Source organism: Stegodyphus dumicola, chromosome X2 (genome assembly GCF_044657685.1).
Source record: "Stegodyphus dumicola isolate Sdum_Otavi_A_Nest chromosome X2, ASM4465768v1".
NCBI classification, from domain to species: domain Eukaryota; kingdom Metazoa; phylum Arthropoda; class Arachnida; order Araneae; family Eresidae; genus Stegodyphus; species Stegodyphus dumicola.
The window spans coordinates 125769319-125913497 of NC_140781.1; the positions used below are offsets into that span (position 1 = coordinate 125769319).

At 33.3% G+C, this 144179-nt stretch overlaps 1 protein-coding gene across 1 annotated transcript; it reads left to right on the plus strand.

Moving 5' to 3' along the window:
* The first annotated feature begins 1125 nt into the window (after positions 1 to 1125).
* On the plus strand, positions 1126 to 111751 carry LOC118181809 (dual specificity tyrosine-phosphorylation-regulated kinase 1B-like). Its single transcript, XM_085809551.1, has 9 exons — positions 1126 to 1793; positions 28492 to 28703; positions 77096 to 77284; positions 81136 to 81298; positions 91453 to 91739; positions 95439 to 95585; positions 98662 to 98802; positions 103750 to 104071; positions 109293 to 111751. The coding sequence occupies exons 1-9, from the start codon at positions 1655 to 1657 to the stop codon at positions 110141 to 110143; spliced, it is 2451 nt and encodes an 816-aa protein (XP_085665677.1). The 5' UTR covers positions 1126 to 1654; the 3' UTR covers positions 110144 to 111751.
* The last annotated feature ends 32428 nt before the right edge of the window (positions 111752 to 144179 follow it).

Below are 144179 nucleotides of genomic sequence, written 5' to 3' on the forward strand. Positions count from 1 at the left end.
AAATAATAAAATTGTTCTCTGAAGGAAATATAAGGAGAAGGGCATGAATAGCAAAATAAGAAATTTATTAAAAAATTAACTAAAAACTATTTTTAAGCATAAGGTATGTTTCCGTTAAATTTAATTTTCAATACGGCCTAGTATTGAAAATTAAATCGAAATATTGCAGAGCTAGGTAATTTTCTTTCTTTCTTGCTAAATTATTCATTTGCAAAATGTAACAAAAGAGTTAGGCAGTGGTAAGCCTATTAAATTCAGTTGTATGGGGGGCTGCGACACCAACAGACTGCTGAGAGGCTAATGGAATTTAATGTAGCTTATAAATACATCGTCATATTTTGGATTCAATCGAATCAAAGCAGTGCAATCTTTTAATGATTTTTTTTTGTGCATAAACAGGAATAAAATGTATATGCAGCAAAACATGCACAAGTGATATACTAATATTATATATAAAATTAAATATGAGAGTTGCGCTCATGTTCTCTGATTTCAAAGCAGTGAAAACAGTTTGATCAGTTAAAACTAATATTTAGTTTATAAGGAGATACCCTCCTAAATAATTTAATAAAAAGTTAAGCATTCTGTTTCAAATATTTCCATTAAATTACAATAAATTTTTAATTCTTAGACTTGCAATGAAAACAAACAAATGGGAATTCTGAATTTATAATTTGAATAATGTTATATCATTTACACTGAAATTATATTATTTACATTAAAATTAAATTAAAAATTTTTCATTCTTTCCCAAATTATCCATCCATTAATGTTTTGAAGAAGCATAAAATCACTTAGAATAAATTTTTAGAGAAAATGATAATTTGGCTATTTGGACGCTGAAGCACGCATTGCTAATCTTCATATCTGTGACATGAAAGGGAGCGCACTTTGTAAGTGGACTTTTCTCTTAGTCACAACGCCTCTGCTATCTTATCACCTGACCTTGTTCCCGACTGCTCCGGCGTCAAGCTTGCATATCTTTTTGCTATCTAAAGCTTAGTTTCATTGGCCGTCGAATATATTCGCTGAACTGTCGCCGCAGTATCTCTCCACCAATGAGGTAGGACTTAAGAAAATCGAAGCGGGCTTTTCTCTACGTAGCAGTCAGGCTCCACCCTCCCTGATGTTTCTCTCTTGTATCGGTTGCTGTGCGCGAAGTATTTGTGTCTGTTGATGTATTTATTGTTTCTTTTTTTTTATATCTGACATCACCATCGTGTTTATTTATTTGCTTACCGAACTTAGACGATTTTTCGCTGTTAATATAAAGTCTATTAAAAAAGCAACGAAATCCGAGGAGTTTCGTGAACTGATGCTAGTGTGTGTTTGTTTCTCAAACCCCTTTTGCATGTGGGTTCCGGCGTCCATGTTGTGGAATGGCGGACCGAAATGCAGTAACCAGCTGGCTGAATGCTCTCTTAAGTGAACCTGATTAAACGCCACGTTTGGCGCTTATGTTTATTTGTTCGTCTGCTGAATGTCTGACATGAATTGGAAACGATTTATTTTGTTTTTGTGTGACCTATGGTGCCACGGTGTGTGGGAATTTTGTGAAAACTGTATACGATAAAATTATTCGTGTGGGTGCTGATTTGTATTGGAGCCCTCCGTATCAAAGCGGCATAAAAATTCTGCATGATCGTGCTTTTCCATGGTGCTGGTCAGTGCTGAGGGCTCGGAGCGGAGGCCCCCAATGGAAGCCCCCGATAATGCTGTTATGGCACCAAAACAAGCTACTTGGATCAAAGGGGAAGATCACATGGTTTTCCTAGACCACGCAAGAATTAAAAGTAAGTACTCTGTATCTTTCTCTGAATATTTTCTATTTCAGTTGTTGTATTATTTAAAATTCGACAGATCAACCTTTGCTAACATGTTTAAACGATCGCTTGAAATCTTATTACGTGTTTACATAAAATAAATACAAATGTACGTGGTTTACCTTGGCAACAGATGGCCCCTTCTAGTGTTTATAATTATGACTTACCATAATTTAAGAAATGTCATATCTTCTATATTAATTCGGTGGCAGAGTTCGTGTTTTATTAGTTGACTGTCTTTAAAATGCCTGAAAATAGTGCCTTGTTTATAAAATGTGGTTTAGTAAAGTAGAGATCTCTTATTTCTCCGGGGAGGACTTCCGCAGGATTCCTTGGCGATATTTCAGTTTTTCACTCGCCAAAGGCTGATTCGACAACTCTGAATCATTAAAATAATAAACTGTACTTTCCAAGTAAGTTGATTATATAAAGCGGTATGAAAAACATTAAAAAGAAGATTATTTTTAAAAACAAATATTGGTGAGTTTTATATGCTAACTTCTGAAAAGTGATACAAATATTTTTTTTGATAGAGAATATTTTTTGGGTGTGTAATTTAGAACTTAATTTAGGTAAAAATATATAGACTCGAAACATTAATATCATTCAAATGACGCAGAGTGTATATGTATGTGAATCTACTGTTTACAGAGCTTGTTTTTTTTCTTTTTTATAACGAAATAGCTATGCATCATTTATGTGCAGCCCCAAGAAGGGCATTAAAACAAATATATCGGAAATTGCTAGAGATGAGATAACATAATGGTAAAATTGTTTTTGATAGCATTTTGAATTTCAATGTTTATTTAATTACATAACCCTATTCAAATAAGTGATCAGCTACTCGCGTCTTTATTTACCATGCTTTTACGCAGCAAAAGCCGATGTTCGATGAAGATCAGTTCGATGGTCTTCGTATGTACTGTAAGGTTCATGAAATTAAGTAAATGATTTGCCCCCAGACAGATAAATACAGAACTATATCTATTTGAGTTACGTGGCGCTTTTCAATCCCAGCAGACGTACATCCCGCGGAAGCCTTCCAACCGAAGCAAAGTAATTTCCATCATTGAAAACTGAAATAACGGCTGTTGCTATGGCCGGAAAACGCTTGTATAGAATTGCCAATTCAGCAGCGTTATCGCTATTTTGGCAGTGTTTACATTTAACAGTTTCTGTAGGAAAATGCAAGCCATTCATTCCCATATTTGAAAATTCCTGTTACTGGGTTATTGCCCCCGCAAGGCTGAGTGCTGCAGTTTGAATGAGAGTTTTTTTTATTTGTTGTATTATATTTCAGTAAAGATTAGGCAGTTTCCAATTAACGAAATTTGAAAGTATGGCCAATTTGACAAAACTGGATGATAAAATATTTATTTTTGCCCAAGCACACAGAACATTTATATGTGAAATAAAGGACAACAATCAGATAAAATTTATTTATGCAGACCCTAAAACTAATACAGTCTTATTTTATTTTTAATATACTAAAAGCTGAATAAATATTTTTCGTGTATGGGAAAACAGGATGCATAACCAATTTTTTTCAGCTAAAAATTCAATCGAGACAGAATGGCTATAAATTTTAAATAAAATTTTTTGCAATCCAATAAACATGTTGTATACGTTCATTTAAATGTAGTGGATATTTAGAAATATATATGCAGTGTTTTATCGTTTTGTGTTGTGTAAATAGACTGAAGCTATAAATATTTTACTATGTAAATGAAAGAACAAGTAAAGAAAGCAATAGCAAGTTTAAATTGAAATGTCCTATCTAAACAAGCGATTTAGATAATGGTAATGTAATTTTAAAATGTAAGGTGTTGTAACTGTAAAGAAGCTTCTAGGTTTTCTCATAAACGTCATTACAGAATTTAAATTCTTAAATCCCTAAATAATCATTCATCGTTTGGATCTGATTTAATGTATGTTATTTCATTTGCAAGAAATGGGAATGATTCGTGATAGCGCTGCTGGTGGTTTTTGAAAATTTCGAGACCTCTAAAACACTGTTTTAAACTTAAGAATTAGCATTCTCTCTGAGCATAGCCCCTTCCTCCCTCTCAAAAGAAGGATGTATTTTTCATTTAAATCTATGAAAATAAAAATAATTAAATTTTAGCTTTTCTGTTTTTAAGCTTCGTCTTTCTTACTTTGTTTTTTCATAATTTTCCTGTGAAGAGAAAGACATCAGTTTCGCTTATATCTAATATAGTATTAAACCTGATTTCATAATTTTTCTGCGTTATAAAAGTTATGAAAATAATTAAATTGGAATTGCTTGATTATTCATCGAACTTCCGGTGAAAACGTTTTGGCGACTAGTTGCTGATACGTCGCCAAGTTAAAAGTGCAATAACCCTACAACACGTCATAAGTAGTAAATATGAATCAACACCTAAACAAAAACATAGTTGTGTATGCAAAATCTAAAAATACAGGGAGCGTATTCATGTGTATGTAATAAAAAAATCGAGAAAACTGTAGTGAAAATGAAAGTAAAAGCCATTATAACATTCACAAAGTAACGGCTAGAAATGAAGGGTACGGAATGTAAACAAAGAGATAAACTATCTTTAGCGTGACTACCTCCGTACAGCGAAACATTCAGTCAGTCAGAAGTAAACCAAAAATAAATGGAAGTTAGGATATATAAATAAAAGTATTGCAAATGCCAGGTTTTATATTATATACCATAGCAAAACTAGTGCATATGTATCAAGACGGCAGTAATTCAATGTATAATTAAAACAAACACACACAGTTTAATTCATTATCCGAAATATTGCAACAACAAAAAATGTGTACTTTATTAAAGTAAACTGTAAAAGATTAGGAAAAGCGTTTCTAGATGATACTTGGATAGTATTCATAAGCAAGTAACCAAAAAAAAAATTTAAATGGAGTTGTAATATGTAAATCCCCCCTCCCTCAAAAGTAAAATTGGAACAAAAAGCGTTTTTTTCTATTCTTATTATGTTTCCTATTTGGACTTTTTCCATGGCGGAATTGCCTTACAATTTTTTTTTTTTTTCCTTCGGCTGTTTTAGGATTAAGTGTTATTATTCCATTTGAATGTTTATTTTGGATTATTTTATTTTAAGATTACCATCCATAAGGAATCTACAAAAACTTTTAAACATTTTAATTAATATTAATTACGTACACGGCACAAAAAAAAAAAAGAGACAGTTCTATATTTCCCATTGTATTGGGCCAATTAACGAAATTTGGCTTGTGTTTTTCATGTCTCGAAAGCACGACTTAAGATATGTATTAGATTTATAAATAGCATTGTTCTAATATAGATATTTTGACACAAAATTGGACTTTTTCTGAAATAACGTACCGATTTTTTTTTTTCTCCATATTTCTATTCTGCGACTCAAATTACGCACAGGTAGTTTTTAAAAATTTAGCTCCTCAATGTTAATTGAGTTCGGTATATATTTATTAATCTCTCATTTTTTATTAAAGTTACTTGATTCTTCCTTTCACATTTCAGAATTCAGGTTCATTCCAAATAAAATTCACCCATTTTTTATGATTTATTTTAAAAATTTGTATTTTTAAATAATCTTTTTACATTTTTCAAAAAAAAATGAATTATAATCTATAAAATTTTTAACACCATCATAAAGTAGATGTATTTCTAAGCATACCTGCAAAAAATTAGTTTTTTATTCAAAATTTCCAAAGGTATATGTGAATATTGGCGAGTTTTGAAATTTGGCATATTTGTTGAAAGCGATAAAACATCAAATGGGACTTAGACTTTTTGCTAAAATTATTTGAAATTAGATATGGTGTAACTTTTTTTCTCGCTCATGCACAATATAAAAAGGTAGGAACGAGGGGCCTTTTTTTTTCTGCTTTGCCATAATGGAAGGAAAGGAAAATTGGTTGCCATGCAAGAATAATTATCTCAACTTCTTTGTGCAAACTGAAATTGCCAAGTGAATTATTCTTGGTGCAAACTGAAATTGCCAAGAAAAAATTTTGAATTTCTTCAGAAATTTCGCACCATATTTAACAAAATTTAATATCTAGGCATAATTTGAGTTGTATAATCGAAATATGGACAAAATTGTTATTTTAGAAAAGCTCCGATTTTTGTGTCAAAATACCTATGTAATATGTAAATCTAATACAGTCAAAAGTCTTTAATCTGGACTTCCATAATCCGGAATGATCTATAAACCGGACCTCAAAGCTACATACACACTTTCTGCGCATACATATTCGTTTACGCATGTATGTTTAATGTATAACGTATGGTATAAGCTAAGCTAAAATGATCTAATTATCTATTTCAGTTAATGTTGCAAATTGCGTTGTTCCTTAATCTTCAAATTGGATCCCGCTTATTATTTTTTGCAGACTGTTAGAGCAATTTTATAAAAGTAAGCTTGAACTTTCAATTATGTCAAAAAGAATTTCCAATTCTGGAGCTGCCAAAGGATCTATAAAGTGAAAGCATGTTTCGATGTCCATCAAACAAAAAGGGAGATTGCTTCAAAAAATGGATAAAGGCATATCCATTGTTTCTCTAACCATTCCGAAATTTGTTTATCAACTTCACGCTGCTCTGCGGGGGGGGGGACGTCATGGCGCACAATGAACTGGAACTTGATCTGTCAGCACTATCCTTATCTTCAGGGCAGATGCTTTTATTTTATTCGGCTTATAATTCCTTACTAAATGTAGTATTTCATCTCGATGTACTCCGTCTTTGATATGATTTAAATCAAATTCCTCATCATTATAAATATCACGAATACACATGAAATAGTCTTGTGGTTTCAATTTTCTAATTTCGACTATGCATATGCTTTACACATATAAAGAAATGTTTAATAAAGTAAACACATAAATATTAAGCTTTTTTTTTTTTTTTTTTTTGTAAATTTTGATACCCTTTAGATCATAATTGCTCTTTATTTCATAAATTACGGTTTCATATTTTTAGTTTTATAATTTCTGCATGCCATCTTACCAGATTTAAACTGATGATTTATAATCCGGAACTGCCGAAATCCTGACGAGTCCGGATTAAAGACCTTCGACTGTATATATCCTAAGTCGCGCTTTCGAGGCATGAAAAATGCGATTTGAATTTTGTCAGTCGGCCCAGTAGAGCTGGAGTTTTGAGACATGAAAAATGCAGTTTGAATTGTGCCAGTCAGCCCAGTACAACGAGAGATATAGAACTGTCCCCCCCCCCCCCGTTTTTTTTTTTTTTTTTTTGCTCCATACACATGCAGCCTTTTATTATTTTTTTTAGTTATTCATAATGAGTATGTGTATAATGGCTTAAAAATGTGATGTGATATTTGCAGTCTTTGAAAATATTATTAAAAGTTTTAAGTTCATTAAATTAATGTTACGATGTCTAATCGTTTTCTTTGAAGTAAGTGATAATTTATGCCATGAATATTTTTTATAAGAATAAAACATTCAGCTCAAAATTTCCTACCATAAAGGCAAAATGTTTATATCAAGTCATAAAAGTAAAGGGACACTACATAGACTGCAAATAAAGTCATCTGTTAATAAATGGAATAATACATTTGTGACATTATTTGACAGGAAAGTTCAAGTACAGGTTGAAGCAAGGCTTCTGCATTCTCTTATGTATATATTAGGTGTTGTTGGGCCTTGCTAATTGTTAAATGTCTGCCCCAGTTTTGAGAAAGAACAACCACGTTGGGGCTATCAGAGAATCTACCACATCCTCTAGAGAGTATTTTCAGCTCGCTTTGTATTTTGAGTAACCCCTTGCTACCCAGACACTATGCTTACAAACATTCATGCTGTCTTCAGGATTTGAACCTAGGCCCATCAGTACAGCAGCCAGTGTTGCTAGCCAATCACTGTCTGCGCAGCACACGCAAATACAGTAGGTACTGCCCGAAAAAATCATCTGCTTTAATTCTTCCTTAATGTTTTCTAAGAATTTATGTTGCCATTTTAATTTGATGGCTCATATGTGATTAGAAATTTGCCAGTTTTATTTTTGATTTGAAAAAATTGCTGAAATTTTTCATATATTAAGGATTTATTAGTTTCTGATGCAGTGAAAAATTCAGAATGTGATAAAATTAAAAATGAAAGAGGACATTTGAAGCAGTCAAAAATGTTCTACAGAATATGGCAAAATATAGGCACAAACAAGTGTAACTGAAGACTTCCAAAATCAAAAAGAAACTTTTATAATCAGCCTAATTGCTAACTGGGGAAGTGTTAATATTATAGTCTAGTATTCTGGGTGCAGTGGCCAAACCATAAGCAAGGAAGTACAGAAAACTTTAGTAAAAGAACAGAAAACTTCACATTTTTTCTTCAAAATTTATGAGAAATAAAAAGTTAATATTTAAAAAAGGTAATATTTGATAAGGGACACAAATTTAACCCCTTCCTCGTCACACAGTTTTATGAAATATGTTAAAAAATCAAATTTTTTTATTGATATTTTTTAATATTTGTAAAATTCTAAATCAGTTCATATAAAAGAACACTAATTTCTCTTAAATTTAATGGTTTTTTAACTATATAAAATTTATTTTATAAACTTACCTTATTTAATCATATTTGGCTTTCCTTGCAAACACAAGCTAGGCAAAAATACTTCAGTGCAGACATGTAAGAAATACATGTAATTTTTGGAGAGAGAAAAAGGGTACTCTGTCATTGGGACCATATTCAGAAACGTATGTATGCATGGATGTATTTGCATATATAGTCAAAAGTCGTTAATCCGGACTCGTCGGGACTTCGGCGATTCCGGATTATCTATTTTTCCGCATTATTGATCATCACTTTAAATCTGGTAAGATGGCATGCAGAAATTCTAAAATTAAAAATATGAAACCATAATTTATGAAATAAAGAACAATTATGATGTAAAGAGTATCAAAATTTACAAAAAAAGCTTAATATTTAGTTGTTTACTTTATTAAACATTTCTTTCAATGTAAGTTTTTTAAGTTGCTTTGTTTTATGTGCTAATACTTTCTCTTTAATTCTATATAAACAGACATAATTTCTTGTTCAGTTACAAAGTTTCACTGTTCAAGTTCTGTAATTGCTGTGCCGAGAATACCGACTAACTTGTCAATCGAAATTTTTTCATTTTCACTAACCTGTTTGTCACTTTCTTCATGCCTTTGTCCATTTTTTGCAGCAATTCCACTTTTTGTTTGATGGACATCAAAAGATACTTTCGTTTTGTAGATCCATTGGGAGCTCCAGCATTGGAAATTGTATTTGACATAATCAAAAGTTCAAGCTTACTTTTATAAAATTGCTCTAACAGTCTGCAAAAAATAATAAGCCGGATCCAATTCGAAGATTAAGGAACAACGCAATCTGCAACATTAACTGAAATAAGTAATTTTAGCTTATACCGTCCTTTATACATTAAACGCTCATGCGTCAACGCGACGCATGCACAGAAAGTTTGCAGCTTTGAGGTCCAGATTATAGCTCATTCTGGATTATGGGTGTCTGAATTAAAACGGCTTTTGACTGTACTTGTATATGTATACACACACATACTTTTGTACATATATACATGAATACATGATATATTTGTACATGCATGTATTTATGCACATGTCTGAATCCAGTCCTGATAACAGTCTGAATCCAGTCCTGATACCGAAAAATTATGAATTAAGATTTCTGAAAATTGGTTCAGGTTTTTCAAAAACACTTCTAATCTGTGACCAAAAAAGCTATTCTTTGTGTAATACAACGGAGCCCTAGTGCATTAAGAGAACCTCTGCCCTTTGCTATTATAGAAATAAGTTGAAAAATATTAAATTTGTGTTATTTTCTTTACATCATTTCAAGCCTTAGCATTGAGGTACATTGCATTAAAAAGCAAAAATATGTTATGGTTAGCGACACTGACTGCCATACTCGAATCTTGGAAAAGACATGGATGTTTGTAAATGCATAATGTCTGTGCGGCATGGGGGCACTAAATATGTGATGAGCGAGCGGAAAATCATCTCAAGAGGTTGGTGGTAGGGGAAGAGGAGTGAGTGACCCTTGGACCCGTTCCCCCGTAGTATTCTTCTTCGAAATTAGGGGGGCGGAACTGGGCATTGTACTGTAACATGTATGGTGCCCCAGGCTCTTGCCAACGACGGGTGCAATCTTGACCCCTTGCCACATTGAATTTCATGGGTTTGCTTTGATTTCAGAGACCTGATGTTACTGTCAATCAGGTGAGATATGTTACAACAACATCAGACTCTGAATAAGTATCTCAGAAACTGCTGGACTGATAGGTTGTTCACGATTGGCCAGTTTTAGTATTTATGCAAAGTGGGTAAGTGACAGTGAAACCAGCAGTAGATGCCAATGTATTGGTTGTCCACACATCATCAAAGAAAATGGACATCGAAGATTTTCTCGCTTGGTACAGCAAAATCATTGGCACCAAACAGTGGCTCAGCTGCCAGCCCAATGCAATACAAGTCCAAGGGTTTCAGAACACACAGTTCGGTGGACATCGGACTGCGCAGCAGACATCCCACACGTATGCTTCTGTTGACCAAGCGGCATTGTCAACTACACTTACAAGTGAACCCAGGAACATCGAGCCTGGATCATGGATAATTGGAAGACAGTTGGCTTAGTCAGATAAATCATGATTTCTCATTCGTCACTTTGAGATGGTTATGCCAAAGGTATGCTGTCTTCCAGGCGAACAGTTGCTCTCCCCTTGTACAGCAAGTCATACACAGGCTGGTGGTGGTGATATTATGCTTTGGGAGATGTTCTCATGGGTGGCTCTGGGACTCTTAATTATGCAGAACAGACCATGAAAGCTGTGGTACAAACTGTCTCCAGTCATCTGCTAAGAATGTGTGGCATCCATGCCTAGGTGATTTGCAGGTCAAAGGTGGCACAACGCGTTAGAGAGTAGGTGGTTATAATATTTTGGCTCTTCAGTGTAGTTTCATAGTCAAGCAGTGTATATTTATCTTAATGATTTCATCTGAGTTCTGCTTTCTATGCCAAGGTTAAAAGTTTAATGCAGCTGGTTAGTACATGAAACACGTCTAGTATTTACACATCAACAAAATGTCTGCATTATGTCTACTATTGCTCGCAGTTTAATATTGGGAGTATTTACTCTGACGCTATTCTAAGAATAGTCTTTTCAGATATGAAACCACGTGCATTTTATGATCATGATTTATTAATATCACTGCATTTAATGTGAGGCAGTTTTATTATCTCGGTGTATGAATCTTTGTTTATTTCGTTGTTAATAGAGTCAACCATATGATGCTATTTTTAAGTAAATCCTTTGTCTAATAATGAAGACTTTTTTAAGGGAGGATATCCCAGATGTTGAAACTAAATAACGTTTGCATAATCCGAGTTCAGAAAACAAAACATTTATTTTACATATTTTAAAGAAATAACGTTCTGAAACAACATGTTTCATCTACACAATCAATCGACGCTCTCACCAGAGCATTATGCCATCAAACTTGGCACACATCCAAAAGTTCAAATTGAAGAATTACAGAAGCGTTGTTGCCACACAAGAAAAGACATATAGTTACAACTTCACACAATATAAAACAAAAACACACTTTTGAAAAATAGACAATAATAATAAAAATAGTAATAATAAAATTCTTAACAATATTTTCTCGATTATGCAACATCCTCCCCCCTTTTTGAGTCAGTGGCAAACGACTCAAAAACATATGTTATCCTATTAAAAAGGTCTAGTACATTAGGCTTCTTAACAAGCCGTCCTGACGACGTAAATTTCTGTTTTATATGCTGTACGTCAGTCTGATCGTTTTTCTTATCGTCGTTAACGTTAGGCTCTTCAACTAAATAATTTTCACTTAGTTGTATCTCTAGTGGATAAATACGCTGAACGGGCCTTATGAAAATCCCATTCTGAGTTTTTAGTTTAACTGTTCGAACTTTGCCATCCCGACCAGGAATTTTCTCTATAATTTTACCCAAAGGCCAATACAAGCGTTTTTTGAAATCATCGCCTATTAAGACTATCTCCCCAATTTTAGGCAACCGGGTTACTTTATTTTGTGGTTGTTTCATTATTAATTGCCCCAAATATTCTTTTCGGAAGCGGTTCCTTAAATCTTTAAGAAGTTTTGTGCGGTATTTAATTCTTCTAAAAAAATGCTGAGAGTCAATTTTATCTATATCTGCTACATTCGAAGTACAATTTTCAATTAAAAACATTGACGGAGTTAAAGGGATAGCATCTTCAGAGTTCTCCGAAATATATGTTAAAGGTCGAGAATTAATTACCGACTCACAATCGCAAATTAAGGTTTCCAGTTTTTCATAAGATAAAACCGATTTTCCCAAAGAACGTCTTAAAAGTTCTTTAACCATGCGAACTAGCCGTTCCCACCAACCTCCCCACCAGGAGGCTGTTGGTGGATTGAATTTCCATACTATTCTCTTTATTTTTGCCTCATTCTCTATTATGTCCCAGTTAAGTTTAGACATTTCGTTATACGTTCCTCGGAAGTTAGTCCCATTGTCAGAATAAATGGTTCGTGGTTTGCCACGTCTGGCTATGAATCGTCTTAAAGCCAAAAGAAAAGATTCTGTTGATAACGAAGTCACCAGTTCTAGATGGATTGCCCTGTACACAGCGCATGTGAAGAGTGCCATCCAAACCTTCTTACCGTCTTTCAAAAACAATGGGCCAGCTAAATCTACTCCCAAAATTTCAAAAGCCCTATAATCTCCTACGCGATCTTCAGGAAGGGGAGTCACTTCGCAAGACATCGGTTTCGCTTTATATCGTTGACATATTACACACCCTTTTAACACATTACGCACAGTTTTACGTTGTTTTAGTATCCAGAATCTTTCTCTTAAAATAGATTGAAGCATTTGAGTTCCAGCATGACAATGTTTCTTATGAACTGACTCAATTAACAATGTAGTAAAGATACATTTACTCGGTAACAAAATTGGTGTTAAAAATTCAGAATTGTCTTTACGTTCCAATATTCTAGTTTTAACTCTTATAATATTTTCATTATCAATGAATACATCAAGTGGATTAAGAGCTCCAATGTCAGGGAAATTTGAGCTTTGAACCAACCGAATCAAAACGTTTTCGGAATTTATGATTTCAGCAACAGTTAGTTTAGATTCTTTACACAAATTTGACTTCTTCCTACAGTTAGAAATAAAACGTAACACCCAACCGGTTACACGAATAATTTTCTCATAATCAGAAACTCTTTCTGCATACCAAGGAGTGGTATCCTCTGAAAAGTTAACATTAATAAGTTTTACCTTCCTCTTTTCCAAGTCAGCTTCGCTCGGCTGACAAACAATATTGGTAGGCCAAAATTCAGGGCTTTCTCTTAGCCAGAGAGGTCCCTTAAACCACTCCGAGTTAATCATTTGTTTAGCAGAGCAACCTCGAGATAACACATCTGCTGGGTTCATATTACCAGGCACATGCCTCCATGATTCAGGTTTTGTCAACTTAGTAATTTCTTTAACACGATTGCTTACAAAGTTTGACCAATTACCAGGATTTCTGATCCACCATAATGCGACTGTGGAATCACACCATAAAATTACATTTATATCAAAATCATTAAGAGCTTTACAAACAGAATATAATAATCGGGATCCAATGCAACAGGACATTAATTCCAATCTAGGAATCGTCAAATTCTTAATAGGAGCTACTCTAGATTTTGCTCTTAAGAGAGTAATTTTTACACTGCATGAATCAACACTTCTCGCGAAAATACATCCTGCATAAGCATATTTGCAGGCATCGACAAATACATGCAATTCAACTGTTGCAAAGGTTCCAATGAATCGGGGTATTGCCACATTTTTCAACAAAAGTATATCAGATAACCACACAAAAAATTTACTTACAAAATCATGAGGCAATACCTCGTCCCAAGAAAATTTCAACTTCCATGTTTCTTGTAACAAAATTTTTGGAAGCAAAGTTATTGGTGCAAGTATTCCAATTGGATCAAAAATTGATTGTACAATAGACAGAATCAGTATCTTAGTTGCCTTAGTATCACAAGTTATCATATTTACATTTATATTACACCTTAAAGTATCATTGTCTAAATTCCACAATATTCCTAAAAGAGGTGTGTCCCCAGAATGTTTTGTAGTATATTTGGAAGCAACATTGCTCTCCCATCCCCTTAAATTAAATCTGCCTCTCGACATAAGACTTTTGGCCTTTTGAATTAAATCCTCTTGTTCCTCAATATTGTAAACACCCGTAATACAATTATCCACATAGAACGAATTTTTTAATTTGTCAGCCACATCTAAAAAGTCAGATGGACAATTATTCAAGAGATATTTAATAGACGCACCTAGTAGATAAGGGCTGCAGGAAACCCCAAAAACTACTCTGCAGTGCCTATACACTATTTCTCCCTCATCACTTGGATAGAAAAATCGCAAGTAATCTCTATCCTTCGGAGAAATTCCTAACTGCAAGAATGCTTTCTCTATGTCTGCACTCAGACCAATAGGAAAAAATCTCATTCTGTCTAAAATATCAGGGACTAATTCTATTAAATTAGGTCCTTTCAATAAACACTGATTCAAAGATGGTTTTCCCTTTTCACAAGATGAAGCATCAAAAACGGGTCTTACCTTAGTGCTTTCACTATTCATCTTAATAACCGGTCTGTGTGGTAAAAAGTGGCATTTATTGTTTAATTCCTTTTCCGGAACCTTTTCTATAATATTTAAATTTTCCCACTCTCTAAACACTTCTTGATATTCCTTCAAAGAATTATTTTCTTTTGCCCTCTTTATCATTTTTTGATGACGTGTCAAAGCAATGCTTTTATTATCTGATAAATTGGTAGATTCGCATTTCCAGGGTAATTCTAATTCATATCTACCATCGGGCCGAATAGATAATTTATTCTGAAAATCAATCTCATAGTCGCAATGAAGATTTTTCGTTTTACTATTTTCCGTCGGGTCGGAAATACCCAAAACTTCAAGCTCCCATAAAGATTTCAAAGAAGCATTATTTACATGCAAGGAAAGACTTATTAGGGCATTATCCCTGACAGTATCATTTTCTTTACCCATAACCGTCCAACCCAGTTTTGTTTTGACTGCAGTTAAACCAGAGGGTAATTCTAGGTATTCGTCAGTTAACAGTTTACCAATGACATCTGCACCTATCAATAAATCAATTTCACTTTCCTCGCAAAATGTGTCACTGACCTCAACTTTCCTGCTTTTCAATTCCTCTATAATCTGAGCATTCTTGATTGTTGGAACAAATCCACATATCTTTTTTTCAGAAAAAGCTTCAAAACAACACCTAAAAGTGTTATCTAAACTGCTTATGTCAATAGCAAAAACAGAATGGGTTACAGGCGCAGTTTCCCTCCCCCCAAACAAACCATGAATTACTTTCTCCTGTCGAATAGGATCAGCCTTCATTCGCTTCATAATTTTCTCCCCAACGTATGATCGTTGGGATCCCGAATCCAAGAGAATTCTAATTTTTCTCTCTCGATCTTTAACTTTAATTAGAACACATAAAGTTTGCAAATAAACTTTCTCGCTCTTACTATTATTAGAAAGGGAAACATCCAACTTAGAGTCATTTTGTTTTACAGATCTAACATTCTGAGGACACATAAATTTTATATGATCACAACTGCAAATGGGGCATTTAATATTGGCTTTACATTGGTTTTTTAAATGGCCAATTCTTAAACATGAAAAACAAACACCTTTCTTTTGTACAAGTTGCCTCTTTTCATTTAAGCTCATATTTTCAGCTTTAAAACACTTAGCACTCATATGAGGCTTACCATAAAATATACAAACATTTTGCTTACCTTTACTGGTTTCATTTGTACTTACCAGCGCGGCAGCTGTTGCTAAATCTGAATTACCTGAAATAACATTTTTATTAAGACGCTTAACAGAATGAGTAAATCCTGATTGTGCTAATCTAATCATTTCTTCCGATTCTACTTCATGCCTTAAAAAACACATTAGTTTTTCAAGCGTTCTTTCAGAACTCTTTTCCTGTCCCTGTTCAGAAGTTCGACTCCGCTCCCAGGCACGTAGAATATTCTCAGGTAGGCACGACTCTACTAAAGGTCCCAAGAAATCAGCAAACTTTTCCTTGGTGCGTCCTAAGCTTTCCAGCGCTCGTAATTTACTTTCTATACTATCATAAAGTACTCCTAAGTCCGACGCCGTTCTGCCTGTTGTAGCATTCTTTGTAACAAGCCCAAGCAAATCTCTTACATAGATCTGCACCAGAAGGTCTTCTCTACCAAATCTTTCTTTCAGCTGCTCGATAGCTTTAGGATAATTCGCGGCGGTAACAGGAAAACTGTTCAAAAGTTGAGCTGCCTTTGAGCCAGGTACTGCACTTTGCACTAAGTACAAAAATTTATCTTCCGGCACAATATCCGCATCTTCATGAATTTTGGAGAATTGGCTCCAAAAGCCTAAAAATTCTCTTGCATCTCCAGAAAATTTTTTCAGCTCAAGCTTAGGAAGTTTGAACTTCCTGTTTTTATTTTCTTTAGGATCCGAAATCGAAACTGAAGCAATATCTGTAGTAACATTCATCGAATTCAATTGTCCAATTTTATTCTGAAGTTTCACCTTTAAAGCTATAAAGGAATCTCTGTATCCTTCAGCCGTATTAAATTCATTCTCGAAATCAGCTTCCTTGGTTTGTTCTAAAACACTGCTTTGAGTACTGTCCAAGCGTTCAAATTTGTCAATTAGTTGCCCCAACAACACTTGCAATCTCTCAGGATCCGTACAAGTAGGCAATTCTTCTTCCACAATCTTCGTAGTTAACGTAAACGAAGTACGTTCACTTTTACGTTTTGCCTTTAACAACTCCATTTTAACAAAACGCCTAAATCAAAACTACTCGAAATCACACAAACGTCCTGTCACGGACGCCAAACTTTTATGTTGAAACTAAATAACGTTTGCATAATCCGAGTTCAGAAAACAAAACATTTATTTTACATATTTTAAAGAAATAACGTTCTGAAACAACATGTTTCATCTACACAATCAATCGACGCTCTCACCAGAGCATTACGCCATCAAACTTGGCACACATCCAAAAGTTCAAATTGAAGAATTACAGAAGCGTTGTTGCCACACAAGAAAAGACATATAGTTACAACTTCACACAATATAAAACAAAAACACACTTTTGAAAAATAGACAATAATAATAAAAATAGTAATAATAAAATTCTTAACAATATTTTCTCGATTATGCAACACCAGAAATAACCTTTTTAAATAGTATTCATACAATAACTAATGTTGCTGTCTCTTTATAGCTTTGATTTCTTAACTTAAACTAAGATTCAAGAAACTCATATAACTGTTTTTGGAAAAAATCTTTGGTGCTGTAAGTGTTGGTGGCTTGTGGTGATATAGATATATCAATAAATAATATGCATTTTATTAAGGAAATGATATTATGAAATTTCCTGGTCACATTTTTACTTTATCATTTAAAATTTAACGATTTGATGGTTGTACTATATCATATCAGTAGTGGCTTTAACATTATTAAAATTGCCAGCTGGGAAACTTTGGCTAAATAGAGCAGAGTTGAAGTATATCCTGGGTTCTTCATGCCAATAGAAGATTAATAACATTTTTATGTTGGGCTTCAAAATGTTTTTATCTTCAGTAAAAATTTTTTATTATTTCAAAGAGTTCAGCATACATCTTATAGAAACATAATAATAAAAATGCCTCATGTTAAGTGCAGTGTTATAAATTATATTTTAAAATAGGAGTGACATCATGAACTCGAACTGCTTTAGTATAATATCTAAAGTTTGAGTATTGAAACATAATATGTTTGTGGATGGTTGTAACAAACATTTTATACAGCTTTATATCTATTTAAAAATTCAAGTAAAAAAAAAAGTGTGCTCTATATTCTGTGTGAATAGCTATTGTTATTAGTGTAGCTTTAGTTTTGGAGTGAAACAGGAAATAATCTAGCATTTATATGTAGGAATTTGGAAAGGAAATTCAACAGTATTGACATTTGATTATTTGTATAGCAGAAAAACTGCTAAAAATCAAGATATTGTTTGATTTTTTTTTAAGCTTGATGGTTTATCTTAGGAAATGGATGCTTTTTTATTTGTAATTTTTTTTATAAATTTCCTAATTAATATATGTTTTATAAATGCGGCTGTGTAATTATGCCTGTTTTAGGCTTTTGTGTCTCTATTAAGTGTTTTTAGGAGAATAATTTTATTAATATAAGGTCCATTATCACAAAGTATAGATAATCCATTAAATTTTATTTTACCACTCGTACTCTTTCATTAAAAGTGAGTAAAATTCTGTGAAATCAAGCTCAAAATGCATTTTTCTTGTGGCTGAACACAGTAATTCAAAAATGGAAATGCTTATTTAGAGATTACAGTAATCAATATTTTTTCCTTGTATTCCATCCTGAAAATCTATGTATGGACATTATATGAGTGCAGATCTATACAAGCATATAAGCTTTTTTCTAAAAAATTTTTTCATGTTCTTTGATGACAAAAAAATTCATTTTTTTATGGCTTGAGGATGATGAAAACAGAAAGTAAAGTAAATCTTTGTACTTACTAAGGTAATAAATATTGTGTAAGCACAGCACTTAGATAGTGTTGTGAAGAAGTTTTGACAGAAGTTTAAGTATATATGGTAATATTAATTGTAAAAGATGTATTATCATACATATATGTATGATAAATATAATTTTGCAATGAAAATTTCATTCTTTTAAAATTAAAATTGGGATTATTGTTAAATAGTTTTTAATAATGTGTATATTAGTAAATATTTAATGCAGAAAATAAATCTGTAAATTACTTTTTATTTCTAAAATTCTGCTCTTCTTTATGCTATAAAATTAAGAAACTAAACTAAAAGTGGGATAACTGTAGGTTAAAAAAATTAATATTTAAGAAATAAGGCATACAGAACAACTTTGTGAGGTGTTGGTCAGTAATGAGTCAAAAGAAGAGTGTAGTACTAAGATAGGTTGTGAAATACAAAAAGTGTAATTATTATGCATGAGTGTTCTTTGTAATTGATGCTTGATTGTCAGAAGTAATTATCAGTGACCTAAACTGAAGAGAAATACTGCCTTTCGAAAAATCTTTTATTTGAATGTCTGCCTTTAATAACAGCATAAGGTTTTGCATTACAGTTTTTTAAGTATATGATGTGCTTTGAAAGTTTAACTTTTTTGCGTATTACTAAGCATATATTCTATTAGTACATTTAATAAGAGTCCTAAATTTTTGTCATTTTAAAGAGTTAAAATGTGAAGTGATAGATTTGTAAGTAAAAATAACAGCAAAATAATAAAAATGAAAGCTGTTTTTTCTGTTACTAGAATACAAACCTTCAGTTATGACTTACTGGGTCTGAAGTAATTAGGAAGACTGCTGTAAGCATAAATATGGCAGTTTGTGATTAGCACAAAGTTTAGGAAGATCCAAAATTATAGATCCTGTAAAATAGAGATGCACAACCATTTTAGTAGAAGGGCCGCTAACTGAAACGACTTGGTTGCCGAGGGCCCAATAGCTTATGGAAAAACTTTGGGGGGGGAGTTCAATGCAAAAAGTCGCTTAAATTGCTATTCAAGCATGTACCATATCAAATTTAAATTGACTTGTTATACCATTATGTATGTATGTAAGCAAAGAGGGGTGGGGGTCTTCCTTTTTCCTTGAATGTGCTTGTGGGGCCAAAACACCCAGTTCAGCGTGAAAAAAAAAAAAAAAAAAAAAAAAAAATACACTTTATGCTTGTGCAAGATAATTTAATACTTGTGTACAAATATTTTAATAAAAATGCGTACAAGTTAAAGTTAGCCATAGTTAAATACATTAGTGTGATGGTTGAGACTGAATTTTTATCAACAATTTTTTATATATTTGGTTGAAAATTAGTTGTTGATATTCTTAAGAAAGATTGCAAGTATTGATCTGTCAGTTTATCTCTTAATTTTGACTTATTAAGATTCATAAGATAAAATATTTGTTCACATATATAAGTACTACCAAACATAATAGCACATCTGCTTGCATTATTTTTTAAGCACAAAAATTTGGCAGGTAGAGTTCTATAAAAGTCCAGAATATCTAAATCACGGAATCTGGATTTGCACAAGTCAGAAGTTTGTAAATCGATAAGTTCTATTTGAACATCTTCTGGAGCTTCTTCGACTACAACAGAAATTGGATCCCCGAACAGTTAAAATTTAACCTTATGCAACTCAAAGCCTGCAAATTACTTTTCAAAAGCAGTAAGCAGCCTCTTTATTTGATCTGAATAATCCAGTTGTTTATCAGGAAAATTTTCTTTGAGCTTCTTCAAATAAGGAAAACTGACAAAATTTTGAGAGCAGCTGGAGTTTTAGTTTGAAAACACATACTGCATTGGTCAGGTGATTGATGAATTTTTTTTTTTTTTCCCCATCAATTATTTGTTTAGGTTATTCAGATGGGCTCCAACTTCAACTAAAAATGCTAAGTCACACTTGAAAGATGGTTCCTTTAACATCCTAGTTTGCTTGCCATTTTCTTCAAGTAATGGTATTATTTCATCAATCAAATCAACAAACCTTTTCGAAGCCTCTCCACGGCTCAACCATCGTACTTCAGAGTAGTATATGAGATCACCATATGGTGCATCTATGTGTTCTAGGATTTTCTTAATTTGCCTGTGGTTTAAACAATGTGAGCAAATAAAATTGATTGTATTGCTCACTATTTTTATTAGGCAGTCGGTCAAATCCTAGTTCTTTCGCACATAGCTGTTCTTGGTACATGGTATAATGATACCCAAGCAAATCTTTTCCTGTATCATTCAAATGGTTTCTCAGTAGACTCACCATGGCATTCTGAATTCCAGTCATGGCTGGAGCTCCCTCAGTAGTGATACTAACAAGTTTGTTAATATCAAAATGATGTGCAGGAGACAAATTTAAAATTGAGGATACAATATCATTTCTAGTCATGCGTCCCTTCATTGAACTCATTCCAACAAGTTCTTCCGTTACTTCAAAATTTTCAGAAATTCCTCTGACAAATAAAAGAAGCTGACCTGTTGAAGTAATATCTGTTGACTCATCAGCTGCTAGAGAAAAGTAGTTAAATTTGGCGGCAGCTTTCTGTAATTGTTCAGTAACATCATCAGATAAATTTTCAATTCTTCTTTGAATTGTCATTCTGCTGAGACTCACATTCTTAAATTTCTGAGTAGCTTCAGGGCATACTTTCTTGGAAGCCAACAATATACATTTCTTTGCAAAATTGCCATCAGTAAATGGGTGGCCACTTTTAGCAATTAAGGCTGCAATTCCCAAAGTAGCTTCAACACAGTTATCTAACTGTGAAGATGCCTTTGTAACTATGTTCCTTTGAGCAACGAGAGAACGGCGAAGTGATTCGATTTTACGATTTCGATTCTCTCCCTTAGGCTTTGAAAATGTTGAGTGTTCCGTGTTGTGGTATCACTTAATGTTATATTTCTTGCAAACACTAATTGTAAAATTACATATCAAAGGTGTAATTCTATTATTTTGCTCCATAAAAAGTATTATTTTGAAGTCCAGGCCTCCGAAAATTTCCTGCTATCGTCCGCTTTCTTTTCGTTTTGCATCCATTCATCATGGCAACTATCAAAACCAAGTGGAACAAAAATTGCAAAAATTCTATTCCAATTTCAAATTAATAGTTAAACAAAAAGTGAAATATTCAAATCATGAAACTTTTTAATGGTCTCGAAAAGAAAAATAAACATACACATGATAGAACAATGTATAGTCACAAAACCAAAAGTGCAAATGACGCTAAGCAAATGAATGCACTGCTTCAGATCCGAGCAGATAATTTTCTCTTCCACTTTACTAGCACGTGCGTGCAAACACACTCGTTATATGCCGTACCACAGACTCTTTCTCAATCTTCTACAGGTATTGGTTCTACAGGCTAGGAGCAGTTTTTGTGCTTTAGCTGATGCCAGGGACTTGGCTCAGTGCCAAATCTCATTTCAAGGGGATATAGTAGAATGAGCAATGAAGGGGGACAGGTGAAATTTTTTTTTGCTGGCAACCCCTTCTAGAGACAACTGATATGTCAAATCGCAACAAAAGTTTTAAAAGTACTTTTGCATTCCTACTGTAAAAAGATGAAGGGTGTCATTTTGTTATGTTCGTTGTATAGTGTGTTTTACCTAAGCTGAAAGGGGTGAATTGAGTTTTGGTAACTTTTTTTAGTGTCTTGTGGTGAATATCGATGGTGGCTCAAAGCATATATATTGTAATTGTTATTTAGCAAAATTATATATTGCACTAGCTTTACATATCTGCATTTTGAGTGATCTCCGAGTTTCTTATAGTATTTAGTTGATGTTGTTCTACTACATGAGCGTTGCTTTGAATGAAATTTATTGGTTTGTTCTGTGACAGGAAGCTGTCTGCACAGCTAGTTATATAGCACTGTATTTCCATTTTGAAATCGTATTAAACAAGCATTATTTTAAAGTGTTTAGATCATATTATCATGAAAAGTTTTAAGTTGTATACTTTAACCCGCGAGCACACGCGCCAAAATTACGAACATGAGAAGGCGAGCTGGGTATGTCATACCCGAAAGCAATAAACACATTTTAAATTGGATTAATGATATAAATATGAGTATAAATGTGGATTAACATAAAAAACAATTAATTTTAGAATATATTAAATAGTATAATAAATGAAGTACTTAGCTTACAATTATTTTGCACATCTCTGGCATATTGAACACATATGCTCCATACAAATTACATTTCTTGCGCAAAAACCGTGTCTTTCTGTCTTTGTTTTTAGGACATTCAGCGCATCTTCTGTAAATGTTTTTCATTTTTTTAGATGGTGGTTCCATATTGCAATCTCCTGAAATTATTTTTTCTTTTAGTTTCAAAGGGAGAATGATTTGCTGCTGCCGTTGATTTGAGTAATATTCCACTAACTTCAGTCCTAATGATTTGAGAAAAGAACGCCTGTTTCTAAACTGAGTTGGTGGTTCTTTTGTAGAAAGTAAGATTATCTGTGCATTAATTGCTGCAACATTTAAAATTGAGGAAAAAATCACCATAGGCCACTGTTTTGATGCTCTAACTGTAGAATATGCTGCTCCCATTTCATCTACTACTCCTTTGGTTAGATTATAAAATGAAATAATCTCCAGCTTTTTTAGTAATCCAATGGTTTCATCAATTTTACTATCATTGTGCATAGTTGATAGTAGGACAACACTTCTGTTTTCCCTTGGTGCATAAGAAACAATCGTTGTTTCTTTTTGGAAACCAAAAATTGAAAAAATGCTTCCTGTTTCTTCTTTAGAAAATCCAGTGGAATTTCTCTCTTATTCTTTCTCACAGTTCTTACTATAGTTATTTTCTTGGTAGGTCCTGAGATAGCTGGTATCTCATATACCAATTATCTACAGTCAAATTCCGTCCAGAATTGTACAGTGGTTCCATCAAACACTTTACAATAGCACTTGCATTTTTATCAAATTGAAATGGCCCCTTTGGCTGCTGTCTGGTGTATGTTTCCATTTTTCATGTATAAAAACACTGGAATCAACCAGTGCAAATATTTTTATGCCATATTTGGCAGGGTTTTTTTTTGGCATGTATTGCCTAAATGAACATCGTCTCCTAAATGGTTCTAATTTTTCATCAATTGTTACATATTCACCTACAGTTTTTCTTTGTTGTTCTATAGCTGTTCTTTATATTTTGGGGAATGGTATCATGATCGATATCCATTTCACACTCGTCTGAATCGGATGAGTACTGCAAATTGTGTGTTGGATCTTGAAAATGGGGATCGTCTATTTCATCATCCAAAGCAATATCTTCGTCATCTGACTCTCCTAAAATTTTTTTGATTTCTTCATTAGTAAGTCCCCGGCGTCGAGTCATTTTAGATTGAATTAACATGTGCCTAAATTAAAAATAATAAGCAACTATTTCAAAAGTAACCGAAGAATATAATATCTAGAGAAATGATCACGTAGGACTGTTGGGACAATGTGTTCCCACTATCCAAGACGAGAGGGACACATGTCCTGATAATAAAAACGGAAGTAAAGCTTTGCCACTCACCAGTTTATTAGAGGTAGTATTCAGTGAATGAAAATACCTTCAGAAATATTGGCAGGACTGGTGGGAAAGTCTTCCATTAGACAGAGAAGCGTTTCTATCCCAAGAGTATTTTTTGAAATTTGCTTGGGAGGTGCGAAAGGGTTAAAAAGCGATTTCAGTAAATGTAAGTAGTCATTCTGAAATATGCAAAAATCTCATCCATTATGGCTGTGCAGCAATGATTTTGAATGGAATTCCAGAAAGGAGCATTTGCTGTCAATATTATCAAGAAGTGTTTTATAAATTTCCAGATGAAACTTAGCTATGTGCAATTCATTGGTGAGGACGTGACTTCTTGTGAGGGTTCATCCAAGAATACTCCATTTTTATCTCCAGTATCCAGTGATCTTCAAAACCATATCACTGATGCTGCAGTTGACCATGATATGAAGACAAATGTATGGGATGAAATGGATTTTTGCATAAATATATGTTGGATTATTAAAGATGGACATATAGGGCATTTGTAAGAATGTGTAAAGGAACTGGGAGTATACTTTCAGAATATTAAGAATATATAAGTAATTAATTTCAAAATTATATTATGTAAGTATTAATTACGTAGTTATTTTATGAGTATTTAAAATATTCCACAGAATTATGAATAACCCTTTACTTTAAATAACAAGGTTATATGTACAAAATAGCAAGAAATTTTGTCGTTGTATAAAATTGGTCAAGCTGTTCAGAAGTTTAAGCATACAGTGGTGGCCAAAATTGTGGACACTTTTGGAAATTTTTATTTTTTTCAACTTTGTATGCTTATAGAAAACGTTACGTTTTACAAAATGCAAACTTGTATATATCATTTTATAGAGAATTTATTACTGAATTCAATACAAAACACAAAATTCAATTATTTGCAATACAAAAAAGTTAAACGATAATAGTTATCGATATACATTAGATAGTGATGATTGCAGTGAGTTATCAGTACTTAGTAGGGTACCCTTTATTTCTTATTACAGATTCACATCGACGTTTCATTGAGCTGACAAGAGTTTTAAGCTCTTCTTTCATTATTACATGATGCCAGGAAACAATTATAGCCTCAATTAGTTCCCTTTTATTTGATGGGTGCTTTATTCGGACAAGAGTTTTCAAATGGTGCCACAAATTTTCAATAGGATTGAGGTCAGGACTGTTTCCTGGCCATGACAACAATTTAATGCTCTTTGTACGAAACCGTTCTTTCGATATTTTGGCCGTTTGGCAAGGAGCATAATCCTGCTGAAAAATAAACGAAGCATTGTTGGGAAAGAGATCTCTGATGGAAGGTAGAAGTTTTGGTTCTAGAATAGTGTCAGTGTATTTTCTGGCATTCAGTGTCCCATCGATGACATGAAGGCGACCAATACCATCTGCTGACATACATGACCAAATCATAACACTAACTGGGTTCTTCACAATTGCTTGAATGCAGTCAGGATGTAGCTCTTCTCCTATTCTACGTCTTGCATATTTTCGCCCATCACTACCGAATAACGATATCTTAGTTTCATCACTCCATATAACTTGTGACCACTGATCATCTGTCCAATTGATGTGTTCCTTTGCTCACTCTAGTCTTTTATTTGTTGCTGAAAATAAAGATAAGGCTTTTTTCGTGGAATTCTACCTCTCAGTCCAACATCTGTTAATCTTCTCCTTATTGTTCTTGAACTGACAGAAACACCAGCATCATTCAGATCACTTCTGATGGCCGCTGATGACATTTTTCTATCTTGGAGACATAGTCTTTTTATTCTTCTGTCATCAATAGATGTAGTGCACCGTTTTTGGCCTTTTCCTTCTTTATTTTTTATTGAATTTGTCTCTGATATCGTAAACTAAACTTTCTGACTCCAGATGTAGTCTCTGAACCACCCACCTGTCTTGCAATTTCAGCATAGGAAAGACCACTTTCTCATAACACAATAATATTACATCTCTTCCTAGATGTCCAATCTACTCTTTTATTTGATGTCATTGCTTCTTGACCAAATATTAAAAATTTTTACAAAAATTCCTACTTGTAATTGCAGTGTATAAGAAACAGGTCCTCCTTCTACAGAACAAAGCAAAATAATGAATTGTTTCAAGTGTAAACATGATGTCAGCTTCTACTGGCAGTTACTAACATTTGATTGGTTTTCAGAACAAGAACAGTGATTGACCAGGAAAGCTAGACATTACAAACCACTTCATAACTGTGTTTTTATTTATATTATAGTACATATAACTTTTTTTTGTATTGCAAATAATTGAATTTTGTGTTTTGTATTGAATTCAGTAATAAATTCTCTTTAAAATGATATATACAAGTTTGCATTTTGCGAAACTTAACATTTCCTATAAGCATACAAATTTCAAAAACATAGAAATTTCCAAAAGTGTCTACAATTTTGGCCACCACTCTATGTCAGAAAATTTTTGTTATGAATATTTTTTCCATTTAATGCACAAAGTAAAAAAATAATAATAATAAAAAAAAACCTGCTTGGAAATGAAAGGATTTATGTGTAATACAATTTTTTAAAAAAGATGAGTAAAAATTACAGAAACAGTTTCAAAATGCTGGCATGATATTGGTGAAAACTGGAAAATATCTGACTCTGTATGTAAATTATTTAAGCTAGTCTATCTTAAGCAATAACCAACAAATTCCAAGTATTGCATGTTGAAACTTCACCTATAAAAGTAAATATTTTTGTGTGATAGCGTAGAAAATTCTTGCTTAGCTGAAAAATACCTATATGTATTGTTTGTGATATTTATAGGCAGTTCTTTAAAATATTTCAAAAAGTGTATATGGCAGTGTTAAATGCTCTTTGAGTAGCTAAAATATGCTGAATGAACTATACCTTCAGGACCCATAGTTTTCATGGAAAAAAAAGAAAATGAAAAATGAGTATTGAATCCAGTGGTAGGAAAATAAACTGTATTTTAAATACAGTAAAAAGTCCATAATCCGGACGTCCATTATCCGGAATGATCTGGACCTCAAAGCCACAAACTTTTTTTTTATTTGTATGCTTTACGCATGCGCGTTTAATGCGCACTTCCGAAGTGAAGCTTCCACTTCCGAAGAAAGTGACAGAGAGGTTATTGAAAACGAAAAAATTTCAATTGACAAGTTAGTCAGTATTCTTGACACAGCAATTACAAGACTTGAACAGTGGAATTTTGTAACTGAACTAGAAATTATGTCTGTTTATAGAATTAAAGAGAAAGTATTAGCACAAAAAACAAAGCATCTTAAACAACTTGCATTGAAAGAAATGTTTAATAAAGTAAACAAATAAATATTAAGCTTTTTTTTGTAAATTTTGATACCCTTTAGATCATAATTGCTCTTTATTTTATAAATTACAATTTTATATTTTTAATTGTATAATATATCTTACCAGATTTAAAGTGATAATCTATAATCCGACAAAAACCCCTAATCCGAAATCGCTGAAGTCCCGACAAGTCCTGATTACGGACTTTGTACAGTATTATGAAGATCAGTACTGATTAAAACACTTAATGTTATGCTATTTTAATATTTTTGCATTATGTATATTGGATATTTCAATAATTTATGAAGGGAATATATGTTGTTGTGTTGGGGCAAATTCAAAAGATTTTTAGCTGAACAAATGGCACTAATTTCTGTACAATAAATGCAGGCATAATAAATTGCATGTACCACATGATATTAATACGTTTGAAAACATACTTTTAAAAAATATGGATTGTAGAGGTATAATTCTTCAGACATATTTCTTTTAGTCTGAGTAAGAAATAACTCTATACACATTTTATAGAAATCTTTGTAGGGACATACTACAGTCTTCTTAACTATTTGATCTCAGATAAGTACTTTCAGTTACTAAGTTTCTCAAAGTAAGGTACAGAATAATATGAAAACAGTTTCACCACCATGGGCGACAGTTGTATAGACATAATATCATATGATCTTGCGAAGTAAAAGCTCCACTTACTAAGCTATTCATTATGCTTTAATAAGTTAGGTACAAAAAATTCTGTATATTTGCATATAAAAGTCAAGCAAATGTTAGTACTAAATATTTCTATGTGGTCAGTGAGAAAACTAATAGCAAATGCTGTTTTATTTACTGCAGAATAATATAAACGACTTTTTTTAGTTTCAGAATCTCGTGTAAAAATTTTTGAGCAACTTCATTATTGAAAGTGCATGTCTTCTATCAGTATGTAAGGAAATAGTCTGTGGCCACCGTTTTTAAACACCTTCTGTATAGCTGAGAATATTTTATGAAAAAAATTATGATTTTGAAAACCAGTAAAGTTTGCTGTATAGCTTTTAAATGGTTTAGATGAAATGAATGTGTATTAATTAAGAAAATGCAATCAGCAAGACTGAAGTAATATATGTAATCTAATTTTTTCATTTTTAGTTTTAGGAGATCACACAAAGCAACCAGTGTCTATGTATGGCCAACTAGTCACGCAAGATCAACTAGTCGCTATAAATACAAGGACACAAGGTTCTCAAATTGATTTGGTTTCATCTCATTCACCAGCACCATTTAAATGTCGAGATCCCAGCTTGGCTCCCCTCCGAAAACTTAGCGTTGACCTTATAAAAACATATAAACATATAAATGAGGTATCTTCATTTTATATATATTGCAGCATATTTGCTTATTGTTTTTATTTGTGTTTGCATTTTTATATCGAAAACATCATGCATGTAATGTAAAGTTCGTAAAGCTAAAAATTTTGTCTTGTAAATTTGCTATCTTGCTGTTATTTATATATATATATTTAAATTGGAAAGGTTTTTTTTTGAAATGCAAATGAAACAAAGGGATAGAAGGATGACAGTTATTTTTCTAAATTAAGTATAAGTTGTTATATTGTATAAACTTTTGTAGTTGTGATAAATAGGGCTTCGACTTCCATTTGTAGAAAAATAATGTTGTGGATTTGTATAAATGGCATTTCTCATGTATCACATGGACTCTAGAACCTTTATTTGGCACGTAAATCATCGCATTGCACCATCGCAGTTTGGGTACATGCAGATCATGAATGGCTGCATGTGGTCTCCAAGTAGCTGAACATAATAATTTCCAGTCGGTGATCAGTTTATTTGGACCAGAGGACCCAGGCCATGCCATGAAAAGAGAAGCCCACATCATTATGGACCACCACCAGCTTGCACGGTGCCTTGTTGACAGCTTCGGTCCATGGTTTCGGGGGGGGGGGGTCTGTACATCATTCAAGCTCTGTCTTCAGTTCTTAGCAGCTGAAGTCATGACTCATCTGTGTAAGCCACAGTTTTGCAGTCATCTAAAGTGCAACTGATATGGTCACGAGCCCACGAGAGGTGCTGCAGGCAATCTCGTTCTGTTAGTAAAGGCACTTGGCTCGGTCTTTTGCTGCCATAGCCCATTAAAGCCAAATTTTGCCACACTGTTCTACTAGAATGTCCGTCATATGCCCCATATTGATATCTGTGGTTATTGCACACATGTTGCTGATCTCAGTCATTAAGTGCACTAAGTCATTAAGTTGGCCACTGCATTGTCCATGATGGGAAGTTATGCCTGATTCTCGGCACAGTCTTGTGGTTCTCAGAATGTTAAATTCTGTAATGATTTCTAAAATGGAATGTTTCATGCATCTAGCTGCAACTACCAGTCCGCGTTCAAAGTCTTAATTCCTGTCATGCAGCGATAATCATGTTAGAAACCTTTTCACATGAATAATTTGAATACCAAATGAAAGCCCTGCTAAATGCACTGTCCATTTATACATTTTGTACACGATACTATTGCTATCTATATATTTGCATATTGCTATCCCGTGGCTTTCACTTCAGTGTATATGGAGACTGAAAAATGCATTTCCAGGATGCCTTGAAAAGTATTAGACTGAAGGAATCAAGACTGTATGAGAAATTTTTCCTAGAACAGTTTGAAAGGTAAATTCTGATGTATATTATTTTACTTTTAAATCCAAAATATTGCTTGTTGTACCTTAGGCAATCAGAAGCAATATCAAGAATGATTAAGAACCATCTTTTAGCAATATGAGCTGTGGATTTCAATTTGCTGTCTAGTTTTAACTATCAATTGGAGGAGGATAGAATTCCTCTAAACGCTACATTAAGTGGAGTTTTATGGGAATTTGTTAAGTATTTTATGTCTCCTCAGTATTTTTTTTTTTTTTTTTTAAATCAAACATCCGTATCTAAGTATACAGTTTGATTACCTGATTTGAGAATTGCTTTCAGAACATATCAGAATATGTATAACTATATTTGTGAAGTAACAATAATTGCTAGTTGGGCCTTTCTCATGTGGCAGATCTAGAAGTTCCTAGTCAGGAATCGATAATCTGGCAGAGACTATGGAGAAGGTAAAGGCAGTTTTAAAAATAGAGAGGATAATAACTCTTACCTTCTCTAGTATGTTTCTTTTGCATTAGTCATAGTTTAAAAGTATATAAAAAATGTATATTCCTGAATTCATTTATTTATAGCGCAATAAGAAATTTGAAATCCCATTTTAGTTTTTTTTTGGTTTGTTTTAACTATCAAAAGTAGAAAATCTGCATAAAACATTCTATAGGAATTTTAGAACATTCGGTGAACTTAAGATACCACCCACAGTTTCATACAGTTGATGTTCTGTGATGGTGGCCATTTAAAGAGAAGTGTAGAGTTGGTGATAACAGTTATTAGTTTGCATAATAGATTTATAGTCTGCCAAAGAAAAATAATGAACTTTGTGTGTTAGCTAGTTCCTATGGGAATATTTATGAAATAACAGAAAAATCTCTCATTTAAGGTTATATTTGGAACCAAAGTGAGTATCCCTAAATGAGAGGTTTCTGAAATGTTTTCCAAAAAAGTATAATTTGCTTTCATTGTACTAAATAAAGATTTCTGCTTTAAATTTATTATTTAGTATGAAATACATTTTCAGTTTTATTAGAAACAAATTTAGTATTTACAGTATAATTTTCAAAATGAAGTTGTAATTCAAATTAAATCAAAACATTCTTATGATTGCAAAATGTTTTTGAAGTTTTCACTACATTATATGCTTCACTAAAACTAGGTAATGGAGGTCTGAATTAATGCAGTATTGATAATTTTCTTCATCTGGTTATACATTTTTACAACTGCTAAGGTTATTATTCCAGTCATGTTTATATTATTTTACTGTTAATATTGTGATTAAAATATATTTACATGCCAAAGTAGTATTTGGGGTAAGTGTATTCATCACTTATTTGTAAGTTTAGTGCAGATTATCAATTTCATTAGAACATGCTGTTATTTACTACTAATGGGTAATATTACTTTAAATAATAATGTTGCAAAATCAAACAAAAAAAATCAAAGAATAAGGTTCGTGGCATGGAGGGCCTTTTTTCATTTTAAAAATAAATTTTAAATAAATATACACTGCCCTCCAAAAGGAAGGTTAAGGAACATCATGTTTTTTGTATCTAATTTGAGAATGAAACAACATAGAAACAAGACATTTACAGGACATATTGACTAAACTGTTCTTTAATGAATGCAACATAGAATGTTTTTTAAGTTCAACACAAACGTGAATTACAACAAAAAATTGCACTCTTGGCAGAGAAATCCAGTCTTGGAGAAAGACTATATTACAGTTTTTTTAGGGAAAATGGGTTGGTAACATTATAAAAATGGCTTCTAATAGGGAATGTGTCCATCCCTAACTGCAATACACTGGCAGCAGCGACATTCCATGCTGTCAATTAAGTTGTCGATCAAAGAAATGAAAAGCAATGACCAGACACAAAATGATCCTTGTTCAAGCTCATCTCCCTTGGAGGAGGACTTAAAGCAGCAACCTCCAAAGTAGTCCCAGACATGCTCTATCGGATTCAGGCCTGGGGATTGAGCTGGCCATTCCATACTGTATATTCGGGTCATTTATTCGCCTATCAATAAAATTCCAAGCTCCATACTAAAGGACCCCATTCCAGATATGAATACCTGGGATACTTACAGGATTTCTTGCCAGTGTGGTATAATTTACATTGGTCAAACTAAGAAAGCCTTAAAATTTCGGGTTTAAGAACATGAGGCATTTGTTAGGAAAAAGGAAACAGAAATCCCCTGTTGCTCAGCATTGTTGGTTCGAAAATCACACTTTCTGTTTTTCTGCAGCCAAAATTATTCAAAAAGCATCTTCCATTGGTGAATTAGATTTTCTAGAGATGTTTCACATTCAAAAAATCTTTCGATCCTAGTCAACGACCCTTATTCTAAGCCATCTTACGGAAAATAAGTTTTAGCTTTGTTTCATCAATGGATGGTGCCAGCAGTTGAATGAACTCCTGTCAAGCCACTATCTTATCTCATTCATTTCCACTTTGGCAGCTGAGTATGAAATTTCGGTAAAATCACCAACACCAGTCCTGTGAAAATATAATGCTGATTTTATTTTTTTTTTTTTTGTTTGACTTCTGAATTAATATTTGCTTGGTGTGTGTTCTTTTAACCTAAACTAGAGGGTTACAATATTACTGTACAGTTATTGGTTTGAATACAACTGGATAAAAAAACTTCAATTTCACTTTAGTCCTTATGTAAGTATGTAGCCTTATGTACATGGAAGAAATAATAAATTAAAAAAGATATATATTTCAGTTTTGTTTAAAAATGAAATGCCAAGACACAATTTTCCCCTATATAAATGTTTTTAGCATGAGGTTTCCTCATAACAGCAGGGAACTCGAATTTCCCTGTGTTTTGCTCATGCATCCAGTAGTTAGCAGGAAGTAATATTTTAAGCATTTATATAAAAAATGCATATTAATGCATAATTTTATGTATACATAATAAAAAAGAGTTCAGAAGAATACTGATTCTGATTTAGTATGATATGATGTATGAGAAAATACTATTGTCAGTAAATCCGTTAGAATTTTTATAAAAAAACTCAATTATACGTTAGTCTTTCATTTGACTCATTTGTTTTTCCCAGAATCCTTTCTTTCTCCTTCTGATCTTTGTATTGAAACTAAGGTGTGTCTTATAATCAAAGAAACACATAAGATTAAAACAGCTGTCACAACAGTTAATATTTTTAACCATTTAGAGTATTCAAAATAAATTTAATTTCGAATGAATTAAATAAGGAATTTGATCTTAATTCTTAATTTCCGAACTAAATCCTAAGAGTTCTTTCAATTCTTTAAAAAGTGAAAAGAAATCGTAAACCAAATTATTTTATGCTCAGCAAATAAGTTACTAGAAATAATTTTCAGGCTTTTTAAACCATAAAATAAATGTTTTTAAATCATGATTTTAATGGCCGTTGTTTCAATTTCAGTGTACAAAATTTCTGCAGCTCTAATGATAAATATTTTTAAAACACTACATGCATTACATCTTATTTATTAGTTACAGCAGTTACTTATTCAATAAAAGATAAATTCAATTCTGGAATAAATAATAAAATACTTCAAGATTTCTTTATGTTCCCTTCGTTTGTACAACATAGCTGTTTATGTCAAAAAAATATGCGATTTGCAAAATTACTCCCCAGTTTGGGGCAAAAGAGAATTAATATATAAACTATTGCCATAAATTACATACCACCTCTCCTAGGATGGGAGAGAGCTGTTCTTTTTTCTTTCGTTTTTCATGACATTTTAACACAACTACCTTTATCTTTGATCATCACATTAAATATAAAATACCTCGATTTAACAGTACACACTTATTATGATTTCAATATATTAAAAGAATATGATAGAAAGAGTAGCTTAAAGGTAAATCATATGAAAAAAAATATATATTGAAATTTTTTAAAAATGTAAAAAATCAAGCATAAAATTTTATATGGAAAAGTATTAAAAAATTTAAATTATTTATCTTTGCTTTTTCAGGACCTTTTAACATAATTACCTTGACCTGCGGTCATCATAAAAAATATTAAAATTAAAAAATAAAAATTGCATAATATACAAAATAAATTGATTTTATAGTACACACTTAACATGTTTTTAATATATTAAGAGAATATGATAGAAAATGTAGCTTAACCCTTTCCAGCACGCTACCTTTTAAATTTGGAATTTCGATTAAAAAAAAAGGTAGGCAGTCTAATTAGATCTAGAGGAGTACAGAAGTAAAATTTTGTGAAGGTAGCACTTATCGTTTTAATTCTGTGGGTGTGCCTGAAGCGCGGGCACACTGTTTGAATAGAGCTTCGAATAGAGCTTAGCATTATCCTGGGTGTGCCACGGGAAGACCTACAACTCTACACCTCCCTAAAATGCTCTTTTTTGGTTATATGATGATTACATGCATATGAATGGAAAAAAAGTAACTTGGGTATATATTTACATTATTAACATTTCATATTTACACTTTAGTCTATTTTTTCATGGTGGTACTTTTCGAAGAAAGTGACATCACCTGTGAAAAAGCACAACCCATTACTGTATTTTTTGTACATGTACCGGGTCCATATCATATTCACTATCTGATAGCAATTCGTGTAGCACTTTCAGTGCTTTAGAAAGGGTCAGCCGTCTCCAATCCGTATGGAAAATAATTAAAAATCCCAAAAAATAAACTAATAGTATATCTACAGTTAAGCAGTCATAAACTATAGAATTAAATAAACATCTACAACTAAAAACTATTAAACGTAGCGCTAGCGAAACTTTGAACAAAACCAAAAGAGAAAACTGCTCTAGTGAAAAACCAAACAGCTAACTGATAAAATTACCCTTGACCTTCAGAAAATCACCCCAACAATTTGTTAGTTGATAACCAAACGTCCCCTCAAAGAAAAAGAAGAAAGAGAAAAAGAGGAAATGAAACACGGATGTGGACCCACCTTTCTGTTGTCAATGAACTGACCAATGAGATGTGGAGAAACAAAGAATACAGTCTCTCAGTTGTTCTAGCTTCTCGGTGAGCCCAGTCTGGGAACACTTGAGATTTGCCGTTCGATTTTAGGCAAAATTTCAAGGTAAAAATTTAAAACTAATATCGAATAAGGAGATTAGCATACGTCCAAAAAATAACATAGAAATTTCTTTTCAAACAATTCCTTTTATACCCTAAAAAAAAAAAAAAAAAAAAAAAAAAAATCTGGAAGATTTCTTTGAAAAATGAGGGTCTTAAAAAACTAAACATGGCTAAAATATACAGATGGGTTTGTGTTCAGCTGCCATCTACTTTAAATAAAGAATGTTCAGAGTAGCCTATAATGAGCTATAAATCCTTTTTCATTAAATTTTTCTGTGCATACACAAGGACATTTTTATATGTGCTCAGACCGGGCACACCATGCTGCAAAGGGTTAAAGGTAAATCGTACAAAAAAATTATTTTAATTTTAAAATAATGTAAAAAAAATTAAGCAAAAAATTTTATATAGACTAGAGAATTTTCGATCGCAAAACGTGCTTATAAAAATAGCAATTTTGAGTAAAAGAAACTTTTAAGATTTTGCATGCACTAAATTTATATGACATATTAAATGGTATTAGATTCTCGAAATTCAAACATTCGATCCTTAGATTTAAATTTCAACATTAAGGATCATCGACAAACAGTAGTTTGAACTCAACCTCTTAGGTACTAGTTTTTTAAATGGCAAAAATGTTTAAATTTTTGTTTAATTATGCTCATTATTTCATATCGAGTGTATTTCAGTGACCGTAAAAAAAGCATTGTACGCAAGCAAAAGAACCATCATCACTACTACTAAATTATTTAGAATGAAATTTTCAACAGTTATAGCACTGCACCCCACACATGATCCCTCAGCACCTCGAAGAACGAATTATAAATTAAAAAAAAGAACTCTTTTCTTTTTATTTCCTATTTTGCGCGAATTTATTTACATTTTGATTACCAAAGATTTAAAAGCAATGTGTTACCACTTACAAAGTATGTGATATTTATTTATCTTTCAAATTTAATAAGAAAAATCGGTGGTTTTTTTAAAAAAAAATGAGTTAGCATTCGGCAAAAAGCATGGGTAAGAACTTGTCTTTTAAATTTTATCAACAAATTCGGCTATTGAAAAGGATGATGTTGCCGTGACCCAAATTAAATATTTTTATCTTCCGAGCGACAATGAGTTATTATTTGGCAAAGGGTTAGGTATTTAAAGCTTCCTTCAAATTTCATACAATGGCTCCCAAAAGTGTTTGTACTCTTATGATTTTCATTGAAATAGGACTCTATCCATTAATTAAAAGTAAACTTTCTGAATGAGATTTTAATAATAAGATCTATAATCTATTCGTATCAAAATTACATGAAATATTTTTAAAAAATAGCAAAATCTTATTTTTAAGAAATTAATAATCAAAAAATGACAAACATTATATCTCGCAAAAGTCTCCGTACACTTCAAAAAAATCTTGACATATTAGTAAATATTTTTATTTTTCATTAAATTAATATTAGTAGGATATCCTTTAGCGTCCACAACAACTTTTAAATGTCTGGGAATAGATTTTACTAGTTTTTTGGTAATTTCTGTATCGATGTTCATCAATTCTTCCATCATGGCTGTTTTGAGTTCGCTTTTCGTTTTGATGTCATGTTTTCGTACTCTAACCTCCAGCTCTTTCCAAGTATGTTCTATGGGGCTTAAATCTGGCGACTGAGGTGGTGTTTTCAAAACCTGTGGACAATTATAGAGACACTACAGGCAAACGTTGAGAACCGTATACTTAGGATTGTTATCATGATTAAAAATAAAGTTTTTTTCCAATATCCAAATTTTGGGCTGATAATTTTAAATTGTCTCTTAAAATAGGGAATGATTTGTTATAACATCAATAAAGGCCAATTTACCTAGTCCTGATGTGCTGTTATGCCCCCCCCCTACCTACAAGAACACCTCCACTGCCATGCTTAACTGTTCCAACTAAGTTCTTAGAATGAAGTTCCTCATTTTTTCTTCTCCAGTTTTTCGACCATCGGAGCCAAAAATGTTAAATTTGCTTTCGTCAGCAAATAGGACATTATTCCAGTACGTTTCGGGTGTATTTATCATTGATTTTGCGAATGAAAGCCTAAGCTTTCTGTTTTTCTCACTAACAACATTTTTTTTTTTTTATGGGCAGAACGCGCATGTAATCCAGCTTCTCTGAGAACTCGTTGAACAGTTTAAGGTGAAATTGAAGTAGAAAACTTTGCATTAAATTCCACGGAAACTTTTACAGCACTCAAACGTTCGTTTTTCACAAATTTTTAATAAAGTTCACAAATTTTTAATAACATTTAGTTAACTTTCTCAGTCGACCTTTTCTTACCTTGTTTTCAATCTGATTTTCTTCTTTAAAGCATTTTATCACATACTGCTCTGTAGAATGGGATAAATTAACTAATTTAGCAATATTTCAAATTGATTTACCACTACTATGGTGAAAAATTATCAATTTTAAAATGCTGTTTGTAATTTCTTTACAACTGCGACCCCTTTTTCAATAATAAATAGAATATTATGAAGTAAACAATAAAAAATTAAAGCAAGCATTTTTTTAAATGCCACCACAATGCAAAAATTTAAAAAAGCGGCAAACGATAATTCTAATTTTGATTTTTATCCGAAAATATTTCAGTGTACGAAGACTTTTGTGAGATAAAATGTTTATAATTTTTTTATTATTAATTTCTTAAAAATAAATTTTTGCTATATTTAAAAAATATTTCATGTGATTTTGTTACGCATAGATTATAGATCTTATTTTTAAAATTTGATTCAGAAAGTTTACTTTTAATTTATGTATAGAGCCCTATTTCAATGAAACTCGTAAGTGTATGACAACTTTTGGGAGCCACTGTATGCTTGTTAGTGATTAACCCCTTAACTTTCAAGTTATTTTGATGGTTTGGGTACATAAATTGACAATTTTATTATTGCAAAAATCAAATGTTTAGTACAAAATGAAATATACTTAGTAGTTAAATACTGATATTTTGAATTACATGCATACAAATTTTTTTGCCACTGCATATTCGCTTGAGGTGGCTGCCACTCAGCGTGGCAGTGGTAAAGTTCGCTGCTAGTGGAGCATTATTTTCTAAAAAATAAATAAAAATCAATACCTATTACTAGTTTAGTATTTCAGTTTTGTGTGGTATAACTGGAAAATTTTTCCAAGCACAAACCAACTCCACACTCAGTAAACCAGACTCATGTTTCCTTCCTTATCTTTTTCCCATTTTCATCCTTTTTTGAACAACAAACTTTGGATTGTCTTGTAGGCTCACGTTTCACAAGAGTAGGAAAAATATGATATGAAGAGTTTAAATCATCTATATAACGTTTCAAAGAACTAGACACCATTTCTTAACAAAAAGTGCCCCACACTTTGAACATAAACTTCTATCCTTTGAAACCTTCACTGAAGTGCTGCCATCGACTGAATTGAAGTTGTAATAAAAAAAAATTTTAAAATATTTCCCCGAGTCATACTGAGGCGTGACATTTTCGAACACCAGTGTTGTGCCCAAGATTATTTCGGGCATGCCAGTTAAAAGATTAACAAAGCAAGCACTTTTAAAAGCTATAAACACAGTTCTTCATATCTACTGTTAACAAATACTGGCTGGACCTATGAAATTACACTACCTAGACTCGTTAAAATCACTATACACAGTGTGCACCACTATGTTCACCCGTCCTTGAATTTCGCAGCTGGTAGCCGTAGACACAAACTCGCAATTACAGAAATGTTTTAAATTACGCAAAGGATTCGTGTTTTTGTATTTTTTAATTAAAAAAAAATAAATTTTGTATGAAACATGAAATTTAACTTTTTATGCATTTATCTGGTTCCTGTACTTACTTTTAGGAAAATTTTGTACTCGTTACCCCCCCCCCCCCAACCCTTAAAAAAAGACTTGCGTGCACGCACACAACAAAAGCTAAATATTCGCATGAAAAAATGTACCGATATTTCATTTCATAATCTCCAGATTTTCAATTTAAGGGTGGGTTAATATATAAATTTAAGTAATAATAGGTTGATAATCCCCTTGAATGACATTTAATTATATCTGTTGTGATTTATTAGTGCCTTTATTTATAACTGTGTTACATTTGGTAAATCAAAAGAATTTTCACACAAGTTTAGCTTTTAAGTTTTTGAAGTCTAAAAATACCTTATTAATATTCTTGTGAAATTGTATTACTATAGAATCGTAATCTGATAATCGTACAAAACATTCACTAAGTTATAAATATTTCACAAAAGCCAACCCTGAAGATTGTCAGTGCTTTCTAGAATGCAAATTCTGGCTATTTTGAATATGGCAAAGCAGATGAGGTCTGCTAAGAGTATGGATATTTATAAAAATCTAAGTATAAAAAGTTAATTTTGTAATTTTAAAAAATTGATTGCTATAATTTTAAAACGCCAAATTATGAATTTGTGTCATTTAAAACATTTTTGTAGCTGTGTGCATGTGTTTAAGACCAATGGTTGCCAAAACAAAGGCTGTTGAAGGATTTCGGGGAGAACAATGCGTAATGTTTGTTTTTTATAATTATTTTAGGCAGCTGGTATTATCAATAATGTCCACATATGTGATGGTTAAAGCACTACAATTAAGATAATTTATTATTACTGCAGCTACACCAATAGTCCTTTAACATCATCATTTTTGGGAGATTCCGTTATGAAAAGCCCTGAAATAAATTTTTATTTACTTTCTTTAGAATTAGTTATGTTATTAGAATATGGTTAGATATTATATTAGAATATGGTTATTAGAATATGGAATCTAATAACCATATATTAGAATATGGAACCTGGCACACAAGGGCTGGCTTTCTATCGAAGAGAAGCCTTCATGCAGAACTTGCTTGTTTGAACTTTACGCATAGAATAACCACTTCAACTTTCATACAGACAGCAAGTTTGCTAGGTTTTCAACGCAACCACAGCATACTGACAAAGACATGCATTCAGCTGGCATACACAACTCTTCAACTGCATGTTCACATAATTAATAACACAGAACTCATGAGTAGAAACACAGCGAATGACTAAACCACGCACAGGAATAGTTGCAACTAATGTCCTACTGTTTATGCATCACTAATGCATAAACAGTGGAAACATTAGCCTGAATCTCATATCTTTGTACTGCATGGAAATACAACTGATTAGGAAAATTTATGCAGTTCTATTTAACCATGCGATTTCTGAGATTTTAAAAATTTATTAACCATTTTTAGACAATTAACTAAAACAGAAAGATTTTTTTTAATGTGAAACACCTCTAGAAAATCTTAATTCACCAATGGAAGATGCTTTTTGAATAATTTTGGCTGCAGAAAAACAGAAAGTCCTATTTTCAAACCAACAATGCTGGGCAATAGGGGACTTCTGCATTTCCTTTTTCCTAACATATGCCTCATGTTCTTTAACCTGAAATTTTAAGGCTTTCTTAGTTTGACCAATGTAAATATACCACACTGGCAAGGAGTCTTGTAAATATCCCAGGTATTCATATCTGGAATGGGGTCCTTTAGTATGGAGCTTGGAATTTTATTGATAGGCAAATAAATGACCTGAAAGGTATAAATTTCTGTAAAATTCGTGCAGTTTTATAGCTAATTGATGGAAGGATGGAAATGGCAACAGAATTCTTATAATCTCCTAAACCAAGAGTGCATAATAATGCATGTTGATATCAGCCAGAATGGGACTAAGAGGGCTTTCCATGGCTAATCCCTCAGTTTGCTTGTAATACTTATTTTGAAAGACAAAATGCATTTGTTTCTAACAGAGTTGAGTAAAGGAAATTAGCTCATTATTATGAATCAAAATTATTAGAAACTTCAAACTTCCCAGTATGGTTCTGCTACTTACACGATACTTTTACTCTGTTTGAAGGTAATAAAGATAATTTAAATAAAAGTTCTTTCAATAATTGATCCTGCTATTCAATTTGCTTTTGAACTTGAGACATCCGTTTTTCAACATTTTAGTTGCATGTAAAAAATTTTCATCTCAACACACCAAAAGGCACACTGTTGTTGTAGGAGATTATAAGAATTCTGTTGTCATTCCTTTCTTTCCATCAACTAGCTATGAAATTTCACATATTTTACAGAAATCCAACTTTTGGTTGTTTATTCTCCTATCAATAAAATTCTGAGTTCCATGCTTAAGGACCGCATTCCGGATATGAATTCTTGAAGTACAGGATTCATTGTCAGTGTAGTTTAATTTACATTGGTCAAACTAAGAGAGCTTTAAAATTTTGCATTAAAGAATATGAGGCATATGCTGGGAAAAAAGAAACAATGAAGTCCTATGTTGCTTAACACTGCTGGTCCGAAAATCGCACTTTCCATTTTTCTGCAGCCAAAATTATTCAAAAAACATCTCTCACTGGTGAGTTAGATTTTCTAGAACCATTTCCCCTTTAAAAAAATCTTTCTGTTCTAGTTAACGACCCTAATTCCTATCCTTCGGCCTTCAGCCTTTAAGGAAATTATGTTTTAGTTTTCCTGTTTCATCAATAGATGGCGCCAGTAAACTCATGTCCAGTCATTCTTATCTCATTCATTTGCACTTTAGCAGCTGAGGACGATGGTTCGAAGAAATCATCGAAACTAGTCCTGTGAAAATTTGCAAATACTGAAAATCCGCCAACTCCTGAAACCTGTGTTGCATCTCAAAATATAAACATTTAGTTTATAGGTTCCGGAAAACACAACATGGAGTACGAAATATCGAAGAAAAAATACTTACTGGATAATGATGTCATAATTACCAAATAATAATGAGTCATAATGGAAATACCAAATTATTGACATCAGTTTTTTTCCCTCCAATCTGCATCGAGGTGAAAAAGCAAACGATTAACTCAACTCTTCTTTCAAGTTCACGCTTCAGGTTGTTGTACTTTCTGAGCTTTGTTATTTCACGAGATTGGTTATTGATGTTTTTTTTTTTTTTTTAATCTGGACATTTTGTGGATAAATTATGAATATTTTAAATTTCAGCGCTTTTTTAATACATTGACATAAGAAATGCACTCGTTATTTTACTGCTTGCAACGTTGAAAAACGTAAACATGGTAATGAAAAAAGTGGAAATTCTGCTAAAGATGGAGGCAGGTGCTACTGCTCGGTTTATAGCAGAATCATATGGAAATGCCACATGGACTGTGTATGATATACGGAACAATAAAGAAAAACTGTTGAAATTTTACAGCAACCGTGATTATAACACCGGAATCTGAAACCAGAAGTCTTTACATGAGGTGAAATCGGCAAACCTCGATGCTGTCTTGTACGAGTGGTTCCGGCAGTGGCGGAGGGATGGGTCCTTACTTCAGGACTGCTCCTGAGAGAAAAAAGGAAGCAGATTTGTGCTGATTTAAAAATAGAAGAGCCTAATGTAAATGGACAATATAATATAATCAGTTTATCTGTGTAATAATAATTTAATGCATATAATTAATTATTGTATTAATGTATATAATAATTTAATTAAATGTATCTAATACACCTTATTTATTTTGCACTTTTAGTCTAAATATTATCTTTTTCCTAAAATCCACACAACCTCTGTCCCAAGCATTGAGTATTTCTGGACTTCCACTGTATAATGCTGATTTTTGTTGTTTGACTTCTTAATTAATAATTCTACCCTCTATTGAGAAATAATTTACCTTCATAATTTTTTTTTTTTTTTTTTTTTGTCTTTCATAATAAAATATTCATCCTCTTCTTTCTTTTGCCTTTGTAAAATAATGTGTAGTATGCAGCCCTCTCTTTCTTTAATCAGTAACTGTAATGCTATAAATATATGAAAATCTACTTGAAATTATTTTTTATAGCAGGTACCTTTATTTTGGCACTCGGCATTGCTTCATTATGTGTATTATTCTCTGAATTACTTAAATCCACAATAAACTGAGTTCAGATTAGCCTTCTCTCCTTGAAAAGAAAGAATTGCTGAATACTGGGCAGATGGGTAATAGAAGCCAACAGAAAAAAAGAAAAAAGAAAAAAATTTTGCTTATTGAATAAAAATGCAAAGAAAGGAAAGAAAAATATTTAAAGTAACAGCATTGATGGCAATTTATTGATAACAGTACATAATTTATCTATTTTAGGTAAAATGGAATATACACATTTTGTATTAAAAAAAAAAAAAAAAAAAAAAAAAAAAAAAAAAAAAAAGATCTTCTGACTTTCTTATTCTAGTTTGAACTTGAAGATTTTGTTCCAATTTCTCTTGTAAATGTTCTTCAGTGCTATTGGTAACTTAGTTTCTTAATTTCTAACAGTTTTTGCTATTTGCTGTGTTCTTCAATCCTGGCTCAGTTTATATAAGTTTACAGTTTGTATAACTAGATGAACTTATTGAGACTTTAAACTGCTTGAAAATGTGCATAACTTATTAACAGTATTTTTCTTGTTATTCCTTATTTCTTCTTTTTTAATTTCCAACCAACAACGAATGTCATCTCTGATATTATTCCAGTAAATTGGTAGTTGACTATATGTTTGAGTAAGATCATCTGTGAAAATCCATGTTTCCATTATTTTAGAAAAAGGCACCATTTTCATTATTTGCATCACACCTAAAGTTATATCTCTTGTGAATAAAAGAAAAAATATTTGCATGAATTTCATTCATTACTTGAGTATTCATTCACATTTCACTTCATTCCATAATATGAGGGAGGTTTCTTAAGTACAAGTCGTTTGAAAATAAAAACCAAACAAAAGGAAATGTTCAAAAACCAAATTTATTTTCAGATTCTGCACAGGTTTCTGCATTTTTAACATAGTTGCCAAGTTTTTTTTAAACACTTACCATGCCTTAGAACTAGATTTTGAATACCCTCGTCATAGAAACTTGCCCCCTGCACCGATAATGAAGAGGTCACAGCCGTTTTCGCGTGTTCATCGTTGTTGTAGTGTTTGCTGCAAAGATGTGTTTGAGATAGTGGAAAAGATGAGAATCACTCAGTGCAAGGTCTGGGCTGTAGGGGGGGTGAGGCCTTACATTGTCATGGAGTAACAAAATTCCCTCTGTTAGCATGCCATGTCTTTTGTTTTAAATCGCTCTGCGTAGCTTTCACAGGGTTTGGCAGTAGGCTACCACATGGTGGTTTCACGTTGCATGAAACCGACTAACAAAACACCGTGCCTATCCCAAACACTGATGCCATGATCTTTTGGACAGAGTCTGTTTGGCCTTGACCCTTACAGGAGAGTGTGTGTGTGTTTCCACTCTATGCTCTGCCGTTTCCATTCGGGTGTGACATATAAAACCCACATTTTTTCTCCCATTATGTTCCAACTCAACATGGCATCACCGTCTTATAATGAGTAATTATGAACATTTTAAAGACACAGAACAGACCATACAGGTTACCTAAGCAGCTGCAACTGAGCACAGGTGTTTACAAGAAATGCCTGGGCACGACGCAATTACTTATTGTGGCACGCACGCATTTGTTAGTGTATACAACAAAGCGGCCCTTACTTAAAAAACACACTACATAAAATAATCTGACCAAAATCAGAAGCTAATATAGAAATATCTTAAGTCACAGCTTTATTTGTTCTTACTTTTATGATTGGATAGTTAAAATTTGTGTACAATATTATATAGCTCTCCAGTTGAAATGGAACTTTTTTTTTTTCCTTCCAAAAATAAATGTTTTGCATCTAAACATTGCCTTATAATCCCACCTTAATAAGTCTTTACAATTTCACCACTTATAAACACTAATTTCAAAAGCCTCCTGCTTGTATTCTTACCGAGGAGGAAAATTTCTTGTGTTCCCTCACCTGAAATTAGTAAAGATGATCGCTTAGTATAACTGCATACTTTCAAATCAGCAGATTTTCCATTCCACTACCAGGTGAAAAACCTAAAATGCATGCTTATTTTTTGTGCAATCTTATTAATATCCCCTTTTGGTTTGTGCATGTGCAATCTTATCTAAACTCTGTTAATATGAAAAATTAGCCATCAGTTACCTGTTTTCATTATCATTACATTTTACAGTTTTGGAAAATACGAAGCAACAAGTGTGTTTCAGAGTTAACATGTCTCATTTAACTCCTACAATTGTGTAACGTTTTGACATCAGACAACAATTTTGAAGTCAATGAGTTTGTCTCAAGGAAAAGATGATGTTTGGAAATTAAATCGACTGGATTAAGCAACGTATAAAAAGAAACTGAAATACTTTTATTCATTCCTAGCATATGGCCATTAAACTCCCCATCCCCCAAGAAAATATTTAATCATAAACAACTTGTAAATAAATCATAAAAACTGTCATATTGCATCATAAACAATTACAGTATAAATAAATTCTGTCATCCCACAGAGTATAGAAGAAGCCTGGTGCTGCCATCTAGTGGCAAGGTATCCTCAGTATGTGCGACACCAGTATTAAAATCATATAAATAATTTATTAATTATCAATTTTGATTGAAATGCAGTAAATATATAAGGCTGAGCATGGGTGAAGTCATATATATTTGAAGATTTTGAATTTTTTCCTCCCCTTCAATTTATGAATATTCAAATATGATACCTTTGAACAAGGTGTATTAATTTCATAACTGCAAAATATTGAGCATTCTAGTAGTGCTGCTATTTAGAATCAAATGGAAACAAAAGAAACTCAAGATTAGAGTTTTTGTATAGAAAAATTAGCATTTTTAGGAGGTTAGAAAACTGACAAACTGCGGGTGTATACACAGTCAAAAGTCTTTAATCCGGACTCATCGGGACTTCGATTTCGGTTTTTCCGAATTATAGATCATCAGTTTAAATCTGGTAAGATGGCATGCAGAAATTATAAAATTAAAATATGAAACATTAATTTATGAAATGAAGAGCAATTATGATCTAAAGGGTATCAAAAAGTACAAAAAAAGGCTTAATATTTATTTGTTTACTTTATTAAACATTTCTTTCAACGCGCGCATGCGTAATGCATATATTACGCACAGTCGAAATTAGAAAATTGCAACCAGAAAACTATCTGATGTATTCGTGATATTTATAATGACGAGGAATTTGATTTAAATCATATCAAAGACGGAGTACATCGAGATGAAATACTACATTTTAGTAAGGAATTATAAGCCAAATAAAAACATCTCTCCTGAAGATAAGGATAGTGCTGACAGATCAACTTCCAATTCATTGCCCGCCACGGCATCCTCCCCTTGCCGCCGCAGAGCAGCGTGAAATTGATAAACAGATTTCGGAATGGTTAGAGAAACAAAGGATATGCCTTTATCCATTTTTTGCAGCAATTCCACTTTTTGTTTAATGGACCTGGAAACATACTTTCGCTTTGTAGATCCTTTACATATTAGTAAATATATATCGGAAATTCTTTTTGACATAATCGAAAGTTCAAGCTTACTTTTATAAAATTGCTCTAAGAGTCTGCAAAAAATAATAAGCCAGATCCAATTAGAAGATTAAGGAACAACGCAATCTGCAACATTAACTGCAATAGATAATTTTAGCTTAGCTTATGCCGTCCGTTATACATTAAATGCGCAGAAAGTTTGTAGCTTTGACGCCCGGATTATTGATCATTCCAGATTATGGACATCTGGATTAAGGGCTTTTGACTGTATTATATACCGTTGCCCTTTAAAGGGTTATTCCCCATTAATAAATTTGTTAGGTTAACATATATTGCCTATATTGTGTAATAACTCAACATATTCTCTTATGCATACACATATTTTCTCATATAGGCTTCCTATGCATGTTGCATGTCATTGTTCTTTTCTCAGTTTGTTGTCAAGAAAAGAGATGCAGACATAAAATATGTTTCAAAAACACAACAGAGCAACATAAATAGAAAAACAGGCCAATGTGACAATCAAAATCGCAACAACAACCTTGTATTTAGCGTACATATATTAAAACACTCAATCGATTTTGAGGGCAACTAAAGGTCCCTCCTCATCAGGAGAACGAAATTACTAGAAAGGGAAAAAAAGAAGAAAAATAAAGCATCGGCAAAGTAGTCTCAGAGACAGGTGGTTGTTATCAGCACTGCACGTGGTCGTAACCAGATTTTGAATCAGAGTTACACTGGCCGCCTACTTGTACTGAGCCAGGCTATCTGATCAAACATATAACACATAGACTAAAATGGGGGGGGGGTAAATCAGCGAAGTAAAAAAATAGGGAGAAAGGGGCAACTGCACCTTCATGCACCAAGTCTGAACCTCAAACAAAAAATGGTTTATTCAATTTTTTATTCGAGGTTCAGACTTGGTGTGTGAAAGTGCAGTTGCCCCTCGCTCCCTACTTTTGACTTCGCTTTTCATTATTATTGTTATTATTATTATTATTATTATTGCATTTTAGTCTCTGTGCTATATGTTTGATCAGATAGCCTGCCTCAGTAAAAGTAGGCGGCCAGTGTAACTCTGATTCAAAATCTGGTTACGACCATGTGTTTCTGAGACTACTTTGCTGATGCTTTATTTTTCTTCTTTTTTTCCCCTTTCTAGTAATTTCGTTCTCCTGAAGAGGAGGGTCCTTTAGCTGCCCTCGAAATCGATTTGAGTGTGTTGATATATGTATGCTAAATACAAGGTGGTTATTGCGATTTTTAAAGTTACATAACTCTTACAATTACAATATATGTTTAAGAAAACATTTAGTTCTATATATCAAGTGTAAAATTTTAAAACTAGGCTGATATAAATAATATAACCATAACACATGCCTACAATACAAGTAGAATGAGGTATGCACAATTTTAGACAGATATGCATATAAAATTAGGCAAAAAAAAAGCAAGCATATTAAGTATACCCTTTAAATATACAGCAATTAGATATTTTTACCCACATACAATATTAATCAGAATGACCTGTGTATAAAATTTTATGGCAGTAGTATGAGATACTGATGTAATCCTTATCAAGAATAATGGATCCATGAAATAAAATTAGTGAATTTCATTAAGCAATATTATTACTATTAAACACGCATAAAGGCAAAGCATAATTTGCGATAAGTGATAAAGAAGCAAGGCGATAAAGGCAAAACATAATTTGCTTCCCTTAAATAAAGCTAAGACTAATCTAAATAAAATTCATGCTTTATTCCGTAAATTAAAATAAAATAAGCTAACACTGTAGCCTTTACATTTAAAATCATTTGAGTGAAAGAAAAATAGCATTATGCTAACTCATAATAACCACACATTCGGCGATACCGGCATACACATATACTTGGCCAACCCGTCAATCTTGACATCAGCAACCGCGTTAGCTTACCGCTGATTGACCTCCGATCAAAATTTGCATAAGGAAAAACTAAAGCCAACAAGTGCCATCTAAGACATGCTTCATTAAGAAGTACATGCAGCTACTTGACATAGATCCATGTATACCATTCCCGTTCTAAATCAATCAGAATGAGTTACACACAAAGTTTTAAAAATAACAGTGTCAGATACACAAACGTTTTAGAATCAGTGTTAAGTACATTAATACAATTAATTTCATTTAAAGAGAGTAATATAAGTATTGCTCATGATGTACAGACATGTATTTTAAATCTTTGGCAAGTACAACTCAAAAACATAGAGCACCGGTTCTCAACCTTTTGACTAACGTGCACCATCTAAACAAAAACTGAAAACCTTTAGTACTACTACCATTACCACTCTTGAATAAAGCTCAGATCGCATAAATTCATGACTGTTAGAGAGGGAAAAAACTCAATCAGGATGTTGGGGTTTTAATTTTTGAATTTAATAGTACTTTGCTTGCTTTGAAATACTTTGCTTCTTTGTGCACCACCTATTTTTTTCTCTTGCGTACCACCAGTTGAGAACCCCTGACATATAGCAATTAGTTGAAATCTATATGCATATCATACATACATGACATTAATCACAGTGTATCATATATAAAATTTTGAGACTGCTAGTGCTGAATATTCAATATCATCAACAGCATATAATAAACATGACAATCACAATACATTAATCACAATAAATCATGCATAAAATTTTGAGATGGTTAGTGCTAAATATCAAGTATTTCAATATTACCGACAGCATATAATGAAATATAAAGCCATTAACACAATAACTTCATTTAAAGAGAGTAATATAAATATTCCTTATTATTACAGACATTATTACGTTATTTACAGACATGTGTCTTAAATTTTTTATGGGATAAGTAGAACTCGAAAAACATATCGCACCGAGTTCAAATCTATATGCATATCATAAATACATGACATCAATCACAATTAATCAAATACAGTACAAAGTCTATAATCCGGACTCGTCGGGACTTCGGTGATTCTGGACTAGGGGTTTCTCCGAATTATAGATCATCAATTTAAATCTGGTAAGATGGCATGCAGACATTATAAAATTAAAAATAATTAACCATAATTTATGAATTAAAGAGCAATTATGATCTAAAGGGTATCAAAATTTACCCAAAAAAAAAGCTTAATATTTGTTTACTTTATTAAACATTTCTTTCAATGTGCGTTTTTTAAGTTGCTTCGTTTTATGTGCTAATACTTTCTCTTTAATTCTATATAATTTCTTGTTCAGTTACGAAGTTTCGCTGTTCGAGTCCTGTAATTGCTCTGCCAAGAATACCGACTAACTTGTCAATCGAAATTTTTTCGTTTTCACTAACCTCTCTGTCACTTTTGTCATGCCTTTATCCATTTGTTGCTTTCGCTTTGTAGATCCTTTGGCAGCTCCAGAATCGGAAACTCTTTTTGATATAATCGAAAGTTCAAGCTTACGTTTTATAAAATTGCTCTAACAGTCTGCAAAAAATAATAAGCTGGATACAATGAGAAGATTAAGGAACAACGCAATCTGCAACATTAACTGAAATAGATAATTAGATAATTTTAGCCTAGATTATACCGTCCGTTATATATTAAACGTGTATGCGTAAACGTATTGTGAGCATGCGTAAACGCTATGCATGTGCAGAAAGTTTGTAGCTTTGAGGTCCGGATTATGGACGTCCAGATTAAAGACTTTGTACTGTATAAAATTTTGGAACTGTTGGTGCTGAATACCAATTATTTCAGTATCACTAACAGGATATAATAATAATATAAATGACATTAATCACAATGAATCGTGCATAAAATTTTGGCTGTTAGTGCTGAGTACCAAGTATTTTAGTATCATCTACAGCATGTAATAAAACAAAGTCATATTCCATAAAATAAAGATGTATTCATATTAGTTATATAGAGATATGGATACATCATGAATCTTCGCTACATTAAGTACAACCACAAAACACTCAAGCAGGTAAACACAGATTCATGTACAACATACTGGTATATGACACTAATTAAAATTAACGATGTACTGTAAAATTTTGAAGCTGGTATAGAGAGTATTTAAATGTTCCTGGATCAGAGATAACAAATAGGACAGCTAAAAAGTAATAAATTTCATAAAAAAGGTAATGCAATTAACGTTTCTTGAAAAATATGTGCATGGGTGCATTCTTAAATTTTTATTGCATTAAAATCACTTCTCAAAAGTGTTAAGAATTGGGAAAAAATCAACCATATCTCAGATATGTACATATGGTTGATTAAATTATCATTTATGTAGAAAACAGATTATTTCCAGTATGATAGAAATACATATTTTTATGGCAAAAAGATAAAGTATCTAAACTAAGATACATTATAAATAATGCAATGTAATCAGTGCCCATAAACTACAGGCATACACATTGTCTGAGGTTTCAACACACTGAAAGTACACTTAGCATGCAGTATATGAACATAAACTAAATACACATCACAAAAGTTTACAGTGCAAATCAAAACAGAAATTTACCCTAATAATCTATTCTTTGAGTACATTTAGATTCAATTCACATGAGCTAAGTATACAGCGATTTAGAGTGCATTACTGACAGATTCATGTAAACCATGAGGATTGTGAGTTTAATATCACATAACTGGAAGTAAGGAGCAATGATTTGCATGAAATAAAAAAAAAGAAAGAAAGTAGCTGCAAATATAAATTGTCTAATAAAGATCAAACAAATTTGGAGTGGACAAACAAATTCTTGATAGCACACTACAGTAACTGTAAGATGAGAAATATTGATCTGAACATACATTTTAGGCTTGTTTATATACAAAAGCCAAAGGAAAAACATTTCAAAAAAATTTTAAAGCTTTAAAATTTTATGTGATGAGGGTTTTTGTTTAAGAAATTTTGCATTACGTATAACTGATGGAAACACTATGTATTATGCATAGCATTTCCATCAGTTATATATTGTGAATAATTATTTAAATATAACCATAAAAAGTTTTTGTTAAAAGGAAGAAAATTTTGCTGTATGGGCATGCAGCAATGTACCATCCTGTATTACTATCGACAAACAGCGATACTTTTGAATAAAATATGCTTTTTCTTATTAATGAGCTACGTTACACATGTTGAATGTGTAGCCAAAGTATAGCATGTCGCAAGCACCACCTAGTGATGGATTTTGCGAAACCTGTTGGAAACTGGGAACCGTATTTCGTCCTGTGTGCAGGTCTTGAGTACAAGTTGTCCTTGGTTTGGGATTTTTAAAAAATCCCTAATTTTAATATAGACATTTTGATCATACTTTAGTTGAGCATATTGTGTTTAATCTATAAGAATGAGTACAGTTTTGCTAAATATGACTGTATTAATTAGAAACCCCCACTCAAAAACATGTTAGATTTTTATTTATTTATTTATTTTTTATTTTTTACAAAATAGGTAAGTTTAATAGTAATGTAATATTGTATTTGCTTCACGTAAAACATTTTTGCAACTTGAAGTGCATAAGTAGATTTATGGATACACTGTATAGCCTCTTCGATAACATTCAGGACAAATTGTTTTCATTCATTTTAGAGACACATTTTTGAAGCATATGCAGTAAAAGTTACAGGGGGTTGGCCAAAAATATGCAAACACCGAAATAAAAATATTGATGTGGTTAATATGGTGTAAAAAAAACCACTGGCATTCAAAACAACTTGCAGTCTTCGTGGAGTGGATTAATAGAGGTCTTGTGTGCTTAGCAAGGGAAACCATTCTTCCTGTGAAATGTTGGCAAGTTGGCTTAGCTATGAAGGCGATGGATAGTGCTCACGCAGATTTCTTTCCAAAGTAGCCCACAATGGTTCAATAATATTGATATCTAGTGACTGTCGTGGCCATGGTAGATGTGACAGTTTACCCTCATGTTCAGAAATCCAGTGCTGGATGATGTGAGCTGAGTGAATAGGATCTCTGTCATCTTGGAATATGGCATTATCATTTGGGAGCAAAATTTGTGCCATGAGATGGACGTGATCAGCCAGAATTATGACATCCTTTGCAGTAATGTGACCTTACGCATTAATGATGGGTGCTATGGGATATCCCGATATGGCTGCCCAAACCATGACCGAACTTCCGCCATGTTTCACTCTCAGCAGGAAACAGTCTCTGTCATATGCTTTGAATGGTGTTCGCCAGACATAAACTTGGCCAGAAGTTGGAAACAATGTGACGGACGACTTATCTTACCAAATGATAGTCTTCCTTTGCTCTGCAGTCAAGGTTTTGTGACTTTGGCACAACTTTCTCCTCTTACAGGTATTTTGATCACTGACGAATGAGTTTTAAATTGCAGCTTGCCCAAAAATATACTGCCTGTATAGCTCCTTTCCTATTGTTTTGGTGCTGACAGGGTTTGAGAATGCTACATTCAGTTCAGCAGTCACTTTTGTTGTTGTAGTCCTTTCATTTTTCATCATGCTCCTCTTCAGCGATTGTCTGTCATGATCACTCAACATACATTTTTGTCCATGCTGCGATTTAGCAGAAACTGTTTATCTGGTTTTCCTGTATGAGTTAAGAATCTTAGATGTGCCTATTGAAACACCAACCACTTCAGCTACCATGGTTACGGAAGCACCCACCATACGAGCCCCAACAATTTGCCCACGTTCAAATTCTTTTAGCTCCGACATGATGCACTCACAGCTGCATAGAACACTGTCTTGATAACAAAATTACACTTGCAACGTATTGAGGATGTTGTTTCAGGTGGTGTTAGTAAGCAAACACATCAGTGCCACCATCATCTTTTCAAGAATAAACATTTCAGTATAAACATGCATTTTATGAGGTCAAAATCGTAAAAACAACCTTGTATTTAGCGTAAGTATAATGAAACACTCAATCGATTTCGAGGGCAACTAAAGGTCCCTCCTCATCAGGAGAAAGAAATACCTAGAAAGAAGAAAATAAAGGAGAAGGAGTCTCAGAAACACGTGGTCCTTATCAGCACTGCACGTGGTTATAACTGGATTTTAAATCAGAGTTGCACTGGCCGCCTACTTTTACTGAGCCAGGCTATCTGATCAAGCATAAAGGACAAGAAAAATTAGAGAAGTTAAAATAGGGAGCGAGGGGCAAATGCACCTTCACGCTCAAAATCTGAACTTCAAATAATGGAAAGCAACCACTGAACGGATTTTTATACCCTCTGGTAGTACCAAACGCGAGGAGGTATCGCCATCTATCGGCAAAAATCACAGAATTAAGATAGTAGAATTTTAAAGGCATTAGGAAGGACTGGATTGGACTTCAAATCATTAACTAAACCTGCTAAATCTTTGTGAATGTGAAAAGCCTCAAGAAAATCCAATTCACCTATAGAAGAAGCCTTTTGGATAATTTTTGCAGACCCAAAGTCAAAATTATGGTTAAATGTCTAACTATGATACGCTATTGAAGACTTGTTAATTTCGCCTTTTCTGACATAAGATTCATGTTCCTTGATACGAAACTTCAACGCTCTTATTGTTTAGCCAATATATCTTAAACCACACTGACACGATATACTATTATTCTTATAATCCGCAATGAAACTGATTTTAGCACCACTGTGTACCGTAAACCCTTTGCAGTTTGTTTACCACCCCATACCAAGTCATGCCACCCTGTTAAGCAAAAAATGGCTTCTTTTTATTATTATGTATTCCGTGCGCTTAAGTTTGTTCCTCTGAATTTTTGCTTACCAATGAACTTAATTATTTGAGAGCAGTTGCGATTGACCGTGGATTTTCTCCTGTGATCATTGATAAAACCGTTAAAAAATTTTCAGATTCCCATCAAAGAAGACATTCCACTGTTAGAAATAATATTAATGACCTTGTCGTGGTTCCATTTTATCCTTCTGTTAGCTATAAAATTGCACGGATTCTCCAGAAATTCAATTTTCAAGTCGGTTTCTTCCCTATTAATAAAATTCACCCTTCGATTCTAAAAGATTGCGTTTCTGTCTTGAATTCTTGGGGAATTTATAGTATATTGTGTCAGTGTGGTTTAAGATATATCGGCCAAACGAAAAGAGCGTTGAAGTTTCGTATCAAGGAACATGAATCTTATGTCAGAAAAGGCGAAATTAACAAGTCTTCAATAGCATATCATAGTTGGACTTTTAACCCTAATTTTGATTTTGGATTTGCAAAAATTATCCGAAAGGCTTCTTCCATAGGTGAATTGGATTTTCTTGAGGCTTTTCACATTCACAAAGATTTAGCAGGTTTAGTTAATGACTTGAAGTCCAATCCAGTCCTTCCTAATGCCTTTAAAATTCTACTATCTTAATTCTGTTATTTTTGTCGATAAATGGCGATACCTCCTCGCGTTTGGTACTACCAGAGGGTATAAAAATCCGTTCAGTGGTTGCTTTCCATTATTGAAGTTCAAATTTGAGCGTGAAGGTGCATTTGCCCCTCACTCCCTATTATAACTTCTCTAATTTTTCTTGTCCTTTATGCTTGATCAGATAGCCTGGCTCAGTAAAAGTAGGCGGCCAGTGCAACTCTGATTAAAAATCCAGTTATAACCACGTGGAGTGCTGATAAGGACCACGTGTTTCTGAGACTCCTTCTCCTTTATTTTCTTCTTTCTAGGTATTTCTTTCTCCTGATGAGGAGGGACCTTTAGTTGCCCTCGAAATCGATTGAGTGTTTCATTATACTTACGCTAAATACAAGGTTGTTTTTCGATTTTGATTGTCACATTAGCGTGTTTATCTTCTAGTCTATTTTATGAGGTGTTTCCGACTTCTGTAGTTGTCATTTCTTTTCTCTGTAGTATAACATCTTCACAATTGATATATGTCAGGGAAATTTTATGAAATATAACTGCACACTGAGCACTTTTAGTGAGAGTTGTATGTGAACGTGCTGTGGCTTAAATAAGACTTTTTACTAGTATAGTACACTCCCGATTATCCGCGGAATTGGGTGGCGCGGCAGCCGCGGATAACAAAAATAGCAGATAACCCGAAAATAGCTAAAAACGGGTATAGCAAAAGAGAAAACAGTCATTCCAACTTTGAAAAATTGTTTTATGTACAATAAAACGTAAAATAAACAGCAGGAAATGTTTAACTAATGCTTAATATTTTAGTATATCGCTCAAAACTAACCTAAAATTCATTTTGTTAATGAAAACAGAAAAGTGCTTTGTATACTTATAAGAGGTGTCAAAGATACACAGAAAAATTAATACACATGTACTGTTTTAATACTGTAATGTATTATATAATTACAAAAGCATATCTGTAAAATTACACCTTTTTGAAAATATCAGTCATTTGTGTTTGCTTCTTGCTTTGGAAGCATTTTCTCTTGATCCGAGATTGCATTTTTCGTAGCATAAGTTTCTTGGCCAACTCCGTGTCGTCTTGTTCTTCCAAGTAGCTCAGCAGTCCGTCGACTTGTTGCAAAGCTGCTTCGTGAGTCTTCAGCATCGACGTTCTCACCACCCGGAATTGTTTTCATCATATCGGCAAGAGTTGCCATACGCGTGTCTACATCTTCATTCTCTTCTTCACAACTCAAAGGGGTTAGGTTGTTGTTGGCTTCAACATTAGGCATGAGTTTTCTCCATGATTTTATGAGGGTTGACGGTTTCACCGAGTCCCATGCAGACGCTGTCCAAGATTGTGTAGTGTTTCCAAAACTCTTTCAGATCATAACCTTCTTCAATTTTGGTCATTAGCAGCTTGGTTCGTTATGTTCTCTTCATTGTTGCAATGACTCCTTGGTCCATGGGTTGGATTAGCGCAGTAACATTTGGGGGGAGAAACTTTGCAAAAATTTGTCCATCAGAAGACTTTAGCACGCTTGTTGCTGGGTAAGAAGGTGCGTTGTCGGTCAATAGCACAGCTTTTTCAGGCAGGTTTTTTTATTTATGATGTTTACGCACTTGAAGAGCAAAGATTTTTTTCGTACCTTTCTTGAAAAATGTTTTGGTTCATCCATCCTTTTTTTTTTTTTTTTTTTTTTTTTGGTTAAAGTAATCAACGGGCAAATTTTCTGTCCTTGTGCCTTTGAAAGATCTCGTTTATTTTTACTTTCCAATCACAACAAGTTTATGTCCACCGGTAGCGTTACTGCAAGACATGATAGTGATTCTTTCCTTGCTACTTTTAGGACCTGGCGCTTCACTTTCAAATGCTAAAGTGCGAGTGGAAAGACATTTCCACAAAAGTCCCGATTCGTCAGCATTGTAAATTTGTTCAAAAGATAGCTTTTCTTTTAAAAAAATTCTTCAAATTCATGGTGGAAATCGTCTGCTGCTTGTTGGTCACCATTAAGTTTCTCCCCATGAAGTCCAATTTCTCGAATTCCATGTGGCTGCTTAAAACAAGTCGACCAGCCAGAAGACGCATCAAAATTTCCTTTCAAGCCTAACAACTCAAAAAAGGTTTTTGCCTTCGCCGCAGTGATAGGACCATTTACAGGAGTACCCTCTTTTCAAACTTGAGCTAACCACTCTGTCAATGCCGTGTCTAGCTCATCAAAGGTAGAACCCTTCCGTTTTCATTGCAGAAGCAGTGTCCGACATTGATGCAAAGTTGACCATTTTGTCTTTTTGCTTTAGAATGTCGCACACTGTTGTTTCTGCGATTCCGTAATCTAATTCCATCTGCTGCCTTGTAGCACCGTTTGCTACTTTGGAAATTAATTCTAGTTTTTGCGCAATCGCCAACACAACCTTCTTTCGTTTTCCTGACATTTTAAATCGGTAACGAAAAACACAAAATCAAAAAGCGCAAGCACTGAACACAATAAAAGATAAAAAAATTAACTCCGGTTCGCAAGCACTATCAGGCTTAAACTAACAATGGCGAGTGGGAGGAAGTGGACGTGTCAGTAAAATTAAGACGAGAGAGGGTGGTGGAGCGGGCAATGCAAGGGTGAGTAAGAAATCACTTACACATCAGAGGTGAAGGTTCCGAGAAGGCCTGGGATATTTTTGCTATAAGTAAGCACAATGTTAGCAAATTTAACATTTCGCTCAGTTTTGTGAACATTTTTATTTGCTTTGCTTTACGCTTGTTTAAAAAAAAAAAAAAAAAAAAAAAAACTTTGTGTGGCAGGCGCGGCTAATCGGGAGTCTACTGTATTGTGTTCAGATTTGAAAGCTGTACTTTTGTCTTGGCACCAGGTTTTACTAAATGGAAACCTATGCTTTCAACATGATATCTTTCACTTTCATAAAGCTTTCAGTGTGCCATTTTTGTTTGTAGGAATTATAACCAAAGCATAAGTTTCTTCTAAGGTAGAGAGAATTGCATCATGTATATTGCATATGTGGTCATGATATTCATACATTTAGTTTTATTATTAAAAAATACAATTTTAAGCCTGTCATCTGTAGTTTAATTTTTCTTAAAGTGTCATCTGTAGTTTGATTTTTATTTATATTCAGTTTTTTATCACTTAATGATTTTGTTATCAATGTATAACATCATTGCATAATGCAGTTTAGACAGAAGTATTATGTTTTGCCATTTTGTTTTGATGTACATTTACAGGCTAAGCAAGAGGAAGGATATATCATTTAGAAGATATATTTAAGATTAGAAAATATATTTAATAAAAAGTATTCATGGATATCTTAATAGTAGAACATATTATAAAAAAGTAAAAGACTTACTTTTTTTTAAGTGAGAAAACAGCATGAATTGTTTAAGCAAATCATGCCACTGTTGATTGCACTTAAAGGAATAGAGATGATTTTTCTGTTTATCTTTAACACAGCATTTTTGCTGTGTTTTAGTGATGGAAGATACATGTTGTTCAGTATATTTTTACACGTCATGCAAGACTGGAATGATTTCCACTTGCTATGGCTGAAGTCAGTAGAAGTAAATGTTGAACTATATGGTTTTAAGCTAAACACAAAAAGATGTAATGACAGAATTTTTCCTTTTTTTAAGTATGTATTGATTTTATGTTAGTTTATGTTTTTCAGATCGTTTAAAATTTACAATGAAGTTGATGGATAAATTGTATTTAAATAACTGAAATGCTCATAAGTAACTTGAGCTAAAGTTTCAGTTTATGTATATAAGTGTATTATCTGTTTTGTAGAGCACTGACTTTTTAATATCAAGTTGCCTGAATTTCAATGCTTCCAAAGTATATATGATAAAATATCATTAAGTATAGTGGAATGGTGTTTATATGTTTCCGAATCAAACTAAGTGTTCTTAGGATATACTATTCAGTTTTTGAGGAAACTTTTAAGGCTTAAGTTTCTGAAGATTTAGCATTACGTTCTATGATGCTAAAATAACATCACTGTGGAGTTCATCATAATTTTTGTCTGTGTGTATTTCGTTAGACTGAGGGGAATGGATTTATTTTGCTTAGAGATAGCTGTTTCATTTGAGGAAATTTTGAACTTCTTCAAACTTTTATGAGACTGAAAAAGATTTCAAGAAAAAAAGAGGAATTTATTACATAAAGGTCTTTGGATTACCCAGTGCTGCATTTTCCCTTTATCATTCAAATCAAATTCAAATGGAGGACCACATAAATGGCTGCATTTTGAATTAGAGACACGTTTTTCTGCTTTCTGGGAAGCAAGATGAAGGGAAATTTTACCCGTTTTGCATTGTGCCTTGCTTTATACTAGATGTGTATGGTATACCTGACTTTAATTATCTACTCAATGAATTGTTTGCAAAAGTTTTAATTAACATTTGGAGATTTGAATTTGTTCAATAAATGTTTGATGGGATTATCTAAGATAGAATTTATTTTCTTTCGAATGAACTAATCTAAAAGTACTGGTATAAGGAAAGCAAAAAAGGTTACAGGAATTTCTCTTAAAGCATTTCAGAAGCTTGAAAAGGAAAAGAAGCCTCTGCCAGAGAAAAAAAAAAAAAAAAAAAGTAGTGAATTTAAAAGCTTCGGAAATATTCAGAAATGTAAATTGTTTAGGATATTGTTGATTTCAAAAGCTGCAGCCAGTTCCACTATAAGTATTACCACACAATGCCATAAATGCACACTCCTGAGGACTAAGCTTTATGTGAATTAGTGAATTTTATGAATTGGAGGTGATGTCGTTCCCAGGTTGGTTTACATTTTCCCCTTCCTAAATTTTGCAATAAATTTGGATATTACCACACAATGCCATAAATGCACACTCCTGAGGACTAAGCTTTATGTGAATTAGTGAATTTTATGAATTGGAGGTGATGTCGTTCCCAGGTTGGTTTACATTTTCCCCTTCCTAAATTTTGCAATAAATTTGGATTGTTTGCATGTAAATAACTAGCTCAACTTTTAAGTAAAGGACATGCATGTTTTAAAAATTATTTAATCGAGATTTATTCAATGTAAAATGTTATATTTATTTTTCTACCTTCATCTATCTTGAATCGCATTGTACTGTTATTGTTGTCAACTGCTACTCACTAGGCCTCAATGCTGCTGCAGCTCCCAAGTCATTGGCATCACCACTATTGTCATATTCCGTCTTCCTACATGCAGTGGTCGTCAAAACCATCATGAGCATTAGATATCCCCGTTTTCTCGAAGCTCTTCACAATTATTGCTTCATCAGTCAGAACCTATGCACCCGAAATCTGTGAGCAAATAGTATGATGAAAGCAATCACTTTGTGGACAAATTCATTTTAAAATTTGGTGGAGTTCACTTTCTCAGCGTCTTGAGGAAAGGGGAATCATGAATATCTTTCAAATTTTTGAACCTGAGGGCCACCTAGAAGGAAATATGTACAGGTCAATATAGTATTATATTTTTTTTATATATAATTGCATACAAAGTAAGCAATGTTATTTCCAACTTGGATGTGTATGGAAGAGCTAAAATAGGACATTTTTTGAAAGAAAGATTTCCATAAATTGAATTATTATGCTAAGTGTGTTATACAGTATGAAGTCGGACATCCGGCGATTCCGGATTTGGAATTTTTCCGGATGTTAGACTATCAGTTTAAATCTAGTAAGTTGGAATGTAAAAATTTAAAAAATAAAAATATGAAATCTTGATTTATGATATAACGAAGCATTTATGATCTAAAGGGTGTCAAAATTTACAAAACAAAAAGGCTCAATATTTATTTGTTTACTTTATTAAACATTTCTTTCAGTATCAGTTACTTAAGGTGCTTTAATTTTTCTGCTAATACTTTCTCTTTAATTCTGTAGACAGATATAATTTCTTGTTCAATTACAAAGTTTCATTTTTTCAAATACTGTAATTGCTGTTTTGAGAATTCCGACTAAATTATCAATCGAAATTGTTTTGTTTTCAATAAACTCTCTGTCACTTTCTGCACTTATCGGTAGCTGTATTTTCTTGATCTAGAACCATACTACAGATTTCGCCGTCCATTAATTGATTGATCATTGGGGCATTGTTATCGCAACGAAAAACTTCTGTTATATCATCGTTTATTACCACTTCTCCACATTTCTTTACAAAATCCATTATTTGGAAAATTCCACCTTTGGCTTGCAAAATCCGAAAACCTTCATGTTCGCGGTTATCGTCTTCATCAACCTCACCATTAAATATGGTTGCTGGCCATATTTTATGTCAAGTGTTTTTTAAAGTATCTGGAGACAGATTCTCCCACGATCTTGTGATGCTTCACATAGCAAATTTTATGCAAAAATGTTTAAAAAATTCTTGAATAGTCTTGCCATTATTCAAGAAATTTAACATGGATTTTAAAAATCCTACTTTATATTTGGATTTCAGATTGAGCTCTGTTCTGATATCTATAGGCTGAATGATGGATGTACAGTTTGGAGGAAAGAATAATGCAGATATATTATCTTTCACTAAAACTTTAAGTAAAGTATGAGTTGTACAATTGTCTACAATCAGAATAATTTTTTTTTTCATCAGGTAAACCAACCAAATTCGAATGTTGCTGAGCCTCGAGCATGAAATGATTTTCAAACGAATCATTGATTAACGCTTGTGTCATCCATGTTCTTTTAATATTTGTTTGATGTATAACAAAGAAAATCTTTATTCCTTTGAATGCTCGGCGTCGTGTTCGACATTTTTCCCGATTACGGAATGTTTACACTTATGCGTTCCTGCAGCATTTGTGCATGCTAAAATTGTTAGTCTTGCTTTGGAATCTTTGATGTTAGTTGGATTCCTTTTTTCTGTAGAGTTTCGCAAAGTAATTCGCGGTACATATTGCCAGAAAAGACCAGTTTCATCAGCGTTGTAAATTTTTTGCCATAACTTTTCACTGTTGGTGAGTTCAATAAATTTATCTGCAAATAATTCAGCAGCTTCAGTATCAGCTGTCATGAGAATGGCGACGAAAGACAAATTGTGTCACTAAATTTTGTCTTGCTTTTTTAACTGCATCTTTTCAGTTGTCCATATGATATTCATAGACGAGAAAACTCTTTCACTGGCGGCATTTGTCCCTAGAAGACACAACAAAAACTCCATAATTTTCTTGATTTGCACACATGGCACGTTTTTATCCTTGAAATGATGAAAAATTTCAGCCAATCGACAGTCAAGACTAGTTTTCTGGTGATTCCAATTTGCAGTCTTTTGTGGGGAAGTAAATCGCCTGATGTAGCTTACTTCGTCAAATAACTCGTTATCGTCGATGTCAACCTTCGGGATCTTCCACCCAAATAGTTGCACACTCTCTTGTACTTTTTCCCACGACGGTGGCTCCTTTAACACAACCCAACTAAATGTATTTAGATCTTCGCATTGCTCAACCCTCTCTTTCAGATATCCAGCACAGATGTCGTAAAAATTTACAATGGTTCTTATGTCATTTTTTCTCGCCAATCCTTCCTCTTCTAATTGGGTAATCAGTATACGTACTTCATTTGGCAAAAGTTTTTTGCGCTTCTCTCAGTGCATTTATGTATTAAATCATCCAGTTCAGAAGATACTTCCAATGCTGTTACAGTCTGTGCTTCTGTGTGCAGAATTGCTGCTTGAAACACCGCAGCAACGTTATGTATGAAATAGAGCTACAATTCAGCACAGGTATTCTAAAATATGTTGCGGATTAGGGTGGGGCACTTCCCTTCCGACAACAAATAGGATTTCAGTGCAGGAAACAGTTTTAAAACTCTCTCTACTGCAGGCATCAGTTATAACCACCTAGTTTTCCTATATCCATAAAATGCACTGGTACGCCACACAGACAAAGTCGCAGAATTCTTTGAATGACTCAACACGAACAGTGTAGATATAAAAATAATAATAAATTTTCATAATAACTGCTTCCACATCAATTTGCAAGCTATCTCCTGCTGTTTGAATTGCATTGTGGACGATATAAGCAGCACGACCAATGCCTAGCAGGTTCCTCCCGAGGGCATCTTGTAATATAGCAAAAGCGTTGTTTCTACCTCTTGTATTTTAATCCCCCGAGATTCGTGTTGGCGTTGTCTGCGCAGAAGCCAACAAAATTTTTTGTCAGACCATGCAATTGTAATGCATTTACAAGAAAATTGAAAATCATCTGTGCTGTTTCTCCAGATAGAGATTGCATGTCCAGTGTGTCACCAATGTGCTGTGGCGCCCAATTCGAGTTAATTGACGTTAAGAGTCCCTTTTGCAGAAAAGTGGTACAAACAGGTGTCCCGCCGGGGCAAGCGAGGGACCTCGGGACATGAAGTCTGAAATCCGGACTGTCCCGCCTAAATCGAGACGTCTGGTCACCTTAGCATATGGAAAGAAATTTTTGTAAAAATGTTTCCTTGTCAACATTCCTTAGCCGCAATTAACTTAAATCTGTACTTACTGCCGAGCGTAATGTCTACAAAGAAGTTTACCCATACTCTTTGTTATTCAATTGCAAAAAAAAAAAAAAAAAAAAATTAGACATCTCAGCTTGAAGCATTGCACAAGTTGTCATGGACTGATAAGCATCCAGTGATGGAAGCCAAGTATAATAAATAATGATTCGCCAGGTTGCGTCAGGGATATAAACTATTACTTGGTGTTTAAAATCAACGATGTTTCTATGTAGAATGTCTCTGTGTAAGATGTATGACAAGCAGATTCGCAGCTTCAGAGTCAAATTATTGATGCACAGATTTATGCTAAAATGATTGTTTCTTCAATAATGAGGTATTTTATTTAGTGGCGAAGTGAAATTAAGAATCGGGAAATGTTTTATTATGGGGAAAAAATTATATGCGCATGCGTAAAGCATTAAAAAAAAAATCTTTAAACAGAAGGTTGGTGGTGGCGTTGAGGTCCGGATATTGGAAGTCCAGATCTTGGACTTTGTCCTGCATTCTACATGCATGTAGTAACTCTGCCGTAAATGTTAAAATTGAACATAAGATTATTAAAAGAAAATTTCTTTTTCTTTACCATATTTTCTGGAGTTAACATGAGGTAAATCTCTTCACTGCTGTTATTTTTAAGAATATATGCACATTCACCATCAACATGACACATAGAGTGTAAGCAAAGTCTAAGCTGTCTTAACAAACGTTGTGTAAGGGGAACTCGATATATTTGCAAAAAACTGAAGAAGCGGTATGCCCTGTTCGTATGAAATACTTTCATTCATAATCTGCCGTTAGTGTTTAACGGCCCCATATGTAGACATTACTATTAGTCCAAAGGGGCTTTGTCCCTGAAGGACTATTGTTTTCATTTGCGATTTTGCGTTGGAAATTTTAAAAGGCTTTATCGCTTTTCAAATTGTTGCCACCAAATACTATCGCCCTGTATTACATTTGAAGAAATTCAATGATGAAGAATCTGCATAAATGTATGTATGTGTCTCGCATTGTGATAAAACATCAGTACCTAGAGCCATCCAATTTTAAATGATGTAATCCTACTGCGAATATGGGCATCTGAAAGCCCAAATTTGGAATTTGTTTTATTATCGGTTTCATATTTTGAAAATCTTTAACAAATTTTTTATTAACAAACTCAACCATTTAAAAGCGAGCAATGGCAGCACTCTAAGGGGAGGGGATAAAACCTTTTTATCCCGGATTCTAGAACTGTGTATCGGAAATTCTAAACATATGCTCATTTTAAAATTATTTTGCAACATTGCTGTTGAACTAAATTTTTTGGTTTAAGGGCAAAGAACATGATATTTAATAAATAAAGGTAACACACTTGTAATTAATTTAATATTAAAATATACATTGTATTTCCTTTACAAATACAGATTATTTCATTTGAAAGATTCAAGCATGAAAAGCTTGATTACGATCATGATGTAAAGCTACATTACATACTTTGCATCTATAAACAGTCTGGCTATGGTACTCTTTACAACAAAGTCTTTTGTTATCAACGGACTTTACGAAAAAATGTCTACCAGCTCCATGCAATGGTTTTTAAATGCTGAATTTACTAGGTCTTTCTGTTGCTGATCTATTTCTGGCTAATTCTACACTCTCAATAGGAGTTTGCAAAAGGAATAATGCATTCTCGCGTCTGAAATCTAAAAGAGACTTATATTTCCAGTAGTAAAAAAAGTGGTGATATTTAGTAAGTTTAGATATGGTCTCACCTCATATAATTTATCAATATTGTCAATTTGACTATTGTCAAATGCAAATTCTGCTTCATAGTCCTGTACTGCAAACGTGATATCAATTCTCGTACAACAGGAACAGAAATGTCCTTATCAAAAGACCAATACATTTTTTCTTGAGGTAAAGAATGATATCCTGTAAGCAATAATATTCCAATAAATCTTCTCATATAGGCTTCAGATGCAATAAATTCTGGGCTTTTTTTTTTTTTTTTTTTTTTCCCCCTGAGCGTATATATTTGTTTGTTCAACAAGAAGAGAGTAAATGTCTAAACCAAAAAGAAAATCTAAAATCTGTGCGCTAGTTTTACCTTGTGTTTTGTCTTTTATAATTTCTCTTCTATCTATCTCTTTCTTCATGTTCTTCCTGAGATATAACTAGTATCATTTGGTAAAATATCATTATCATTATTTAAAACATTCCTTTCTTCTTCGTCACTAGCCTCTGCAATTGCTGGGGGAACAACAACAATATCAGTTTCATTCTGGTCATTATTAACATTATCATCATCTGTTTCTTCATCAAAAAATCTTTGAAGGGCTTCTTCTAATGTAAGATACCTCGTGCATTTTTAAACAACCAGAACATCGAAAGGAATGACTGGAAAAGGAGATTGATTACCCGCTTCCTGCTGATGTTGCGTCAGCACAACACCTGTTTTCCCTTCTTTCCCAACACAAATATAAACATCTGACTGATGTAATGTTCTGATAAACGGTGACCTTGACTAAAAATAGATCACTGGTAATAACGGCGATTCTTTCCTTAAATATTTTCAGAAAAAATACCCGGTCGAAAATTTTGCTTAAAGTATGAGATTAATTATTATAAACAAAATGATTGTTGAAGGCAAATATTTCTTTACAGAAATAATCTTCATAATATTCCCTACACAAAATCATCTGCTGGTATAAAATATCTTAGGTAGTGATATTTATATACGCATTTATTTTGACCATAGCGTCAACGCAAAACCAGCGCAGTGGCGGCTCGTGGCTAAAATTAGTGTGGGTGCTGTTCCAAAAAAATTTAACTTTTGTTTTAAAATTGTATAAAAAGAAAATTTATTTTGAAATTTCATGAAATCTTACCAGAAAAATTTAAACATTTCTTAATTACTTTAACCAAAATTGTTACAGTTCAATCTTTGTCTATTCATTTAAAAATGAAATTCATTCTTCTTGTTTTAATTTGCGCGAAAAGATCAATAATTTTCTCCTTGATCTCTGGATGACAACTGAGGAAATTTTTCTTTATTGAAAGCAATGCAAACGCATTTAGTCTTTCCGAATTCCTAGTGCCTCTTAGAAAGGTTTTCATTCTTTTCAATGTTGAAAATCAGCGTTCTGCCTCTGATGTAGTCATGGGAACTCTGAAGAGAATTTTTATCAGTTTCGTAATTTCACTAAGAACATCATCTAGATTATTTTCGAAGATAAATTTCAGTAGCTCAATTAATTTGCAGTATTTATGGATATCAGGCCTACAATAGAATACTTTTAGTTCAGTTTCAAGCTTTTCACTGTCAATCATTGGATATGCTTCAGTGGTCAGTACTATTTCTTCTGTAGAATGTTCATTCCTAAAATTCTTGTTAAACTTTTTCATTTCTTGTTAAACAATTTAGCAGCTTCTAAGTGTTTAGTGGAAGAATATCTGTGCATTATATCAACACATAGTATAAAGTCACATATTTCCTTAACTTCTGCCATCAGTGTCTTTGAAAATTCTCACAGTACTTTGAGTTTCTTAATTCTAAAATAGCAGTTTTGAAATTTGTTATATATTCATTAACTTTAAACACACTAATTCCTCTGGATTGCATTTAGTTGTATATTATTTCAACATGAGGCATCTGATAAAAAAGCTCTAACCAAAACTTGAAATTATCATCATTTAGATATTTTAAAATTCCTGTTGCTTTCGCAATAGTTTGATCTGCATTTGATGTTGACTGAATTTCAGTAAGGCAATTTTTTAAAAGCTGCAAATTTTCATGAACTCTGTTTATGGTCCGTATGATGAAGTTCCACCTTGTGAAGGAATACCACATGGAATAAAAGAAATCACGTTGTCAATAACGTGCCAGAATTTCGGCACTGCATTGAGCGACAGTGCTCTTCTCTCTACCCAGCACACGTGCTGCTTTCTGTGTGCGCATGCACAGAACAGTCAACCACCACGTCTCTGGAACTGTGAAGGGCGCAGTTCCCAAACAAAAACTTTCGTACCTTTTTCACAAAGTGGGAGATGGCTGCTGACATTAAGCTTAAGGATTATGTATTGTAAAAGTATAAAGAAAGAATTAAAGACTAAAGGGCACACTATATTAAATATTAAAAATAATAAGTGGTAATAGGGGGTGCTGCAGTTCCATAGTGCTTATTATGAGCCGCCACTGCACCAGCGGCTAATGGGTTAAGAAAACCTTCACGAAGGCATCCATATTCTTAGCAGACCTCGTCTGCTTTGCCATATACAAAATAGCCGGAATTTGCATTCTAGAAAGCACTGGCGATCTTTAGGGTTGGCTTTCGTGAAATATTTTTAACTTGGTGAATTATCAGATTACGATTCTAGAGTAATAAAATTTCACAAGAATATTTATAAGGTATTTTTAGACTTTGAAAACTTCTAAGTTACTTGTGTGAAAATTCTTTTGACTTACCAAATACAACAATTTTAAATAAAGGCACTAATAAATTGCAAAAGATATCATTAAATGTCATTTTGGGGGGGATTATCAACCTCTTACTATTTAAATTTATGTATTAACTCACTCCTTAGTGCAAATTGAAAAGTTGGACATTTTGAAATTAAATATCCGTGCATTTTTTTCATGCGGATGTGCATTTTTTTTTTTTTTTTTTTGTGTGTGTGTGTGTGTGTGTGTGTCTAATGAGTACAAAATTTTCCTTAAAGTAAGTGCAGGGACCGGATAAACGCGTATAAAGTTAAATGTCATGTTTTATACAAAAGTAAATATTTCTTTTGTTAAAAATTGCAAAAACGAATCCTTGCAATTTAAAATATTTCTGTAATTGGGAGTTTGTATCTATGACCACTGGCTGCGAAATTGAAGGCCGGGTCAAGACTTTGTATAGTGATTTTAATGAGTCTAGATAGTGTAATTTCTCTGGATCTAGCCAGTGTTTGATAACAGTAGAGATGACTGCGTTTATTGCTTTTACAGGGTTCGTAGCGGTCCTTATAAGTGCTTATATTTGAAAATAAAATGTAAAGGCCCTTATAGGTGCTTATTTTTCCTTTAAAGCCCTTATGTTTTTGTTTTTAGTGCTTATTTTTTGCTTTTTTTTTAATGAACGCGCAATTTTCCCCCCGTACCAAAGCCGAAACTAAATAAACAACTTTTCTTCCTAATATGGAATGTCAGATGGTGAATCATACTCCCGGAAATAACTTTTCCCCTTTCTCTGCATTAACATAAGCTTTGGTGTGTGCGGAGAGTACAGACAGGTGCCCGTCGTTCTATTGGGCAAAGAATTGCGAAAGTGGTAGAAAATTCTGGTACATTCGGCATTCTTTATCCCACCTAAATACTACACATGTTTGAATTTCTATCAAGATCTTAATAATTTGCATTCTCGTTCCACTTGGTCAGTTCATATTCGTGTTTATTATGATCGTTATGCTTATATCATGAGCATATGTATGAATGTTTATAATAACATAGTTGCAGTAACTGCTGAAGTATAGTAAACTTCCAAAAATGGTTGTGTTTTAACACAGATTAGCTTTCTAAGGAATAATATTCGGAATGGCTTAAAGGGAAAATCAAATAGTCAAAATAATTTAATTTTTTTGGCCAATACATTATACAGTACGAAGGTTGGGAGGTTCTCCCCTTTTTCCGCAAAATCTCGAATATTGAAACTGTTACAGTTCGCTGCAAAAGAAGCAACGGACTTTTTTTTTTTTTTGTTTTTTTTGTTTTGTTACTTTCTAATCTGGATTGAATAGGACTAAAAGTTCTGGGGTCTACCAACCCAAGCGAAGAATGATTCTACTCCGGAAATTTAACGCAGCCTAATGAAAAACACCCCAGATTTGTAAGTCTCTTTCTTTTCCTTTAATAGTTCTTTATTCTCTCAATACCGGCAGCTGTTAATTCCAGTTGCGTAATATCACGTAGGGAAGAATTACGGCGCACGTATTGCGCAATAACGTTTGCGATATTTTGCAGAGATAATTAATTTTGATGTTCTGTCCGAGATTTGTTTATAAACACTTAAAAGAGTTTTACTGTGCTTGCTAAGCAGATTATTTTTCAATTCCGTTGGTTTATTTTTATATGATGCACATATCAAAATGTCAAAAGCATTTATTTAGCGGAAAAATCTAAAGAACGGCTACAGTCTATTCCCTCCCTACGCTCCTCTTTTTCAAGTTTCGCTCGACTGTCCGAATATTCGCCAATTTCCAAGTGTGCGAGTTAGTTAAGCTTTTACTGTTAAAGGATGACTGCATGAAGCAAATTTCTGTCTTCTGATTTCAGAAATGTTCCTCTTTTTTTACTTAAATTACTTTGCTTGCAATATCTGTTAAGGGAAAACTGATATACAATGAAAATGTAGAAAATGTTTAGAATTTAGATTTAAATCATTTAAATATCAATATGAGTGGAAAAATAAATTGTATTTATTATTAGGTTCCAAGCGAATATAATAAATATGCCTTATTATTATTTATTTTCTGTATTTTGAACTGAAATTTCATCATTAAATCTTGTAATATAGTTTAGTTCTGCATAGCTTTTCTTCTCTCATTGTAAACGAGTTCTGTAAATTTAACTGTTATTTAAAATTTTTAAAAAAGTAATTATTTTTCATGGTTGAGGTAATGATTATTCTCTCTTAATTAATACTGAATTTCTCATATTTTAAATTACAAGTCTAATTTTCAAGGTTATGTAGTTGTGTATAATGTAATTAGACAGGTGCTTATTTTTTTCCTTAAAATGTGCTTGAAAAGTGCTTATAGGTGCTTATTTTTTTAACTAAAATGGGGCTATGAACCCTGTTTTAAAATCGCTTGTTTGTTAATAGCTACCAAGCATATGAAATTTGGAAGAAACTTTAAATACCTAACCCTTTGCCGAATGGTAACTCATTGTCGCTCAGAAGATAAAAATATGTAATTTGTGTCACCGGCAACATCATCCTTTTTAGTAACTGAATTTCTTGATTAACTTAAAAAGATAAATTCGTACTCATGCGTTGTGCCGATTGCGAACTCAATTTTTTAAAAAATCGCTGAGTTTTCTGATTGAATTTGAAAGATAAATATTATACACTGTGTAAGTGGAACACATTGCTTTTAAATCTTTGGTTATCAAAATGTAAATAAATTCGCTTAAAATAGGGTATAAAAAGAAAAGCTTTTTTAATTTATAATTCGTTCTTCGAGGTGCCGAGGGATCATGATTGAGTGCAGTGCTATGTCTATTGAAAATTTCATTCTACATTATTTAATAATAGCGATAATGGTTCTTTTGCGTGCGTTCATTGTTTTTCCCCGTATTTTCTGGGTCACTGAATTACTCTGGATACAAAATAATAACATAATTAAACAGAAATTAAAAAATTTTTGCCCTTTAAAAAATTTGTGCATACTTGAGTTCAAACTACTGTTCGTCCATGATCCTTAATATTGAAATTTAAATCTAAGGATCAGATGTCTGAATTTCGAGTATCTAAATACCATTTTATATATTATATGAATGTGGTGCATGTAAATCTTCAGAGGTTGCTTTTTTCAAAATTACTATTTTTATAAGCACGATTTGTGTTCGAGAATTCTTTAGTCTATATAAAATTTTTTTCCTCAATTCTTACATTATTTTAAAATTAAAGTATACTTTTTTTCGTATGATTTACCTTTAAGCTACACTTTCTATCGTATTCTCTTCAGAACTTAAATGCCGCCGACTCCACTGATTCTACGTTTTTGTGATAAATCCTAATTTCTAACCGGAGCCCTAAATAAGAAAGCTCCTACACTTTAAGCTCCTTTATGTAACTGAACAACAATTTCAAGAGGAATTTGATCTCGAAAATTTTGTTTTTAGTAAAAGACTTAAATTAAAAATTTTAATTTATCTCTTTGCATTTTACTTATATTTAAGTAAATAATTCATTAATTATTATTAACCAACTATCAATTAATGAATATTAATTATTAATAATAATTAATTTGATCATAATTAATTATTTAATTCTTACATTATTAATGATTTTAATAGTCATTTTATTAATTTATTTACTCTTGTTCCTTTTTGCTGACAGTCGTCCATAGGGCTTAGAGCTCCGGCACTTCTGATTTTAGAAATTAAACCCTGATTCTCTTAATATATTGAAACCATGTTAAGTGACCATTACTCTTAAAGATTTAAAGGTGGTTTTCTGATGGTTCAAGAGTATTCAATACTTGGTGCTGTGGTGATAGAGTTTTTTTTTTTTTTTTTTTAATAAATACATTGTGCGTTTGATAGAGGCAGGATCGTTGCATATCAAGGGTGTGGATTATCGTTCTGTGATATGTGATATTGACCACTGCTCTGGTAGACATCCAACCATTGTCATGCAAATATGGAATCAATGGGTCGCTGAGGGTTATACTGAATGGCATACAGGATCTCAATGTCCTCAATGGGCATGTTTGCAGCATGGACCATCAGCATAGTGACCATTACTAAGGCTTCTCTTAACTGTGGATGACAGAGAGACAATGACTCTGGTGCGGTGAACAACAAAGCTAGATGCAGGCGTGGCATAATGTCTTTTCAGACGAGCCTTGGTTCTGGGTGGCCGTATATGTGTCTGGAGGCTCCGAGGAGACCACATGTTGCCTGCATGCATTCAGTATAGGCATAGTGGCCCTGCACCTGGTGTGATGGTTTTTGCAGCCATTGGGCTCAAGACATGCACGTCTAGTTCGGATCAATGGTAATTTGAACATTTCTGACATCTTGCGTCCAATGGTTGTGTGATATCTTCGAGGCCTGCCAAATGCCCTCTTCCAACAAGATAATACAAGCCCACATATTGCACGTCATGTTGTGACCTTCCTCAATACACAGGGTATTTGACTGCAGCCCTGGCCTGCATGACCTCCAGATCTGTGCCCATTAAAAACATATGGTCATGGGTTGCTGAGAGACTGTCCCTCCAGTCAATAACCGTTGATGGAGTGTGGCATAGATTTGAAGCAGCATGGAATGAGTTGCCCATTTTTGTCATCCAAGCCCAGTTCGACTCCATGCCTAACTGGGTAAGAGCCATGTGGCAGCTGTTTCTACTAATTTTGCACCCCTATAAACCCCCAGAGTGCTTAAAAATTTAATCCTTTTGTCTTTATGCCATACTGTTTACTTACAATTAATATCTTTTTTGTATATGCTTTCATGGTGTTGTAATTTAATGGCCAGCAGTGTATTAACACAACCACCTTGGTGACATTTAATAATGTTTTACAGATGAAAAGGTAAAAGTTACTATTGGGTTTCAAGGTAGTTGTTTTCGGGACTTTTTTAGCAAGATCCCAAACTATTGATATTTATCATATGTTGGCAGACATTATCAACATATAAAAAGAAAACATAACTTTACCAGTTTAAAATACAAATTTTTGTTAGATGAAAACTGCATGATACATTAAAAAAAAGTAACACTTTCTTAACCAAATCTTTCTGTAAATTTTTTTTTTTTTTTTAACTCTGTTCTTTTTCTCGTAAGTACAGAATGATTTCTCTTGCAAAAAAAAAAAAAAAAAATCAGAGAATTGCAAAGACTGATCATGCACAAGCCTCGGCAATATGAGCTATCTATCAAACGCATCTCTGTCAAACTATCTATCAAACTCCCTTTAGAGATTTTGTGGCAAAATTTCTCTATTCCTACAGAAATTTTACTGCATCTTCTTCCATTGCTAGCAAAAAATAATCATAAATGATTTATAAAATCTCTTGGAACTTGGAATGCAGCAAAAAGACTTACAAAGATGTCAATAATGCTTGACTCAAGGCTTATTATCAGCATGGTTGGCTGAAGAATGGTTGCATACATGAATGTCAGAGTTTGTCATATTCTGAAAATGCAATGACTCTACTAAGGTAACACATAAGTACCCAAGATTCTGTTCTGATTATTATCTGCGTGATTGAGACTCACTGTCTGGTGAACAAAATTGTTGTTTACCAATTATTGAATAACCTCAATTTGTTCTCATTTAGTTATTTGTAGTAAAGGCAATGATGTACAGTAACTTTCAGAATTTATCTTAATGTTATGTAGTGTTTTTAGTGTAATTTTGTCATTACTTTTTATATTTTAGGCATTTTTTCTATCATTATTTCTGTTTTTTCTATTATTTCTTTTGCATTTTTTCTATCATTTTTTAAGGTGTGCTGATATGAAAGAATTCTTTAAGACCATACATATAATACTAATTCAGAAGTCAAACAACAAAAATCAGCGTTATATTTTCAAATTTTCACAGGACTAGTTTCGATGGTTTTATCGAACCACCATCGTCAGCTGCAAAAGTGCAAATGAATGAGATAGAATATAATGATCAGATAAGATAAAAAAGCCTGGACAGAAAATAAGCTAGTGGCACCATCTGTTGATGAAACCAGAACTAAAACATAATTTCTTTAAAGGCCGAAGGCAAAGATGGATTGGGATTAGGATTGTTAACTAGAACAGAAAGATTTTTTTTGAATGTGAAATCCCTCTTGAAAATCCAGTTCTCCAATGGAAGATGTTTTTTGAAAGAGGCATTTCACATTCAAAAAAATCTTTCTGTTCTAGTTAACGATCCCAATTCCAATCTATTTTTGCCTTCGGCCTTTAAAGAAAGAGGCATTTCACATTCAAAAAATCTTTTTGTTCTAGTTAACGATCTTAATTCCAATCAGTCTTTGCCTTCGGCCTTTAAAGAAATTATGTTTTAGTTCTGGTTTCATCAACAGATGGCGCCACTAGCTTATTTTCTGTCCAGGCTTTTTTTATCTTATCTGATCATTATATTCTATCTTGTTCATTTGCGCTTTTGCAGCTGACGATGGTGGTTCAGTAAAACCATCGAAACTAGTCATGTGAAAATATAACGCTGATTTTTGTTCTTTGACTTCTGAATTAGTATTTGTTCGGCATGGTATTGTGTCTTAATCATACACATAAGTTTATAAATAAATAGTCATATATTTTTAAATACTTAAAATGGAAGGAAAATGCGGACAGTTTGGCTAGAGCTGGTGCTAGCGAGACCACAATGCCTGCCGCTTCTCTTACTTATATGGAACTGTTTTCTAAATGTAAGACAAAGAATAAGGCCGTTTGGATGGTCCCACCAGTGCACCAATAGTATCAGAATAAGTGCCCTGGTGGCTCCTTGGTTCAGAGCAGCAACAATAGACGAGGTCAGACTGCACTTACTAGATTCCTTAGTAGCCGTCTGTTATCAATGACTTTTGTCGGTGGTAATAAACACCTTGAAATATGCACTAAGTGTTCTACTGCACAGGCCTCTCCTGATCACATTTTATCTTGTCTGGGGCTTACCAGTCATGATCTGGTTCAAGACTCCCTTTTTGTTCTGGACTCTTTCAGGGTGAATGGGCTCATGGACCTACCTGATCTAGCTCTGCTGGTCACAGGGATGAGAAACAACAACAACCCACATACAAAAACAACTGTAGAAAAATACAAAAACAACTGCACAACTGTAGAAACAACAACAACTGCACAACTGTAGAAACAACAACAACTGTAGAAATGTTTTACATGATGCAGGTATTGAAGTTTTGGCACTTTGAAATTAAAAAAAAAAAAAAAAAAAAAAAAAATCAATTTCATAAAAGTCACGAAATAACACTATTTATATGGCCATTCAATTCATGTTATATTAAGTGTAAGTTTAGGTTATTCTAAAAAATAAAACATGATAAGTTTAATTACCAAAAGATTATAAAGCTATTTAATTTGGAAGATTAATTAATCATGTTCAGGATTGTAAACAAAACAAAAAGCATTTGCTTTGAAACATAAAGAAATGTGAAATATCGACTTGGAAAAAGGTTTTGAACAGTAACAAATTGACAGGCATTGCTGTGAAGACTTCCATTAAAAGTATTGACCCACATACTCTTTTTTTTTTTTTTTTTGTGAAAAGAGATCCTCATAGAGTTTTACATAATCCATGTTGTAGAAGACATTTGGAGGTTTGGTATTGGCACATAGCCAACTGTATAATATGCATAAAATTTAAGAAAAGGATATTTCTGGTTTAATGAATTTTCCCTTTATGATTCTAAAGTAATAAAATTGCTCACAAACATAAAGAATGTATTTCTGGCATTTGAAAAATTTATAATATGTTGCAGAATTATAAATTTAAAAATGTTACATGCTAGTTGTACTCTGAGAAGAATATCGCAGAATGGTATTTAAAGGGATGAAAGATTGTACTTGTATATTATTGCAACCATCTTGGTAAAAGTTGCCAAATTTTCATCGTGTACCAAAACCTGGCAGCCCATGTGCATAAAATAATCTTCAGATAACCATGCAGAAGTATTGCTACGAGCTGCAGTCGAGATAATCGTATAACATGAACTGAATGCTTGTAGCAATACTTCTTAAGAAAGGCACACTGAATGAAAAAAGGAAGTGATAAAAAAGTTATTCTGGAAAGATGCATTAACCTTAAATTGCTGATTGACACCAGCCAAACATTTAGTGTTTCTTTAGTAATAATAGTAATTACTTCCTAATGACCAGATCGATTTTATAGTAAATGTCATGTAACATTGTGATTAATTCTGCTCTGCTGTAAAATAATACCTCTATATTAACACATTAAAGGTGGGGGGGATCTTGACGAAAGCATGCTAGGTAACGCGGCGACCACCCCGCCGCGTTTTTAGTTCTAGAGTGGGCGATATTTTGTGTAATCATAAAAAAATTTAGACTTAAGAAAGTTTATTTAAATTTAAACTCTTAAAACTACAAGAAATATTAAAAAAGAACTAAAAACTAATTACAAAAAATGTTTTAAAGTACATATTTATTGAGAATAATCTAGTATTTTTTATGAGTGTGATAATGTTGATAACACTCGCGACAATGAAGAGGTGTGTTGCAAAACTCGCAATTTGAAGCAAGTCAGCTTTCTTTTTTTATGTGCCGCACAAACTACGCAGTTTCGTTGGGCATATAGCTTTTTGCCTTTATTTTCTATCCGAATTAATTTGTGCTTTTTGATTTCTAGTGAAAGACGTCCAGGCAGATCAATTTTATATCGTGGAGTCCGTGGTGCCGAGTTCTATGTACTAGGTTGTGGCTCTTCGATGTCCATCAATTCCAGATCTTCGGGTTTTTTTGTCAGTTATAAGACAGCGTGATAATTCTAACAAATATTTTTTATATGTCAAGCTACTATTATTATGCATGTTATATACTAAATAGGAATTGAAAAATGCACAATTAGAGAGAGACTGTAAGTAGAATTTGAACAACCGAACAGCTTCAAACCATAAAACATACTAAATACAAATGTAAAGTGGTGCATGGATTCCGCAGTGTAGTTGCAAACCGTACTAATAGGACTCCCACCTTTAAGCTGCAGTCGAGATAAATCGTATTACTACGATTCCCGTCTTTAAGCTACAGTCGAGATAAATCGTATTACTACGACTCCCGTCTTTAAGCTACAGTCAAGATAAATCGTAGTACTACGACTCCCACCTTTAAGCTACAGTTGAGATAAATCGTAGTACTACGACTCCCGCCTTTAAGCTACAGTCGAGATAAATCGAAGTACTACGACTCCCGCCTTTAATGTGTTAAAGTACTTTCCCCATTGCATTCGCACAGTATTTTCAGTCTAGTTTTCCTCTGTGAGCTAAGTATTTTTTAAAAAATTAGTAACCTATTTCAGCTTTGTAAACATCATCAAAATCTTTTATGTAGATTTCTGTATTTCGTTATTTTTTCCAAATTTATGAGAACTGTTACATTTCTGATGTAAAATTACATATGTGATTTCTTATTTAGGTATATTATGCAAAGAAGAAGCGACGTGCTCAACAGACTCAAGCTGATGATACAAGTCACAAAAAAGAAAGAAAATTATATAATGAGGGATATGATGATGATAATCATGACTACATCATTAGAAGTGGGGAAAAGTTTATTGACAGATATGAGATAGATTCTCTTATAGGCAAAGGCTCATTTGGCCAGGTATGTTTAAATGTTAATGGCTCTTTTTTTTTTTTTTTTTCTGTGATTTGAGTGAGTTTTCCATGATATTTGTTGAAATCCTAAATGCAGTTTTATTAAGTCTTCCTCATATTGCAAAAGTTGTGGTATTTGTAAGACTTTAAATTTCTGCTGTATGACTTGAAGTATGATAATTATTCATACTGTTTGAAAGTTACTTTAACTCTTTAGGTAAGGAAGTTATTTTGAAGTGTAGGATTATTCCCTGATGAGATCTTTGAAATACTTGGAATATTTGAAAATAATTGCAGTGCACGCATGTAAGGTTTGTTGTAGCTGTTATTAAAGCAAGAGGCCAAGGAAAATGTATACAATGAAAAACAATTTCAAACTTGCTGCAATTTTCTTCAAAATTTAGTCTTTTTAAAAAAAACTTCCAATTAAAGATACTGTATTTTTTTAAATACTTTTCATTTGGAATTATTGGATCTTTAAATTTATTCTGTCATAAGAAATATGGATAAAACTATAGGGGCCAAGGGTATTCAGCTCTACAGAAATTAATTTAATTAAATTCCATGAAGTAATTTTAGTGTGATTGTGGTGTTTTAGTATTTAGGTACAATTTCCCTCCAGCATGTTTAATAGTAGTATCATTGTACTGTATTTTTTAAATCATAGACATTAACCCACGAAAGAATACAATAGCTGTGTTTTGTTTTAAAAATGATTTTTTAGTGGTATGTTTTGGTTAATCGAATATGGTGCTACAAACAAGAGCTATCTGCCAAAGGAGAGGGATGCCTTCGTGGAGGACTTCCTAAGGAAACATGCTTGTATTCACATCACACAATTAAAATATCAGCAAAATGATGAAAATCAACCATGCAGCCAGCCCACTTGCCTGGTTTTGAACCTATGTTAAACTACTAGTATCTAGCAGGCTTTACCCTTAGCCACTTGCGAGACCCCCTTTTTTAATGACCTTCCTTTTATATTCTTTTTAAGTCATCTTTAAGTTTAACTGTTTATTTGCATATACATTTAGAAAGCCTGTCATAACATTTGATTCTTCATTTGAGCTGCATTGTGGTCTCATCAGCTATTTTTTCTATATAATTAAAATTTCTTTCTTTGGTTTATATATGTGTTAGCTGTATCTAAAATGGCCACCATTATTTGATAATGTAGTTGGCAGAAGTCATGTCAAATCAGAGCTGCTGTAAAACGTCCAAAGTTAAAAATATGTTTTTTTTTTAAATCCCTTTCCTGTTTTGAATGCTTGTTATTGTATATGATTTTAAATATCAGACTGTTACTGTAACGGGATTTAAGGAGTCGGGTATATGCAAAAACATGCATATTTTATTTGGTTTTTCTGTTTTAATTTTTGTAAGCTAAATTATTATATTTTAAATCTTTAGGAAGTATTTTCATAGCAAGTAGAGAAATATTTTGTTTAGTTATAATTTTTATGATAATGTGGATTTACACCAAAACTTTTTTATTGATATTTAACTTTTTATAAATCTTGATAAATAATTTTCCCATATTAGGATATATGAACAATTTTTTGAACTCTTTATACAGAGTTGGAAGCACTACTTTCATTAAATGTTACTTCAAGCTTTCATAACTTCAAGCACTACTTTCATAAAATGTCAATTATGACCAGTTATTACTCTTCTCAGTCAAGTCTGTAGTAATAGTGACGATACTGTAATTCCTTAGTGTGCATACTGTTAAATAAGAGCACAAAATCCATGACTTCCAATAAGAAGTAAGGACTTCGGAACAATTTTCCTTCTCTCCTTGAACTGTACTTCTTGTATTCAGACAATATGTGTGAGATTTGTTTAGTTGTTTGTCAGTGCTTTTGTTTATTTTTATTTATCCTGGAAAGGAATCTGAAACACAAGACTGAATGCTGTGGTAATAAGCGAAAAAAAAAGGAATTGCTAAAAATAATTCCTATATCTGAAGACAGAAAACTTATATCCAAAACAGTGGTGGGATATAGAAAGTAGCCAAAAATGTTCTCACTGTTTTGATGTCGCATTTGATTAAACAGTCAGAGAGGGAAAACAAAGTGGCTTATATGCTGCAAAAGTGGTGGAGGGTTAGTGTAACCATTGGTCTTCAGTAATACAGGCATGTTGCCCACACACACCAATCAGCTCATGCATTGTCAAAGAGAAATGTAGGTATCAAAGCAGCTTGTCTAATAGTTTACTGTATGTCTTAAGGTAGGCCTCTATGCAGCCGCATAAAGCCACTGAATATTGCAGGCATTTGGGAAGGATGCCTTTAAAAAGAACTGCCAGCCTTTGAACATTCACAGCATGTGTCTTCAGATGTTGTAAGATAAGGCCTTGAAATCAGCCATAGAAGACAGCTGTGAAATGTGTGGTGAATGTTTTAAAGCTTCTAAGACAGCAGTTTGACTTGACCTGCACTTCATAGGAAAGGCGTATATGTTGAGCAAGTAGTTACTTCACATGCCAGCAGTTGATCTTCCTCGATTGATCTTTGATTCAAATGGATTCTTTGCTATTGTTAATCTGTTCATGATGGGCATCTCTGTTACTGAAGCGTTGTCTTGGGATGGTGTGTTAACCGGATGCGTCGTCTTGTAGGGACGAGCAATTCACACTGCTAAGCCTAACTTAATGATGCAGTAAGAGCCATTACATTACTCAACACTAATGAATTAGCATTTGTGTATATTCTATGTTCAGATACTGCTTTCGTTTGCCACTAAAAAAAATACGTTTCGCTGACAATACAAAATATTCATCTCAATGCCGGAAAAATTTTTCCTTTTTGTATTACTTTTAGTAATACAAAAAGGAAAAATCTAAGAGTAATTTTAAAAAAACTCTAATGATAGAACATCTATCCCACTATATCACAAAAATAAAAATAAAAAGTACCTTAATGCAGCGATAACATGTGCATTTGTTTATATCAAATGATGCAGTTAAAGAGACATTACATTGCTTAACACCCACCCACGAATCTCGTTCTCATTCCGAAACAAAATACCAAAAATAAAAAACATTGCATAGGAATGAAGGTAAGCATACTTACTTGATATATTTCACCATAACAGACATACAGCTACATATAGCGCCAATAAAAAATACTAATTAAGTGTTCTATCTAAAGAATCAATTGTGGTATGGCCATAGAGTGAATTAAATGGCGATTCAAATATGACACACCCGGCCATGAGGTAATGTTTGCTGCTGATTCATATATGACACGCCCGTACTGAACGTGTTAATCATGTGAAACAAATATGGTAGTTATTATTATGCGATATGAATTTATGAAGCTGTTCCATTTCATATCCCCATTAACCCATTGCTTAAAACTTCTGAATATTCATAGATTTGTTTGAGGTTAATGTGCATGAAATTGGACTGATTACATAGGCATTTTCATGTGCTGTGTGTGAGTACATATGCAACTTAGAATATATGAATTCAGCAGAGAATTGATAATTTAGTTGAAGGCTAATCAAAACCTGCAGCTTAATTGGACTCCCAGTATTCCAGGAAGTTGACTTTTGACATTTTACTGTAGTTGCATCCGAAGTGTTGGGCACTGGATTATTATGCATTTTATTACATACTATTAAAATCAAATAGCACAGTGATTTCATGAGCATTTCTAGTAATTGTTAGAAATTCTTTTGCTAATATATCTGATACTTTAAAGTTCAGTGAAATAGAAAGTTTTATTAAAAATTTTGAAGCATTTGAATGGTATGTATTATTGATAAATTTGTGTTCAACTGTATTTGTATTGATAAATTTGAACTTTTGGAAATGTTAGATAAGCAATATCTGGTACACATTGTTTTTCAGGTTGTTAAGGCATTTGATCATGAAGAAAAGTGCCAGGTGGCGATAAAAATAATCAAAAACAAAAAACCATTTCTTAATCAAGCCCAAATTGAAGTTAAATTGCTTGAAATGATGAATTCCAGGGATAATGATGCTTTTGAAATATTAGGACAAGATAAAATAGGTAGGTGATTTTTTTAGTTAAAATTGTAAAAATTATGGTTTTGAATTTATTACTTATTTTCATTAAATTAGCAGTGACTTCTGAAAAAATAATGAATGGGATGTAATGAAATGAATTTTGTATGAGGGTGGCCTGAGACAATAAATGTCTGCTGGGCAGCAGATTCTAAAAGGTTTTTGATTAAAAATCAGTTTACATCATAATAAAGCAGATACATCATAATATTTACGACTTCTTGATATTTTGATACTAGCATATGATGAGACTTGATATTTTGTTAAAGCCTTAAACAGAATGTCCAGACTGTGTGTAATACACTTTTTATAAAACTTGTTTGAATATTTTTAAATTTTGAATGTTAGTATTTCATTTAATAAATGCTCATGCTATTGTTTAATTAATTAACTTACTAAAATTTTTATTCTAAGGCTTTCCATGGAAATTTTCATGGGGGGGGGCTGAGTACTATTAATTTACAGTGTTTCCATAAAATTTTGTTTTGTTTTTACCCATAATCAGGGGTAAGAGTTCTAAAAGATATTCCTGAGCCTACCATTTATTTTTGAAATTCCAAATTTGATTGTAAAGAAAAAACATTGATCATCATTTGTTTCTTGATTTCTCTTTCACTGGTTCATCAGAAGAAAAGTATTATTCACTGAAATTTTGCTATCTCTGTCTGTGATAGCTAACTCTGAAAGTGTAACATTTTTTAGATAAACTTGCAGAAATGCATGCTTATCTGAATAAAAAATATAAAGTAAGTAGATTTGAATAGTGATGGTACTTTCAGAATATAGCTAGAATTAAAAGAAATTTTAATGCAGTAAAACTCATTGAACCGAAATCGAAGTGAAATGTTGGAGAAAAGCAACATTAAGTAGTCCTAAAACAAGCCATGAACAGTTTTTATTAAATATTTTTTTAATTATTTCTTTATCTGTAGGTAAATTCACTTTTATAATGAGATTTCGTGGTGTAGGAGATTACCTCAAATATGTATGTTCATTGATGGATTACATCAATTAAATTTACTTTGTTGTGGGAAAATGACTAAAGGAGTTGTAAAAATACCATTAAGCAGGAACATCAATAATACAGTCAAATGCCGAAAATGTGCGTTGCTTCTCGAATTATAAACATTAAATTTATAGGTTTTGGAACCTGCAGCATAGAGAACGAAATATTGAAGAAAAAAATATTTACCGAGTAACAAAATCATAATTATCGAATGGTAATGACAATGGAAATACCACAGCCGGAAATACCAAATTATTGACATCACAGTAAAACTTTTTTACCCTCCAATCTGTATCAAGGTAAAAAAATAAATCAGAGTTGAAAACAATTCTTTTAAGTGACCGTTCTATTTCACTTTGTAATTATAAAATATATATATATATTCACCATCAAAGACTGCATTTATTTGTTAGCAAAATCAGGGAATTCTGTTTCCCAAACAACATTAGTAAATGCCTGGCGTAATGTATGGCCATCTCTTCGTTTATTGAAACTGAGAGTGATCATAGTGAATTTTCTGGTTTTAGGGTTAGTGAAGCAAGGCTTAAAGTAAGAGAATTGCTTGTAATATTCAAAAGAAAGAACAAATGAGGAGGCTTTGCAAGAAGATATCGTTGAATGGATGATGTGTTCAGATGAACCAACAGTGGCATATCAGATGACCGGTGATAAAATCATTGGCTCTGTTTTGAAGTCGCCACAGCAGGAAAACGATTTCGACACTGAAACAGATAATGACTTTGATAAGACTGAGAAAGTATCTAAAATAAGCGTTTGGAACATGGTCAAAAGTACCTAAAATTTTTTAAACAGCAGAGCTGTGTAACGAAGCAAGAGATTATGACTCTATATAATTAAAAAAACATACTTGGAAGCACCCTAAAGTTTTAAAACAAACTTCTACCAGAAAAATGTTTGAAACGTTAAAAAAAAAAAAAAAAAAAAGAAATATTTTATGCTTCATTAATACCCCTTATTTTTTGTGTCTGTTGTGTATATATCCATAATGCTTTTAAATATCCCTGTAATCACTAATATAAATGAATAATATAGTAAATGTATATATATATATATAAAACTAAACTCAGTGGCGTAACAGCCCTAACGGGCCAATACCTACAGTGCCCCGAAATCTGCTTTCTTGACCGTGGGCCCCGTAGTGTGTAAGCGTATGCCCTGAACAAGCGGTCAGCTTGTCGCAGAACCCCCAGTGTTTAGTACCAAGCGAACTTGGTACTCATTTTTGAGGCTAAGTTGACCTCGTCCAGCTCGGGGATCGAGCCCCGAACCTGTGGTGCTGCTGCGCAATGCGCTAGCCACAAATGTGTACATATATATATAATAATTTAAGGCTTATAATAAATGTAATTCTATATGTATATTATTGTAATAATGTATATAATAATTTAATTAAGTGTATCTAATATGCCTTATTTATTTTGCACTTTTAATCTGAATATTATGATTTATCTTTTCTGTCCCAAAATCCTAATATCTTCACAACTCTGGTCCCAAGCATTGCAGATTTCTGGCCTTTTAATGTACCATTATTAAAAAAAAAAAATTAGCAGTGTAAAATCTTTTAAACCACATTTAACATAATTGGAATTTTGCTTATTTTATACAGAGCAAAACTTTATAACAAATCAGGGAATTTCAAACCAGTCCTTCCCCCCCCCTACTCTCAACTTTTTTTTTTCTGGTTAAAACAATACTTTATGCAATTTTATATAGAATTTGTTTCTTTGAATGTAAACACATATTTAATGCTGAAAATAAATTATCTCTTATGTTGTATGTAAAATTATAGATCTTAAAATGTGTCCAGTAAGCTGAATGTCAGATATCTCTGTTGGTTTATAGACTATTGTTATAGTAAATTTACATTATGCTAACATGAGGACTTGCACATGCTAAATGAAGCATCCTGAAGCAAAAATGTAAGTTCATAAAATGTCCTATAGCAGAAATGTAAATGCATAAAATGTCCTGTAGTTAAAATGTAAAAATTTCTAAATTACTTTTGTCTATTAAAAATTTGCATATATCCAACCACAGAAGTTCCAGGGAAGCATATCTGAAAGTTTGAACATAGATATTTATGGGATTTTATTTTCTACAATTTATGCTATGCTAGCAAGGGAAAAAAAGAGACTTTGTTAGTTTTGTGAATGTCCCATGCATACTGCTTTCTGTTGAAAATTTGCATTGAACATTGTTCACATTTGAATTTTGCAGTAATCGTGAATGTATTCTGCTTTATCTTTAAAGGTAAAATGCTTTTTTGCTATTAACAATGTCATTTGCATTTCCAATTAATCAGTAAATGAATTAGTTGGTGAAGTAGTAGTTATCTGTTCTAAGCAATATAACTACAAAAATCATGTGAAGAAAAATTATTATGATGTATAAACTAAAGATTAGCATGCAGTTATCTATGAGTCTAGGCAGATGTAATCTTGCAGCACATATGTCAAAAGAATTTTTATATGCTGAGAAGAATCAAAAATCTTTTGCCAGCAGAATTGCTGGTTCACTCAACTTGACAACATTGGATTTCTTTTTTAGAGTAAAGTCTGCACTCTGTGATATTTCAAAAACTGATAGTATGAAGTGATGACTGAAGGATTCAACATTTCCTTTGTTTTTTAAGGTACTGCATACAAATATGTTGCTTACTGACATGCTGAACAAAGATTATTGGAAACGTCAAACAAGAATCAGCGTAAGATTCCTAATTTTTGCAGGACTGTTTTCGATGGTTTAAATAGAGAACCATCTTCCTCAGCTACCTAAGTGCAAATGAAAGAGGTAAAATATGGTGATAAGGTAAGAATGGCTGAACAGAAGTTAAGCTACTAGCACCATCTATGGATAAAACAAGGAAACTAAAACATAATTCCCTTAAGGCTGAAGGTAAAGGATGGATTGGAATTATAGTCATTCACTAGAACAGGAAGATTTTTGTGAATGTGGAACTCCTCTAGAAAATCTAATTCACCAATGGAATTTGTTTTTTGAATAATTTCGGCTGCAAAAAAAATTAAAAGTGTGATTTTCGGACCAACAGTGCTGGGTAGCTGAGCAGGGTTCGTATAGTCCTTAAAAGTTCTTAATTTTAATCATCTGAAATTTCTGTTTTTACAACTGCTATTTTGAGTGTGAATTAACATTTTGGAGGAATATTCCCTGACAAATATGGTTATCTTTTAAATGGGTTATAATTTATTCCTATTTCTACTATAAATGGTGGGATACTCGAGTTTCTGAGCAAGAAGGGAAACATAAGCATTTCAAAATTATTTCATTTTTTCTAATGAAGAGCTCTTAAACAACTTTTCACTTTTGGGGATGTAAATTCTTTTATTAAACGATTCTAAATTTGGCAACTTATCAACATTTTGATTATTTTAAGATCAGTTTCTATAGAAAATTTTTATTTCCGAGATCTGGGAATTTTTTAGCGATTTTTTTATTTTAGAACATTGTAACATTGATAAATTTCATTTAAATAATTGTAATATTTTGGAATTATATTTAAGAGATAACATTAAAATGCATGAAAATAAGGCATTTTTATTTTTTGCTGTTATATCGTAAAGTTTTGTTTTGGCCACTTATTATACAATATTTTAAATGTAAAAAATAAGCAAGGTATAATGATAAAGCACCAATTATGAAATATTTCTTGTCAAGAACAAAATAACCATGCAGTTAATTAAAAGTATATTTTTAATTTTTTTCATGGTAAGTTTTTGCCATGTAATTGTCTCAAAATATTGAGAATTCTTAAAATATGCATGTTTTCTCCAGACCTTAAATTGTGCCCGAGCCCACAGGAGCCCTCCTCCAGTACTTCTTAGTGTTGTGGGTAATTCATAATTCTACCTGGAGCCCTAAATAAGAAAGTTGTGACACTTCTTTTATGTACCTGAGAAAAATTTCAGTAGAAATTACATCTCAAAAAATGTTTTTGTAATAAAATTATATTAAAAATTGCTTATTAAATTTTAATTTATCTCTTCGTGTTTTGTTAAGTTTTAAGTTACACTATTTAAGCATTAATTAGTGAATAATTTTTTTAATTATGAATTATTTTATTAGTCATTTTATTTATTTATTTTTGTTCCTCTTTCCTGATGGTGTTCCGCAGGGCTCCGCACATCTAATTTTAGAATTTAAGCCCTGGTTTTCTTTATAAAATTAATTTTACACTTTTTCTTCCCAAAATATTTCTGGCTTTATGGTGTTACAGAATTTGTAGGGGTAATTTTTCTTTAGGATTTTAGATATTGCAGCTTCGAAAGCAGGCAAGATTTATAGACTTACGATTCTAGAAGGTTTCAGAAAAATGTCTCCATGTTAACACGTAATTTCTTACTTTTTGGAGAACGTCTGGAAGAAAAATGAAAGCATTTTAGTTGAATGTTTTACTTTTGATACTAGAATATTTTTAACATTTGTATCTTCCTTTTATTTTCTTTACTTTTCACTAGACACAAGCATGGGAAATATCAAAAATGCTTCTAATCTTATCATATGGACATGCATTATAGAAAAAAAAATTTTTTACTAATAAAGAACAATTTAAAAGATTCATCTAGTATGTCTTAATGCATACACATGGCTGGCACTAGGCATTTTCCCACCTGATGCAGTCTCTGTGGATCTTAAATTCTGCTGCCTGGTACCTTTCTAAATTCTGCTTTCAGTGCCTGTTCTAAATTCTAAAAATTATGCAGTATCAGCTCTGTAACCAGACCTTATCATATATATTTGATATTTATTCTGAATGTTCATATTACTAAAGAAATAAATACATTCTAAATGCATTTAGTTTATTTAGAGTAACACAAATCATTAATTAACTCTAAAATTCTAAAAGAAAAGAAAACGTGGAAGAAAGAAACTTAATACATAAAGAGAAAAAAAAATTATTCTTCAAATATATGTACAGATATTATTATGTAAATTACCTAGCTGGTTACAGTTTCAGCCTTTACTATAGTTTCCAACTTCTATTTCCTCACCAGAATGCAAATCACTTAGACAGTTTTTAACTGAGGTTTTTTGGTGTTTCTGACCTCCTGCATTAGTTCCTGCAGCTCTGATAATTTGTAATTATTTGTCTTTGCATTACCGCTGCCGACATTTGCGTTTGTTATGACAATAGAGTTACTGAGCCAGCTTAAAATTAAAATAAGTTATGTACTTGATATTTTTAGTTTGAATTTCACTCTTGTTTAATTACATCACCAGGAGCTGTAATTAATTTTTTAGCATAAGAACATGCCTCTATGTTCTAAGTACTTTTTAAGTGAGAAGCTTATTTAAACTTTAGACTTTGTAGTTACTTTTAGACATAACGATAATTTGCTTCACATCCGGGTAGGGGTTTTGGACTATTTAACTTTTACCAGATCAAATAAACCCTCATAGGTTAGTTCAGGTTAGGAGATAAAACATGCAGAAACTAGTGAGGATATTCTTTGGCATATTGAGACAAATTTCTAATTGTTAGAAAAGATGCTTAAAGAGAAGGAATATCTGGGAAGGCTTCAAATTAAAGTCTCATAAATATTTTGTTGAGTGTTGTTTAGCTTTTAATGTGTAATTATCCTAATATCGTTTTAGAATCAATGTCATAAATTACATGTATTTTAAACTGTGAAATTTCATTAGATTGTTATTTTAATGGGGCTTTTTTAACAAATACTGTTAAAAAAATAAATAAAATTTAATAGTTGCCATGTAAATCCATAATGGTTATCTAATACCTAATTTCATTATTTATAACTAACTGCTTACCCTTAAAAATTATCTCTGCATGTTGAAGCGAGTTATTGTCTTTCATTAACCATTGCCGTGGTCACAAGATAAAACACGAAAATGTAAAAATTCATGTAAAACTTATTCTTCGCATCTAGTGAAACTTAAAATAATGAAAAGGAAAAAAAAAAAAAAAAAACTTATCACCTCTGGTGTTTTATTGGCTTATTAAAACTGTAAAGTATATTATCTGAGTCACAACACCTGGAACTCTACACGAAGCTACGACACTTCCTGTGTCAGATGGCTAACATTCAGAACTTGTCAAACCATGCCTACATCAGGCCTTTCAGGTTTGTTCTGATCAGTAGGTTTCTCTAGGCAATGGTGACAGCAGCCAGTCTTTTGTTATGAATCATGCTGATTATGATCTTACTTCTCATTTTAACCTATGCCACTTGACATAAAATATGCTTACTATTTACTAAACCTCTAGACTGAGTGTGTATGTGACAAAATGAGGCATAAAATAATAATAAACATAAAGCTAACATTTAGTAGAACGTAAATAAAATGTCACTTATCTTCTTTCAAATATGTCCAATTATTATAAGTGTAAAATATTTAATGTTGATAAATTTCATAAAGTTTATTTTATTCTCAAACGTATTAATAATAATGTTAATTAAGTTATGTTTAATAATAATGCATCTTAACTGAATTTATTCAGTTCCAATTTGCTCATAGGTCCTTCATTTTTTTCATTAATGGTCCTTAAAAGTACTTAATTTCCATGTGCAGAAATGTGTACAAGCCCTGCAGAGGACTGTTTAAGTTAACAACCCATATTCCAATCCATCTTTACCTTCAGCCTTTAAGTAAACTATGCCTTAGTTTTCTTGTTTTATCAATAAATAGTGCTAGTAGCTTAACTCCTATGAGCAAAGCCCTCGCTGGGAATCGAACTAAGGACCTCTAGAATACTCGCCCAGCATGCTGACCACTACACTACGAAGGCAGGAGAAATACCTTGTATACTCCCCCTTTTAAAGGGCAACTGGGGTTTTTAGGTGCCCATTCGCCAAATCTTAGGTGTGGAGAGTTCTCATCCACCACCCTTTTAGTTCGGGCACCACTGTAGAGACATTAGGTTATTTCACAGCAGGAGAGATGAAAAATGAGCAATGCTCTCACAGAGAATTGAACCATGGACCTCTGGAATGCGTGCTCAGCATGCTGACCACTATGAAGGCATGCTAAGAAGGCAGGAGAAGTACCTTATATCTTATCACCATATCTTATCTCGTTCATTTGTGCTTAGACAGCTGATTCTGTATTTAAACCATCAAAACTAGTTCTGCAAAAATTACAAATCTTGGCTGATTCTTTTTCGGCTTATCCAATAATGTTGCTTACTGTCAGGCAAACCTCAATGTTGAAGGCAGTGAATGAATTCATCACAGGGTTTATAGCGGTCCTTACAAGTGTTTATATGTCCTTATATTTGAAAATAAAATATAAAACCCCTTATAGATGCTTACTTTTAATCTAAAGCACTTTTTTTTTTAGTGCTTATTTTTTGCATTTGGTGCTTTTTTTTTTTAACAAACGCACATTTTTTCACTGTACCAAAGCCGAAACTAAACAACTCTTCTTCCTTATATGGAACGTCAGATGGTGAATCATACTCCCAAAAATAGCTTTTCACCCTTTACTCTGCATTAACGTAACCTTTGGTGCGTGCGAGTACAGACGTGTGCACGTTGTTGTATTGGTCAAAGAATTGGGAAAGTGATAGAAAATTTTCTGGTACATTCCTCCTTTTCTTTTTTTCTCCGACTCAATGCTACACATGTTTGAATTTCTATCAAGATTTTAATAATTTACATTCTCGTTCCGCGTGGTCAGTTCATATTCACGTTTATTATGATCAGTATGCTTATATTATGAGCATATGTGTGAATATAATAATGTATTTGCAGTAACTGTTGAAGTATCAAAAATGGGTAAATGTGTTTTAACACGGATTAGTTTTCTAAGGAATAATTTTCGGAATGGCATAAATAAAGTGAAAGTAATCGAATAGTCAAAATAATTTCTTCTTTTTTTTTCCCAATGCATTATACAGTGCGGAAGTCGGGGGTTCTCCCCTTTTCCGCAAAATCTCGAATATTGAAAGCGTTACACTTCACAGCAAAGCAAGCAACAGACTTTTTTTTGAGTCACTTTCCAATCTGGATTGAATAGGACTAAAAGTTCTGCGGTCTACGAACCCAAGCGAAGACTGTTTCTATTGCAGAAATTTAATACAGTCTGTTCAAAATCAGAATGAAAAACACCCCAGATTGGTAAATCTCTTTATTGATCAAAATGAGTATGGCAGGGATATCACACAGAGCGCAACATATCCTTCTGAATAACAAATATGCCGCATGATCGCATGACGGTGAAAACCGGACAAAGCAAAGGGGCAGTTTCCTTTATTTAGTTATTTATTCTCCGAATACTGGCATCTGTTGATTCAGATTGCGTAATATCACGTGCGAAGGAATTAAGGCGCACGTGGATTTAAGGCTAAGCAGATTATTTTCAGCTCCATTGGGCTATTTTTTGTATGATGCACATATCGAAATGTCAAAAGCATTATTTAGCTGAAAAATCTAAAGAACGGCTGCAATCTACCCCCTTCCACTTTTACCAATTACGCTAGACTATCCGGAATTTTCAGATATTTAGCAGTTTCTGAGTATGCCGGTTAGTAAGCTTTTACTGTTAAAGGATGATTGCATGAAGCAATTTCCCGTCTTCTGATTTCAGAAAAGTTCCATTTTTTTTTTTTTTTTTTTTACTTATTTTTACTTAAATTACTTTGCTTGCAATATCTGTTAAGGGAAAACTGTTGTGCAAAATTTAGAAAATGTTCAGAATTTTGATTTAAGTTAAAATTATTTAAATATTAATATGAGTGAAAAAATGAATTGCATTTATTTTTAGATGCCAAGCGAATATAATAAATATGGCTTATTATTAATTTTCTCTATTTTTAATTGAAATTTCTTCATTCAATCATTAATCTGTAACTTTATGTTTATTATGATTTATATTCTTCATCAAGTTTTTTATCTCATTGCAAGTATAACTGCTTTTCTGCCTCAATCAGTAAATGTCCATTTAAATTGTGTTAATTATCTACATTTCTAGGTCTGAACAGTTTTATTTGTAAGCACTGCTGTTAGACTTAATATTATTTTATGATAAATTATGCTGTAAATATCTGAGATGGTTTTTGTGTGTTAATAAATATTTGATAGACCTTAAATTTTAAAAATTTTAGAACTTAATTTCTACTTATTTATTTACTTTAGTGAAATTAAAAGGCCATTTTATGTGGAGAAATCATCTGTGCTTGGTGTTTGAGTTGCTGTCATATAATTTATACGATCTGCTGCGAAATACTAATTTCCGTGGTGTGTCTCTCAATTTGACTCGGAAGTTTGCACAACAGATGTGTACAGCCCTGATGTTCTTATCTAATGCTGATCTCAACATTATACACTGTGATCTAAAGCCCGAAAATATACTTCTTTGTAATCCAAAAAGAAGTGCAATTAAAATTGTTGACTTCGGTAGCTCATGCCAGCTTGGTCAGAGAGTAAGTCTTTCTAATTACTCATTAAGATTTTTTTTTAATTGGATAAAGGTCTGAACATCCAAAAATAAAATCTTTTGCTTTATGTTGTGTACATCAAGGATTGTTCTCAGTTGTATATACCACCTTGGAAACACATGGATCAGTTAATATAATGGAAAACATTTCGAAAATGTTGTGTCTCAGTAATGCATGCACTGAAATTAGTGAAATTTTAAAATATAAATATTATCATGTCAATAATTATTCTTTTTTGTGATATAAGAGCTTTGAATTTATAAGGAATAAAAGTAAAAATATATTTAAGAGAATTTATGTTATTGGAAAATAAAATGCCAAAATGATTTTTAATCATGCATTCTTATTTCTGAAGCACAGCTTTAAAAAGTTTATTACCAGTTCATTATTGTTATTATTATGAAATTAAACAAGTGTTAAAATGCCTTTTATTCATGTTATACAACATTGATCTAAAAAATACTGATTTTCCCACCATTATATTCATTTGCTTTTTGTTTTTCATGAAGAACAGGGCATGTATAGTCCTTAAATCTTTTAATTTTTTGGAAACAATTTTTGCCTTTTAAACATTTTTAACTGTAGCCAAAATTTGTAAATAATCCATAAATTTTCTCATTTCTGTCGCTGCCATTACAAATGTGAATTAGCATTATATATGATTATAGAATTAAAGCTTGTGGCTTGTGACAAAGTAATCACAAGTTAATGTTATAAACAATAAGAAGCCATCATTCGGGAAAATTTCAAGGTGCCAGACTGGTTATTAATCCAGTCTTCTGAAACAAGAATACTCTTTCTCTGCATGAAAAGTTTTTCAACTTCAACCTAGGAATTTAGCCATGTTTTGACATAGAGTGCCCAAAAACGTGACTTTCAAAGAAGTCAAACTTCTTAAAAGTCATGGTGCTACCCATTGCATCATTGAATCTAAAATTCTTCAAGATATGGAGAAAGACCATAAATTAGGGGTATGATACTAAAGAAATGGCAGGTATTCTGAAAGAAACTGAGCAGGGCCACATATATATGTGAAGAGTTCAACTATCCCTTCTCCGGTGCCATTAGGAACAATGAAGTTGAAGTAGAAATGATCAATCAAATAAAATAGATAAATGAAGGGAATAAAAAAAGGTTAAGGATAGTGATTGTTGTGGCAATTTTCTTGAGTGTAGGTTCTGGTAAGCTTTATAAGCTTTTTATAAGTTTGTTTAAGTCTGAAAATCTTATGTGAAAATATATTTTTTTAACAATTTTTGCAATTTCTTGCAGAGGCATTGAAATTATGCCAGTTTGCTGATTTGTCACCAGATTTGTTTTTAAAGTGTGCAACACTTGGCAGACATTCATATTACTTCTTAAATTTGTTCTCTTTATTACACCCAAAACAACCACTTTCTCTTTCTACAATGTGAATTCTGCTGTGCACATTCTCAAGTTTACAACTTATCAGCATTTTACCAATGTTTGGATCAACATGGCTACAGAAATGTTGATTCCATATTTTTTTTAATTACATGAAGATTTTTCAACAAATATAGTAACATTATCACAGTTTTAAACTAAGTATATTAATATTGCAAATTTTAGGGGGGAATGTTAAAATATTTTTAATTCTGTGTATTGTGTTTTTGTCGATTCTATGATATCTTCATTCTGAAATTTAAATAAGGTAATAAATATTATAAAATAGGATTTAAGCTAAAAAGATACTATAATTATGTTGTTTATAGATTTCCTTTATTAACTTTTTATGAAAGATGTGTATTTCTATGTAATTCTCTTAAAGTATTCAGATATGTATTAGTTTCCTCTGTAAAATTTATTTTACTATATTTTGAATTTTCTCAGAAATAATGATTTTATAATTTTCATAAAATTGACAGCTATTTTGATGCTTTAAATACTAGAAAATGCCTGTGATAAATTTTAAAATGTATCAGAAATATTAACCGCTTGCCTGATTATCCCGAGTTATCTTGGGTTCGTATATATTGCAGTTAATTATTATCCTGAGAAAACTCGGACGAAGCAGAATTTGTTAGTACGATTTCTTTTATCACGGTTTTACTCGGTCTGGAGGAAATGAAAGGAAATATTTATCTTTGATTGGCAGTTTGCCAAATTTTGTTGGTTGTGCGGTTCTTTTGGAGGGACTGGTCGCGTGTTTCCCTATTGTATAATATGCGTTGGCTTGTAGATTAGTAATGTATAAAGAAAGATGCATGCGTTGGAAAAAATAAAATAATGGCGATGATGGAAGATAGCGAAAGCGATGATTTTTCAGATAGTGATTATGAAAAGGTTGGAAAAAAATATCAAATCCAACGAGACAGTGTACTCTGTGCTCTCGTGAAAGAGATTCCAGAGATAAGCCAGTAAGAAAAGAGACCAGATACAAGTCTAGAGCGTCAGGTACCACTCTGTGCTGTCCCTTGTTTCAAAAACTATCATACAAAGATTAATATTTAACTTTTTTTTTGTTTGCCCGAGATAACTTGGGATAGTAAACTAATATTAGAAATAAATGCTTTTACACCTTCAAAAAATTAAAAATTCAACTTAAAACCTACATATTTTGATTTGTTTCGTTTTGTTGTATTTAATAATAAAATAAAAAAAAATGTGATGATTTTTTGCAATTTTTTTCAAAAAAATTTGTAAGGGAAGCGGTTAACACAGAATAGGAATGTTTTGCAAAATGGTTCTGATGAGCGTCTCTTATTGTTTGGAGAATTTTCAGAAAAAAGCTATTTTGTATATATGACACATCATTATTATTAAAAGGCCTTGTTTAAACATCACCTCTTAATGGATTGTGCCAAAGCAGTATTTTTCTCATGCTGTTCTTGTGATAGGTAGGCTAAAAAGACTGTGGTTAGAACTCCAGTTATTTAATGATGCTTTACAAAAAGTTCTGAGTAGAGTTCCTGCACTTTGGAAAAAAATAGGCCATAATAATAAGAAAATATTTTTTGTAGCATTATGGATTTTTATGTCCTTTTATATTTAATAATTGCTGTAATATACTTAGTCCAACATTATAAATGATATGCATAATCACGTGTTACTTTAAATTGCAAAATTCCGTTAGGTTTTGATTTTAATAATGCTTTAACAAATATTTATATAAAAAATAAAGGAATTTTGTAATAGTGACCATGTTAATCTTTGAAATATGTGCAATTATTCTAGGTGAAAAATGAATCTCAAATTATATTTATAAATGTTCATTTGAAAACTTTAAAATAGTGTTGCAAAAGTGAAAGTGGTTGTGTTGCTAATTGCTTTAGTTTATTCAATTCTGTTTGGTGATACATCCTTAATTTGTTCTGTTGGTGGCATTTTAAAGTCCTTGATTTTCATTTAAAGAAATGTGTAAAAAAAGTAACACATAGAAGCAGTGCTTCTACCTTTAATCTAAAGATTTTTCAATTAATTCAGAATTATTTTAAATCTGCTATATTGTATATTCTGTACTCTAAGGAATGTAAATGCAATATTCCTTTATTGAACTGCAATCACTGATGGTTTCTTTGAAAATGTTTCCATGAAATGTAATAAAAAAAAAATTTGTGTGTGACCTAATTGCTTGACATACTACTGTTTCTACTTTCATTGTTTAAAATTATTTTAGTGGATAACAAATGAACTAATCAATATTATATAATTTTTAATTTTTAGATTTATCAGTATATCCAAAGCCGATTTTATCGCTCTCCTGAAGTTCTTCTTGGATTAACTTATGATATGGCTATTGACATGTGGAGTCTAGGTTGCATCCTAGTGGAAATGCACACAGGGGAGCCTCTCTTTAGTGGGGCAAATGAAGTATGTTTGTAAAGTTTTTTTTTTTTAATTACATGCTTCAAACTAATGTTATATCAATTATACATAAATTTTAATGTTATGGATTAATCTATATACGTATATCATACTGTATTCCAGTCATCTAATATGGATTGGTTACTGTAGAGTTAGTAAATCTCTCTGTAACCATAAGGCCAGGTTAAAACCTATTTCGTAACATATATTTGAAACTTATTTCAAGAAATTTTGCACTTATATTCATTCATAAGTGTAGGATTAATGTTATAAGAAATCCTCAGATACCTTGAATTTTTTCCAAAATCATCTGATATTTTTATTCTTATAAATTTGGCAGTTATAGTTAATGGTTAAAAATCTAAAAATGCCTAAGATAAGTGAAAGATATGTTGGTGGTATTAGCACTGAATGAATGAGTTTAATGGAAATATTCCAATAAATCTCTTGTTGTACTGTTTGGAGAATTTTCAGAAAAAGCCTATAGCCATCAGATATTTTGTTTAATTGTATTTAACAGATATTGCCATCCCCTCCACCAAATTTAAATATATATATATATATATATGATAGTCCTGCTTTGAACTTTAGTCAGTCAGTACCATATTATGTGCATATTTCTCTGCTGTGTCATGCATTAATAATTATAACAGAACCTGACCCTTTTCCCTATTCTTTTGTTCAAATTACATCAAATTAATTATTTGGGTTTCTGATTGCTCTGATTGCTTTCTGATTCACTAGTACTGTATTTATGTCCAAGTGATTAGTATTTTAGTCTATTTTTTAAATTATCTGTTATACTAATTTTAGTCCCTCTTTTCTGAATGCAGTATTTCTATGGATATTGTACATTTAATTTGTAAATATATTGCAGTATTTCAACTTAAGCGAATTTAGCGAATTATAAAATTAGGTGTATTAATTAAGAGTTTTACAATGACATCTTAGTAGCCTGGCAAAAAGAATTAACACCTTCATAATTTAAAATTAAAAGCTAGAATTAAATTAATAATAAGTTAGAAGTGATTAATATAAAAAACAAAGATGTTTTCAAAACCAATACAATTGAAGAATAGGCGTCTTGCATCAAACAATAAACTAGTTTATAAATACACTGTTCTCAAAGGAAATGAAAGGTGCTGATAGCTTAAGTGAATATACACATCACAAGAAAGGGGAAGGAATCTCACTGCTCTACAAGCTACAGAATTTATAGTGCAAACATAACTTTCAACAGGAAGCTGGAAGCCTGTCTGTGTGGATGTACATAACAACTGTGTACGTTCATAAACATTTGCAATGCATATGCTAATTGTACTGTGTGTGTAAAATAAAAAATTAGGTGTGGGTGATGAGTAACATAAAGACAGAGCTTTTACATAATGACGTATTGGCAATCATTATCAATTCAGTGCATTTTATTCTTGACAAAACTTTCTTGAACTAGACCTCTATTGCTGAGCCAGTGTGATCCACTGATGTGTGTCCATTCTTTAACTGTTATCTTTTGCTTCTTTACATCTTTATAAAAAGTATATTTGATGTAAGTAAGATATTAGCTTGTCAGAGACTCTGAGAAAATTCTGCACAGTTACAATTTGGAGTTAGGGTTTATAATAACCCTACTCATGTTCTTACTTTATTCCTATGCATTGTTAAGTTTTGAAATTTTTAAAATTACTACTTAATGAAATACTGTTTGTATTATGTATGTGCATGCAGTTTAAGCATTATGTAAGAGTCAAATAACAAAAATAAATTGTTTAATGATGTACTAGAAAGAGATTAATATAAGCATGCTGGTATTTTTAGGGTAATAAAGGCAAAAAGCCAGTAGGAGACTAAAGAGAGTTTTATTTTACATATTATCTTACACACATGCATGTTGGTATATATGTACACTGTGCAAAAAAAAGGGATGGAGAAATCTATATCTCCATCTTCGGTTCTACTGGGCCGATTGACGAAATTCAACTTGCATTTTTGTCTCGAAAGTGTGACTTAGGATATGTATTAGATTTATATATAGCATTGTTCTAATATAGGACTTTTTTGAAATAATATAGCAATTTTTTTCCATATTTCGATTCTACGACTCAAATTACGCCAAACTTTTAAGTTTTGTATAAATCACACAAATAGTTTTTAGAAATTTAGCTCTCAAAATTTGGTGTATCTCTATTAATATATCTGGTTGGCATATATTTTGGAATTAAGCTCTCTTTTTATATTAAACTTATTTTATTCTTCCTTTCACATTTCGAAATGTAGGTTCATTCCAATAAAAATTCGCCCATTTTTTATGATTTTTTTAAATCTGTATTTTTAAATAAATTTTATAAATTTTTCAAAAAATTGAATTATAATCTATAAAATTTTTACCGTCATCTTAAAGTAGACGTATTTCTAAGCATACGTGAATTTATATATTGGCGTGCTTTAAAATTTGGCGTATTTCTTGAAAGCGATAAAACATCAGGTATAGTTTAAACACTTTACTAAAATTATTTGAAAGTAAAAACGATGCGACTTTTTTTCCACTCATACACAGTGTAAAAAGGTAGGAACGAGGTGCCTTTTTTCCCCACTCCGGCATAATGGAAGGGTAAAGATTGGTTGGCATATATTAAGAAGTATGAATAGTGAATTATTTTTGGCCAAACTGAAGAAATTTCGCCAAGATAAATTTTCGAATTTCTCCATAAATTTCGCACCAAATTTTACAAAATATAATATCTGGGCATAATTTGAGTCGTAGAATCGAAATATGGAAAAAAATTGGTATGTTATTTCAGAAAAAGTCCGATTTTGTGTCAAAATACCTATGTTAGAACAGTGCTATATATATATATATATACACACACACATACATACATACAATGTATATCCTATGTCATGCTTTCAAGACAAGAAAAACACAATTTGAATTTTGTCAATCGGCCGGGTAGAAGGGGAGATGTAGAACTGTGCCCCCCTTTTTTTTTGCACAGTGTGCATACATGCACACATTCTCAAAAGATTTTTATGCCCATATCACAGCCATTGTGTAATTCCTTTCTTTTTTCCCCTTCTCCAATAGATTGACCAAATGAATAAAATAGTGGAAGTTTTGGGTATGCCTCCAAAATACATTTTAGATTCGGCTAATAAGTCACGCAAGTATTTTGATTGTCTACCTGATGGTACTTTCGTTTTGAGAAAAACCAAAGATGGGAAAAAGGTAGGATTTCTCTTTGTATGTGTATTGTGGATGTGTTGATGCACAAGATTTTTTTTTAATGGTTCCTTTAGTTAAAATCAACGTGTTGTTTCCTGTCAGTTTTATTTATTTATGTCAAATAAAGGAAGTCAACATTTGCAGTTTCTTGTTGATAATTACATAATCTGATTGAATCATAAATGTCTCTAAATGTGATCTGAAAGCATAAAAATTGCAGCTGTTATTTGAGGTAGTACTAGAATGTTTCTGTGTAACTTAAGTATAAGAGTATAATGGTTTTGTATGTTTATTCTTACAAGCAGAGTCATATTTGCATTATGTATTGTCTGATATTTGAAATATAAAGTGCTTGTAAAACTGTTTACAATCACATTCATGATTGGCAACACTGATTTTAGCACTAATGAATAATGCATTTTGTCATTGGGAAAAATCAGTGTTTTAAACAAAAACATTAACTTTATGTAATCTGTGTGAGAGCCTAGATGGGACAGAGTAGAGATGGATATGTGCTTGATAGACCACTGCATGATCTGTTCTTTTGCAAATCTGAGAAGTCCGAGGTTTTAACTCCCAGTTTTCTTTGTATTTATGCAGAAGTAACCTGATTGAATGATGCAGTTACTGTACTATTGCATAAGATGTATGAAATTAAAAAGAATAAATGAATTGGTAATTTAAGAAATTTAGTGGAACCAAATGTGATATTTGAAAATAGGAGGACAAGCATGGTGTTACTAGGACTCTAGTGAAAATGTACCATTACGAGATGAAAGTTACAAATAGATTGTGTTTAACCCCTTCGCGCTGGGTAGCGCAAATGCGTGCTTATCGCAGAGGCCTGCAGTGTCTTACATGAGCGTCTGTCCAGGGCCGGGGACTTTTTTGCTATTAAGCCTAAATCCATGAAATTTCCGAAGTATCAACGCATTTTTTAATAATGCTCTATAGAGTATTTAAACGGCTTATGTTTTATAGATATTTTTATATATACTTTAATTACCTTATTTCTTGTTTAAATGCATATTTTACACATTTTATTTTCATTACTCACCATTTTATGACTTTTAACATTATACATCTGAAAACTAAGTATTACTTAAAATTCTCTTTTCGTATGAAAAATTTGAAAACAGGGATCTACACACAGTCCTACGTTACATTCCTTGCACTCGTAATAACTCATTTGCCGTTTTGGAGGATTTTTCCGGGAATGTGAACAAACGAAGCATCGTCATCTCATTTTCTTATCAGTCTCTTCTGAACAAAGTTTTGGAAAATGTTTTTCAGTTAATCTGAGCGGATTTAATAATTCTGCTGATCTTGGTGTGATATATTTAGAATCAATATCTGAAGGCTGAAATATTTTGCATCATTTCTGCTATTTCATGCTCTGTTAAACATTTTCAACGCTTCGAAATTGCAACTGTAAAAACAGAAAGAATTCACGTCTAACAAGATCTAATTATTTTCTAAAAACTGAACTGCAAACGGAAATACCCAATGCTTTAGCGAAAATAAATCTTCTCTACTTACAATAAACAACTACCACTTGCGAATTTAAAGTGACATCATAAATCACGCCATTCGGAAACATTTACTTCCCCTTTTGTTTATATAATCAAAAACACGTGTATATGAGTTATGCTTCTCTCATTTCGAGTAGAAGGTCTAATGTACATGTATCTGAAACCATATGGACATACTGTGCCATCTTGTGGCAGAAATTAAAGTTTTTAAAACGTTCCAGGACACTGGCACAAATACGTGACAGTCGGGGCTAAACGAGAAAATGCTCTGGCAAGCCTGTGTGTCGGCCGGGAAGTGAGTGTGTTCGTTGCTGGCATGTAGACATGACAGTCGGCGCGAAGGGGTTAAGGTAAATAATGTGTTAGAGCAATGTGCTCTATGTTTGTCTATCTGACTTGGAAGGTCTGCAGAAAGTTGTGTCCAGTTAATTAAACTTTTGGTGGTTAGCGTTTTACCACTTGCCTGCTGGTAGACCTGCTCATCTAAAACAAAAAGGTTTTTAGAAAAGTAGCTGCTAATATTTTGTTGATAGATAGTCATCAGTAAAATCTTTTCTATTAGTCATGCACAAAATGTTCTTTCATTTTGGTGATGAGCTAGATGTGCATGTCCCTTTTTGCTATTAACTTTCTGAAGCCGGCTGGTACAGCAGTTGTACCAGGAGAATGACTTTCTAAGATGCCGGCATTGGTACAACTGTCGTACCATCCATGCCTTCCCCATTTTAGAGAAAATCGCCTATCTGTAGATCTCTGGGTGGTCCATTGTCGCTGCTCAGAGTAGCCGCTGGATACGCATTATTTCCCTCTTATCAGTTTGGCTACATTTTGGCAAAAACTGCAGGTTTTGTCTCGTGCCAATATACTTGAAAATCAAATAGAGGCCATCTCTTTCTCAATCTGTCTCATAATTTTGATGCTAATTTTTTTAGTACTGACATTTGCTATGATTAAAACATCAGCGATTTTGCACGCTCTTTAAGCTTACCATATTTAATGTTTTTTAATCATAACAAATAAGAATAGATTGATATTTTAGATTTAATGCCCTTCTAGAAAATAGGTAAAACCGCTTTTATCATTTACTTCCTTTTCATACTTATAAATAATAAGATTTTATTTTGACATTTTTTTGTGGAGTGCATAAAACCCTTAAGAACTGTTAACTCTTTCAAAGTGCTTCTATTATGTAAGCAATTTTGTCTGATTTATCAGGAGATAAATAAGAGACAATTGTATGCATAATAGTTTTTGTGATTTTCATTCATTCAGTGATTGCTTTCAATGATTTTCATTGATTGTAAATTAAATAAAATCAATTTATCTTTAGACCCTCTTTTAGGATGAGATCTGCCAAAAAGTATTTAAATATCGGTAAAGCTCACGTTACTTCTAAATTGAATCAAAACATCAGTTACATTGTATAAAATTTCGGCCAGTTTTATTTGCTGAGATAAAGGGAATTCAGACAAGTTAATAAAAAAATCTTTAAAAAAGGTTGTTATTTTGTCTGTAATAAGGTGTATGTCAACTTACTATTAAATGTATGAAAATTAGGATTGGGTTACGGAAAAGCACGCGAACGCTATCTGCTTAAGGGGATGGATGCTTTCGTGTAAACCTTTTTAAGAGAAAATTGCTCGCATTTACGTTCCTGGTGGAAAACTCCACATGTAATCAACTCGTTCTTCCGGTTTGATTGGATTAATTTTGTTCGCTTACTGAATTACATCAAAGCACACAACAATTACCTGTATAAGGGGAGTTATACCTTCGCGGAGGACTTTCTAAGAGAAGCTGGCTTGCATTTATTCCTATAACCTATATTTCTCAATCGACAGTACATAAATTACGCATATGAGGGGGATTATTTGTGAATAAATAAACTATATTGCGCTTTTCTCCACTATTTCATATTACGATGGAATTATTGCATATCAAAGTTATTTCTCATGAATTAATTTTGCTCCGTTCATGATTTTTGATATTTTCAAAGAGAAAATTCCACACTTTAAATAAAAAATACACGAGAAGATACTTTATGCAAAATTTGGCGTAAACGGTTTTCTTAATTTTGCTTTGAAAATATTCCAGGGTAATCGTTTTCATTATTGGAAGAAATATGAAAAACAGATTTACTACATTGTGTCAACACCCAGTATATCCTTATTCTTTTGAAAACGTGAAAGATTACTCTTTCTAAAATAAATTAGAAAATATACTATGTGCAAATAGAATGTTCGTTGAAAATGAAATAGACTTCAAGCTTTGGATATAACGATGGTTTTAGACGAAATTTCTACCTATGAAAAGAAATTGACGTATAATTAATTCTTCATAAACATTTAAAACTTTCTCAAAATCCTTTTGATGATTGCATGTATAGGTCACGAATTTTTTTTCTCTGCTAACATAAACAAAAGCCAATTTTACAAAGAAAAATTCTCGTTAAAGATATACCTTCTTTGCCTGATAGTCCAATGTAATATTTGTTAAAGTTAAATGATTAAACGCAACCATGTATCTCGGATTTTGATTTTTATATTATAATAACAAAATTATCGAAAAAAGCAGATTTAAATCTCTGTTGTTATGTAAAGCTTTATTATTGCTGTAAGTTCATCTCAAAATCTAATTGTATTGAATCTCATTCTAATCATCTAATGGTAATAAATATTGTTATTATTTCATTAAATTAGTCATTACCATTATTTTATTAATGAAAATATGTTATTAAAAATCTCATTCCAGCCTGCAGACACACAAATCTAGTCCGTATTTACTATATTTTGTTAATTTTGTTCTCGCTTTTTAATTTCTTATACGAAAATACGCGAATATAAATGAAGAGTGAAAACAAAGTTAAATATTCACAAATTATTTAAGAGATTGATTAGAAATAGTGAGTGAAATATAAACATTGCATACATTTTATTCTAAGTAAATTGTGCACTGGATATGCATCCAGTACTGCATATTTATTTAGAACTTCATTTAAATGAAAGCAAAATAATCATCGAAAAAATTGCAAATCTAGCAACCCCTCTACTATGGGACGTAAGCGTCCGACAAACATGTTAATTTTACTTCATCCATGGAGGGGTACTAACGACTTTTGTCATTAAGAAAATGTCAAAGAGGGGGCAAAACTTTTTCGGATCGCGGCGGTCTGAAGGCTATATTATGAGAATTTCGGCCCGTTTTTAGAAGGTTAATATTCTGTTTTTTTTTCCATAATGTTTCATAATTAATAATTTTTAAGTATTTAAAAATTGCAAAAATTTTTGAAGCAAAGCAAATTATTTTAAGTCACTTAAAGGGCTCTTTAATGTAACTTATAATTTTATAAACTCCCTTTTTTTTAATTTAGCAAAATTTTATAATGTTTTATGTAACTTTTTTATTCTTTTTCCTGTAGTATAAGCCACCAGGCTCTAGAAAACTGCATGATATACTTGGTATAGAAACAGGTGGTCCTGGAGGACGAAGATTGGGTGAACCAGGACATTCTGTGTCTGACTACCTCAAATTCAAAGATCTCATAGCCAGAATGTTGGATTATGATCCGAAATCAAGGATTAGTCCATACCATGCCTTACAGCATAGTTTTTTCAAGCGTACGAATGATGAAAGTACTAATACGACAAACAGTGCCAGCACAAGTCCTGCAATGGAACAGGGATCGTTTTCGAATGCTGGTTGCTGTATGGCTGGCTCAGGATCAAGCTCTGGCAGTTCTTGTAATTTTTATTTTGAATTTAATAATTTTTAATATCAGTATTACATAAATTATTTTTTGAACTGTTGTGCTCATGTGTATAAATGTCCACCATTTTAAGAAACATTGGGTTAAATCTAAGTGTCAAAGAAGTCTTAGTTCTCAATAAGTAGGCTACTAAATATCAGTGAAATAAACAGTAATTTGGTCCTCTGTTTTCATGTATGTGTTTTAAACAGTATTATTCAGTTTCATGTCGGCCATGCTGTCATAAAATGAAAATTAAACTGATTGGTAATGCCTAGAAGCATACCAACATACATTTACATGCTACCCGTGAAATGTAAGAATTCTCGCATGTGTTTTTCTAAATTTTTTGCTAATTTTTCCGAGTCTTTCCTTTATCCTTGATTTAAGTGTTTGCCCCTATTTGCAAGTGGCTGAAATGTCACAAGAAAGCATTAAAATTTGTGCCAATTGAAAGAAATCCAATTTATGTAATAAATTTGGAAAATGCACATTGATTTATAATTGCAGAAGTTTTGAGATAGCTGTTTTTAAAAGCATAATTATTCTCATAAATATTGATTTATGTTAGTGTCCATCATTAAGATCTAAAAAGGTCATCAACTAAATCATCATTAAGATCTATATATAAAATGTGATTGTAAAGAATATTATGTCATGGCTGCCAGCTTTCCTGGTTTTCCCAGAAGATTCCTAGTTTTTCGTCACGTCTCCTGGTAGTTCACCGATAAAAAATGTTTCCTAGCACTAGTGAAATTTATTGAATTAATGAAACTTAAAATGTGCAGTTTCATTCTTCCATTTCATTACAAAAATTTGAACATGACACCAGTGCATGATCCATGAATGGCAAATGTAAAAGAAGCTTCAGAGTAACAGCTTATTAAAATAAGCAGCTTATTAGGTCTAATAAATTAAAAATGGTTTAAAATGAAGGAAATTTAAACTGTTAGCAAATGATATATGTGCACTTAATTCAGCATAGCAAGTATTATGCAAAACTCAGAAAAAATATTGGTAATCTGTTAACAACAATTAAACTATACATATTTGTCAAATGAGCTTGCATAGAAAGATTCTTTAGTGAATATATTTGTTTAAGATAATGGTAACTTCTATAATCTGGTGGAAAATTATTTAAAATTTAATGTTAGTAAATTTGATTTTAGCATTGGCATGGCATCCAAATATCCAAAAATAAGATAAAGGCACTAACATGCAAAGTGAAATCAAGCATATTCTTTCTGAAGTTGTTAAAGCATAACTTTTAGAAATAACTAAATAAAACATTAAATTAAAATATTGTTAAATTTAAAAAATCAAAATCCAGGGAAACCTCTCGTTCGATAATCAGCAATTGTTGAAACAATTTTAGGCTTTTAGTGTGTTTTTGATCTTAAGATTAACTACTTGTAAAACATTGCAAGTAGTAGTAATGTTTGTTGATGTTTTTTAGAAATGCTTATAATTTTGAAATCTGGTAGTTTAGGGGAGGAGTTAATCATGAGAGGTTTTATTACACTTCAGTTAATGATACTATCCTAGGCATAAATTGCATAGAATAACAAAACTGTTATAAGATTTGTCAAATTTGTTTATACTAATAAAGATATAAGTATTATTCTCCATTCATCCTCTTTTGAGGGGTAAGTGTTATGAGGGTTCTTATCACATATATGTAAACATAGTGAAACCAGTATTATCACCCACTGATGGGTGCAAATGTTTGTAGTCTTCTTCATTGCAGGTAAGTTACCTTAGGGAGATTGTTAGGCATTTCTTTGCTTGAGAGGAGTTCCCTACCTGTTGTTTATTTAAGCGTGTTTTGAAATAATCTCTCTCATCACAATTTCTTGGTTGTCGATTGCTTAATGAATATTTTTATTGATATATAGTTTATTCAAACTAATAACATTTAATTGGAATTGCCTAGGAAACGATTATTCATTTAACCTTTTTAATAGAATTTCTAAACAAGTAGTTAAGCTTTTAGAACTCTGCGAAGATTAAAAATGTAGAAATTCTTGAATATATCTTGAGATTTTAATCTGCACTACCACTTGTAGCAGATTATTTCCATTAATAACAAATCATTGAAATTGCTAAGCACGGATACTTCAAGTTGAAATGGCCAAACATTAGTATGACCAACAACAATATATCAGGCCACTCAGATGATCTTAAGTTATATTTTTGTTGTAAACATCCCTGCCTTATTCATGGTTTTGGTATGATGTGTGAAAATACATTTAAAATTTTATTTTGTGAAAAGTTTTTAAAAGGCCTTATATCCTTGTATTATGCTAGATTTCTAGATATTATTGTATGCATGACACTATAACTTTTTAACCAAAAAAACTCAATATTCATTTAATTTTATTCAAGAGAATTATGGGTAAAGACTTTCAGTATATACACACATATAATTTTTAAATATAATTTGTACAATTTTATGTATATAATTATAACTAACAATGATGGTTCCAATATATTTATTGCCTTTAGTGATATTTTATGTATTAAAAATTACACCAATAAGAACAAATATAGTTTTATGCTGATTCTGCATAGGTACTATGCAATCAGATATTTAATATGCATATTTTTTGTAAAGTAGTGAAGGTGTTATAATACATATTTAAATTAGTAGGTAATATCAATATTAATTACTAATTAAAATATATTGCAGTATGTGTACCAGTATGCAGTATATATCTAAGGAGATTGTATGAAATAAAATATTGCGTAAAATTTAAAAGTCTTTTCTGTCAACTGGCATTAAATTACTCTTATGTAAATTCATGTTAGTAGGATTCAGTACACAAAATGAAAGATGTATTAACGATATTATTCAGAGCTGAATGATGGACATTCTTAAATAATAAGCCTATATAAATTACATTAGTGTGTATACTTGACTTCAGTTCTTGGTTCTTTATTCGTTGTTTAGTTTTTAAAGCATTTGCAGATTGCTTTTATGAAGTTTTACAAAGAAATTGTTTTTATGAAGTTTGAAAAGGAAAACAGGAGTTCATTAACAGAGATTCCTTATGTTTTAAATAAGATGTAAAAATGTATTGCAGAAGAATAATTAAATTATGTAGTTCTAAAATATATTTTTATTATAGTTCCTTTAATAAAAATTATTAATTAACAAACAAGCTGTGAATACCTGCAGTAGAGCACTAATGCAAAGTTTTTAATAAATACAAGTTCCTAAGAGATGGAAAAGTCAGCCCACATTAAAGATATCCAACTGCATAGAAACATTTTACCGTTTAATGATTATAACAAATGGGCAAGCCCAAAAGCAGTTCATGTAAAACAAAATTCATATACTTCATTGTAACAAGAACTGTGATGACTCCAAATAATCATTTTGTATACCTTTTTCAAAGAATGCTCATTTTCACACCTTTTCAATTAATTCTTTTCCTTTTAAACTATTAAGAACAAGATCAATTATCAACTGTCTTTGATTACTCACATTTAAAAAATCATTTTAATGTTTTGACAAAATTCTGTCTATTCCTGTATAGGCATATAATATTACAATTTACAGTATCTTGTTCAGAACATACTAATCCTCCTCTATATAAATGTTCTCTAATTTGTTTTAAATGAGGACATTTTATCTAGACTAAAATGGCTTCACAACTCAGTCTCTTTAACATTGAATAAATGCTACGTAAGTAATTACTCGAAGAATTGTTTTGCAATTTTCTTTTCATCTTCACTAATTTTTATGATAAAAAAGAATAATATCATCTAATGTTTGAGTTTCCCTTATCTCCCAGTTTAAATTTACTGTACTGTCTACCTGAAAGCTATCTGTATGAACTAAATTTCAGTAAGGGCAACTTTCAGGCTGAAACTCCAAGTTCAATGACATCACATGCTTTCATTTAGAGATTAAGAAGTGACTGATGCATTGTCATTGGTGACGGCATAAGCTTACAATAGTGGTGCTAATATGTGAACCAAAACTAGTAGCAGTTACACATTTCACCAAAAATTCTTTGGAGATGAATTCAAAAGCACTTTAATTCTGTATGCCACTCTTATTAAATTTTGTAAGGAATGATGTAGCTAAACATTAGAACAGTAAATTTGGGAGTAGCAGTACAGGAATTGTACAGCTTACAGCTATTTTCTGGCATCTGTGGTATGTTGGGCTGTATTAGAATACTGTATTACATTAAAACTGCTTTCTACTTTGTGCAACTGTAGACCATGAAACTCGATTTGCAATAGTAGGCTTGTGTCACCGTGTTGAAAGTGCCAAATAACGATCCTCATTTGTCATTATGGATTTTGGTTGACCTTGTCCAGGTCTAAAAATGGATTCAGTATCCTGAAAGTGTTTCCATGTATTGTAGATGACACTATACATTTCATTGGACTCTGTAGGTACCTGCACTTGTGATTGGCTCACCTGCAATCTATCTCTATTCATCATCTCATTCTATCATGCATATGTCCGTGGCTACTTATTTTACCTTATGAAATTTACCCAACTCTTGTGAGAAATACAGCGAATGTAATGAAGGAGTACAAGCACACAAGCCAGTGAAAACCCCTCATGCACTTATGTCCCTTCCACAGTCACAGCTCCACAGACAAGCACTATGCAAATTCTTTTAATTTTGCATGTGTATTCAAGTCTATGTATATTAATGTGTATTCAAGTGAACTTACTCCATTTGTGGTCATTATTGGCTTGTTGTGTTTCTTTTATACCAAGTAGTTCTTTATTTTTATGTGTGCATGCATTTGTAATATTAGAAGATTTTCACGCACTATTTACTGAATTTAAGAGACATTGATGCAGTATCACACTGTATTTCGGAAGTTGTTTGGCAAGAAATAAGACAGCTTCACTTGCAAATGCTTAATATGTTACATAAATGTTCTGCATGAAAGACTGGTGCCTTGTCATAAGATACAACTAATTTAACTAAAAAGGAAGCTATTAATGATAAATTATTATATTGAAATGGTGAATTTTTAACCAAAGATAGCTATCATCTTGAGAAGGGCAAATTTAGGAGAGAAAAATAACTTGTATATTTGGGAATGTGGCACTTTATCTATTTCCTTTTGAGTAATACATTTAAATTATTTCATGCTGCTTTATAATTAAAAAAAGTATGCTTATTCAAGTTCAGTTTTCTTTACTGCTAATTTAAGTAACAAATATTTCATTACTTTTCCAGCATCATCTGCACCACCTCAAACAACAGGACGTGCTAGGTCTGATCCTACTCATCAACACCCCTATAGTCAGCTACAGCATAGTTATACACAGACAGCATCTTATAGTATGCAGTTTGGTACTCATTTACCTGTTACAACAGGATCGTTATCAGCAATGGAATGTGAAAGTCCAATAACTAGTATTGCTGGTGCTGGCATATTTCGTTCCTCCCAAAAGGCCTGGAGTTCTTTAGGAGTGACAACAGCTTCTGCAGCTGTTACTTGTAATGTTGTAAGTGCAACAGGAACAATTACAGTTGGACAGCATACGCATTCTAGTGCCCCTACAAGTCGTGCAGGGTATTCTCATCTTCATAGCCATAATCATTCCTATCGAAGGCACCTTCATCATACAACACAGTCAAGTACTCCCAGTCAGCATTCATCACATGTCATAGGTGCAGTTGGTTTTAATCCCCTCCAGTCTTTCCAGCCACCATCAACATTTAGCAGTCGAAGCCAAGCCGGTTCTTCCTCGTCAGTTGTGTCTTCCCAACTAATGCCAATGGACATAAATGCAAGCAATAATCATTTTACTTCAATAGACTGTGCGCAGACTTCTCTAAATATGCAGCTTACAAGCTACCAACCTGTACTTTACACTGGAGCAGTGTATAGTGGGCAGACTACAGTTCCATCATATCTGGGTACTAACTTTTCACAGTTAGGTTTGCATCCATCAACTACACAGTCATCACAGCCTTCCAATATCATATTACCTGATGTGATGTCTCAAAAGCAGCCATCGGATAGAGATGAATCTCCTATGGTTGGTATATGCATAGAGCAAAGTCCAGTTGCAAGTCATTGACAAACATACATTTGTAGTTTATTATGTTAAATGGAATGTAACTGCCATTCTGCCATTTGCTGAAATTTTTTTGCAAGCCGAGTGAAATTAATCTTTTATATAGGAATTTGTAAATTGCTTCAAATTTACAGTGATAGAATGTACATTTTTTAAGAACATTTTCAGCAGAGAAATTAATATAAAAAGTGGCAGTAAGGCAGTTTTATTCCAGTTGTGGCTTAAAAATTGTAGGATATAGCATAGAAAGTTATTGGACCATTTTTGTACATAGTATGTTGCAGTAGAACTATTGACGGGAACATCATGTATACAGTCTTAAAATTCATTATACTGTATCTGTCATAGAACTGTCATGAAGTAGAGGCATAGGATGTGTTTGGTGATGATTTTCTTCATGCGCCAAAAAAGAAACTTTTATCATTTTGACAAATGTTTTGTGCATGTGTGTTTTACATGCACAATGCATACACATTATTTATATGTAATCATATAAAGCAAGCAGCAATCACTTAACTCTTCTCACGTTCAACCTCTACTCATTCATAAAAATTCCTTGAAAATTTAAAGTAACATTTATTAAGCCATAGGCATTTGGGATTTGATCAGCTTTTGCTATAAACCTGAGTTTTATTTAACTTACACAGTGTCATTAATCATTAGTCTCATTTTATGATGTCCATTTCTGGAAATTTCAAGGGGGTGATTGTTATGGTCTTGTCCCTCAAGAGAACTTTATGTGAAAGTTTAATGGCTTAGAATAAGGTCATACATCATGTTCCTAGATTGTTTTCCCTTTTTTTTACCACACAGAATTCTTATGCACTTTGTTCACCTTTATTTGGTGCAGTTATTTTCAATACTGCTGTTTTAAATATATTTCAAGTGAATAATTAAATCATTTCATCCTTTTTTTCCGTGTGTAAGTAGTACCTTTTTCTGCAGAGTTGTTAAATAAAACATAATCCTCGAAAAGGCACCTTTTTTTTTTATTTCCTCTGTTATTGAAATATAATTTGTCAAAATTATTGCAGTAAAACCTTATGCACATTATTTGCTATTGTGTGAACTTCTTGAATATGATAAAAAATTTTCTCGAGAGAAAATTTTCCTGTAAAGTACCATTTCCTGAACAGTTGTTAAATAAAAAACACAATCCTGAAAATGTGGCACTTTTTGCTTATTTCCTCTGTAGTTGAAACATAATTTATCAGAAATATTGTAGTAAAACAGGATATAGATTATTTGCTATTGTGTGAACTTCTTGAATGGGACAAAGAATTTTGAGAAAATTTTTGCATTAAGATTTTTTTTTTTTTTTTTTTTTTTTTTTTTTTTTTTTGTGTGTGTGTGTGTGTGTGTTTTTGGTAGTATCTACAGTTATGGGTGGAAAGATACAACCAACACTGTAATTTTACTGAAATTAACAAATTTAGCTTCTAACATGCCACATATTATGGTTTTTATAGCATTTAGCCATATTTACTTCTTCACATAAAGAATTAAGAAATTTTGTAAGATTATACATATGTTGCATTTGCATTATGCATTTCTATCATATTGCTGGCTAGTCCACTCTATAATATAGTTGAAATAAAATCTGTATCTCTACTTCTCTAGTTTTGTCTTTTCCATTATCATCATTTTCCATTCTAAACAAATATATGTATATAATGAAAGATGATAAAAATCTTAATTCATGTTCACAGTCTACATAGAAATTGATTTCAGTGTCCTCACTCTTCTTGAAATCTTTAATAAAACACAGTATGGAAGTAGTATTAAATCAGTCTTTAATTATTTAATGTAGATTTTTGGTTTAAATAATCTTTAATGCGAAATAGAGCTGATAAAACATGTGAATGAATATAAATAGGGAACACATTCAATTTATGTAAATCGCAAAATCATGAATATTTAAGAGAAATTATCTTTTAAGGATATTTCCCATAGAGTGTAAGTATACTAAACTATTTTGGATCAGCTATAAAAAATTATTCATTTAGCAAACTTGAAATAAATACATTAAAGTAATCGGTGAAAGATTTATGTGGGAAGTGTAATAGTGAAGTTTTTAAAAATTCATTTTATGGTTTAAATAATTCTTTAGAAAGAAATTCGATAGGAAACTGCATTCGCAAAATTATTCTCCAATTCTTTAAAAAGCTATCATTCTATTTCATTCTTCATAATGAATTTTTTGCATGCTTAGTACTAAAAAAGCATCAACAAGCTAGGATTTGAAATAGTGAGGCAAAACCATGGCCCTGATTACCCCCTTCTGAAGCCTATTAATGATTTAGCAAATAAAGCCACAAAATCCTTGGAAGCTGTCCTGGATATTCCTGGTGATTTAATGAACTAACTGCATGGGATTTTCATGACTCCCTGTGTATAATTTAGGGCAGTTTCTCATAGGGTATTCTTTATGAAGTCATTGCTCGTTTGTTAAGGCAGATACCCTTGTTTTCTATGTAACCCCTTGTGGTTTGTCGACTTAAGTGGAGCAGAGCCCACAAAAGTTTTGTTAACTGTTTTATTCCATTGAATAAGATCAAATAGCTCTTGAAACAGGTTTTCTACCTCACTAGTTGAAGTGCGGATGGGCCAACTTGCATATGAAGATGGCTTATAAGCAGTTTTGCTCATGAGCAGTAACAGCTCATGTTATAAAAAAAAATTGTAAATTCTTGGTAGTTTATTAAATTACCCTAATTGTTAAATCTAGGCTTTAAGCATTTGTTTAGAAAATGAAATTCTTGAACTTGAGAAAATTGTGAAATTGAGATTTGTCTGTTTATTTCTAATCTGCTAATGCTTTCAAATGTTTAGATACTAGATTTGTTAGATTTCCCATTTTACATTTTCATAAAGATACTTAATTCCCCCCTCCAAGTTAAGTGTGTTAGATTTTGTTTAATGTGAGTATTGTTTTGCTAATAAGTTTGTTTCTTAAAATTTTGCTAACATTTAAGCTTGGGAATTGGTTGAATTTTATTTATAGAACACTTGAGTGCGAACACTTTTTCATACACTAAGTGTAGCCTGAGAAATTCATTGTACAGTTTTTAGTCCTTAGGATGAAAGTGATGCTGAAACAGAGATCATTTGAAGTTTTTATGTGTAGGAGTTTGTGCCTAATTTAGTCTCTAAGTACCTGCCAGATTAGTTTAGTGAATCTTCAGAAAAAAATTTCTACAAATGAGGTAATAAGCAAAACAATGTAACATTATACATTTCATTGTTCACAAAAGAAATTATAAATGCAATATTTTTGGTACAAACTGCTCTTATTCCATTGATATGGCATCAGTCTTGGATTAAGCACACTTTCATGGATCTTCAAAACAGCTAATATACAGTTTTAACTATCATATTCATAATTTGTCTACCAAAATGAATAAAATTTTATTGCTGTTCAGTGTAGTCTGTACAATTAAAAATCTGTGTGCATCTGTTTGTCTGTCTGTCTGTAACATAGTGTCCTCCGAAACGGTAGGGAGTTAACATTCGAGAGAGGTATCCCCGTATTCCAGAAATTCGTGGGAAGCCATTTTAATCATTCTTATCTTCGTACAACTTTTAATCAGCCAAGATATTGATTAAAAACTGAAAAGGCTCATTTTTGCACTCATTTTTCCATGTGGCAACAGTCTCGCTGGAGATATAAAGATGAGGCTTGAAATAAAAAGACTTTATTTCGAAAAGTTTTTGCACCGCTCACTTTCAAATGATGGAGTTTATGAAGTAAAAATTTGTGCCGCCCAGATGGTATAGCCTGACTGCAATACCAAAGGGCCCGGGCTCGAATCTCGGAGAAGGCATGGATGTAAAATTGTCTGTCCCTTCATAGGAGGTAATGGTGGCTGCATATTAAATAAATAAATAATAAAATGGTCACTGCTTCTGGTCTTAGTAGTGACCAATATGCCATTGTAGAGTGCCCATCATTTGTAAAAATTAAAAATTTGTAAGTTTTACAAAAGATCGCATTGCCAAACGTTAAACATATCATATAAGTACGACACAATAACACGCCAAATAAATACTAATTCAGAAGTCAAACAACAAAAATCAGCGTTAATTTACAAAATTTTCACAGGACTAGTTTGAAATGAATGTATTCATTTGCGGTTTTGCAGCTGAAGATGATGGTTCGGTAAAACCATCGAAACTAGTCCTGTGAAAATTTTGTAAATTAACGCTGATTTTTGTTGTTTGACTTCTGAATTAGTATATCATATAAGGTCATATATTGACATTGAAGAAAGCACGAGATTGCATGTGTTTGTTATCTTGCATATCGAAAATTTATTGTTAGTGTCAGCATTTTAAATAAATACTTGCTGTAGGCAAGTTTTTTGTTTTATGTTAGATAGTGACACAATATGTTATTGCTATGTAAAGTCTTTTATTGATATTGAGAAATTGTTATATTACCTTAAGTCATGACATCATGCATACAGTGGAACCTTGAGATTCGAATTTAATTCATTTCAGCATTGAGCTCGTTTAGCAAATTTCTCATATATAGAAACAAACTTCCCCATTGAAAATAATGGAAATCTAGTTAATTCATTTTGCACCCCCAAAATTATCAACATAAATATCAATTTTTGTAATAAATAACACTGGTAAATAATATAACTGTGTTTACCTTTATGATAGCTTCCAACACCGACCTTTTAACTGCTTCTCATTAATCCATACCAACAACAGCTTCTCAAAATCTAGGAGTTTTGGACGGTACTTGGAAGTAACAGTAACTGTTTGGCTACATCAAGTTTCTTAATTTCTTCCTGCTTCAGACCAGTGCAAATCGTTGATGTCGAAGGGCCATAAGTCTTCGCCAAGTATGGCAGGCTTGCCCACTAGTATGAATTTGTTATTTGAAAGTTTAAAAATTTAAGTTTATAAAGCCAACTGAATTTGAATTCAGTTGAAAGTTGAATAAGAATGAAAGATTAACTTAAGTTTGCAAAGTAACAAAATTTTACTTATCTTTGTGATATTCGGCCATTCTTTTCTGGGCCCAGACCTTTAAGGTAGTGCAGATGTTTGATTTATCCTCCTTCTTGTACGGGCTCGCCCTTCAGTGCCTTCCTCTAGATGCTTTCTTTTTTCTCCAGTTCGGTCACCCTTGAATACCTTCTTTTTCGCTTCTGCCTGTGGTCTTGGTCGTTTGATGGCAGCTGGTCTTGGCGGAACGGGAAACTTCTTTCGTGTTCCTGCTTGGACCTCGTTGCTGGCCGTTCAAATTTTCCTTGTAACTTTTCCTCCGCCGCTGTTGGCCCTTTCGCAGTTCAGCGACATTTGCTGCGGAGAGTCCTATAGGATGAGTAGATCTTCCGTTTTAGAGCCAGGTTATAGTTGCCGTCATTTCTCCTGGTTCTCTTTGCATACGTCGTCCTTCTCCCTTCTTCATTCTGGGGGTGTTCGTGAGCTCTCTTTTCTGGACGGTGGAACGGCTTCTTTTTCTTGCTACCTTAAATTTTTCCGCGGGGAACCTTTCTTTTCACTTGCTCCTGCCTCTTAATGGCTTGCCCTTGTACTTGTCGTTTTTCCACCTCTGGAGCTTGTGCCTGCGGTGTCTGCCGTGCCCGATCCTGCAAAAGATCTGAAAATATTTGCATTTTATTACGATCATAGTAGGGTTTGATTTGATCAATGTTTGCGGAGCAGGTTTCACCATTTGTGGCTTTTAACACTAGTACAGCGTGAGTTATTTTTTCTATAACATATGGTCCTTTAAATCGTGGAAAAAATTTGGCAGTTTTATCTTCTGGTGCTGAAGAAAGTGAATGCTGAATTTTTAATACTTCATCCCCTACTTTATAAGTTACTCCCCGTCGTTTCAAGTCATAATATAATTTTTGTTTTCTCTGTGCTACTTCAGTATTCTTCTTTGCTTCCTTAATTAGTTTTTCTATATCACCCATTTTAAATTCTGGGGCTCTTTGTTGCACATAAAATAATTTATCTAACGGCGTTGTAATCTTTCTGCCTAAAAATAACTCAGCAGGAGTTTTGCCCGTTGTATCATGTTTTGCGGTCCTAAGGGCGAAAGCAAATTCATTGACATAGTTATCCCAGCTTTTATGAAAATTTTTAACATAACTACGGATAATTTTCACTATATTTCTGTTGACCCGTTCCGCTATATTTGATTGCGGCCGATACGGGACCATTTTTAAATGACGTATGCCCAGTTTTTGGCACATGTCTTCAAATATATTACTTACAAATTGAGGACCATTATCCGATATAACTTTTAGGGGAGCCCCGTATTTTAAAATATATTTATTTAAAATAGAATCAGTAACTAATTTCGCGGAGGCTCGTTTTAAGGGAACAATTTCGGTCCATTTACTAAAATGATCAACCATAACAAGGAGATAGTGACTTTTATTTAACTGACTTTTTGGGAAAGGGCCCAAAAAATCGATGCCAATTATTTCATTTGGAAATTCGGATTTAATACTATTTAGAAACCCGGCCGGGCGGAAATTAATATAATTAACTGCTTGACATGTTGGGCAGGACTGGACATACGCCCTTGTTAACTTTTGCAGTTCAGGAAAATAGACTGCCTCGCGTACGCGTTCGATAGTTTTTCGAATACCAGCATGAAAAGCTATAAAGGGCTGTCATGGAGCTCCTGCAGGATATTTAATCTAAGACTAGCTGGGATAACAGGTCGAAATTCGTTGTTGGAATTCGTATTTTTTGTATAGAATAATAGACCATCTATTAGTTCGTAATGGGCCGCCCTATTTCTTATCGCCACAATATCTTGGTGGCTAAAATTTTCAGGATCCTTACCCAGTTCGGTTATTACAGTTTCTCGGGAATTTATTGTACATGCTGTGAGCATTGCCACCTTTACAGTATTACCTTGTTCATCTATTTTAATTCTTGATAGGGCATCTGCTACGATATTTTCCTTTCCGGGGGTATGCTTGATTACCAGATTATATTCTTGTAGCTTGAGTGCCCATCTTATTAACCTTGGGGATAAGTTTTTCCCTGAGTACAATCTAGTTACCGCCGCATGATCAGAGTACACTGTTATTGGCGCCTTTCGAAAATAGACTCGGAACTTTTGCACTGCTAACAGAACTGCAAGTGCCTCTCCCTCGGTCGCGGAATAGTTTCTTTGTGTTTGATTTAATGTTCGGCTAAAAATTTGCCACGGGCTGTTGATTTTGCGAAAGTACCGCTCCTACCGCATAATCCGAAGCATCCGCTGAAATTTCTAAATTCTCATCCTTTTCAGGAAATTTCAACACAGGGGCTTGCGTTAATGCTTGTCAGTGGCGTAGCAAGCGTAACTGGCGCCCGGGGCAAAATAACTTTTTGGCGCCCCCCCACAAAAAAAAACTTTCAGTAATATAATGTATAGAATATATTCGTAATAAGAAAATAATGCAAATAATAATAAAATGCTGAATCTGCCATAAAATACTCAAAAATATATAAAGATTAGTCACTACCTAACTGCACTAGCCTTGGATTCGGAAATGCATGTGTGTCGGCGGAAAAATCTGACCTACGATGATCTAGAATTAGTTAAAAAGGTGTTATTTATTTTACATATTTATATAAGTGTTTTTAAAAAGTACAGTTTTTAAACAATTAAAAGTTTAATATACATTATAGATAAACAGATATGTGGCAACTTACCTACTACAACTCAACTCTGCCAGTCTGATAACCCATAGCAACCAAAAACAAAAATAATATTTGTTCCATTCAATTGTTATAATTGTTTAACGATCTGTCTCAAAAAATTGTACTACCATAATTGGCGACACGTATTTATTACGAATGGCAACCTTCAATGTTGCACAAGTATGGAGTTTATATGTCTAAATTCTGAGCAGCAGTAAGTTATCCAGTGTGATGAGATGCAAGTAAGACATTCACCTGTCATTTCAAGCTTTTTGCCGCATTCCGGTGAGTCAACATATTTCTGTCATAATTTCAGCGGATATATGTATCGTCTGCTGCATTTGAGCCTCCAATTTCTCTGATTTCGAGTACCAAGAAACTGTGTCACTATATACATATTCATTATTTTTCTATACATATTATTATTGTGCATATTTGATTGAGCTAAAGTGGTTGACAACGATGCTGCTTCGCAATTGGCGAGAGTGGCAGTTAAGCCACCGCCTTTTTCTCGCCGAGACCCATCGTTATGGTTCATTCAATTGGATGCGCATTTGAGTCACATTACTGCCGACGAAACTCAATTTTATACAGTGATCGCTGCGTTAGAATCAGAGGTACTGCAATCAGCTCATGAAATAATTTTGAATCCATCGACGACGGACAATTACAAATCTTTAAAAAAAATTAATTTCTGTTTATGAAGAATCCGAGACAGTTAAAATATAGCAGCTGTTGCATGATTTACGGTTGGGTGATATGAGGCCTTCTCACTTGCTGTCTAAAATGTCAGATTTAGTCGCCGGTAACCTAACGGATAACATTCTTAAAACATTATGGATGAATAGACTCCCATCTAACATGCAAACTATTTTAGCGGCCAGTAGCGAGCCACTTAAAAATCTTCCCGAAATCGCTGATAAAATTCACGAGATGGCCATACCAGCGCAAATACACGCAGTGCAGGCTCCTGGTCCAGGTATTGTAGTGTTACAAGCTTATATTGATGATCTGTCCAAACAGGTTGCTCAATTAGTAGTCATCCAAGCTGAACCTTTTCAGCGCAACAGCTCCGCATCACGTGGTCGAAATACACGCTGTAGCCAACTGAGGAAACGTTATCAAAGCCCTCCTCCAAGTCATAATACAGGGAAGACCCAATCCTCCTAGTCCCATGACCATATGATTATGAAAGGTCGACCCCCTCAAGACCAAAAAAGGAAAGAAGAGAGAAAAAGAAGCTAATTATCTAAAAATAATTGGAGGTTAATTAACGAACTAAAAATAAGGAAGAGACATACAAACAACGTAGCACAACACCAACATTCAAAATCCAAAAACAATGAAAAACTCCACGAGCAAACAGAGTGGCTTAAACTCTCAAGAAATATTCATTCACATGAATTTTCGGAACAGGCACAGGCGGTCCACAGCCATCGAGGAATTCCCAATTTAAATAACCTGCAGAAGGTCAAACCGAATTCCCTACAGTATTACTTTAATAGCATATTATTTGTAAAATCATAATTCTATTTAAACTATTAATTTATTTTAAAAATTTACTTTAATAGTCCTACTACTATCTGAATTCAAATGTATTAATTATCCTTAATAATCATAGAAAAGAAGCTCCAGGACTGCCAATAACCGAAACTGGAAAAATTTAAGATTGCCATGTATCATATTAAAACCCTAGTAATTACTCCATTAAGAACAGAATATAAGAAAAAATTTTAAAACTTTAAAATTTCAGAACATTTTAAAATCAAAAACTACAATTAAAAAATATAAAAATTCCATAAAATTTAAAATTTAAAAATCAAAATCCTAAAACTCAAAACCACTAATTTCGATAATTTAAATCTGGTAATCCATCAGGATTCTCAGCATTTGCAAAGCCATATCTATGTAACAATCAACTGCATCTCTTCGAAATACCGCATGTACAAAACATCCACAATGCATTAAATAAAATACTACACAGAAAAATTAAAAAATTTTAGTAGTAAACCTATAAATACTCATAACTGAAAATATAATACATATAATCAAAAGATAAATATACACAATACTAAACAAATATTCCAAATTCAATATTAGAATTGATCAAATCCATTGCACATTTAGAATATGTTTTTACGATTTTCAAGTTCCATGACTTATCTCCCAAACATTTCTTTCTCAAATTTTCCAATAAGGAACAATGATTCAAGAAGTGATCTGCGTTACCAACTTGATGGCAATGACCACACAAGTCTGAATTTTGTAAATTAAATCTCGAGAGGTACGCGGGAAATCTTCCATGCCCAGTTAAAAACTGGTTTAAATCAATATTACTAATTGGTCGCATACCATTTTGAATTTTAATATACTTCAAAAGACCCACGCACCTCTCTGATTCATTCCATCTAGTAGTATTCCAAATATCATTATAAAAATTTTCATGTTTCTAACTGCATAACTTCTCAAACCAGAAATTTCTATTTATATTCACAATCATCATTAGTGGTCGCCTCTTTAGCCAGCACGTCGGCCCTTTCATTTCCAACAAAGCCGACATGCGCTTTTATCCAGTGTAAATGAATGCACATATCCTGCATCAAAAATTTCAATAGACATTTAATATCAAATATTAATAAATTAGTAGGACAGGCCGAGGTCAAGGATTGAAGCAAAGACATACAATCAGTATATATATGAATAGAATTAACACAAGTCAAAATTTCCTTAACCCACTGAAGGGCTTTAAGTAAAGCACAGCATTCCGATTGAAATACAGAATTATAATTATTAAGCTTATATTTTTTATTTTCAATTTCAGTTCCATAATGATAAATCACAAATGCTGCACCCAATTTATCATCTTGCCTGGACCCGTCAGCATAAATATCCAATTCTCCGACTATTGGGAGTTTACAATCAAATTCAAAAACACATAAACCAGAAGGATGTACCAAAATATTATTAATTCTTTCAAACATATGCCTTGTAATCAAAATATCTTTATACAATTTAAAATCAAGTCTACCAGTTCTAAACAAAAATTTTTCAAAATATAATTTATATAAAATTGAAAGAGGCGGCGTGCCGGCTAGAACGCAGAGCACCTCAGTTGAGACAGTACGGAAACATCTTGTAATCATTAAGCACCAGCTCCTCTGTATGGCATCGAGTTTGTTCCTCAACCTGACCAATCCCCGGCACTGGATCCCCAGGCACCAATTCCATAGAAAACTCTAGGGATAATTACATTATTCAAAATATCTTTAAGAATGCATGATTTGTTACAAAGTGTCTCACTAGAAAAAGGATCTCCTGTAAAACATTAACATATCATCTGAGAGCCGATGAATTGTTTTAAAATGATCTGAGAAGGTCAACTTGCAATCAATCTTGACTCCCAAATATTTAATAACATCAACAAACTTTATTCTTTTTCCTTGATATCTAAATTGTGGAGCTCTCACTTTGATCCCAGCCCGCGGGAAAATGATTGCAAAAGTTTTTCTAAGTTGAATTCAAGACCCTCGCCGATTCTCCAGTTTTCCAGTTTTAACATAACATTCTCAAATGATTTCTCGAGTTTTTCCAATGATGCACCATACATCAGAACAGCAAGATCATCTGCATATGCAATAAAGTTAACATCACTGGGATATTCCAAAATAAGAAATTTGTTTAATATGATATTCCAGAGCAGGGGAGCACTGAAGGAGCCCTGCGGACAACCAATGAAAATCTCTATAGTTAATTAATTATTAAAATAGTTCTATCTCTGCAGTCTCATCCTTAAAAGCATTAAACAAGATTTTGCGATTGTTAAAATAACTCCTATAACATTGAATCAAATTCCTTGGCAATTTAAGGTTAATCATGGTTTGTAAAATAGAGTTCCAGCACACTGAATCGAATGCAGACGAAACATCCAAGGACAGCAGCACTACGTGATGCGAACTCTTATTGCTTTTAATAAAGTCAATAGTATCATATAATGCATCATATGTAGAACAGCCAGTTGTGAAACCATACTGTCGCCGACTGAGTATCATTCTACTATTCAAGTAAAACTTCAATCTCTCAACCAAGATTCTTTCATACACTTTTCCAAAAACACTCAAAAGTACAATTGGTCTATATCTGTCATTCTGCTTTGGAATTAAAACAACTCGACCGATTTTCCAATTTCTTGGAAACACACAAAATTTAAAACAGTAATTAAAAAGCAATATAAAAATATCCAGATATGTAAAAATTAGAATCTGAACAAATATAGGATTAAAACAGTCCGGGCCCGGAGCGCTTCGACGCCTTATTTGTTCAACTGCACTTCTGATCTCTGCCTCTGTAATTACAGCGTCATCCAATGGCAATCAGAAAGTCTATCCTCATCTAATGAAATATCCTAAGGTGCTCCCAATTTGAGTGATTGCGAAAGCTTCTGTCTATTGAGTTCAATCAAACTGTCAGCGTGCTGAGGATTATACAGAGCAACAGCACGTCTCACTTTTTCAGAGGCAATTCGATAAAAACCATCATAATAATAAAGATTATTAAGAAAAAATTTCTTCTTAGTTTCAAATTTTGTCTTCCAAATTAGACGTTTATAAGTTGCCAATTTTTTTTTATATGCAATTTTCCTTTCATTACGTATATATTGTCCGTTAAATTCAAAATTTGCGAACTTTTCCTCAAAGCACGTATCCGGCGTCGCATACAAGTAAGTTGTGGAGTCCACCACGAAATCTGCCTACTTCCCTTTTGTTTTGTTCGTAACTTCTTTTTAACATCGATAGACAGATCCTCAAAAATTTTTCAATTGTATCAGAGTCCTCACACTTCAATAAACTAATTTAAATTTATGCATTATCGGAGCAATTTTATAACAATACCTTGTAATCCGGTGGACATCTCTTGTTAAAACAATCTTAGGAGCACAATGAATATTTTCATCATAATTCAACTGCAAATAACGATGATCACTAAGACTCTCATCCATCAGAACTTGCAGAGCTCCAGAATTGATAGACAAACCTGTGAGGTCATAACAAGATCAGTCTATACCTCACCGATGGTAGATTTGAAAGTTGCAGGAAAAATCAAATCATTTAGTAAAATTATATTATTAGAGACGATAAAGTCAAATACCAATCGCCTTCTTGCATCAATATCTCCTGCGCCCCAGCTTGGATGTTTAGAGTTAAAATCACCGGTAACAATGAATTTATTATAATTTTTCATGACTGGATATTTGTTTTTACCACCACAAATTTCGAAACAAGGCAAACAAATGCCGCCCACCGTGTCGTTATAACGACCAGGGAAACGAGAAGGGCCGTTGCTTGAAGTTGTGAACGACAGCGGCTGGAATTTTGCACGCCTTTTTCTCATCGAAAAGAATTCGGGCTTAAGTTTCTTGTCGTTCTTGTTTTTTGATGTTTCTGTCGTTCCACCACATTTTCACGAACAAAAGCGCCTTACCAAGTTACAACTTTATGTAGCAAATGGATCTCCTATTCAAACTTTTGGTGAACGCCTGATATCTGTTGATTTAGGATTGCACCACAACTTCCAATGGCCATTCACTATTGCTACTGTTTCAAGTTCTATTATTGGCGCAGAATTTTTTCAAAAATTTTCTTTGCTTGCCGATCTTAAAAATCGCCGTTTGATAGATTCCACAACCAACTTAACTTATCCGGGAGTAATTCGCAATAGTCAAGATTTGAGCATTAAACTGATTTCGGGTAACTCCCCCATGGCATCAACTTCTCAGAGAATTCCCTACAAACACGCGCCCAGTTATGGGTATTTCCGAACCCAAGCAGATGTATTACATTATATTGAAACTACCGGACCTCCGATTGCCGCTAAACGAAGACGCTTAACTCTGGACAAGCTTAAAGCCGCCAAAGAGGAACTTCAATACATGATGGAACAGGGAATTTGCCGTCCTTCAAAAAGTTCTAGGGTCAGTCCGCTCCATCTAGTTCGGAAACGAAATGGTAACTGGCGCCCGTGTGGCAATTATCGCCGGTTAAATGCAGCTACAGTTCCTGATCGTTACCCAATCCCTCACATTCAAGGCTGTTTGCAAGTTTTCGAGTGAAAAGCTATTTTTACAGCCATTAATCTTGAGCAGGTGTATCACAAAGTGCCCGTTAAGCCAGCTGATATTCCAAAAACTGCGGTTATTACGCCTTTTGGACTATTTGAGTTTCCGGTCATGACTTCGGCTTATGCAATGCTGCTCAAACATTCCAACGCTTCATGAAGCAGGTGCTAAATGGCCTCGACTTTTGTGTACCTTATTTTGATGACGTCTTAATCGCCTCCTCTTCAGAGCAAGAACACCTTTCACGTTTGAGAACAGTTTTTGAACGTTTTCAAAGGTACGGTGTCAGTCTTAATCCTTCCAAATGCGTTTTTGGCCAGTCAAGAGTATCCTTTCTTGGTCATGAAATTTCCTCTGATGAGATTCGACCCCTTCCAGATAGAGTCACCGCTATCCGCGATATGCTCGAACCATCTACAGTGAAGGACTTACGACTTAAGAAGATTTCTTGCTATGCTCAATTTTTATCGACGTTTCTTACCTCATGCAGCAACCATACAAGCACCTCTAAATTCCTTTTTGGTTGGAATCAAGAAAAACGATAAACGTGTTATAACCTGGACCGCAGAATCTCGCGAAGCGTTAAAAAAATGCAAAAATGATTTAATTTCGGCAACAAATTTGCAGTATCCTTCCGCATCTAAACCATTATCACTTTATGTTTATAAGGAGAGGGACTCCCGCTTTCCTAGCATGCTTTCGTGGTGTAGTGGTTCTACACGCTGGGCCGGTACTCCAGAGGTCCGCGGTTTGATTCCCGGCGAAGGCGATTGCTATTTTTTCAATCTCTCTTGCTTCCAAATAACCTAATGTCTCTACAGTGGCGCCCAAAATAAAAGGGGTGTTGAATGAGGATTCTCCACACCCAGGATTTGGCGATTGCGGCCCCTAAAAACCCCAGTCGCCCTTTAAAATGGGGAGTTTATAAGGTATTTCTCCCGCTTTCCTAGCGTGCCTTCATGGTGTAATGGGTCTGCACGCTGGGCCAGTACTCCAGAGGTCCGCGTTTCGATTCCCGGCGAAGGCGTTGCATATTTTTCATCTCTTCTGCTTCCAAAAAACAACCTAATATCTCTACACGTTGACGCATCAACGACAGGTATAGGAGCACTTTTAAAACAAAAAGGTCAAGAATTATGGAAACCACTTTCATATTTTTCTAAAAACCTCTCACTAGCACAAACCAGATACAGCACTTACGATCGCGAATTATTAGGAATTTATGAAGCTGTCAAATATTATCGGCATATGCTATAGGGACACGTTTTCATGATCTTCACAGATCACAAATCCTTAATCTATACTTTTCAGCAGCGTTCGGATAAAGCTTCTCCTCGTCAAATGAGACACCTAGACTTCATAGGGCAATTTTCAACAGATATCCGTTATATTGCGGGTTCGCAGAATATTGTAGCAGACATCTTGTCTCGTATTGAAGAACTAGCCGTTCCTTCGCCAATAAACTTCGCTGCCCTTGCGGATGAACAACACCGGGATTCAGAACTACAAACCCTCTTGAAAAGCAAATCTTCCACCAATCTCAACTTGCAGCCTATGCAGCTGTCACCTGGAAAATCACTTTATTGTGATGTTCAGGATTCAAGATTTCGACCTTATGTTCCCTCAGTGTTTCGCCATGCCATTTTTAGTCAGTTACATCGTCTGTCACATCCTGGCATCAAGGTTTCAAGGAAACTGATATAGCAACGTTTCGATGGAATAGCATGCAAAAGGACATAGCCAACTGGACACCATCATGCTTGGAGTGCCAAAGATCTCAAATTGTCAGACACACCACCAGCCAACTTAAAAATTTTAATTTGTCCTCATCTCGCTTCAATCACGTGCACCTCGACTTGGTCGGGCTCTTATATTTATTAATAATAATATAATACATGAATAAAATTAATTATTATGTATACATTTTTCTTACCTTGAAAATTTAGAAGCAAATTTATCATTTACTTCATCAAAGTAGATCCTTTCAAATTTTTCTCTTTCCACACTTAAAAATGCTAGATGACTTAGGGGATCTTGTCCCACCGTTGATTGTAAATATGTGAAAATTTATTTTAATTTGCTGAACGAACGTTCATAGTAAGTAGTATTTAAAGTGCGACTCTTAGGTTTGGAAAAACATATTCTCTATAGATCTGCAGTGGAGTTTTAGGTTCTGTTTCTTTTCTACTACGGAGTAACGTCATGCAGTCACATTCACTGCTCAAAACAATTAGGGTGTATTGTGGGTTCGGTATGAAATAACCATATAATCGATAACATTTTTGAACAAAAGAAAATAGAAGAGATTATAAAGGAAAATTATAACGTTTACAAAGTTGGGAATATGCAAATTTAGTCTGTGACGTCGAAAACTATGCGTTTTAGATAAGGAGTAAGGAACGACCTGCAATATTCCTTTTTGTAATAGAAGATTAAAAACAATTCACATGCGTTGAATGCTTCGTAGCAGTGAATATACGACGTCTCAGCAAGATGACTTAGTTGAATCAGTAGCCAGGAAGGCCATCAGACGTTTACAGGAGAGTCAAACGCAATCCATTGTAGCGGAAGCGTTACGAATCTCAAAAAATGTCATTTCCAGATTATGGAATCGGAATTTGGAAACTGGATATATTTGAGAAATTCGGGACAAGATCGTGTTATCGTTTTAAAATAAAAAGCGAGAGATATACTTGCATTTCGTTTAAATATATATCTCTACTTTGGAGAAATAAAGTGGTCAGAAAGAACGTTTTGGTTGATGTACTGCAAGCATTTTATTACACAAATCAAGAAAATAAATAATTAATTATATTACAATAGTTATTAATTTTAAATATATTTTCCAGAAATCGATCAAAATAAAAACTGAAATTTTCCGGAAAATCTTGTTTGGAGACCATTTGGCGCCCCTGTACGAGCGGCGCCCGGGGCATCATGCACCCCCTTGCCCCCCTCTCGCTACGCCACTGATGCTTGTTTTAATTTTTCGAAAGCACTATTGGCTTCGGCCGTCCACGAGAATCTTGCCTTTTTCCTTTTTAATTTTAACAATGGCTCAGCGATAGCTGCAAAATCTTTTATAAAGGACCTTTAATATGAACAAAGTCCTAGAAAAGAAGAGAGCTTCTTTGCCGTGTTTGGAGTCGGATACTTTTGTACAGCGATTATTTTTGATTCGTCTGTCTCGATTCCTTTCTGAGATATTTTGTAACCTAAATATTTTAATTCAGGGGCTGCAAATTTGCACTTTTCGACATTAACTTTTAGACCGGCCTCATTTAATAAAGAAAACACCTGTCTTAAATGCTGTACATGTTGGTCGAGATTATCACTAGTAATAATGATATCGTCTAAATAGATAAATGTGGACTTTCCAAGAACAGGTCTTAACACAATGTCCATACATCGCTGAAATGTTGCCGGGGCCCCTGAAAGGCCAAACGGCATACGCAAAAATGCATAAGTGCCAGACTTGGTTATAAAAGCAGTCTTAGGCACGTCCTCAGGCCTAAACCCTATTTGAAAATAACCAGTCGTTAAGTCTAAAGTAGTCATATATTTGGTGGATGTTATGTTCCTTAGAATTTCTTCAATAATAGGTAACGGATATACCGGATATTTAGTTATGGAGTTTAATTTACGGTAATCAATCGCGAATCTCCACCTTTTTGGATGTGTCAAAGGATAGTCATTATTTTTCTTACATAAAACCACCGGGCTAGCATAACTACTTGAGATGGGAGTTATGATCTTTTTACGTAGCATATCGGTGATATGCCATTCTAAAATTTTTCCTTATTCTTATCATACCGGTATGCTTTGTGGCGAACTGGCATTGAATCTCCGGTGTCAATACTATGGTTAGTAACCTGAGTAAATCCTGGAATATCACTAAATAACGAAGCAAATTCACTTACCACTTGTCGGATTCTTCCTTGCTCGTCATTAGGCAGGTGGTCAAGATTTAACATCGGCGGTTCAGCCTTTTCTGCACGAACTGGTTTCATTGTCAGCTTAAGGGACGCTTCATTAAAATCCAGCGTTGCGTGTGCCTCCGAAGGAAAATCTATTCCTAAGATTATATGTGCTTGCAGATTCTTTGCTATAAAAAACATCACCTTTACTTGTTCGTCCTTGATACGGACATACAGCGGTACTTTACCTATACAATTACATTTTTCTCCTTGCGCCGCTAACACTATCGTATTATCCGAATTATATATGCGGTATTTCCGAAAATACTTCCTAAAAAAATCTTCTGCCACACAGGAACGCTGCGCGCCTGCATCCAGGAGTGCGGTGGCTGGGATATTATTCACCAACACTTCAATCTTCGGAAGAGTCAAATTTTTCACCATTACTGTATTTAACTTGAAGGAAGAGGGGTTTTCGTGGCCTTCGGATTGCCGCACCCTCTCGTCAGCAGAAATCCGTTTTAGTTTAAATTATTTTTCATTTCCGTGCTTTCCTTCTTTTTCCACTGGCCTTGAGACTTTTTTCCTGGATTGCTATTGAACTGTCGACGTTCGCCGGCTGTTTTTGAATGCTCGGGTTTCCTTGCCCACTGATTCGCTTTGCTTCCGTAGCCGTGTGCTTGAGTTTGCTGTAGTTTTGGCGCACCAAATTGGTTTCGCTGTTGATATTGGCGTCTTCTTTCAACGTCCGCCGTTCTTCTACTTTCAAACTGGATTGCTAGCTCAAATAACTTTTCCAGTGTAGTCGGATTTCTTAATTCAATAAAGTCTTGCACTTGGGGCAGTAACCTCGGCAAAATCACTTGAATTATCTCAGGATCCGGACGGTTTCCATACAAGAGTTTGAAGACGTGAATTTTTCTTAAAATAAAGCTTGAGAGGTTTTCGATTCTTTGTTGATATATACTAAAAAGTTCCGTTTCTAATTTCGCACGATCCCTTACGACAGGGAAGGCTTTTAGTAGGGCAGTCTTGAAATTCTCGTAAGTATAGGTGGGACTTCCTGCTTGACCCAAGAGACTTCTGCCTATACATTTGAACCAGTTAAGCGCTTAGCCCCTCAAAGCGCTGGTAGCGAAGGTAACTTTTTGAAAGTCGTGCACGGGGTAGAGCATGAAGTGGTCATCCAATTTTTCCAAAAAACTGGCTACCGGTGAGTTTCCATTAAATGTTGCTTCTGGTTTCATCGAAGCGCGCATGGTCTGGACGATGTAACCAAATCCTTCCAGGGCGGCAGCTGGCATTTCTGGATTCTGAGCCGCTTCTGCAGGCAGCACAGGTTCTTCTTGAAACTCGGCCATGGTTATTCTTCGTTGGGCGCCACTATCAGGTTCAATGTTCCGTCTTACCTTCTTCGGGAACATGCAAGGACCTCACTCGGAACAGAGAGCTTACTAAAGCTATGTTCAAAACTGTGGGAAGTAAACAGGATACACAAGAAGGGTATACAAAACCCTTTATTTTTCTCTATTTGCAATAACTTCCGTACTTCGGAATACACAGACCCGCTACTTGGGGTCTAACGTAAAAATATAAAAATAGAACTAAACTCTAAGTTAACTTTAAAATAATAAACGTGGAAGATTGGCCTTATATTAACAGGAAGCCGTATGTAGTACAGAGAACTGTGAACACTACAATACGTTTAAAATTTATCAAGAGGATTAAAACCTCTGGCCTGGAAGGCAACCAGCAACTGCGTAAAACTTCTAAGGTAAGCGGCCTGCTTCGACTCACTGCTTCCTCTCTCTCGCTTGGCAAAAAGCCACAACTTAAATACTTGGCGTTCGCCAGACAAACTTTGCATAAATACATTAACGCTTATAATTCTGGCCGGAAGTAGAAAATAAGAAGTGATAGTAAAGATTAAAAATAAAATAAACGTTAGTAAAACTTAAGATCCTTACAGCCTCTTATTTATAGTTTCACAAATGGCCACACCCTCGAACTGCTCAATTTTTTTAAATCAAAAATCTCTTCAAAAATTGCATATTTTATTACATATTTCAAATCTACATTTATTTGAGAGTTAAAAAATGTAGCACGTTTTAGTAACCAAGATGTATTTTAATATGATTTAATACATGCTACAGCTTTAAATAATATAATATGAATTTTAACATGTATATTTCTTTCTACCCTCTGGTTTGTATATTGCTACCATTAATCTTCATCTAGAAATTTAGAAAACCCTCGTTGCATACACCTTACACTGGTCCAGAAAATATTCAAAGAAAGATTTCCAGCCCTTTTCTATTAAAAGAATGGCCTTTTTCATCAATCCATTTACATTTTTCTCTGTCATATACAGCAAGCAATGTAATAATTACAAATAATTGCACTTGAAATAACTTAGAATTAGACTAAGAATATGAACCATTTCTTAGTCTAATTGTTGTCTTAAAAAGTTTTGAAAAAAATCATTAGGTTTGCATTCTATTACTTTTGCATTATTATTGTTTTTAATTTTACTAATATTAACAAGTTTTCAATAATAAAATCAGTTTCTCATTGCACAAGAGTTGGATATTAATTAGCGTGATGGCAGCATTTGATGTATATATGCAATTTTTTTAATATTTTGCAAACACAGAGGCGGGCTTAACGGCTGGAGGATGCCAGGAGTCTCATGAATACACAGTCGTCTGGAAATACAAGCTTTGTCTAATTAAAGATTGATAATAAATCGAAATTTTTTATACACTTAGCTGAATTAATCTATTTTACTTAAGGGTAACAAATTGAAAAAGACATTTCGACATTTTTTATTTTATCTTATTCTCTTATCTAGTTATCTTTTTCTGTTCTTAGAAATAATGCACTGAAATTTTCCGAAAACGACGACCTGTAGATCCAAATAATTTTACGCTCCCGTGGAGGTAAAATGCCTTAGAAAGACCGACATCATTGATGTTCTTAATCTATTCGTTTTCCAAGAAATCTTGGCAAGTTTCAGATAGTAACGAAGTTGCTGTTGTGAAATGTTTTTAAATATTTTGTCACTCTCATATTGACAACTATCAATAAGCCATTAAGCAGTAAACGGCCTTTAAGGTCTATGCAACTGCTAAACACCCATTTATAAAAGAAATTCTTTTTAATAAATCAAAATATGTTCATAGCGTTAGAATAACATTAATCTCAGTGATGAATAAAGTGTGTATACGAACTTGTAAAAACAGAAGGGAAGAGTTCTTTATTGCAGTTGTTCAGAGATAAGATTCTTATCGCGCATGCACAGGGAGAACTCGAGGCGCTGAAGGTAACCCCACACCATATCCCTTCCTGGAAAAAAATGTGATAAAAATCTGAACAAGAAAAAAAAAATAATCTTATACAAATCGTTTTGGAAAGTGAACACGACGTCCTGAACGAGTTTGGTTATTTGTTTTCGCAGAAGCACTTTTTTTCAGGTGATTGTTTGTTTACTGGACAGGCTAATTGCTGTGATAAGGCCTTATCCACACCATTTAAACTAGGAGGTTCAAATATATTGTCTAGGATTAAATAAGCAGGTTTCACTCTGTCGATAGACATGGTGGTATGATGTCCTTTTTTAGAGATGGTAAAAGTTTTAGCACTACGTTGGAGCACTTTGTAAGGACCAGTGTAAGGTGTATGCAACTGCATCTTACACGCAGGAAAACATGAGAACATTTATCTTTGTGCGCAAAAATCTGTATTTGGAGTGATTTGTAGTAGCAGTCGTTCAAAGGTGTTCTATATGGTCATTTAATTTTTGTTGTAAATCATTCTTCAGATTGTTGCTGTCGGGAGGCATAAAGAATTGTCCTGGAAGACGTAAAGTTTGACCGTACACTAGTTCGGCTGGAGAGCAGTAAAGTTCCTTTTTAAAAGTGGTCCAAAGTCCTAAAAGAACTGAAGACAATGCATTTTTAACTAGTTTTTGAAAGAGTTCACTTCAAAATTGACTACCACGATCTGCGGTGATCTTTGCAGGCACACCGAATCTTGTGATCCAGCCTGCATAAAGAGCAGTGGCGACGTCTCTGGCCGTGTATCCTTCAATGGATACATTTTGGGCCAGCAAGTGTACCTGTCAATGCATGTCAAACAGTAAGATATTCCTTGAGATGAAGGAAGAGGTCCAATCAAATCGATATTGATATGAGAAAAATGTTCATCTGGAACTATAAAAGTAGTTAAAGAAGAGTGTACATGACGAGACACTTTAGCCTTTTGACATTTTATGCAAATTTTGGAGATGTTTGTGACATCCTTTTTAATTCTGGACAGGACAAATCCGTCATTAATTAACTTCAGCATTGATTTAGGTCCAGGATGGGAAAGATTATGCAGAGCTTATAGCCTCTAGTTTTCTATGACATATTGGGACAAAAGGACGGATTTTACCATGTGAAATGTCGCAATACAGTTCTACAGAACTCTCAGGCATTTTTGACTTCTTTAATTGCATAACTGGATTTTCTATGTCTTAAAAGGATTGGAGTAGAGTGTCACTCTGTTGTGCTTGCGATATAGATTCTTAGCTAATAGGAATGACATTATCAACCATTTTGATGCAAGAAAGAGCATCAGCTGGTCCATTTTCTGCACCACTCACATGTTGAATATCTGTAGTGAACTGACTGATGAAATTAAGTTAATTATTTTGTCGAGTGAGAGCTTGTCATACTTTTGGAAAATGATTTTGTGAGTGGCTTATGATCTGTAAATACTAAAGTTCGTACCTTCAAGCAGATATCTGAAGTATTTAATTCAATAATGTTTTTCGCAATATTTCTCTTTAGTACTAAGTGCAGAATCCAGAAATTAATATTTTCTACCCCCATAATTTTGCAATGTTTCTTCAGTTTTCTCATTTGTGTAAGTAGACCACAGTACTGTGATTCACGTGGTTAATTATTTACACCACTAACTATGAATCCAAAAACCATTTCCTGGAACAATAAGACTTTTGATGCGCTGCGAACTTGACCCGATTTTAGTAAGTCAAACTGATGGTTTCAATTGTGAATTCCCTACCGGAACCATTTCCCTTGACATTGCGAAAGCTTTTAATAGGTATGGCACCAGAGATTTATCTACAAACTTATAAAGTTGAACTTCCCTGATCATTCTATCAGACTTATTACTTCCTATCTCCAAGACAGAATCTTTGCAGTGAAAATTGGCAATATTTTTTCTACCACAAGAAACATTTTCGCTGGAATGTCCCAGGGATCAGCACTTTAGCTATATTTAAATAACATTTACATTTACGATATTCCTGAAGACCAACAAATTACCATAGTTCTTTTAGCAGATGACTCTGCAATTATGACCCAAGCATCTACAGTTAACAAATCTTCAGCTCCTTCTTCAACATTACCTCAGTCTTCTAGAAAATTGTCTCACTCTGTGGAGGGTTGCAGTTAATACTAAAAAATAGAAAACAATAATTTTTCGTAAAGGGACGAACAAATTTCACGATCCCAGGGCCTCTTCTGTTTGATGAAGAAACTGACCGGGTTGATGAAGTCAAATACCTAGGAGTCATTCTAGATAAAAAATTGACGTTTCAGAAACATCTCAGGGAAACTGTGCAAAAAATTATTAGAACGTTTGCACGTGTTCGCCCACTTCTTGGCAGAAGAAGTCATATGACTGCTTCGAATAAACGTCTCTATACAAATCTATACTACTACCAGCATTACTCTATGATAGTACTGTCTGGGGTCACGCTGCTAAAACTCACCTTCAACATATCCAAGTTCTTCAAAATAAAGTACTTAGAGAGATTATGAACGTGCCATGATTCATTCTAAATTCGTAAGTCCACCATAATCTTAAAGTAGACACAATTCAAAATTAAATTCAAAAACTTGCCAGATATTTCTTCTGTTCAGTTCTAACTCATCCTAACAACTGCATCAACTCTCGTAGATGGTTTCTATTTCCCAGAGAAAAACAAATATCCATCTGACATTCTCCATCTGTAACATTTTTTACTCATACTAGACTCTTCAATTCATTGATTTGGATCTTCCAAGAAGAACTCACCTTATTCGTCGACTGATGGCGGCCACTTGACTTAATAGTACTTTCGTCTCATTTTGTTTTACAGATATTCTCGGCGAGTATTAAATTGTGTTGCTTGGCACCTCCTTAAACTCTAAAAATTTTTCTACGCCTAAATTCTTCTCTCCAGTGCCTCTCCTAAATTCAAAAATGTTGCCATTCCTAAATTCTACAAATGTTGCCAACCCTAAATTCTGGCGCTCAGTGCAACCGCACTGGCTTTGACGCCGGCACTGTGAAAGATATAAATTATTGTCAATGCTCCTAAATTACACTGAATTCTTTTAATTTTATTTCTGGCAATATAACAGCAAAATGTGCTCGTACAAATGATGTATTATGCTAAGGAACTTGCGTCAGTGTGCAGTTCAAGCGGGTATCCTTGTTCTGTAGCAATTTTGCTTTTGAGCAAGAAGAAAGGGGGTGAGGACTTTGGCGAACGCCGTTTCCTCCAGTCCGTGAGCGTAATGGCAAACTGCACATTGAGTTGATCAGTGTTAACGAATTTCGCTTAGTGCGCATACTCAATGGTGTACCGTTGGTGTTTGAGGAAATACGGGCGACTAAGGGGGGGATTACACAACATTACACAAGTTAGTCATGCTAGTTTTACTGTTTTTACAATTTCAATACTACGAAAAATTTGTTTGTGTGCTTATTGCATGTGCTTCTGTTTCATTTCATTTTGGTTTATTTTGTTCATAAACATTACATTTAATATCAGTTATTTGACTTTAATTCAGTAATTTAAACTAGTAGATTTATTCCTTAATTCGTGAAAGTATATACGAATGGAAAGTATGGTTAACATTCCATTGCTTTCAGTCCTCAAAAGTATAATCACTAAACATTCAGCTAATATATCTTGTAATATATCCTTTTTTGTAATCCTTCTTAAATGAAAATTTGCGTAGTTTACAATCGATATTTACATTCTAAGTAATGAAGCAACTTACAACCTAAAAAATTTTAAAACCCCGAACTGTTTACGCCCAGATAACACAATATTAACCATATACTGTATTTATCTTCTTTTAAAATTGCGCCAAATTCTACTCTGGGCATGCGCAGTAAGCGAAATTCGTTTAACATTGATTAACTCAATGTGCGGTTTGCCATTACGCAGTCCGTGAGGCTCGGTAAGTTAGAAGAAGTTGGCGAGTAAACGACCCAAGTTCGGAATTCTTAGATTGAAATTGTTTACTAATTCTGCAGGATGGAAGTATTGAATGTCTTCTTTATCGCAGAATTTGGCAATATAGTTCCTTAGATGATTGTATTTTTGACACTCATTCAGTCTGTGCTCAAAATCATCTCGTACTTTGCAGTTTACGCATAAAAAAAAGGAGTGCTTGAAAGTTTTAACTTGAATTTAAGGTAGTTCGTGAGGATTTTGTTAATTTTACATTCCATTTTCCTTGAGTCGGGCCAATTAATATTTAAGTATTTGGTATTTAAAACATTTTAAAAATAACAATAATACTTGGTATTCTGCCAGATGGTATCAATTTCTCCCTCCTTGTCTTCCTTAATTTCTTTTTTGATATCCTGCCATGTATATGTAGGGAGATTGGAGTATTGCGTGAATTTACTGCCTGTTTAGCCAAAAAATCTGCCCTTTCATTGATCTCGATGCCTTTGTGACCAGGTATCCAACAAATTATGATCTTACTATTTGGCATGTTTTTGTAAATTTCATATCGAATATTCTCAATTATGTTGTTATTTGAATCTTCGAAGGAGGCAATGGCTTCTACTGCCGCAAGGCTGTCAGTGAAAATTATCGTCGCTTCGGAAAGGTTAGTTAGATATTTCAAAGTGTACCAAATTGCTGAAACTTCCGCGGTGTATATAGAAGAGTTTCTTATAATTTTGATGGCTCTGTTCACGGTATTTTGTAGATTTGTTATTCCAAAACCGGTTCCATCCAAGTTTTTGGAACCGTCTGAGCCCCACACGTTTTCTGCTTTAAACCCGCAGTCAAATTCTTGATAAAAGGAGCGTAATCAGTGACAAAATCGTGAAGATTCTTTAAATCGGTGTTGCAAAATTTACTAAAGTCTATCCAAGGCGGAACCCGTTTCTTTTGGCGGACAACGTTATTATCTAAAATACATTTAGATTCGTAGCTGTCAAGAACTGCTCTTAAATCCTTTCTTTCTTTTTTAAACCTTTCCCCTCTAGTGGCGGGGATAAAGTGAGCGGCTCCCCGAAATTTTTGATTTATGATGGATAATGCTCTTTGCCATTTTTATATCTTATTGTAATGCGTAATAGTTGCAGTTCTCCTAATAACGTCGTTGGGAGTAAAATGTCCTACCCCTAAGGCTTTTCTAATCGCTTTATTGATATATATATCGTACTTATTTTGGGAGGAGAGAGATTCTCCCCACCACCTGATTTCACATCCGTATATGAGTTGGGGAATCATCATCTGCTGGATGATCTTTAATAAGTTTTTTGTTCTCATTCCTTGAGTTGGGTGGGAGAGTATTTTCATCAAGTTTAAAGTGTTGTTTAATCTTTTAACTAGATAAGCCTCGTGAGCTCGCCGACTGAGGTAGTGTTCGAAAATAACGCCAAGTATTTTTTGCTCTTTTTTCCATCCAATACTGAGAGCTCCTATGCTGATGGGGGAAGTATATTTTTTCTTCCTCTTGAAAAGTCAATTAGTGTTGATTTCTCGAAGGAGAAAGCAACCTTGTTTTCAGCAGACCAGCTGAGGATCTTCTTGAGAGTATCTTGTAAGCAGGAATTTCGGCTGTCCTTCCTAACAGTAACATGCGCGTAGATATCATCGGTGTAAATGAAAAGCTTGGTGTCCTACATCATTCAGTTTACAAAAATTCAACATGAAACAGTTGTAGAGGAAAGGCGATAAAATGGCTCCTTGTGGAAGGCCCTTGGACATGAGCTTTTCTGTGGATAGGATAGTTCTCCACTTTACAAAAAATAGTACGATTGGTATTAAAATTGTAGATCCAACGCACCAGGATAGTGTTCATGCTCATCTTTTCCAGCCTTCCAATCAAAATCTCATGTTGCACATTATCGTATTCACCTTTGATATCTAAGCAAATTAAGTAATTTTCCAGATTTTTGCTTCTGGCTGACCAGATAGACTCATAAATGTCTCTAAGGCAGTCAGTTACGCTAGTGCCTTTTCTAAAGCCATAAATATTTGAAGGAAAAATATTTTCTGAGTCAGCCCACCACTCCAAGCGGCGCAGGATTATTTTTTCAAGGGTTTTCCCAATAACAGACGTTAAAGAAATTGGCCTGTAATTTGCAATCTGTCTCCCGTTTTTATTCGGTTTTAAAATCGGAACAACCCAGGAAGTTTTCCAGATTGTGGGAATATTACTCGATCGCAGACTTTCATTATACATCTCAAGAAGGGCATTCTGCGTATATTTGGTAGCGACGCTCAGGCTTTTGTAAGTAATTCCATCGGGACCCGGAGAGGAGTTTTTCCTACTCCTTAGTGCGTACATTAATTCTTTGGCGGAAATTGGCTCAATTTTAGCCGATGGAAAGTCGATAGGAGCCGACTGGGTAGTATTGTCATTGGCACTGTAATATTCCTCGAAAATATCCGCCTGAGCAGCCTTGTCAAATACATCTGCGTTGGAGTGTGTGATCACAAAATTTGCTTCCAAGGAAGAGACCAATAGATATTTTTTAAGGTTTTTTACATTTTTAAAGACTTGCTTGTAAGAATTGGATTCATAGGAAATCTTTGCCCAGTACTTACGTTTTGCTTTTATTAGCCCTCTTTTATATTTAGCGTTTGCGTCCTTATACTCCACCCAGTCACTTGGATTGAGTGATCTTAGTGCCCTCCTTTTCAACTTATCTCTAAGATGTTTGAATTTGGCGCACTCCAAACTGAACCATGGGTTTTTTGGCTCGACCTTGTAGGTGATTTCTCTGGTGTGTATCTTGATAACGCTGTTAATTACAGAGGTATAAACATTAAATTTATCTTCCATATTACCAGCGTGGCTTACAGGCAAGCGTGACAGTGATAGACTGACATCTCGCCAATTTGTATAGCTTTTAATTTTTCCAGGTCTCTTCTTAAAGCTATGATTAAAATTAAGATACACAGGGAAATTATTACTTTGACCCGTATCATCAAGTCTCTGGAACGACAGCTTGGGCGCGATATTGACATTTGCCATACAGAGGTCGAGGATTCCTCCTTCTTGGTCACGACAAATATGAGTAGATTTCTTATTATTTAGAATGATCATATTAGAGTCAATTAGCCAATTCATGAGCTTTTGACCACTGGGCGATGTAATACTATCTTCTAAATTTCTATGGCGGGCGTTAAAGTCGCCAACCAAGATCGTGAAAGGATCCTTAAAGGAATACAATATCATTGAGTCTTCTAGTTGAAATTTTCCGGAAGGCCTATAGCAATTTACATTGGTAAATGTTTTACCGTAAGCGTGCACTTTGATACTTAGAACTTCCATGTCAGATTTAATTCCAGTATCTGGAAGTTTGGAAAAAGGTAGATTTTTTTAACACAAAAATGGCAAGGCCACCGCCTTTACTGGGAAAAATTATCTCCTTTAAAAAACTATTGTAGCCAGAAAGGAAGGGAACCCTAGGGTTCCTACTCCAGGTCTCCTGGAGACACACAACAGAAGGTTTTAACCAAGAAACTTAAATTCGTCTCGAAACCTCGACAATTCCAACTAATGCTAAAACACATGAAATTAGAAAGTATCATCATCAATTCGAGGTATTTCCTCTTCTTGAAACGTGTCTGGCCCATTATTCCAAGATATCAGAGGACTAGCTTGATGAATAGTATTCAAATTTTAGATGTTCTATTTGAAGGTTTTCATATGCAAGGCAGGTCTTTTCAAGATCCTCCTTCTATTTTTGGATCTGTTTTAGAGAGTTTTCATACAGGCTTCTAAGTTGTGTATTTTCAGTTTTAAGTGTGTTATTGACTTCCTTAAGATTTAAATTATCTACATAAAGAGAATCAATTTTCCGTTCGAGATTTTCTAATCTTGCGACTATCTTACTTAAGACATTTTGCCCTGGGGCCCACGAGCGGCCGAGCGGTATAGACGCTGAACACTGGTAGTTCGGCCCGAAGTTCGAATCCCGCGAACGGGCTGGCTGCATGGGCGTTTTCGTGGTTTTCCCCATGTGTAACGTGTATACGAGCCAGTTTCAATTAGAAAGTCCACCACGAAGGCATCCCTCTCCTTAGGCAGATAGCCCTTGAGGCTTTGCCATAATAACACACACACACACACATTTTCCCCTGGCTTTTCCGATACCGAGCCTTTAGTATTTAGTATATTTGTGTGGGTGTTAGTAGAGTTTTGTTCTTCCTCTTTCTGGACAGCTTCTGCCTAGGAAGAATAACTGGAAGTCTGGAGAGGTTTCTTCGATGAAGATTCACGCTTCTGACCGTTCACGTCCCTTTTTTTTATATTTATTTTTGAGCAAGATTTGTCTAAAGCATTATGCTCACCTCGACATCTAAAGCAACTGGTATTATTTTTACATGGGTCGTTGCAGTCATTTTTAGCACAGTTCGCACATCTCGCTTTGCTTTTGCAGAGTTTCGACTTGTGGCCTATATTACAGCCCTTGTAGTATATTATGGTATTTTCAGTATATTTGTTTACCGCAAAATTTATTCGACCTATTTTGATATCAGACCGATTACAGGAACCAAGTTCCTTAATCAGAATTATTGGCACCTTTTCGTCCGACCTTGGCTTAGTGAATCTTATAATACATGAGAATTTAAATTCACTTTCTTCTAGGCCAGCTCCTATGTCTTCTAGACTAAGTTGAGTATCAACATTCTTAACTACATGTTTAGTTGTGTACGTATCTTCAATTATTGAGGCCTTTACTCCGACACCTTCCAAGGATTTTAATTTACAGACTTTTTCTATAGTTTTGATTCTTTTCGTGGAAATGATGATTTTTTTTCTCTCTCGTGATATAAATATTATCTTCTTTATCAGTAATTTTATTTAGAATAGAACCTTTTTTAAGCAACTTACCAACCGGGATACCAAATTCAATTCCTTTCAGAACAATTTTTACCTCTTTTGTGTCATTTTTAAAAGCTATTTTGACATTGTCAATAGCGATAGTGTCCGCGCTATAAAAGTTCCCATTTGTTTTCCTCTCTTTATTGCTGCCACTGTCCATGACATTATCTGGTTTACGCTTAAGTTCACTAGGCATAATCCCAAACAATTCTTCTGGAAACAGAATACATTCGAATTAATTGAATTATCAGTAGAAAATATAAACAGATAAACTTCTCCTACTCTTGACCGAATCCAAAAATACCGGTATCCTTGTTGAAAAACGTGGAGAACTGGGTTTTGTGAAAGAATGTTTTTGAGTTCTTGGAAAGCTGCTGCTTGTTCAGAGCCAAAATTAAATTCGTTATTTTTACGGAGAAGGTCACTCGGTGGTCTAGCAATTAGTGCATAATTCGGAATAAATTTTCTGGTGTAAGTTGTTAAGCTAAGGAAGGTTGTTTAGGGGATTAGGTTGTGGAACATTTTGAAAACTTGTACTTTAGAGGAAGAGGGTTTATAAGTATTCCGTTCTTGATGATGTATTCGAGAAATTCAATTTTTCATCGTAAAACCTGATAATTTCTTACTGATATACTGACATTTTTTAAGTTCAGCTCAAGACCAGATCTGGAGCTGTTTAAAGAACTAAACGTATTTTTTGTAAACACTCGATTTCGCCTCTTGACGGTATGAGAAGATCATCCATAATAAAAATGTTATCACGAGATTCCGGAAAACTGCATAAACAAATCGTTGAAAGATGCTGGGACTATTTGACAAACCAAATGGAACGCGAGAAAAGTTATACACTGGTTACAATAAATTAAGGAAAAATCACAAAAATAGCGATAACTCCCTCAAAAATAAGCCAAACGGTGTAAAATTTGAATATGTTGCCAATGGCTCTCGCTTCCTATGGAATTGATAGACCGCATAATTGAAAGCATCACGCATCGCTGTATGTGACGTATTGCTTCTAGAGGCGACCATATTCCACATTGAAGGTACTTTTCCTATAGCAAACTGACACCTTCGATTTGTTCATTTTATACATTTTCTAATTTCTATACTACCGTAATTGTCTGGTAATTTATTTTTATGTTATTTGATACCTTACTATGTGTTGTATATTGTGGGTAAGTTTTATAAAATTCTACATGTAACTTTTTCAGTAATCGTGATTTTTGGGATTTTTCCTTAATTTATGATAATCAGTGTATTTTCCTTCATGGGTCACAAACGAAGTGTATTTTGTGCTGTTTGATCCATAGATACACGAAAGAAACCGTTATTAAGGTCGAGTGAACTGAAAACTCGAGCTTTTGAAGTTTATTTAAGGCTTCTTTCGGTTATTACTAAGGAAAATTATCTTGATCATGTTTCTGCTGAGCTGTCGACAGGTTACACAAACACCCTATGTCACCGCTTTTCTTTTTACGTTAAAACTATCGATGGTGTGTAATCATAACAGCTAGGTTTAATAATTTCACTTTTTAACCAGGCTTGAATTTCAGTTTCAACAATTTTCTGTTCCGCAAAAGGAAATCGTCGAGGACGTTGGGCTATGAGGATTTCATCATATAACAAAACTTTCATCTTGATTTCAGAGTCTTTATTTTTATGGGTTTTGTAGGATGTAACCATATGTTGAAATTCCTCGCGAATTTCAGACTTCAAGATATGTGAAAGATCGAATGGAAAGGTTTGATCATCGGTAACGTTAGCATTGTTAACAAAAGTTTCATCATCATTACTGTTGTATAAATTAATACCGTCTTTATCAAATGTAAATTGAGTTTGTTGCAAAACATCGATTCCAGTAATTGTAACAAGAGGAATCATGTCATCTTTTAGTACATGGATTTTAGCAGGTAAAATAGTGTTTTGAATTTCAGTGGAGTCCTGAAAGAACCCAATGCTTTGAACCGTGTCTCGGACAATTCCAGAAAACTTAATTTTAGAGGGATGTAATGATGGAGAACCATTCTTGCGGTATGTTTTCTCATTAATAAGCGTGGCTTGTGACCCTTGTCATAAACGGCGGTTAACAAGATTCCTCCAAGTTGAATGTCAGCATACATAGGATGGTTGGAAAAAATTGAGCAGAAAGCGCGTTTACAGTTCTGCCAGGTGCATAATATTTAGAATCAAATTCCGTGGTAGGAATTACGAGAATATTTTGGACAGTTGGCATGAAAATGATCTTAATTTCTGAAGCCATAACAAAATTTTGCCATTTGATTCATACGAACAATTGACGCTTTTATATCCTTTTGAACTACAGGAATAGCATACTGGTTGCGTGTTTAATGTATGCTTATTATTAAGTTTAACATTGTGAAGGGTATTATGAAATTTCTTCGAGTATTTTCCCTTAAATATTTTGAACTCTTCTAAAGTTGTTCATAAATCTTCAGTTTTTCTTGAAAATTAGGAATGTATTTACAGCCGTACAAAATCATTTTATTGTTTGACGAATCAGGAATACCGTTTGTAGCATACTAAATCAGAGATGAATCATTAATAGAACCTTTATGCGCGAGATCTCTCATGACTAAAAAATATTCTTGTAAAGTTTCGAATGGTTTCATACTACGAGATTCCATTATTTGATCTAATTGAAGACTTTTACTTTTATTCGAAAATTCGTGTAACAAATGGTGTTTTAATTGTTCACAACTAGTAATTCCATGAATTGATCTGATTAAAGCTGGACCTGTTAGATATTTTTTAACAAAAATGACTTGGTGAACAGGATTCGTTATCTGATAGACATTTAAAATGTCTTCAATATCCGAAATAAAAGTTTCAACATTGTAATTATCACGAGAGGAAAAGGGTTTAATTAGGTCAACGACTTTCAGACCAAAACACTCGAAAGAAACACTCTAAACGTGCTAGTTATTAGCCGGAAGTAATAAATTTTGAGTAATTTCGAATATAAATGTCGAAAGTAGAACGGAGATTAGATTCTACTTTCGCTTAGGAAATTACAATGTTATCGACGAACCTGCCAAATACCACATGCATATATCTACATATGTATATGGTCTACATCTGTATATGGATATGCGTCTAAATACCACATGCATTAACTTAGTATGACTAAAGTAAAGAAATATGTATAAAAAACGGTAGGGTGATGTTTAGCTGGAAGTTATCCACTGTACTTTAATTGGAGTCTAGGGTAGTTAATGAAAAGGCAGAGTGTCACCCAGTTGGTATTGTGCTTAATCAACCTGACTGCCGTAGCAAAGGACCCGGGTTTGACCGGCTTTTGCAGTGGCGCAAGGCTAATGGCTATTAAATAAATTGCCCGGCTATTTAAAAAAATGAAGAGACAGATTTCAATCGGCCGAGAGCCCATGTGGAATATGATTGAACTTTAGAGCTATTGCAATAGTCTTATTGACTAAGGCGACAGCAGTAACACTTAGTAATTTAATTGCGAACATAACAGATGTAATTAACATAAAGATGATAAATAAAAAGGAATAAGAAGCAGCAAGTCGGCCCATGGCATCATAAAAAACCTCTTAATAATGACTGAGTGTTCTTTTTTTTTAAAACTCGATCGTCGCTTGTGTCTTCCGTCTCTCCGAGAAGTGGTCACGTGTTCTTGCATTTCCTCGCTGGTGAGCGCGTTGAAATTCTTATAGGTAAAAAGAAGCATATGACCATATATATATACAAACATACACACACGCACACATACATATAGAGAGAGACAGCTAAATAGATAGACAGATACCTGTGTGTGTGTGTGTGTGCAGGCATTTGGCAACACAATGCATGAGAGATGTATTAAGCACTGTTCATAAACTCAAATGACCTGAAAGCAGCTGAAGGGACACATTTTTTTTAAAACCAAATAAAGCTGCGCTACAACAACTAACTAAAGTTCAATTTGAAATTTCACTTACTGAATATTTATCAAAACGTACGTAAATAACACTAACAACGCAAAGGAAAATTTCTAATTCATAGGATTTATTTTCTGCAGGTTACACTTAGTAGTTCAAATGTACAAGTAGATAAATAATACATTTTCGGACTGACATTTATTTCAAATAATTCTAATATGTTGAATTAACCACTAAATAACTTACTTTTAACATAAACAAACTTTTAGAGAAAACTTTCTGAGCGGAGCTTGT

Bases quoted from the DNA above. Each gene is read 5' to 3' on its own strand.
- LOC118181809 (XM_085809551.1), top strand. From the start codon at position 1,655: ATGGTGCTGGTCAGTGCTGAGGGCTCGGAGCGGAGGCCCCCAATGGAA. The intron at 95,586-98,661 runs GTATGTTTGTAA...CTTCTCCAATAG, and splicing joins TCTTTAGTGGGGCAAATGAA to ATTGACCAAATGAATAAAAT. The intron at 104,072-109,292 runs GTAATTTTTATT...TTACTTTTCCAG, and splicing joins ATCAAGCTCTGGCAGTTCTT to CATCATCTGCACCACCTCAA.